The sequence below is a fragment of the Euleptes europaea genome, chromosome 8, assembly GCF_029931775.1.
Source record: "Euleptes europaea isolate rEulEur1 chromosome 8, rEulEur1.hap1, whole genome shotgun sequence".
Classification (NCBI taxonomy): Eukaryota; Metazoa; Chordata; class Lepidosauria; order Squamata; family Sphaerodactylidae; genus Euleptes; species Euleptes europaea.
The window spans coordinates 10705076-10848667 of record NC_079319.1 but is presented as its reverse complement, the minus strand read 5'-3'; the positions used below and the strand labels follow the sequence as shown (position 1 = coordinate 10848667).

The following is a 143592-nucleotide window of genomic DNA, read 5'->3' as shown; positions in this document are numbered from 1 at the left end:
AAAGAGAGGATGGCTGGCTCCGGGAGGCAACAAAAACAACAATACTCAAAAAACCTATGGGGGAACATTTTAATCTTCCAGGTCATTCCGTTGCTGACCAAAGACTGGCAATCCTAAAACAGAGAAGCTTCAAGGGGAGATTACAGTGTGAGCTTGCTGAATTTCATTCACAAGTTCAGAACAATGGACACACACCCCCAGGGCTGAATAGGGACATAGGATTCCTGTTTCACTACAGATGCTAATTTTCTGTCCCCAAGCTTTCCCTCTCTGTTTTAATTAAGCTTTTTACTATGCACATTGTACCTCTGCATCCTGAGTCCCTTCTTCACAACATGCCTCCCATCTACTGACTGATACATAAGGACTCAGGAATCTCTATTCCTACTTTTGCTTGTTAGAATTTTAGGCTGCCCTTTACTGAGCAGGTCAGGCTCAGAGCGGCTTACAACCATTTTAAACAATCCCAGGATCAATCCATAACAGCAATTTCTGTACATTCAATAAAATCCCAGTGCCTTCAAGCCCTAGCAGCAGCAAATTACAAATTAATGATAATAACAACAGAGAACGAAAGAGGGAGGAGGCGGGGAAGAGGAAGGGAGGCCAGCCAGATGGGAAACTGTCACTGTACTCAATCTAGGGTTGCCAACCTCCAGGTACTAGTTGGAGATCTCCTGCTATTACAACTGATCTCCAACTGATAGAGATAAGTTCACCTGGAGAAAATGGCCGTTTGCAATTCTCCTGAGAATGTAGCGAATCTCCGTTGTCCAAACGCATGGTCGTCTCCCTCCTGATGGATCAACTCACTTCCGTTGTGAAACATTACCTGGTTTTCCAATCCCAGTTTTGTCCTGACTTAAAACACAGAATTGCTGGAATTGCGAGTGCTTGCTGGTGTGTTTCAGTGCGGGGACTGACTCCCCTTCCTTCCTTCTGGCACCCCTTCTTCGCTGCCCCCTCGGCAGGCTCTCCATCTGCCTCTGGGACCCTTCCAAGCTGGGAAAAGGCGAGATGGAGGAGCACACAGAGCCCCACCATCAGAGGCAGAGTGGCAGCGGCTCTATTTGGCGCCCTTTCATCATCACCCCCTCAACAGGCTCTCCACCCACTCCCAGGAACCTTTCCAAGCTAGGGGAAGTTGGGGTAGAGGAGTGCATGGAGCCTTCACCACCCTTCAAGCCCCCCCCCCCCGGAAACACACAGCCAAGGCAGAGGGAGACCCAGCCAGACACACCATGGCACCATGCATTCAATTTTTTGGACGTGGGATCAAAAGGTGTGAGACATAACAGGGATAAACCAATGACATCCGAAAGGTAAAGATCCCCTGTGCAAGCACCGGGTCATTCCTGACCCATGGAGTGACGTCACATCCCGACGTTTACTAGGCAGACTTTGTTTATGGGGTGGTTTGCCAGTGCCTTCCCCAGTCATCTTCCCTTTACCCCCAGCAAGCTGGGTACTCATTTTACTGACCTTGGAAGGATGGAAGGCTGAGTCAACCATGAGCCGGTTACCTGAAACCGACTTCCGTTAGGATCGAACTCATGAGCAGAGCTTGGACTGCAGTACTGCAGCATGCCACTCTGCGCCACGGGGCTGCATGCGTTAATGGCCATTGACAGCCTTGTTCGGGTCTTGCAAACTGCAGGCCGGGGCTTCCTAGATTGAGTCAATCCATATCATGTTGGGTCTTCCTCTTTTCCTCCTGCTTCCAACTTCTCCTAGCATTACAGTCTCTTTTCCAGTGCCTAAAACACCCTTTTGTTTGACACACTTCACCAAGGAATCTGAACAAAGGCATCATGAGTCATCTATGCCCGTAGGGCAATTTGGCCTGCTTTGGGAGGAGATAAAAGCATCACTGCCACCAACATCCACATGTTCCAAAGTGCTAAGAAACATTTCTTTCACCTCCCGCTGTTTATAGTCCTTTGTTCACACTTCTGCTTCCAAAAGCCCAAGGTGTTTCTGGATGCATTTTTCAAAAGCTGCTAATAAACTAGACTCATCCCCTGGGGAGGGGGGTGTTTATCCAGTGCCCTGGCAACTATCCCTGTTACTGTGCTATAATTTAGAAGGACAGTTTGGAAATACAAAACAGAAGTCCAGCGACACCTCAAAAAAGACCCACATTCCCCCCCCCCCCCCGCATGAGCTGGGAAGCCAGCATGGCGTAGCTGTTAAGAGCGGTGGTTTGGAGTGGTGGAGTCTAATCTGGAGAACTGGGTTTGATTACTCTCTCCTCCACGTGAATGGCGGAGGCTAATCTGGTGAACTGGATTTGTTTCCCCACTCCTACACATGAAGCCAGGTGGGTGACCTTGGGCTAGTCACACTCTCTCAGCCTCACAGGGGAGGGGAAGGGAAGGGGATTGTAAGCCGGTTTGATTCTTCCTTAAGTTTTAAGAGAAAGTCGGCATATAAAAACCAACTCTTCTTCTTCTTTTTGTTCTTTTTCTTCTTCTTCTTCCTTTTCTTCCTCTTCTCTTTCTTCTTCTTCTTCTTTCATGAGTCAGCACTCACTTCTTCAGATGCAGTGTTCTACCAGAACCTCCCATCACCTTCCTCCTCCAATCACTCACTCCAGTTTTTCAAGAGACAGACACCATCTCACATCGAAGGCCTTGGTCATTTATGCATGGGAGTTTTACCTCAGGTGCATTGCTTGTCGGACCCACACTTTCTCCTTTAGAAGCTATGCACTAGCAGTCTGCAAGCCCAAAACAAGAAGCCCACCCTTTGTGCCTCTTTGTGACCGGCTGTAATTCTTTCTTTGAGAGAGAAGTTCCCCCCACCTGTGGAAATCCAAGTGCCCAGCCAAAATGCATTTTAAAAGACAAAAACAAAACAGAGCATCCTAAAAGCAATGGGAAGGAGGGAAACCCAAGCCTCTTTTTAAAAATCCATTCTGCCCAGAAAGAACTTCCAGGAAGCAGGAAGTATTTGAATCCCCGCCTCTTTACACACTGCTTTGTAATTGGCTGTGAGAGAAACCAAGCTTGCATGCCCTGCACTTTGTCTTATGCATGGAGATTTCACCCGGGCTGAGCTCAGGGGAGGTGGAAAAATCTGGTTAACAGAGGAATTGGAAGACCCGGGGTTTGTGAAGGCTAGCAGCAAGGCCATCTCTAATGGAGGGAAAACTCATGCATAACTCCAAGGAACAACCAAGACAGACCAAGGGCGAACATGAGTGAGTTTATACCCATGCATAAACTACCCTTGTGGAAGGACAAATGCTACATATGATTGCTAGAGCTATTAAGTCAAGACTTCAGCACCATGAACAGCTCCACGGCCAAACTTTCCATTCTCTGCATGTTTTAATAGCAAATCAATTAGTGGTAATGATGAACAACTAACAGATGTTTTAATAAACATTTATTTACTTGCAATGTATGATTACAGAGTTCAGCTTGCAAATGAGTTGTGCTCATCTCTTTTTGTTATCACTGCCATGGATTTTCATTTCTAACACCTGTTGGTAATTTTCTAGAAATTATCTGTAACCCCAAACTTTCTTTTCAATGATACCTGCACAGAAGTTACACATCTTTTAAGAAGTACTTGTGAAAAGAATAAGTCGAACATGTGACTAAGCTAGGCGAATGAAGGAGAAAATACCAATTATTGACATGACTATTGTCAGTTTGATAGCAAACTAAACTGGCAGAATAAAGGGGGAGAGATCAGTTCTACGGATTGTTACAAGGCTGAAACCACTGCTGTTCTCATGCCCAGAAAAGTCTCTGCAATGTCATTAATTTGAACACTGAGAGTGGAATAATCAAAGGAGGAGGAGGAGCAGGAGTTGGTTTTTATATCCTGCTTTTCCCTACCTTTTCTCAAACCAGCTTACAATTGCCTTCCCCAACCCCACAACAGGCACCTTGTGAGGTAGGTGAGGCCAAGAGAATTCAGAAAGTTTGGAGAGACAGAGGTGCTGTGGAAAGCCCCAAAGAATGTTTCTAGGTGGGGAAAAGTGTATTTGGAGGCAGCCTGTAATGAGGAATGCCGTTTAGGCAGGCAAATGGGGGTGTTGAAAAAAAAAGTCGGTAAAATTTGGATTCAGCAAAATTCGGCCCATTTTTATTTGAGAAATGCCGAAGCCCGAATTCCCCCTATTCGGATCCGTGGAATTCGGCATGAAATTCCATGTTCCCGAATAAATTCAGCCGAATAAAGCTGGCAGCTCGGATCAGTTTAAAGACCCACCCGCCCGCCTTCTCGGGGCTCCCAGGAAGGTGGGCGTGTGGGTCTTTAAACTGATCTGGCTGCCAGCCTTGGCAGCGGGGATCTGTTTAAAGAGCCACCCGCCCCTCTTCTTGGGGCTCCCGAGAAGGTGGGTGGGTGGGTCTTTAAACTGATCCACACTGCCAGCCTTGGCAGAGCGGATCTGTTTAAAGAACCACCCACCTGCCTTCTTGGGGCTCTTTCCAAAAGGCAGGAAAAGGCAGATTGGGGATGCTGAATTTGCATGAATTTATTCAGCGTGCCCTTAAACTCACTGAGTTCGGCTCGTCGTTTTCCCACCTTTTTTTACTTTGGTTCTATCCGAACTGTAAACTGCCAAATCGGGGCAAATTCGGCTGTTTTTCAGTTCGGATGGAACCGAATCGACAGCCCTACAGGCAAACTTTCTGCTGAACGTGTTCTGCAGGCAAACCAGGGGTGGACAGGCCAACTAAAAGGAAATTTCCCGATGGTTTCCTGCCCTAGAAGGAAGCAAAGCCAAACCCCAACCTCTCTGATAGTACTTCTGGGGCCATTACGTTTAGACCTTTCCTTGGCAACTGTAGTTGGCTTTACTTCACCAGTCTTTCCCTATACTGTTGTTGTTCTTCTTCTTGTTGTTGTTGTTGTTGTCATCGTCCTCCTCCTCCTCCTCCTTTTCTTGGCAACTGTAGTTGGCTTTACTTCACCCATTGTCTTTCCCTATGCTGCTCTTCTCCTTCTTCGCTCTTCTTTGGGATATTAGTCATTTGGATTAATACTTTACCTATAAATCTGAAGGGTGTATTATCATGGTTTAATCTTGAGACATTTTAAAGGATCACTTTATATTTCAATTTCCTTTACCAAAACCCCCCCTTGTTTTGTTTCGTGTTGTTGCTTCAGTTTATTTGCTGATGCAATAAAGATTATTGTAATGTTGATGACTATTGGTATCATTGGGACAGTCTTCACATAAGAAAACTTTAGTAGAAAATGCCAGCGTGGGGCACTTTCTTTCTCTGACTGGTGTTAATATAAGTTCCTCTTGCATCTAAAGACACACTGCTCAGAGAAAAGCCTTGATTAATAATATGATGGTCAGAAAGTGGGCAAGAAACATCAAAAAGGAAGACGGTAATATCTGTAGTTTAACATCCTCACTACAGTCGTTTATGCATGGGAGTTTTACCTGAGGTTCGTTGCTCGCTGGACCCACACTTTCCTGTTGGGAGTCTATGCACCAGCAGTATCCAAGCTCGAATCAGGAAGTATTTGAATCCCCACCCCTTGAAATGCTGCTTCGTAATTGGCTGTAGTGAGAGAAAAGTTCCCTCCCCTGAAACCCAATTGCTGCATAAAAAAAGCATTTTAAGAACATAAAACAAAAAATGGAGCAATCTGAAAAGAAGGGGGGGAAATTCAAACTTGTCATGAGTCAGCTGGCAGAGAGTCAGCCTGCAGAGACCTCCTCTGACGAAGAGGAAGTAGAGGCCAGAATAGAGGATCAGCCAAAGTCAGGAGATGACTCGCCATGCCTGCAGCCTGCCAGCTCAAGGACTCCAGTTGGACCTGACACCTTGCAACATGCAGTGTCTCCAGAGGCCTCGCCAAGGCCACTGGAGCAGAAAAGAAAACAGGTTCGTCTGGCAATGCAGCAGAGACGGCAGAGTGCTAGGCTGAAGGCTTTACACAGGAACCTCCCCAGAGGCAGTGATGAGGAAGAGCAGGGCTGAAGCACCACCTGTGAACTCAGCCTCATCAGCATCAGCTGGCTCTGCTACAGCAGCAGGGGAAGGGATTTAAGCCATCAGTTAGGCTTGGCTGTTGTGCAAGCAACTTGTCACCAACCTCCTGGTGTACCGGCCTTGTTTCCCTGCTATCCTTTGGATTCCTGGTACCCTGACTTCTTGGACTGGCTCTGACTCACACCTTGGACTTCCCTTGCCTGTATTGATATCTTGGACTCTGCCTTCACTGTGAATGACCTTGGACTGTTCCCCAGACTACGCTTACAACTTACAGCCCTCGCTCCTCGCCTGCACTACGACAAAGCTTAGGTTTTAAGAAGTCTTTCTTCTGCTCAGAAAGAGATCCCAGGAAGTATTTGAATCCCCGCCTCTGGACATGCTGCTTTGTAATTGGCTGTGAGAGAAACCAAGCTTGTGTGTCCTGCACTTTGCCTTATGCACAGAGATTTCACCCGAGCTGAGCTCAGGGGGGAGGGAAGAATCAGGTTAACAGAGGAATGGGAAGGTCCAGGATTTCTGAGGGCTGGCAGCGAGGTCATCTCTAATGGAGGGAAAACTCATGCATAACTCCAAGGAGACAGATGGGGGGTGAACATGAGTGAAAGTACCCATGCATAAATGACCTATTATTAAAGCCGTTATCCTGTTCAAATCATCTTCATGACCGGTCTGATCCTTCAGGCTCTTCTTATATTCTTATGGTATGACAGGAAATTGGACAATGAAGAAAGCTAGCAGGAAGAAAGTAGATTCCTTTGAAATGTGGTGTTGGAAGAGAGTGTTACAGATGTGTTACAGATACTATGTACTGCCAAAAAATGTTTTTTTTTAAATTGGGTTTTAGATCAAATCAAGCCTGAACTGTCTCTAGAAGCTAAAAAGACTAAACAGAGTTTATCGTACTTTGGTCACATTACGAGAAGACAAGAGTCAATGGAAAAGACAACCATGCTAAGAAAAGGAAGCAGGAAAAGAGGAAGACCCAACAAGAGATGGATTGACTCTATAAAGCAAGCCATGGCCCTCAGTTTGCAAGACCTGAGTAAGGCTGTTAATGATAGGACGCTTTGGAGGACATTGATTCATAAGGTCACCATGATTCGGAAGTGACTTGACAGCATTTAACACACACACATGATAGCAAATCACATGATCCACCCTATTCCATTGGTCTCTGGGGTGACTGAGCGCCCAGCAATTTGTTCCCCCACCCAGTCCTGCAGCTACATTCTTCACAGGGGGAAACACGATGAATCTTAAATTGCAGTCCTTATTAAAAAATTTCATCCAGCTGTGTTTTAGAAATCTGGATATATAGTAATAAAAACAGGGGAATCTTGGCTCCATGCTAGTGGCTCTTTCTCCCTTAACTATGAGTCGATCTGAAATATTTGCAAATGAAATCATTAAATTACTTGAAGGGAGAAAAACTGAGATTTCCACATGGCGAAGAGTATGAGTTTCACATTAACCTATTCAGCTAATTGCACTCAGATCAAAGCACTGAGATTTATTCCATTATAAGCATGCAGCAAGGAGTAATGGTTAAGAAAATTGCTAATTGCAGGCAGCTAGTGGAGAGGCCATGGCTCAGTGGTTGAGCACCTGCTTTGCATGCAGAAGGTCCCAGGTTCAGTCGCCAGCATCTCCCATTAAAGTGACTCAAGCAATAGGCACTGGGATACATCTTCCTCCTTGTGAGACCCTGAAAAGCTGCTGCCAGTCACAATAGTCAATACTGAGCTAGATAGAATCATAGAATAGAATCATAGAGTTGGAAGGGGCCATACAGGCCATCTAGTCCAACCCCCTTCTCAGTGCAGGATCATCCTAAAGCCAGTGTGATGTAGGGGCTCTCTACTCCAATCTGGAGAACTGATTCTCAAACTGATTCCCCACCCCTCCACATGAGCGGCAGACTCTAATTTGGTGAACTGGGTTTATTTCCCTGAACGTTCATATGAAGCCTGCTGGGTGATGTTGGGCTAGTCACAGTTCTCTCCAAACTCTCTCAGCCTCACCAACCTCACAAGGCATCTGTTGTGGGGAGAGGAAGGAAAGGAGATTGTAAGCTGGTTTGATTCTCCTTAAAAGGTAGAGAAAACTGGCATGTAAAAACCAACCTCCTCCTTCTTCTCCTCCTCCTCCCTTGGATAACAACTGCACAATGGACACTGTATTTTTTTTCTTCCAAAAACAGCACAATTTAGAGTACAAATCCTTTGGCATGTGTATCCAAACTCCACAGCTGCTCTTTCGATGGGCCTTTGCCGACACTGGATTGGACTGCGAAAACACACTGAGAAACCTTTGCTGTAAGAGGAGGTCGCAGGCTCATTCTTACGGTTCCAGGAGCTGCAATTATGTCTCTGTCCAGGTTTCAGCTCATCTCCTGCCTCACCCCCATCTATAAGCTTCTTAGAAAATAGTTGATCCATCTATAATTTAGAAAGGGGGAATCTGTTTGTTGGCCTTGTAAAAAAGGGAAGAAAGGAAGATCAGCCAGCGAAGAGACAATGAGAACACTCACTACAGGTGCTAAACCACACCAATCCAAGTATGAAAAAGGGGGCCTGACATGTTTAGCGTATTAAAGACCAAAATGATAAGGAAAACTGAGCCGCAGAACAAGAAACCAACTGAGCAGTCAATGGCAGACGGTTCCATAAATCCATGTTTGAGCATCCCAGGGAAGGTCACTAAAATGAAATGATAAGGACCATTTCAAAAAACAATTCAATTACATGCCGAAGGGGAGGAAAGATCCATGCACTAAATGAAAGCCATGCTGCAATGATCTGAACATAAGAACATAAGAAAAGCCATGCTGGATCAGACCGAGGTCTATCAAGTCCAGCAGTCTATTCACACAGTGGCCAACCAGGGGCCTCTAGGAAGCCCACAAACAAGATGACTGCAGCAGCATTCTCCTGCCTGTGTTCCAGGAAATGGGCCTTAGTCTGATCCAGCGTGGCTTTTCTTATGTTCTTATGTTAAGCATTTATACTATGGACCCCATAGTAGTATAAATAGCATAGTATAAATGCAATGGGGATGGTCTGCCCTCCATGCCTTTGGTTGTTATAGGCATCTGGCTGGGAAATAGGATCCTAGATTATATGGACCGTCAGTCCATATAATGCTCTTCTTACATTCATCTCAGGTCTGGATTTGAAAATGCTAGATTATATGGACTGTCCATCTGATCTGGAAATGCTCTTCTTACAGTCATCCCAGGTCTGGATTTGAAAATGGTCACTCGTAGCTCCGGTCTGATTTTGTCAAGAGGGAAGCTTACAGCGACCTACAACAATGATCTCCTCTTTGGACAGGAGCTGAGAGGGGCAAACCAAAACAGGTGCCCAAACCTTGGACTCGTGACATTCTGTTTCCCTTCATTACACACAGAGCGCTTGCTCTTTCCTCCTATATAGTGGAAGAGCATGTGGGAAGATCTTAATACTGTGGTATCAAGTGAAGTAGTAAATGGTATGACGGAAGAGAGAACGCCATTAGCTTGATAAAATATTTAGGCTCCAATAAAGTGTTCCCATTAGCGGATCCTGCCTTCCTTTGTTATTGCTTGGTAAAGCTGGTGCAGTCCCCCTCTCCTCCCTTTTATTCTCTTTGCGATCGATGTGGCGTTTGCCGCAGAGCGAGCCGCGGTGCACTGTTCAAAAGCCCAAATTTGTGTCCAATTAGGAGCAGCTGAGAATCACCGACCCGTCTCAGAGGCAGAGGTGCATTTGCAAAGAGCCCTGGCTGGTGAGCGCTGGAAGAACGCTGGACGGGGTTCCCATCTAAGCCAGCTGAAACGATGAGAGACGATATGGCCAGCAGAGTTTTGTGGATTGTGTCCTGATTTAGTTAAGAGGAGGGAGAGCATGGACTCCAACGAAGCCCAATAGCGGAGTCACACCAATGGTCCGTTTCTCCCGGCAAATTCTCTGCCCAGTCCTTCCCAGCCCTTCTGATTGAGACGTCTTAAAGAAGGGACTTTCTGCCATCGAATATGAGCTCCACCAACTGAATCAGACCCTTGGCCCATCATGGTGGTGGCAGTGAAATGTGCCGTCAAGCAACACTTATGGCATTCCTTTGCGGTTTTCAAGGCAAGAAACATTTGGAGGTGGCTTGCCATTGCCTGCCTCCGTGTGGGCCAAGAGAGTTCTGAAAGAACTGTGACTGGCCCAAGATCACCCAGCAAGCTTCATGTGAAGGAGTGGGGAATGAAACCCAGTTCTCCAGATTAGAGTCCACCGCTTTTAACCACTACACTACACTAGCTCTCAGCCCTACTCATGGATAATCCAAACTTTACATCAACAAATGATGATGCTCAAAGCAAGACCAGGCCAGTAGAGCTTAAAGCATGAAAGGAGGAATAAGGTCTTCCATCAGATGCTCAGGATGGAGACCATTTACGGCTTTAAACATCAAGATCATACTTAGCATCCATCTAAGGGGCCGTGGCTCAGTGGTAGAGCATCTGCTTGGCATGCAGAAGGTCCCAGGTTCAATTCCCAGCATCTCCAGTTAAAGAGACTAGGCAAGTAGGTGATGTGAAAGACCTGTGCCTGAGACCCTGGAGAGCCGCTGCTGGTCTGAGTAGACAATACTGACTTTAATGGACCAAGGGTCTGATTCAGTATAAGGCAGCTTCATGTGTTCACTCCAGGGGAGGGGCTGTGGCTCAGTGGTAGAGCATCTGCTCGGCATGCAGAACATCCCAGGTTCAATCCCCAGCATCTCCAGTTAAAGGGACTAGGCAGATAGGTGATGTGAAAGACCCTCTAGCTAAGACCCTGGAGAGCCACTGCCGGTCTGAGTAGACAATACTGACTTTGATGGACCAAGGGTCTGATTCAGTATAAGGCAGCTTCATGTGTTCATGAGTATTCTTGGCTGGGTCGATTGCCGATCCTTTCCGCTGCATTAACCAAGCAAAGAGAGCTCTAGATCAAATGCTTCAGCGCAGGAAACCATATCTGTGTCCTGTGCACTTCTAGCTGTGGCCACAGTAAACAGTTTAAGGGTGTCTCTTTTCATGTGCCGCCTCGGCTTCTCATGAGGAACAGTCCCCAACTGACATCCTCTCATTCATTTTTTTTTTTAAAAAAGGATCTCGCCGTGGTGGAAATACATGACGATGATTAAATAAGCCTGTAGTGAAAAGAGTATGTGGCTAACTGCTTCCACAAATGGCAAAGAATAGACCAGCTGGCGGGATAAAAAAAGGAGAGGAAAAGAAAGAGGGAGCCAACTAGAAGCAGAAGCCGACAGGGTTCCTTTATACAAGACAGGCAATGGCTAAGGTTATGTAATGTCTGTAAATTTAGCACTAGCGCTATTCATGGTGAAGAGTCTATTGACAGGAGCTGCGTCTTTCACAATCCATCAGCTCTCGAGGCCGGGACGGCTTTGTTTATCTTCCGACTGCAGACACCGGCCCTCGGGCTCTTCGCATTGTACTACAGACCATGGAAAAACTGAACTTGGCATCCCACGAAGTTAAAGGCCCAACTTGAGCCTTTATGTGCTCAATTACCATGCTCCATTTATGTCACAGGAATCTGGGTGTGCGATCAGGCACAATTGTGCCTGGCGGTAATAAATCCATCAGTTTCGTTTTTGACTGAGCCGGTGACTGAGAATCTCGCCAAGCAGGACTAGTGTTTAACATTTCTATGCCCCCGAGCCCCCCCCCCCAATTCTTTGCTGTCAGGATCACACTGACTTATCAGGCACTACAGGTAGGGTTGCCAGCATCCTGTCTCACATGATGGCCAACTAGTTAGTTATCATGGAGCTAGGATTGCCAACCTCCAGTTACTATAAGGGTCAAACGTACCAATAGTAAATAACACAGATTAAACGCAAATGCGCCAATCCAACCCCACCAAAGAGGTAAAATTAAACCAAGTCCAATAGGTACATGATAGAGTTCGTGGTAACGTTTCTTCTGCAGAAAGTGATTGCCAAAATTGACAGGTTAGTGTTTTCTTCAGCAAACAACCGGCAATAGCAAAGGTAAATCAAGGGAGACGGACGTTCCGGATAGAAGATTGAGCTCCGTTTACATCAATGGCTTCATCGGTCGCTTGATCCCCGTAAAACCATAATGTGTCATAGTTTCTTCATTCACACTTCTTTCGCATGTCTTCCAAACTCTCACTGAGTCAGCTTCTATTACATCGCTCTCGGCTGAAGAAAACACTTACCTGACCATTTTGGTGATCACTTTCTGCAGAAGATACTTTACCACGGACTCTTATCACGTACCTATTGGACTTGGTTTAATTTTACCACTTTGGTGGGGTTGGGTTGGTGCATTTGTGTTTAATCTGTGTTATTTACTATTGGTACGTTTGACCCTTATTGTGACTATGACTATTTTTGTCAACATAGAATGTTAGTTTGTATAGCCTGCTGTTGTTTTGTTGATTTTTTTTTAACCTCCAGGTACTAACAGGAGGATCCATGGATATTGGTCCAAGACTTTTGAACTACTAGACACTCCCACCACATGTATATAAAAGTTCCTCCTATGGATCAAGCCTCAGATCAGTACTCCTGGAAGTAGCTAGGACCCCTCTATAGATCCTGCTGAAGGGCAATGCATTCTTTTTTAATTTTTCTTAATTTGGTCTCCCTCGAGCATTGGACCATAGAAGGGTGTTAGCCACATAATCTGGGAGGCCTGGAGAATCGCAGTGCGCTCCAGCATCCTTCAAAAGGGAAGAAGGATAGCAATTGACAATTTGCCTGAGAACGGATGCATCAATCCATGTCTCCCATCCATCTAGTGAGAGCGGTATCTCAGTTGATTGATCTTCGCATTGCCTAAATACACAACAGGATTTGTCGGATATTTAACAGTAACATGTAAGCATATCCATCTCTCGGGCTGATATTTTTACTCCTTTGAATGTCTTTTCCTGGAATTCAGCCTTGACAAATGGCGACAGTCTGGCTCAATTTATTATTCCATTTGGGCTATAAACCCCATCAAAGAGACATGCCCAATATCATGCCCCTTCTTGAGAAATACTTCTCCACCTAACTGTTATTCCCCCAATCTACCAATGAGGTTTAAAACTTTTGGCTCTAACACAATCCAGGTTGAGGAGCATCCTATTTCCCCCTCTACCTTAACACTCGTTGGATATAAAGATAGTCCCGGGAACTCAGTATTGTGTAGGAGTGTGAACATATGAACACATGAAGCTGCCTTATACTGAATCAGAATCTTGGTCCATCAGAGTCAGTATTGTCCACTCAGACCGGCAGCGGCTCTCCAGGGTCTCAGGCAGGGGTCTTTCACAATCACCTCCTTGCCTAGTCCCTTTAACTGGAGATGCCAGGGATTGAACCTGGGACCTTGTGCATGCCAAGCTGCATTGCCCCTGCAATCCAGCAAAGGAGCCTTGAAGACTGTGATATTGTCCTCATCTTGCTCCCTCTACCGCAGCTTCTTTCTTCCTTTTCATGGAAACTTCCTGGAATCCATCCACTGGATAGGCTCGTCGTATGTTTATTTATCCATGTAGCAACCAGTAGCATAGTACTACATATTAATCATATATGGCTATATGTTGACACCACCAAAGAACTGAGAGGGAAGCAAGTCCATCAAGAAGAAGAAGAGAAGAAGAAGAAGAGTTGGGTTTTATATGCTGACTTTCTCTACCATTTAAGGAAGAATCAAACCGGCTTACAATCACCTTCCCTTCCCCTCCCCACATTAGACACCCCGTGAGGTAGTTGGGGCTGAGAGAGCTCTAAGAGAGCTGTGACTAGCCCATGGTCACCCAGTTGGCTTCATGTGCAGGAGTAAGGAAACCAACCCAGTTCACCAGATTAGCCTCCACCGCTCAGGTGGAGGAGTGGGGAATTGAACCTGGTTCTCCAGATCAGAGTCCTTGCTCCAAACCACTGCTCTTAACCACTACACCACACTGGCTCCTATTGCATTTGCCATGGATGATTCATCCCAGCCAACTAGAGATCCCAGTTTGTGTGCGAACAACCTGATGACATAGTGTTAGGTAGGAGATCACATTTGGCTCCAACATAGTTGCCATGAGTACAAGTAACGTTAATCTGAATATGTGGGCAACACATATGAATAAGTAAAAGTGTTTTTTGGAGGGGGATGTCCCAAAAGACAGGATTTTTCAAACACTTGTGATTTTTATTAAAAAAATTGTAAGCACTTTTGCCTCGGCAATACTTTTTTATTTCTAAACGTGACAGCCAGATCTCCTTTGACACCACTGATTGTACGCTCTGTGTGTAGAAGGGAGGGAACAGAACTGACATTTGCCAATTGGCACCTCCGTTTGTGATCGTTACAGACAGCCCATCTAATTATACATATCAAGACTTCTCAGCATCTCGGAGGCTATTTTTAGCTTGCGGTGTGATCTCAAATCAGATGTTTCAAGCTTAATTCATCCTTGACTATCCACAGATTCATCACACGACAGACGATCTGAAAACTACTACATAGTCTATGAAGGCCAATGAAAGGAAGAAAGGCTTGTTTTTCACCATTTACTTGAGGGCTGACTCGGATAGGAAATTTTTTCCACGCGCATGCTTTTGGCATGATTCTAAAAATAATGACTGTGAACGATCACCGTGTAGTGAAGCGCATGGACCAACTGGCCTTACCAATTAAACGAGCTTGTTGCTATGAGTATATCATGCATAATCAAGTTTATACCAAGTTTCCAAATAAGAATTGCATTTTGTGGCTCAGTGGTAGAGAAACTGCTTGGCATACAGAAGGTCCCAGGTTCAATCTCCAGCATCTCCAGTTAAAGAGACTGGGCGAGTAGGTGATGTGAAAAACCTCCGCCTGAGACCCTGGAGAGCCGCTGCCAGTCTGAGTAGACAATGCTGACTTTGATGGACCGAGGGTCTGGTTCAGTAGAAGGCAGCTTCATGTGTTCATGTGACTCTTAACAAAACAAATGACTTAATACATGTTGTAATTAAACACAGTCTTCACTTAATCCTGTCTTTTAAAAGTACAGCTGTGATGAGTAGGGTTGCCGGGTCCCCCTTGGCCACTGACGGGAGATTTTAGGGGCAGAGCCTGAGGGGGCGGGGTTTGGGAAGGGGAGGGACTTCAATACCATAGAGACCAAAGAGGCCATTTTCTCCAGGGGAACTGATCTCTGTCACCTGGAGATCAGTTGTATCAGCGGGAAATCTCCAGCTAGTACCTGGAGGTGGGCAACCCTACCTTCCCCTGATGTTGCCTCCTGGCACTGGGATTCAGAGGTTTTCTGCCTCTGAACGTGGAGGTTCTCTTTAGTCACCTTGCCTAGTAGCCACTGACAGACCTGTCCTCCCCAAACCCCACCCTTCTCAGGCTCCGCCCCAAAAACCTCCTGCTGGTGGTGAAGAGGGACCTGGCAATCCTAGGGGAAGGCCTCTTTGCCCTGTTGTTGGACCTCCATGGTAACTAGTTGGCCACCGTATGAGACAGGATGCTGGCCTAGATGGACTACTGGTCTGATCAAGCAGGGGTCAAGGGGAGGGAGGGGAACTGCAGGGGGATCGAGCAGGGGGTCAAGGGGAGGGAACTGGGAGACCTGTGGCTCAGTGGCAGAGCCTCTGCTTGGCATGCAGAAGGTCCCAGGTTCAATCCCCAGCATCTCCAGTTAAAAGGACCAGGCAAGTAGGTGATGTGAACGGTCTCTGCCTGAGGTCCTGGAGAGCCGCTGCCAGTCTGAGTAGACAATACTGACTTTGATGGACCAAGGGTCTGATTCAGTAGAAGGCAGCTTCACGTGTATGTCCTTATATACTATGCTTTTACATACAACGGAAATGCTCTTGTAGGTGCCAAGCATGTTGTTCTATCTGTATGCAGAGCTACCTCTCTTCCATACAAACCTGCACATCTTTTAATATTTTGCTTTAGATTCTCATAATCAAAAAGGGGGAGGATCAGAAATTTTTCCTTATTATTTCTACTGTGGAGCTGTTTGCTGCAATTATCCGGTAGGGGGAAAAATTAGACTTCAGCACTGACTATCACACTGTGGAGAATGGTAGAGGAACGAGCCTCTTCAGCTGACTTTTAAAAGTCATGTTAATATCAATGTTGCTGACCTATTAGCAGTGAGAAGCCCGCCTGGAATTTTATCTGCTGCTTTAGAGAATTTCAGAAACTATAGGAAAATAAATCACTGCGCTGACTCAAAATCTAGTCGGGACTAGGCTTCACAGGGAAAACATTATACATTCATTGTTCATTTCTTAAGAACAGTTAATATCAAAGTTAAGAGGCTTTTTGAAGTGGGGGCATTCAGAACGCTAATGCTCATACTGTCATTGATATTTCTCCATGTTTCCTAATATACAAATGAGAGGCAGCATGGTATAGCCCTGTTTTATCAGCTCTCGAAAGCTGGCAGGGTCAGCGGTTAGAAGGGAGACCACCAAGAAAAAGTATGCATAAGAAGGCAATGGCAAACCATCTCTGCCTCTCACTTGCCTTAAAAGCCCCTTGCTGGGGTTGCCATAAGTCGGCTGCGACTTGACAGCACATACACACAGAATATACAAATGTATGAGCTGCTGTAGTGTGAGACCTAGTGTGGCGCTGTGGTTAATGTGTCATCCTGGAACTGGGAGACCTGGGTTCCAGATAGGGTTGCCAGGTCCCTTTGACCCACCGGCGGGAGCTTAGCGGAGGCATGGCTGGGGCGTGCGATGCGCGCTTGCCCCGCACAATGCGCCAACGTCACTTCTGGGTTTACCCAGAAGCAATGCAGACACTCTAGCAATCTCCATTGGAACTCTATGGTTTTCATAGAGTTTCGCCAGAGGTTGCTAGAGCGTCCATGTTGCTTCTGGGTAAACACGGAAGCGATGTCAGCACAGCGCGCAGGTCGCGCACACTCACATTGCACACCTCCCCCTCTTTTGCCCGCCTCTTTTGTCCGCTGGTCGGCTGGCAGCCCGGTAGATTGGCAGGCTTTTGCCTGCCCCCACCCAGCAATTGGCAACTCTAGTTCCAGATCACCATTTGCTGAGTGACCTGAGGCCAGTCGCACATTCTCTGCTTAACCTAACCTACCTCACATTTATCTGTCTATTATTTATGTATTTCTTTGTGATGGGTAGCCGTGTTAGTCTGTAGCAGTAGAAAAGAGCAAGAGTCCAGTAGCACCTTAAAGACTAACATTTCTGGCAGGGTGTGAGCTTTCGTGAGTCACAGCTCACTTCTTCAGATAAAGACACTGTATCTGAAGAAGTGAGCTGTGACTCATAAAAGCTCATACCCTATCTGAAATTTTGCTAGTCTTTAAGGTGCAACTGGACTCTTGCTCTTTTCTACTATTTATTTGCTTCATTGATAGTCTGCCTTTCTTGCAAAGACCCAGGTCATTTATGCACGGGTACTTGAACTCACCCTTGGCTGACTCGGTTTTTCCTTGGAGTTCTGCACATGTTTTCTGTCCATTAGAAATGACCTCGCTGCAATGTCCGGGTCTTCCCATTCCTCTGTTAACCCGACTTTTCCCTCTCCCCTGAGCTCAAAACAGGAAGTGAGAAGTAAGGAAACTGATAATATGTAAAAGCCGCTAGCCACATCCTTCTAAGCCCATTCTCTTCAGTGGACTTAGATAGGTGCAGCTTTGTTTAGGATTGAGCCGTTAAGGTACAGGGAGCCAAAACCCAATCCTCCCGGCTACCAGCTTGAACCCCAAGGTCCTGGATCCTCAGAGCCCCTGGAACCACATGGGTTAAAAAATGAAACAAATCATTTCAAATGTGGTACATCTCCAGTTGTTTCCAAGGGAGGGAGGAAACATGCTTCTTTGAAAGATAACATGATATTGCCAAGGGAAATTATAAATTAATTGTTGTAATTTCGGCATACAAGAGAACTCCAGAGAACGTGCGTAATGGGTTGGCAAATGATAAAAATAACAACAAAAGTCCTTGTTAAGAAGATGTTTTGCTTTTTTTTTTTTTAAGGGAAATTCATAATTAGGGTTGCCAGGTCCCTCTTCGCCACCAGCACAAGGTTTTTGGGGCAGAGCCTGAGGAGTGCGGGGTTTGGGGAGGGGAGGGACTTCAATGCCATAGAGTCCAATTGCCAAAGCGGCTATTTCCTCCAGTTGAACTGATCTCTGTCGGCTGGAGATCAGTTGTAATAGCAGGAGATCTCCAGCGAGTACTTGGAGGTTGGCAACCCTACGAATCCCGTTCACATAGAGATAAGTCCCATTAACTTCTTACTTCTCCCTCTCGTTTCATGCCATGTTCTTTCCCTGCACCTGTGTCGTTTGGCATTCTTTTCGCTCCCTTCCCTCACTTAATGTCTGTATTTATTTATTTTTTGGGGTTATTTCCTACTCGCTCTGGAATGAGCTAGATGAAAGTTGCACCTTCCAACGTTACCGAGAATGTCAGACCATCTGCTTCGAAAATTAGGCGAGGAACGTTCTGTCTCTCTTAATGGGCCGAAATGGCTCTGTTTTGCTTTGGGAGTTTTTCTTTGCCGGCGCCGTTTTCCTCGTTGCCCTGCCGCTGACTCCCTCTCTCTCTTTTTTGTGCAACGCAGCCATCCAAAATGCCATTACGGTCGGCGCATAGCTGAGCATCTTTCGCTGGCTGCTTCATGTTGTTTACGGCTCCAGAGACGGGTTTTTCAGGCCGGTTTGTGCTTTGACCACGTCTCGCTTTTGGCAATCGCTCCACTAACGTCATTTCAAATGACACAACTCCCACTTGGGCGCCAGCTGAAGATGAGGAAGAGGAAACATATATTTTCTAACAGGGAAATAGTCAGCATATATTGTAAAGTGTATAAAAAAATAGATAGGACCTTGTCCTCTATGAATTTCCACTGTAAATTATTGCTAATAGATAGGGTTGCCATCCTCCAGGTGGGTTAGCAAACATACAAACAGTCACAAAACTGCAAAAACACTTAGCTTTATAATTGTAAAGCATAAAACAAAGCAAAGATACACCCAGTATCTGCTGCAAACATGGACAATGTCCAAAAATAATACTAATAATGTTTAGCAACAACGTATACAATCCTAGAATAATAGCTAGGAAAACGTCCTTCTCTCAAGGAGGTTTGACGACCATTCAAGAGGTAAGGTGATGTATAATTCAGTTTTCAACAGACTTCCGGTTCTTTTTCTGTTTCGGCTTAAACCCAGCCTTCCTCAGGGGCCACTATATTTATAACATAAAATAACATTATGCAGTACACCGGCATAAAAAAGTGAACATAGTCATAATACACTACAAGAGAATACAACAAAATTCTTACTTACACGCTTGCTGTTAATTACAAAGCTTCCGCGTTGGCAAAGTAGCCATGTTACCACCCCAGTTAAATACAAGATAACCACGTGGTACAATGATTCAGCAATCTACAACAGTCTTAAAGGTACAGCGAAACAATGCACCAAAAAATGATTGAGTTACAACACATTGTGTAAACAGCATTCCCATTATAAATAACAAGACAAATCTAATGTAGTGTTTAAGCCTTTAGGATGTAGAGTATCAAAGAGCTGGATATACTTAGACTCCTGACGCTTCAGTAATAATTCAAGATCTATTCTGTCATAATTATGTGAACTCTCAAAGCGCCATAACACAAAAAAGGATAAGTTCTCATCGCTATGATTTTTTGCCAGGAAATGTGCAGTTAGGGGTGCCTCAGCCACTTTATCCTCCAGGTGGGGGCAGGAGATCTCCTGCTATTACGACTGATCTCCAGCCGACAGAGATCAGTTCACCTGGAAAAAATGGCTACTTTGGCAGTTAGACTCTATGGCATTGAAGCCCCTCCCCTAGCCAAACTCTGCCCCCCTCAGGCTCCGCCCCAAAAACCTCCCGCCAGTGGCGAAGAGGGACCTGGCAACCCTACTAATAGAAAGAACAAGTCATTTCGGGGGGGGGGCTGAATTGGCTCTGAGAGGCCTTGGTTCTAATCGCTCTTCTGCCATGATGTTTTCTGGGTGACCTTAAGGAAATTAGTCTCTAACCAAGGTTCCCCAACATGATGCCCAGGTGCCACAGAGCCCACCAAGCTTTTCAGAAAGTGGGTGTGGCCACTATAAGGAAGGGCTTCTTATCAGCTGCCTCTTTCAAGCAAAAGGGTTTTCCATGGCTGCAACTGGAATCGCGACCACTGGAGGATCAGGAACACTGGTAAGCATTAGGGATGCTAGCTTCGGGTTGGGAAATCCCTAGAGATTTTGGAGGCGAAGTCTGAGGAGGGTAGGGTTTAGGGAGGAGAGGGACTTCAATGCCATAGAGTCCAATTGCCAAAGCAGCCATTTTCTCCAGGGAAACTGATCTCTATCGGCTGGAGATCGGTTATAATAACAGGAGATCTCCAGCTAGTACCTAGAGGTTTGCTTCACAGTTACATCATAAAGCAACAGGAACCAAGAGTAGAGTAGCAATGGAAATCCGGTAAAGTTCCATTTCGTATAGACTTTCTCAAGCCTTCTGATTGTTCTGTGCAATATTCTGTGAAGAAATGCATAGTTCCATAGCAAGCCATCCGTTGTGAAGTACCAATAAATAGAATAAATAGTAATAAATAAGAAAGAATAAATAATTACACAATTAAAACAGCATACCATTCAGAGTTTGAAGGAGTGTGCCTTTCCTTTTTCTTTGGACGACCGAGGTAAGACGCCTAATTCATTGAGTGAGCCACATCATTAAATAGGGTCTCTGAGCAAGCGAACTCATTACCGTATTACCCTTAGGAGTGTTGCACAGCCACTTAAACCAGGTATTGGATAGATTCATGGGGGATAGGTCTATCAGAGGCCACTAGGTTGCCCTTTCCTCCATGAACATGTCCACCTCCCCTCTTAAAGCCTTTCAAGTTGGCAGCCATCACCACCTCCTGGGGCAGGGAGTTCCACTATTTAACTATTTTGTAATAGTGGGAGATCTCTTGCCATCACTTACTAGGCAGACTATGTTTATGGGGTGGTTTGCCATTGCCTTCCCCAGTCACGTACACTTTACCCCCAGCAAGCCAGGTACTCATTTTACCGACCTCGGAAGGATGGAAGGCTGAGTCAACCGTGGGCCAGCTACCTGAAACTAAACTAAGGAAATGGTTAATCATAAGTCCTCTCCACATGTCATGTGGGTGGTTTTGAATTCTCACAAGCTCTCTGCTGATCTGCGCATTAATCCCCAATTTCTCTGCTCACCTGCATATGCCTCCATCCAATCCTCCATTAGTTTGTTTAACCAGCAGTTTGCAGGTAAACAACGGTGCCGCTTAAGCCATTCTTGGCTTTTAGCAGCGGGAGCTGACGTAAAACCACCGCATATTCCAGAATGGGCTTGCCATTTCGTAGAAATACGAAGCAAAAGGAATCTTGGAAATTAGGCGGAATACTATTTTTGTGTGCCTCTCCTATAAGGGCCATCATAGAGGGCAGCAAAAAGAAAAGAAAAAAAAAAGATCCCCAAACAGCAGCAGCTGCAGAAAAGCAATTTGCAGCTGCTTGCTTATTTCCGCAATTATCTTACCCAGAGGAACGGTTAGAAAGGGATTATGTATATTTTGGTATTTACAGCTCAAAATGTGTTGACTTCCCGTGCTAGCTGGAATGTTAAAGAACCAATTAAAAAAATGAAGTGTGGGGTGGAAACAGTGGACTCTCCAGTCTGTTCATGCTGCCCTGGGGCAGGATGCCCATTACTTGGCTCATCCAAGATGAACGCTGATCTAGGGTTGCCAACTCTGGTGTGGGAATTTCCTGGAGATCTGGGGGCAGTGCCGTGGCAGGGAAGAGTTTGGGGAGCTCAGCGGGGTTGTGGTTTCTCCTTTATGGTATACCATAGAGTGCGCCCTCTGAAGCTGCCATTTCCCCCAGGGGAGTTGAGAGAAAATCGGGGTATAAAAACCAACTCTTCTTCTTCTTTTCTATGCAGCCTCGCTGGTTGCCTTGAACAGATACGTTTGTAGGTCTTTCCCCACCTGTTCTACAATCCTCAGCCAATTGTCTGATGTAATCATATTTTGTAATCTCCTTAGTGATTGACTGAACATTTTTTATCATACTTGTAATCCATCTAAGGTCCCACTGATAAACCAAAAACAAATAATAATAATAATACTTTTACATTTGAGCTGAGGATAGAGTTGCCAGCAGTCTGGAGAAGAAAGCATAACTGCCCCTTTAATAGAAGCTTAAAGGTAAAAGTAAAGGTCCCCTTTGCAAGCACCGGGTCATTCCTGCCATATCCTGACGTTTACTAGGCAGACTTTGTTTACGGTGTGGTTTGTCATTGCCTCCCCCAGTCATCTTCCCTTTACCCCCAGCAAGCTGGGTACTCATTTTACCGCCCTCAGGATGGAAGGCTGAGTCAACCTTGAGCCGGCTACCTGAAACAGACTTCCGTTGGGATCAAACTCAGGTCGTGAGCAGAGCTTGGACTGCAGTACTGCAGCTTATCACTCTACACCATGGAGCTCCTTAGTAGTGGCTTAATGGGCTGGCATTTTACCAGGTGATGATACTTACCTGCACACAGTGACAAGATTCAGCTGCCCATTTCTACCTATTAAGCCTCTGTTCAATGGACAGGATGCTTTTTCTCCAGGCTGTTTGCAACCCTGTTAGTAACCCGCATCGGCCAGGGTGCTCATTCACATTGCAAATATCCCACCTTCATGTCCTCTTCGGCACAGACGATAATTAAACACAAGAGAGTCTCAAAGATTATTTAATCTCAGGCATGCAACTGAGAAGTTGGAGAGACAGCTTTAGGGCTGTCGATTCGGTTCATCCTGAACTGAAAAACTGCCGAATTTCCCCCGATTCGGCAATTTTCAGTTCGAATGGAACCGAATTCAAAAAAAGGCGGGAAAACGACGAGCCGAATTTGGCGAGTTCGGAGTGCGCTGAATAAATTCGGCAAATTCGGGGGCTCAGAATCAGCAGCATAACCGTCAGTTAGTAAGCAGCATTCTCCGGCAGCCAATGGTGGCCAAGTTGGGTCTTCTCCTGGCCAATCAGAGCAGGGATTCTCACTTTTGAAATGGCCAGGAGAAGAGTCTAAAAACTCCCGTCCCTCCCCTCCCGTTCCGACTGTATTCATTGCCTTCCAATTTGGTGGCGGTGCTGCTGAGAGATCCGATTCCTGACTGGGCCGAGCTGCTGGTGCTTACCGGAATAGGATTGGATTTACTTCTCCTCCGTGCTCCTGCTGGAAGACAGCCACACAGTTTGATTTTGGTTTTTTTTTCTCTATACCTTTTCTCCTGTGTGTGTGTGGGGGAGCAGAGTCTGTGTGTATGTTGGGGGAGCAGTTTCTGTGGGTGGGGGGGAGCCAAAGGGGGCCCATTCTGCCGAGGGGTGTGTGCCCGCTCACCTCTGCGGGAGTGTGTGTTCTGCTTTTAAAGTTTAAAGTTTAAAGTTGAGTCTGTGCGACGGCTAGCGAGTCTCTCTCCACTCGACACCCGCACCTCCTCCTCCTTGGTTTTTTTCCCGTTTGGGGTTGAGCTGGGCCATACTGGTTTGGGGGGGGCTTCGCCCGTTCTGCAGAGGGTGTGTGCCCGCTCGCCTCTGCAGGAGTGTGTTCTGTGCTCTGCTTTTGTTTTTTGCCCTTAGCCTGGGGTTGAGTGCGACGGTGCGGCTTGCGTGAGTCTCTCCCCGGCGCCGCTTGGCACCCGCACCTCCTCCTCCTTGGTTTTTTCCCCATTTGGGGCCAAGCCGTACTGGTTTGAGAGGGGGGGGTTTGCCCATTCTGCCTGGGGGTGTGTGTGCCCACTCGCGTCTCTCTCTCCCTGGTTTGAGGGGGGGGCTTCAGTTGTGTGTCCTCAGGTTTTCCCTCATTCATAAGATCGGTTAGGCCTATTATGATGCTCGCTCAAAACTGTTTTTCAAATTGTGACTTAAACAATGCATTTGCCCGGTGCCGAGACTCCTGACTTCCGAGTCCGATGCAAAACGGGAAATTCCACCCCACCTGCTCCTTATACATAGCTAGCGCGCCTCTGTCCCTTTCCATGGTTTGCAAACTCCCAAGGTCGCGTCACGTGTTGCTTTGCATGGTTTTGCAAACTCCAAGTCCAAACGGTCTATTTATTTCTATTCATTCCAATGGGCGGAGGGGGGACCCCTTCCGGGCCCCATAACTTGGGACCCCCTGTCACCAAACTTGGGGGTTCTTGCAAGAAGGGTCCCCTCAAGCTACGCTGAAGGTTTGGGGCCTTTACCTCCAAAAAGCCCCCCCCCGAAGCTGCGGAAAGCCACAAATGTGTTTGTAATGGCTTTATTGCAATGGGCAGATTGGGGGGGACCCCTTCCGGGCCCCATATCTAGGGGGTCCCTAACCCAATCTTCACAAAACTTGGGGGCTCTTGCAAGAAGGGTCCCCTCAAGCTACACTGAAAGATTGGGGCCTCTACCTCCAAACATGCCCCACCCGGAGCCGAGGAAAGGCATGAATGTGTTTTTAATGGCTTTAAACAGCCGAATTTTCCCCCGAACTCCGAATCTCGCGCCAAAGTGCACGGATCCGAATTGGGGGAGTTCGGACTTTGGCATTTCCTGAATCAAAACAGGCCAAATTTTGCCGAATCCGAATTGTACCGAATTTTTTTTTCAACAGCCTTAGACAGTTTTGAAAGCCTGTATTTGGTTGGAGCAGGGGTATTTTTTTAATCTTTGAGGCCACATTAATTTATTGATTTATAATATATTTTCATAATATAATTTGTTTCATCATATCATATAATTTAATACTGGCAGGGTAATGCTGCTTCAGTTGTCTTGATTGTGGGCTTCCTGGGGGCATCTGGTTGGCCACTGTGTTAACAGACTGCACCTATAATAGGCATGCTCCTCTGATACTAGAGAGAATGGGTATGTATCATGACTAGTATTCCTTTCGACTAGTAGCCATTAATACCCCTCTCCTCCATGAACATGTCCACTCCCCTCTTCCAGCCTTGCAAGTTGGCAGCCATCACCACATCCTGGGGCAGGGAGTGCCACAATTTAACTAAGCATTGTGTGATGAAATGCTTCCTTTCACCTGTTTTGAATCTCTCACCCTCCAGCTTCAGCAGGCATTCTAGTATTATGAAGAGAAAAGCTTCTCTTTGTCCACTCTCTCCATACCATTCATAATTGTATAGATCTCCATCATATCTCCCCTTAACCACCTTCTTTCCAAGCTAAACAGCCCTAAGCGTTTCAACCGCTCCTCATAGGGCAGTTGCTCTAGCCCCCTGATCATTTTGGTTGCTCTTTCCTGCACCTTCTCAAGCTCTGCAATATCCCTTTTTTTAGGTGTGGTGACCAGAACTGTACATAGTATTCCAAGTGTGGTCTCACCATGGCTTTGTACAAGGGCAGTATGATGGCAGCAGTTTTATACTCTAGCAGCAGTTTTATTCTGTAGACCCCTATAAATTTATTACTACTCAGAGGAGATAATAACATGCTTGCTGGAGCAAAATTCTTATTCGATATAAGGCAAATTCAAACACTCAAGGTGTGCTCACATCTTTTGCAGAGTACAAATCATGTGATAGTTGTCAGCTTTCTGAATACCAAACGGCACAGGGGAAATGCTCCTATTGGCAAAAACTGATGTGTTCGTTTTTGTTCTGCTGGCTTTAATCAATTTTTCACTAAACCTCTGGTTAGAACAGGAAATGGAAGAGAATAATTAGCTTCTATTTTGGGTGGTGGTTTTAATTGAGAATTCTGACATATTTTCATCGCCTGGTAGCAGAAAAGGGTTGCTTGCTTCAGGTGGACTTAAACAGAATGTGCACAACTCTGACTTGTTCATAGCTGTGTGGAAAGAAAACAGGAAGCTTGTTTAATATATCAGCATTCCTAAATAGGAAGGGGGGAAACTGTGATTCAGATACAGCAAGAGGTGTAGATTCCATATGGCAGACATCCTGGGCGTAATTTACTGTCTGCAATACTTCGTATTGCTGAGATTATTCAAAATGTAGCACATCTTCAATGCCTTCACAATAACTTAATGATCTGGTGCTAGAGTTGCCGGGTCCCTCTTTGCCACCAGCAGGAGGTTTTTGGGGTGGAGATTGAGGAGGGTGGGGTTTGGGGATGGGAGGGTCTTCAATGCCATAGAGTCCAATTGCCAAAGCGGTCATGTTCTCCAAGTGATCTCTATCAGCTGGACATCCATTATAATAGCAGGAGATCCATTGCAAATAAATTATCTTCCCATAAATCTTTTGACCTTTCTGCAATAATATGGGATCGGGCTACCCTGAGCTCTTTGGAGAAATGGTGAAATAATGATGTACTTAAAAAAACAGCTAGTCCAAATTTTCCTGAACCAGTTGAAAGAACTCTGCAGTTTTCTATTTTATGTGTGTGTATGTGTGTGTTATACAAACTCCTGCAAATCAACCATCAGTTCTAGGCATGCAGAAGGAGAGATTCCGATTCTAGGAGATCTCCAGGCCCCACCTGGAGGTTGGCAAGCCCACTCATGAAAGCTTATGCTGGAATAAATTTTGTCTTTAAGAAGCCCCTGAACTTCTGTTTAATTTCCCTGCAATGGATTAATGTGGCTGATCTCTCTGGAATATTTTTAGAATCTCTCCTTCTGCATGCCTAGTTTTCTCAGTAACTTGAAGAAAAAAAGATTACAGTGATGACCTAAATAAAATGCTTGCCTGCTGCGGACGCATGAAATCATCAAACGGACATTGGAAGGAGACTGCTCACTGTGGAGTTTGTGTGGGATCTCTCTTTGTTCTCTTTCTCCTGGCTCACCTAAATAATGAACGTTGTTACCTGATGAAGTTTCATTGGAACTCCATCCTCCACTGATCGACAGAAGTATAGTGTCCAGATCATGCAAAGTGCTGGTATCGCTTTACTCTGCTCTGGTTAGACCTCACCTAGAGTATTGTGTTCAGGTTTGGGCACCACAGTTTAAGAAGGATGCAGACAAGCTGGAACGTGTCCAGAGGAGGGCAACAAAGATGGTGAGGGGTCTGGAGACCAAGTCCTATGAGGAAAGGTTGAAGGAGCTGGGTATGTTTAGCCTGAAGAGGAGAAGACTGAGAGGGGATATGACAACCATCTTCAAGTACTTGAAGGGCTGTCACATAGAGGAGGGTGCTGAGTTGTTTTCTGTTACCCCAGAAGGTTGGACCAGAACTAGTGGGTTTAAATGAAATCAAAAGAGTTTCAGTCTAGACATAAGAAAGACTTTTCTAACAGTTAGAGTGGTTCCTCGGTGGAACAGGCTTCCTTGGGAGGTGGTGAGCTCTCCTTCCCTGGATGTTTTTAAGCAGAGGCTAGATGGCCATCTGTCAGCAATGCTGTTTCTATGACCTTGGGCAGTTCATGGGAAGGAGGGCATCTTGGCCATCTTATAGGCATGGAATAGGGGTCTCTGGGGTGTGGGGGGAGGTAGTTATGAGTTTCCTCCATTGTGCAGGGGGTTGGACTAGATGACCCTGGTGGTCCCTTCCAACTCTATGATTCTATGACCAGTTCCAGGAATATGAGGGAGGAAGAAAATACAGTCATTTACCTCTATTGATCCCTGCACTGAGTGGATTTCTAAAAATAAAAAATTCTATTCATTACAAAGAAGAAGAAGTGGGAGGAAGAGGAGGAGGAGTTGGCTTTTATACGCCGACTTTCTCTACCACTTAAGGAACAATCAAACCGACTTACAATCACCTTCCCTTCCCCTCCCCACAACAGGCACCCTGTGAGGTAGGTGGGGCAGAAAGAGCTTGAAGAGAGCTGTGACTAGCACAAGGTCACCCAGCCGGCTTCATGTGTGGGAGTGGGGAAACCAACCTGGTTCACCAGATTAAACTCCTTCACTCATGTGGAGGGGTGGGGAATCAAACCCAGATCTCCAGATTACAGTCCACTGCTCCAAACCACCGCTCTTAACCACTACACCACGCTGACACTACACCAAGTCTTCCATGTTAAGCCCCCCCCCTTTAAAAAACACCACTGCAAGTCATCCTTAAAATTCCATGAGATCAACATAGCACATGTGTATTTCACACTGCAACACAAAAGCAGACAGCATAAGGTTGCCAGGTCCCTATTCAACACCGGCGGGAGATTTTTGGGGCAGAGCCTGATGAGGGCGTAGTTTGGGGAGGGGAGGGATTTCAATGCCATAGAGTCCAATTGCCAAAGCGGCCATTTTCTCCAGGTGATCTGCTCTCTGTCGGCTGGAGATCAGTTGTAATAGCAGGAGATCTCCAGCTACTACCTGGAGGTTGGCAACCCAAAGACAACACCATATCAGTGTACAATGCCTTTCTATGCCCTGTGTAACAGCAAAAAGGAGTCGCTGGAATTCCCTCCCCTCCGATTTTGTATTCTTCAATTCTGGTAATGCCCTGACCTGAATTTCCCAGTATAGACTGATCTCTTCAGAGCCCAGAAGCTAAATAGGGTCAGTCCTGGTTAGTACTCGGATGGGAGAGCACCAAGGAACACCAGGGTCACTATTGCAGGCAAAGGCAATGGCAAACCACCTCTCTTGCCTTGAAAATCCTACTGGGTTGCCATAAATCCACTGTGACTTGACGGCACTTTACACACTATTCTGGTAACAGTCAACTAGGGTTGCCAACCTCCAGGTGGTGGCTGGAGATCTCCCGCTATTACAACTGATCTCCAGGTGATCAAAATCAGTTCCCCTGGAGAAAATGGCCGCTTTGGCAATTGGACTATGGCATTGAAATCCCTCCCCTCTCCAAACCCCGCCCTCCTCAGGCTCCACCCCCAAAAATCTCCAGGTATTTCCCAATCTGGTACTGGCAACCCTACAATCACCTAAGGATACTATTCTGGCTGAAGAGCAACCCCTGCTCATTAGAAGTGAATGGAAGGAATCTACTTTGCATGTGCAGTTAAGCCCTCTCTTCTAGCTAGCTGTGCACCAGTGTTCAAGCTTGCCTCCACAACTCCTCTGAAAGTACTGGTAAGCTTGCCAACTCCAGGTTGGGAAATTCCTGGAGATGTGGGGGTGGAGCTTGGGAAGGGTGGGGCTTAGAGAGAGAAGGGAGATCAGCAGGGATGTGATGCCCTAGAGTCCACCGTCCAAAGTAGATAGCCATGCATGGTGTAGTGGTTAAGAGTGGTGGTTTGGAGCGGTGGATTCTGATCTGGAGAACCAGGTTTGATTCCCCACTCCTCCACATGAGCGGCGGATGTTAATCTGGTGAACTGGATTTGTTTCTCCACTCCTACACACAAAGCCAGCTGGGTGACCTTGGGCTAGTCACTTTCTCTCAGCCCCACCCACCTCACAGGGTGTCCGTTGTGGAGAGGGGAAGGGAAGGTGATTGTAAACCGGTTTGAGTCTCCGTTAAGTGGTATAGAAAGTCGGCATTTAAAAAGCACCTCTTCTTCTTCTAGACACTGTCTCCAGGGGAACTGATTTCTGTCATCTGGAGGTCACTTGTATTTCTGGAAGCACTCCAGGCCCCACCTGGAGGTTGACAACCCTAGCAGGAGAGCGTAGGGTTGCCAGCTGTGGGTTGGGCAATTCCTGGAGTTTTCTGGGGGGCAGAGCCTGGGGAAGGAGGGACTTGGGGAGGGGAGATGCCATAGAGTCCACCCTCCAAAGCAGACATTTTCTCCAAGGGAACTTATCTCTGTAGTCCGGAGATCAGTTGTAATTCCTGGAGTATGGCAACCATAGGAGGAGGTTAGCTTTCAATAATTTGGAAGAGAGGCAACTCGGCATAGGCTGAGAGGCATGTTTCCTCATGTTGGCTGTGCCCCAGAATTACACTCGAGCTGCCAACTTTAAGCAGATGTTTCAAAGCCTTGCTAGAGTTTTACTGTGCCGACTGGTCGCTGCCATTAGAGGATGGAGGAGAAAAATGTCCAGCCCACCCTATTTTGTTCAAATACACATCTGTGCCCTTTCCATATAGCACAGATTGTTAGGGTTGCCAACCTCAAGGGGGCACCGGGAGATTTCCCGGAATTACAACTGATCTCCAGACATGGCTTCTTTTATTGAGTCAGTCCATCTCATGATGGGTCTTCCTCTTTTCCTGCTGTCTTTAATTATTCCTAGCATTGTTATCCTTTCCAGTGAGTCTTGTCTTCTCATGATGTGACCAGAGTACAATAGCCTCACTTTAGTGAATTTAGCTTCTAGGGAGACTTGAGCCTTGATTTCAGATCTTACATAATCTAAATATGGCTAATGTTCTGTGTGTCGCACGGAAGATCTGCTTCCTTCTAGGATCTGAGCCATCTTGTCAAGTTCAACCACCTTCACTACAACACCAAGCTGGCAACCCCACGGATTGTACTATTGTGCTGTGTGTCGGCTGTGTTTTTAATGCAGCCTATCCCTGCTGCTTTGCAAAAGGCATGTGGTCAGATGCTTTGTATTCACTCGTTTTATTTGTTAGCAAACGTTGCCTCTCTTCTCTATTTTTGTTGCACTTTAAATTAAGTTTTTGAGGGCACGGGAAGCCCTGTTTTGCAGAGAATGGCTTGGCAAATGTTTGCAACCACCTTCCTTGGAAAGCCAAAGCACTCTGCACATGCTTGGAAGCATTCGGCTCAAAGTGACTCCACCTCACTGACCAAGCAGCCGCCCTAGCAGTCAAGAAAAAAGGCTCTGGGACAGAAACTTGAGTTCCTTTACAGTGCAATCCTTAAGAGAGTTACTCCAGCCTAAGCCCATCCATTTCAATGGGCGTAGACTGGAGTACCTATGCATAAGATTGCACTGTTAAACTCCAGCCTAAACCCAGCCCATTAATTACAAGGGGCTTATAGAATCATAGAATTGGAAGGAAGCACCAGGGTCATCTAATCCAACCCCCTGCACAATGCAGGAAATTCACCACTACCTCCTCCCCACACCCCCAGTGACCCCCTACTCCATGTCCAGAAGATGGCCAAGATGCCCTCCCTCTCATCATCTGCCTGAGGTCACAGAATCAGCATTGCTGACAGATGGCCGTCTAGCCTCTGCTTAAAAACCTCCAGGGAAGGAGAGCTTACCACCTCCCGAGGAAGCCTGTTCCACTGAGGCACCACTCTAACTGTTAGAAACTTCTTCCTGATGTCTAGATGGAAACTTTTTTGATTTCATTTTCAACCCACTGGTTCTGGTTCGACCTTCTGGGGCAATAGAAAACAACTCTGTACCCTCCTCTATATGACAGCCCTTCAAGTACTTGAAGGTGAGGGGCCATGGCTCAGTTGTAGCGCCTCCGCTTGGCATGCAGGAGGTCCCTGGTTCAATCCCCAGCATCTCCAGTTAAAGAGACTAAGCGGGTAGGTGATGTGAAAGACCCTTGCCTGAGACCCTGGAGAGCTGCTGCCGGTCTGAGTGGACAATACTGACTTTGATGGGCCAAGAGTCTGATTGAGTATAAGGCAGGTCCATGTTAAACTGGAGCAACTCTCAGCGGGTAGCCGTGTTAGCCTGTCTGCAGTAGTCGAAAAGGGCAAGAGTCCAGTAGCACCTTAAAGACTAACAAAAATATTTTCTGGTAGGGTGTGAGCTTTCGTGAGCCACAGCTCACTTCTTCAGATACAGCTAGAATGTGAATCCATCTGTCTTTAAGTAGAGGAGAGTGAATTCAGACAAGCATTAGTATGTAAATGTTAACAGTATGTCAATGTGAATAGCAGGCGTGATGGGATTCGGTGTGGTGTGCAGGAGAGTCTGTGATGTCCAGGGGAGAGATGGGTGTGGAGAAATCAGCATTGGTAATGGGCCATCAATGCAAGGTCTTTATTCAGCCCAGGTAAATGCATTGACTTTAGTTTGAATATCAACTGTCATTCAGCAGTTTCTCTTTCCAATCTCCCTTTGAAATTCCTTTGTAAGGGACTGTTTGGGAAGGGGGTGGTGGTTTGCACGGGGCTGTAGAGAAGCTGCGGCTGTGAAATCCCCCCCTTAAAAGTAAGTGTATAATAAAGGAAGTTAACTTAGAGGGGGAAGAAGGGGCATAGGTAGTTCTGACGTCTGAAGTTCTGAAGAATTCCAAATATAGCAGATTTTTAAGGGGGGGGGGTTAACCTGAATATCCCAAAAATAGGAGCATGCTTCCAGGTTCCACAGAGCTCTCAGTCGGATTGACTGTTCAGCGTTAAAAATAACAAATGGGGAAATTGCCTCCAGAAATCTAAATGCAGCCTTTAAAAAAAAAAAAGGGGGGGGGGGCTAACCAGAATATCCCCAAATAGGAGCAATCTTCCAGGATCCACAGAGCTCTCTGTCGGATTGAATGTTCAGCGTTAAAAAATAACAAATGGGGAAATTGCCTCCAGCCCAAGGAAGAGTTTTGGGCAACTCCCAATCTTGCTTCTTGCTTCTTGAAAGAGAGCTGTAATTCAGCAGTCTCTCTGGAGCAGTGGTTCCCAACCTTTTTTTTGACCAGGGACCACTAGGACTTTTTTGTTCGGTGCAGGGACCCCAAGGTTCAAAATAAAAATTCAGAGAATTTGAAAATAAACTTTAATCATCACTGTTAGTTCAACATTAAACTTAGAATAATATTTGAATATATATTTTTATAATAGAGAACTTTTAATTGAAAAGATTAATTTATTATGGGTTTATAACTTTGTTTCGCGGACCTTAATTTGGTTCTTGGGGACCCCTGGGGGTCCACGGACCCCTGGTTGGGAATCAGTGCTCTGGAGCAACTCTGCTTAGGATCACACTTTTAGCATCGCTCCCATCCGTTGCCTGCAGGAGCCTCGGCAGCGCGCTCCCTTGGCGAGGCGGAGAAAACTACAGCGCCCATCATGCACCGCGCCCGAGCGGAGCCTTCAATGGGGCGGGCGGGGGCCGAGGTGACGGCGGCTCAGGCTCCAAGCGGGGGGAAGCGGGGCAGGTGAGTGCGCGCCGACGCAAGCGGGGGAGGGCGCCCCCTGGATCCGGGCTGGGGCATCGCCCGTAGGGGAGGAGGAGAGGCTCGGGTTGCAGGAAGGGGGCGGGCTGGGAGGAGAGTCGCTTGCTTTCCCTTCTTTCCCCTTTTCCCCGGGGCTGACCGCGATGAGCCGGGCTGGAGGCGGCGCTTAATCCTGGGGGGGGGGGGGGTCGATCTTGAGTGTCAGCCTCTGAATCTAGTTTTAAAAAAAAAAAAACCGCACATAAGCGCACAACTATTAAAACCCAGGCCATTTATTCGTGGAAGGTTTTGCATTGGCTTTGCCGCTCTCTAGGGCCATTTATTCATGGAAGGTTTTGCGTTGGATTTGTCACTCTATAGATGCACGTTTTTCTCCATCTGAATTCTCAAAACTCTGCATGGTGGCTTATTTTTGCGTTTTGAGAATATGGATGGGGAAAAAGTGCATCTAAAGAGTGGCAAATCCGATGCAAAACCTTCCATGAATAAATGGCCTTTTCCCCCATCCGAATCCTCCAAACTCTGCATGGGGGCTTATTGTTGAGTTTGGAGAATTTGGATGGGGGAAATGTGCATCTAAAGCAGTGGTTCCCAACCTTTTTTTGACCACTAGGACTTTTTTTGTTCGGTGCAGGGACCCCAAGGTTCAAAATAAAAATTCCGAGAATTGGAAAAATAAACTTTAATCATAACTGTTAGTTGAACATTAAACTTTGAATATATATTTTTATAATAAAAAAAGGTAAAGGTCCCCTGTGCAAGCACCGGGTCATTCCTGACCCATGGGGTGACGTCACATCCCAACGTTTCCAAGGCAGACTTTGTTTACGGGGTGGTTTGCCAGTGCCTTCCCCAGTCATCTTCCCTTTACCCCCAGCAAGCTGGGTACTCATTTCACCGACCTCAGAAGGATGGGAGGCTGAGTCAACCTTGAGCCGGCTACCTGAAACCCAACTTCCGTCAGGATCGAACTCAGGTCGTGAGCAGAGCTTTTGACTGCAGTACTGCCGCTTAACACTCTGTGCCACGGGGCTCCTATTTTTTTTTTGAGAACTTTTAATTGAAAATATTAATTAATTATGGGTTTATAACTGTGTTTCGCGGACCTTAATTTAGTTCTCGCGGACCCTTGGGTGTCCACAGATCCCCGGTTGGGAACCAGTGATCTAAAGAATGCATCTCTGTGTGTTAAGTGCCGTCAAGTCGCTTCCGGCTCATGGCGACCCTATGAATGAAAGTCCTCCAAAATGTCCTGTCTTTGACAGCCTTGCTCAGATCTTGCAAATTGAGGGCTGTGGCTTCCTTCATTGAGTCAATCCATCTCTTGTTGGGTCTTCCTCTTTTCCTGCTGCCTTCAGCATTTCCTAGCATGATGGTCTTCTCCATTGACTCTTGTCTTCTCATAATGTGACCAAGGTACGACAGCCTCAGCTTAGTCGTTTTAGTTTCTAGGGTCAGTTCAGGCTTGATTTGATCTAGAACCCACTGATTTGTTTTTTTGGCAGTCCAGGGTATCCGTAACCCTCTCCTCCAACACCACATTTCAAAGGAATCTATTTTCTTCCTATCAGCTTTCTTCACTGTCCAGCTAAAGAGTGACAAATCCAAGGCAAAACCACTCATGCATAAATGGCCTTAAAGCCCAGTCTCTGGTTTACTTTTAGCTGCTCTGTGCATTAGGATTACTATTTTTTTAGCACTCTGGGGAAGATGGGCACCTCTGAACATGGGCAGAGTGCACTGTGGCTCAGTGGTGGAGCATCTGCTCAGCATGCAATTGGACTCTATGGCATTGAAGCCCCTCCCCAAACCCTGCCGTCCTCAGGCTCCGCCCCAAAAACCTCCCGCCGGTAGCAAAGCGGAACCTGGCAACCCTAACCGTGGCTCAGTGGTAGAGCATCTGCTTGGCATTCAGAAGGTCCCAGGTTCAATTCCCAGCATCTCCAGTTGATAGGGTTGCCAGCCTCCAGGTACTAACTGGAGATCTCCTGCTATTACAACTGATCTCCAGCTGACAGAGATCAGTTCCTCTGAGAAAACGGCTGCTTTGGCAATTGGACTCTATGGCATTGGAGTCCCTCCCCAAACCCTGCCCTCTTCAGGCTCCACCCCAAAAACCTCCCGCAGGTAGCAAAGAGGAACCTGGCAACCCTAACTGTGGCTCAGTGATAGAGCATCTTGCTCTGCCCCAAAAACCTCCAGTGGCGAAAAAGGACCCTACTAGTTTAAGGGACTAGGCAAGTAGGTGATGTGAAGTGTAGTGCACCCACCAGCTTTCCTGTATATGTAAATCCAGTCCCACAGAGGACTTCCATTCGGGCACTGACCAGTCCCAAATCTGCTTAACCTAAAGTAAGATCCTACACCCTCTAATCATACTATTAGCCCCACGCAGTATGAGATGATGTACTTATTTACTTACTTTGTATTCCACTTTTCTCCAAAATGGGGGGCCAGAGCAGCTTACACCATCCTCCTATCCTCCATTTTATCCTCACAACAACCCCATGAAGTGGGTTAGGCTGCAAGAGGAAGACTGGCCCAAGGTCATCCAGCAAGCTTCCATGGCTGAGTGGGGATTCGAACCCAGATATCCCTGGCCCTAGACCAACACTCCTGAGCCTGGGTCTCTCAGATCCAGATCTGATCTGAATAAGCAGTCGAACCCGAGTCTCCCAGATAATAATTCAACACTCTGAGCCAGCATGGTGTAGAGGTTAAGAGTGGTAGTTTGGAGTGGTGGAGCCTGATCTGGAGAACCAGGTTTGATTCCCCCACTCCTCCACATGAGCAGCGGAGTCTGATCTGGTGAACCAGGTTGGTTTCCCCCCTCCTGCACATGAAGCCAGCTGGGTGACCTTGGGCTAGGCGCACTCTCTCAGCTTCGCCTACCTCACAGGATGTCTGTTGTTGGGAGGGGAAGCAAAGGTGATTGTAAGCCGGTTTGATTCTTCCTTAAGTAGGCATATAAAAACCAACTCCTGCTGCTCCTGCTCTTCTTCTCCTTCTCCCTCTTATTCTCTCCCCACCCCCCATTTGCTATCGGATTCCAAATTGCAAGCAGAGGGTTAGTTTCCCCACTCTTACACATGAAGCTACCTCCCCCACACACCCCCAGTGACCCCTACTTCATGCCCAGAAGATGGCCAAGATGCCCTCCCTCTCATGAACTGCCTAAGGTCATAGAATCAGCATTGCTGACAAATGGCCATCTAGCCTCTGCTTAAAAACATCCAGAGAAGGAGAACTTACCATGTCCCGAGGAAGCCTGTTCCACTGAGGAACTGCTCTAACTGTTAGAAAATTCTTCCTAACGTCTAGACGGAAACTCTTTTGATTTAATTTCAACCCGTTGGTTCTGGTTCGACCTTCTGGGGCAATAGAAAACTCTGTACCCTTCTCTATATGACAGCCCTTCAAGTACTTGAAGATGGTTATCATGTCCCTTCTCAGTCTTCTCCTCTTCAATCTATAACACAAATGGAGGTGCTTCCCCTGATACAAGGAGCCTTGCATTGGGCGGATGCTACCATGAGTGGAACGGATCCAAGGCTTCCAGCCAAGTCATGCTTCCAAAAGAGCTGAGAATTTGTCTATGAACCATTAGATTGGAGTCTTGTAGCATCTTAGAAACCAACGTGATATTTGGGGTGTGAGCTTTCAAGAGTCAGAGGTGGTATTAGGGAGGGGCCGGGGCTCAGTGGTAGAGCATCTGCTTGGCATGCAGAAGGTCCTAGGTTCAATCCCCGGGATCTCCAGTTAAAGAGACTAGGCAAGGAGGTGATGTGAAAGACCTCTGCCTGAGACCCTGGAGAGCCGCTGCTGGTCTGAGTAGACAGTACTGACTCTGATGGAACAAGGGTCTGATTCAGTAGAAGGCAGCTTCATGAGTTCATGTGAAAGGCAGTTTTAGGGAGGGGCCATAGCTCAATGGTTGAGCATAGGCTTGGCATGCAGAAGGTCCCAGGTTCAATCCCTGGCATCTCCAGTTAAAGGGACTAGGCAAGTAAAAATCTGAGGACAACCAGCAGGAGACCAGATGGGGCAGGTATATAGGGGGGGCAACCATCAGCTGATTTTGTCACTTCCAGGATGATGTCGCTTTCAGGAGGGACTGTGGCTCAGTGGTAGAGCGTCTGCTTGGCATTCAAAAGGTCCTAGGTTCATTCCTTGGCGTCTCCAGTTGATAGGATGAGAAAGACAGCTTTTCTGCACACTCAACTGACTCCTGATTTTTAGCGGATTGGCCGTGGCTCAGTGGTAGAGCCTCTGCTTGGCAGCTTCATGTGTTCATGTGTTCATGCTGACTTTGGCCTGAGCCTCACCCTCTGCACATGATGGACTCTCTGTCTAGAGGGTCTTCCTGCGGCATCCAAGGTCTGGGGCCGACTTCATCTCCATCTCTTCCTCATCCGAGGAGGGGTTGGCAGGCAGACCCATGACAGAAAGGCAGTGTGTGAATATATATATAAACACACACATATACGCTCCAAATGTTGGGGACCCTACACATGGACACCATCTGGGCTCCACGCTATTTACTCTGACACCAGCTCTCCCAATTCTCAAGCGAGAGAGGCCATTCTAACACTGCTCCCAGAGATCTTTTTAAAATTAAGACGCCAGAGATTGAACCAGATAACTTTGGCAAGCAGAGTATGAGAGCCAGCGTGATGTAGTGGTTAAGAGCAGTGGTTTGGAGCAGTGGACTCTGACCTGGAGAACCAGGTTTGATTAGCCTCCGCCGCTCATGTGGAGGAGTGGGTAATCTGGCAAACGGGGTTTGTTTCCCCACTCCTCCACATGAAGCCAGCTGGGTGACCTTGGGCTAGTCACACTCTCTCAGCCCCACCTACCCTACAGGGTGTCTGTTGTAGGGAGGGGGAGGGAAGGTGATTGTAAGCCGGTATGATTCTCCCTTAAGTGGTAGAGAAAGTTGGCATGTAAAAACCAACTCTTCTTCTTCTTCTATGTGGTTCACCACCAAGCCATGGAACCGCCCCCAAAACTTACAAACTTATGAAGCTTCCTGGAGCCAAGTCAGACCATTGGTCCATCTGGATTGACAGTCTGCTCTGATTGGTCCCAGCGTTGCGGGTCCTCAGGTGAGAGAGACCCTTCCCAACCCTGGTGACCTGGGATCCTTCAACAGGAGTGGCCAGGAATTGAATCTGGGATACAAAACATATGCTCTACCACTGACCCATTGTCTTTTTATCAATTTAAGTGCCCCCCCCCCCCAATTTGATCCTGATTTCAAGGGTCTGGGATGGAAAAGCAAAACAGATAGGAGAGCCCACGTGATGTAGTGGTTAAGAGTGGTGATTTGGAACGGTGGACTTTGATCTGGAGAACCGGGTTTGATTCCCCACTCCTCCACATGAGTGGCGGAGGCTAATCTGGTGAACTGGGTTGGTTTACCCCCTCCTACATATGAAGCCAGCTGGGTGACCTTGGGCTAGTCACAGCTTTCTCAGCCCCACCTACCTCACAGCATGTCTGTTGTGGGGAGGGGAAGGGAAGGTGATTGTAAAGGGTTTGATTCTTCCTTAAGTGGTAGAGAAAGTCAGCATATAAAAACCAACTATTCTTCTTCTGATTCTGATTCTTCTTCTAATTCTATTTTTTTACAGCTTGCCATTAGCAGCGATCCACTTGTACCATGTCAAAATATCCACATTTTGCACCAGTTAAAATGTTTTGACAGATTTTTTTTGAAACTTCAAAAAAAAAAAAACCCTTAAATAATAAAATACTTGTGTAGCGTGGGTTGCAAAAAGCGGGTGGATGACAGCTGTTGGCCAGAATCAGTGCCAACTCTGATATTACATTTTGGACAGGAGGGGGGAGCTTTTCTCTCCCCCCCCCCCAGCCTTATGTAACTGGAAAACTTTGTCGGCAGCAGATCGGCAATCTGTCGGTGCTGCTTAGAATCAATTTACTGTTGATGTCCGCCCCCCCCCCCCCGGTCCAGGATTCTCTGTTAATCAAATTGTGCTGATGTAGGGCAATCTGTATTTCGCAGCTCTGGATGGGGAGATGGGGATGGGAGAGTGGCTGAGGAACCCAAGGATGCCCCGTCAGAGCGATCCACCGCAAGAGGAAGGTTGCGGGGAGTAACGGGGAAGGCGGTGGGGTGGGGCAGGGTCAACAGGGTGGGAAGTGAGTCTGTGTGAAAGTGGCAGCTTCCTGGGCCGTTGTGCGCCTCTGCGCAGCGGGCACGAAATGTGCCATTCCGTCATTCGGTAGAGCTTAGCAAAGGGCACATTTGTCTGGCAGTAGGGAGATGTCGAGCAGACGTTGAGATGTCGAGCAGACGTTGAATCGGGCGACAGATGCGGAGGTGGGCAGGCCTCCTTTGCCTTTCTTAGCTGTGAGAGCCAGCGTGATGTCGTGGTTAAGAGTGGTGGTTTGGAGCGGTGGACTCTGAACTGGAGAACTGGGTTTGATTCCCCACTCCTCCACATGAGCAGCGGATGCTAATCTGGTGAACTGGGTTTAATTCCCCACCCCTGCACATGAAGCCAGCTGGGTGACCTTGGGCTAGTCACAGCTCTCTTAGAGCTCTCTCAGCCCCACCTACCTCGCAGGGTGTCTGTTGTGGGGAGGGGAAGGGAAGTGATTGTAAGCCGGTTTGATTGTTCCTTAAGTGGTAGAGAAAGTCGGCATGTAAAAACCTACTCTTCTTCTTCATCATCTTCTTCATCATCTTCTTTTCAAGAGGTGCACCCAGGAAGCCCAGTAGCTTCATAACAGCTCCTTCCTCCTTACTAGTATCGTTGTAACTGTTTTACAAGAGGATCTTATGGGGCTGGGAAATCACATTCCCCCGGCTCCAGGGCTCCTTTTCCTCCCTCCCTCCCACCATCCCTGCCCTCCCCCCCTCCCGTGCTGGCTCCGTCTCCTCTTCCCCATCTGTTTTCCTACCCCCTCACCAGGATTGCCACCTACTACAGGCGGCGGCGGCCCTTTCCACAAAATATGGTGCAGTTTTGGTTGCTGCAGCAACCCGATGGACTGCCCAGACTCTGGGTTCCAGGCGCACATATTGCTCATTAATGTTTTGACTTCTTTAGACGCACACCCCACCATTTTTACTAGTTTGATTTATTTTATTTTATTTATTTATTTTGCAAATCCAATGGGTGTCTGTTGTGGGGAGGAGAAGGGAAGGTAATTGTAAGCTGGTTTGATTCTTCCTTAAGTTGTGAGAGAAAGTCGGCTTATAAAAACCAACTCTTCCTCCTCCTCCACCACCACCACCATTTCCAGGGAAAACCCATAAGTGACATCATACCTCTAGGAATCACCATGAGGATAGTTTCAGAGGGTAGCCCTGTTGGTCTGCAGTAGAACACCTAGATTTATGTCCAAGATTTTCATGGTATAAGTTTCCTAGTGTCAAAGCTGCTTTCGTCAGATACCTGACAAATCTTGTTCGTCTCTAAGGCGCTACTGGACTCTAATCTAAGAATTACCAGACTTTACCGTGGAGTTTCTAGCAATTCCTAGAGGCATGGCATCACTTCCACGTTTTCCCCAATGGCAATTTTTTAATTTATTTTTCTCTTGACGGCTGATACAGTGGTGGTGGGCAGTGGAGGTTGCCGTGGCTCAGTGGCAGAGCATCTGCTTGGCATACAGAAGGTCCCAGGTTCAATCCCTGGCATCTCCCGTTAAAGGGACTAGGCAAGTAGGTGATGTGAAAGACCTCTGCCTGAGACCCTGGAGAGCCATGGGAAGGGGCCGTGGCTCAGTGGTAGAGCATCTGCTTGGCATGCAGAAGGTCCCAGGTTCAATCCCCGGCATCTCCAGTTAAAGGACTAGGCAGGTCAGTGATGCAAAAGACCTTTGCCTGAGACCCTGGAGAGCCGCTGCTGATCTGAGTCGACAACACTGACTTTGCTGGACCATGGGTATGATTCGGTATAAGACAGCTTCATGTGTTCATGCTCTGAAGGGGAGACAGCTAGCACTAAATAAGTAACTTACTCTTGCAGATTTTACTTACTCAAGTAAGTACTTACTCAAAGTAAGTACTTACTCAAGTAAGTACTTACTTTACTTACTCAAAACAGATTTTGCCTTCTGGTTTTGAGCCTTGCTTTTGATATACATTACCTCATTCTTCTTCTTCTCTCTTTTTTTTTAATATGCGCTTCACAATTCTGAATGATCATCACTGAAGACCGGCTTACATGTTTGGTTTTTGGTTCCTTTCTGTTAGATTCCGCGGCGAAATCCCCAAATCCAAACTTGTGACAGTTGTCAAGGCAACAGTATCATAACACTTGCTATTTATATTAGGCCTGTACACACCGGGTACATGTTTTGAGGCTTGTCACATGCTTTATAAAAATCTAATACTTCTTCTTTTTTTACCCTGCTATCATTTTGATATGCTGCTCCTTGGGAGCTGTTACTTTGGAAATTGAGGGAGTCCTATTTACCTTCATGGTAATCGGATTCCTTCAAGTGTTCTTAAGCATGAAACCTTTGCTCGAGGTATGCGAGGAGAAGACTTCGCTGTTGTCTCCTGTGAATAGGTGAGATGCAAGCCACATGATACCTTTCTTCATCCTGGAGGGGAATCTGTTTGTTTGTTTGTTTGTTTGTCCTGGGATTAGATACAAATGATGAAGAAGAAGTAGAGTTGGTTTTTATATGCTGACTTTCTTCACCATTCAAGGGAGAATCAAACCGGCTTACAATCACCTTCCCTTCCCATCCCCGCAACAGACACTCTGTGAGGTAGGTGGGGCTGAGAGAGCTGTGACTAGCCCAAGGTCACCCAGCTGGCTTTATATGTAGGAGTGGGGAAACACATCCAGTTCTCCAGATTAGCTTCCACCGCTCATGTGGAGGAGTGGGGAATCAAACCCAGTTTTCCAGATCAGACTCCACCGCTCCAAATCACTGCTGTTAACCACTACACCATACTGGCTCCCCAAATATCCCAAACCTCAAAATACAAAAGCACGTGGCTAAGGGACAATACTCATAGATTTAATTATGTACCAATTTTTAACTACCTATATATACTGCCTGAAATATATCCAAAGTAACAATACCCAATAATTCTACTCGCATAGAATCAAGAGTCCATATACAATCCTTCAGCTCGTTCTTCCATATGTTGTGGATATCTCTTCAATGACGCAACACCAGTAGATCAGTTAATAAATAAAGTTACAAATCATCTCTTTAGTATCGGTAGAAAAATGGCTATAAATATTCTCTTCAGTAGTAGACAGGTTGCCAGCTCCTGATCCCATTTCGTAAAAATCTTCATCAGAACTTCACAACAATCTTATTTGTCCAAAATGATACATAATCTGACAAACTCCTCATTGCATTTGGGACAAGCTCAAGGATTGTATATGGACTCTTGAATTATTGTGTATTGTTCCCTCAGATGTATTTCAGTCAATGTATATAGGTGGTTATAATGTTGGTACATAATTAAATCTATGAATATTGTCCCTTAGCCACATGCTCTTGTATTTTGGGGTTTGATTGCTAGATACAGGTGGCCCATTTCCCTGGAGGTGGCATTTTCCTCCCTTACAAGGGAGCTGTCAGTCATAGGACACAAGAGACTCAGATGTCTCTTGCATGAGGAGACATCTCCTTGTCCTGGAGGAAAGCACCACCATTAGATCCAACCAATGGTAGTTGTCAAACTAGCTCCAAACATGACGGAGCCAGCATGGTGTAGTGGTTAAAGTGTCAGACTAGGATCTGAGAAATCCAGGTTCGAATCCCCATGCTACCATGGAAGTATCCTGGATATCCTTGGGCCAGTCACATACTCTGAGCATAACCTACTTAGAAAAATAGAAAATAGAACTGGAAGGGACCTCTGGGATCATCTAGTGCAGTGCCCTGCATAATGCAGGAAATTCACAACTACCTTTCCCCTACTCCCTCAGTGACCCCTGCTCTATGGTCAGAAGAAGGCAAAAAACCTCCAGAATCCCTGGTCAATCTGGGGGGAAATTCCTTCTGGACCCAAAGTGGCAATTGACATTACCCTGGGCATGTAAGAAAGGGCCACAAGAGCCGAGCATTGACTCATCCTGTGTTTGCTCCGTATGAAGGTAACTAGCATAATGTAACTCAGTTAGATAGTCAACATGGTGTAGTGAAGAAGAAGAAGAGTTGGGTTTTTATATGCCAACTTTCTCTACCACTTAAGGCAGAATCAAACCTGCTTACAATCACCCTTCCCTTCCCCTCCCCACAACAAGCACCCTGTGAGGTAGGTGGGGCTGAGAGAGTGTGACTGGCCCAAGGTCACCCAGCTGGCTTCGTGTGGAGGCGTGGGGAAACAAATCCAGTTCACCAGATTAGCCTCTGCCGCTCATGTGGAGGAGTGGGGAATCAAACCCGGTTCTCCAGATCAGAGTCCACCGCTCCAAACCACTGCTCTTAACCACTACACCACGCTGGCTTAACCACTACACCACGCTGGTTAGTGGTTAAGAGTGGCAGGCTCGAATCTGGAGAACCGGGCTCGATTCCCCACTCTTCTACATGAAGCCTGTTGGGTGACCTTGGGCCAGTCACAGTTCTGTCAGTCCCAGCTGTCCCGCAAGGTGTCTGTTGCGGGGAAGGGAAGGGAAGGGGTCGCCATAAGTTGGCTGTAACTTGATGGTACTTTCCACCACCACAGCCAATTTGGGCTTTCAGCAATTGCAGCATCCCATCCTTATCTATTTTGCACGGAATGGTTCTTTTTCCTGACAGGGCTGAAAACTTGTACTTTGCTAGCATAGGTCTAAGGGGAAATAACCTTGAGCAGAGACAGTTAGCAGTAGTTAGCAGAACTACGCAGTAGAGATTAGATATCTGGCAAAATAGCAGGCTGTAGCCCACTCTCTGCAGGACCTTGGAGAGCTCCCAAGGATTGCTAGCATTGTTCTGTCTGGATTACAGTCCACTGATATCCTAAACGGTGAAGGAGTCTTGCTGGCAGCTCAAGCCCATCCCCTGATGTGTGAATTGGCATGATTCTTAAAGATGGAGGATCCTGGCTCATGGCTTTGCACTCTGATCTTTCTGGATGGCCTTTATGGGTGAGAAATTGTGGAACTCTCTGCCCCAGGATGTGGTGATGGCTGCCAACTTGGAAGGCTTTAAGAGGGGAGTGGACATGTTAATGGAGGAGAAGGGTATTCATGGGTACTATTCATGATGAATACCTATTCTCTCCAGGATCAGAGAGAATTTAGGTGCTTTGGAGTACAGGCAGGATGTTGCTGCTGCAGTCGTCCTGTTTGTGGGCTTCCTAGAGGCACCTGTTTGGCCACTGTGTGAACAGACTGCTGGACTTGATGGATCTTGGTCTGATCCACAATGGCCTTTCTGATGTTCTTACATTTTTATGAGTTCCAAGACAGGAGTGTAAAGCAATATGAGGCTTGATTGGTTGGTCTGTTAGAACAAAGGCTTTGGACTTGTGTGTTTTAAGTGCCGTCAGATCGCTTCCGACTCATGGCAACCCTATGAATTAATGACCTCCAAAAATGTCCTATTGTTAACAGCCTTGCTCAGGTCTTGCAAATTGAGGGCTGTGGCTTCCTTTATTGAGTCAATCCATCTCTTGTTGGGTCTTCCCCTTTTCCTTCTGCCTTCGACTTTTCCTAGCATTCTTGACTTTTCCAGTGACTCTTGTCTTCTCATTATGTGACCAAAGTATGTTAACCTCAGTTTAGTAATTTTAGCTTGTAGAGACAGTTCAAGCTTGATTTGATCTAGAACCCACTGATTTGTCTTTTTGGTCGTCCAGAGTATCCGTAACACCTCAGTTTAGTAATTTTAGCTTGTAGAGACAGTTCAAGCTTCATTTGATCTAGAACCCACTGATTTGTTTTTTTGGCCATCCAGAGTATCTGTAACACCACATTTCAAAGGAATCTACTTTCTTCCTGTCATCTTTCTTCATTATCCATCTTTCACACCCATACATAGTAATAGGGAAAACTATGGCACGAATTAACTTGATCTTAGTTGCCAGTAACAACACATCCTTACACTTAGAGTCTTTTCTAGCTCCTTCATGGCTGCAATTCCAAGTCTCAATCTCCTTCTGATTTCTTGGCTGCAGTCTCCCTTTTGGTTGATGATGGAGCCAAGGAATAGAAAGTCTTGAACAATTTCAATATCCTCATTGTCCACCTTAAAGTTTAGTAATTCCCCAGTAAGCATGGTGCAGTGATTAAGAGCGGTGGTTTGGAGTGGTGGACTCTGATCTGGAGAACCGGGTTTGATTCCCCACTCCTCCACATGCGCGGCAGATGCTAATCTGGTGAACCGGGTTGGTTTTCCCACTCCTCCACATGAAGCCAGCTGGGTGACCTTGGGCAAGTCACAGCTCTCTTAGAGCTCTCTCATCCCCACCTACCTCACAGGGTTTCTGTTGTGGGGAGGGGAAGAGGATGTGATTGTAAGCTGGTTTGATTCTGCCTGAAGTGGTAGAGAAAGTTGGCATATAAAAACCAACTATTCTTCTTCATTACTTTTGTCTTCTTGATGTTCAGCTGTAGTCCTGCTTTGGCACTTATCCTTTAACGTTCAGCAGTATTTATTTCAAGTCTTCTCTGTGTTCTGTAGAGTTGGGCTATACGATTCCCTTAAGATGGAGCCAGTGATACCCTTCCACCAACTCTTCCTCCAGCAGAGAATGGCCTGCTTTAAAGATTTTTCAACAACAGAAGAAGCCTTTCTCTGTCAGGAAAAGCCATTCTCCATTGAAGGAAGTCTTCCTCTGTTGAAAGAAGACTTGGTGGAAGAATGTTACAGGGTCCAGCTGTGTGGAAGTAAGTCATAGGATCCAAACCAGAGCTTTAAGGGTGTTTGTCCTTAGCCTCAGTCGTCTGTCAGGTGACTATCTAATTACTAGAGATGGGCCATGGTTTGATCCTCTACAGTTGGTGGTGGAAAGTGTCATTAAGTCTCAGCTGACTTATGGCGACTCTATATGGATTTCAAAGCAAGAGATGAGCAGAGGTGGTTTGCCATTGCCTACCTCTCGTAGCAACCATGGTATTCCTTGGTGGTCTCCTATCCAAGTAATAATCAGGGGCTGTGGAGGATGGCCCCGAGTTCTGCCCTCCTGGCATCCCAGGCGATCCCTGCCTCCAGTTAGAGGATACTAAATGGCATCAGCCAATGAAGAAGAAGAAGAGTTGGTTTTTACATGCCAACTTTCTCCACCACTTAAGGAAGAATCAAACCAGCTTACGATCACCTTCCCTTCCCCTCCCCACAACAGATACCTTGTGAGGTAGGTGAGGCTGAGGGACTTCAGAGAGAGCTGTGACTAGCCCAAGGTCACCCTGTTGGCTTCACATGTAGGAGTGGGGGAACAAATCCAGCTCACCAGATTAGCATCTGCCGCTCACGTGGAGGAGTGGGGAATCCAACCTGCTTCTCCAGATCAGAGTTCGCCGCTCCAAACCACCGCTCTTAACCACTACACCAGGCTGGCTCAATGAGAGGCTGTGGAACCTCCAGGAAGGGGAGGAGGAGAGTTAAGTGGAGGGAAAATCTGTCATTGCCTCAAACAGGGTTTGGGGAAGCAACAAACAGGGAAATCTACCAAGGAGAATAGTTCAGCAGTTAAGTCTTCACCCAGTGAAGGAAATGAATTCTGATATCTATGACGTAAGATCTCAGGGGTCGGTAAAGAGGCAGGAATAGGGCATGGATCCTGTGTTATCTTAGGGAAATAGTAGGTTAGGGATTTGAGGAAAATATCCCAGGAGAAAAGCTAAGCCTATTTCAGTAGGTCGAGGTTCTTGGGTTTTAAGGAGGAGTTCCAAAAGAAATCATACTCTCAGGCAGAAATAGCCTGTCATCTCAGTAAAGCTGTGTGTGTGAAGTTGTGACCCTTGTAAAATAGAGTTCTGGTGTCCCTTGCTGTATAAACTAATAACTTGTTACATTCCTCGCCTCATCCACCGGACCACTACGCATTGAGCCCTTCTAAAGAAGAGTCAATAAACTTATCTTTCTGTGTTGTGAAAGGAAGGTGTCGGCGTGAAGCAATGAAGGACAAAAGGGGGTGGGCGAAAGCAGTAGAATTACACCAGATTCCTATTTTGTCTCCTCAAGCTTCCTCTGTAATACCAGCATGTGATTCAGGACAGTGATATATTAGAATTGCCTTGCGGACCACTCGCAAACCCACGCCATAACTAAAATCAACCTGGTCACTGCAACCAGAGGGTGTGACGGGGTGGGTGTGGAGTTAAGAAAGCCCCTGGCCATCACAGAGCTGACCCTGCTTAGCTTCTGAGATCTGATACTGGACTATCCAGGCCAGGGCCCTCTGTAGTTGGGTGCCTAATGGTGATAGATGTAAGAATATAAGAAAGGCCGTGCTGGATCAGACCAAGTCCCATCAAGGCCCACTCTGTTCACAGAGTGGCCAACCAGATGCCACTGGGAAGCCCACAAACAAGACGGCTGCAGCAGCATCGTCCTGCCTGTGTTCCACAGCACCTAATATAATAGGCATGTTCCTCTGATCCTGGAGAGAACAGGTATGCATCATGACTGGTATCCATTTTGACTAGTAGCCATGGATAGCCCTCTCCTCCATGAACATGTCCACTCCCCTCTTAAAGTCTTCCAAGTTGGCAGCCATCACCACATCCTGGGGCAGGGAGTTCCACACTTTAACTATGTGTACTGTGAAGAAATACTTCCTTTTATCTGTTTTCAATCTCTCACCCTCCAGCTTCAGCAGATGCCCCCTTGTTCTAGTATGAAAAGGAGAAAAGCTTCTCCCTGTCTACTCTCTCCATATGATGCATAATTTTATAGACCTCTAGCATGTCTCCCCTTAACCACCTTCTTTTCCAAGCTAAACAGCCCTAAGCGTTTTAACTGCTCCTCATAGGACAGTTGCTCTAGCCCCCTTTCTAGCCCCCTTTGATTGCTGTTTTCTGCACCTTTCTAGCCCCCTTTGGTTGTTCTTTTCTGCTCATTTTCAAGGAGTGTGGGTTCTTTGAAGCAAATTAATAGTAAAAGCTTTTTAATGTGTTGGAGTTACTGCTAGTCTATATAAAAGGAATTGTCTCTTATAGTTGAATTGTGTCTGCAGCATAGGGTGCTGTTTCCGTTCAATTTCTGTGCGCTTACACAAGCTGAAAAGGTTGCTCTTTTCAACTGCCGGCTCTCCTAATTTAGCTTTAGATCTAAAAGTCCAACCCGATTCCTTCTTAACCAACGTAATTGGTTTTAAGAGCTAAGAATAACCGCCCTGGTCTCGTTCCTCACTTCTCCCGGCTTTCTTCAGCCAACCTACCACCAGCTTCTGATTGTTAATGATAATACTTATTGTGGAAAGAGCCTACTTCTCCATTTGGAGGCTCTTCAAAGAGCTGGCAATTAGCAGAACCTTAATTCTATGTGTATTCTGAAGCAAATTTGTGTCCCAGTATATCTACCCAAATAAGAGCGGCTTCTGATGGTATAATCAATGTGTGTGTTGTGGGGAGGAAATAATAAGCTGAATTGACCTGATCTTCCCCTATCACATCTGAAGAACTTTTGTACTTCCTCTGGTGAGGTGAAATGCAAGCTTTCCCTGCCACAAATAGGGATATTTTCATTTTCATAGAATCATAGAGTTGGAAGATACCACCAGGGTCATCTAGTCCAACCTCCTGCACAAGGCAGGAAATTCCAAACTACCTCCCGCCATACCCCCAGTAACCCCTACTCCAAGCCCAGAAGATGGCCAAGTTGCCCTTCCTCTCATGATCTGCCTAAGGTCATATTATCAGCATTGCTGACAGATGGCCATCCAGCTTCTGCTTAAAAACCTCCAGGGAAGGAGAGCTCACCACCTCCCGAGGAAGCCTGTTCCACCGAGGAACCACTCTATCTGTTAGAAAAGTCTTCCTAATGTCTAGATGGAAACTATTTTGAATTCATTTAAACCCACTGGTTCTGGTCCAACCTTCTGGGGTAACAGAAAACAACTCGGCACCATCCTCTATATGACAGACCCTCAAGTACTTGAAGATGGTTATCATATCGCCTCTCAGTCTTCTCCTCTTCAGGCTAAACATATCCAGCTCCTTCAGCCTTTCCTCATAGGACTTGGTCTCCAGACCCCTCACCATCTTTGTTGCCCTCCTCTGCATACGTTCCAGCTTGCCTGCATCCTTCTTAAATTGTGGTGCCCCAAACTGAACACAGTACTCTAGGTGAGGTCTAACCAGAGCAGAGCGAATTTTCTGTAGCTCATCCTCACACACCATTTCCTCTTTATCCCCGGGCCCTGTAGGGCCAACTAAGTTAATGGGATTCAGAGCTGGGACACAGTTGGTAGGGAGGAAAATTGGCCCCTCACCACAAGGATTGGATACGGTGACCACAAATGGGCTTAGCCCCTCTAAAGCTGTTTATGTGAGGTGCTCCTCTTTCTCTTATGTAAGCAGGCAGTTGCCAGTCGCTCCTGTGACGCCACAGTAGGTATAGTGCAGAAGTTTCAGTAGCTACCTTTAAGTGAAGACAAAATACAGCCATTTTCCATGACACCAGTGTGTGTGGCTCTCACCACTGGGGACCCAATGTGGGCACTATATTTTGGAACCGTCCGACTGGGGTCCATCTGCTATATAGAATCATAGAGTTGAAAGGGGCCATACAGGCAATCTAGTCCAACCCCATGCTCAATGTAGGAGCAGCCTAGCATCCCTGCTTAAAAGACTGCCAGAGAGGGGGAGCTCACCACCTCCTTGGGTAGCCGATTCCACTGTTGAACAACTCTTACTGTAAAAAAAAAAAAAAATTCCCCAATATCCAGCCAGTACCTTTTCGCCCATAATTTAAACCCATTATTGCGAGTCCCACCCTCTGCTGCTGACAGGAACATCTCCCTGCCCTCCTCTGAGTGACAGCCCTTCAAATACTTCAAGAGAGCAATCATGTCCCCCTCAACCCCCTCTTTTCCAGATGAAACATTCCCAACTCCCTCAGCCTTTCCTCGTAGGGCTTGGTCTCCAGGCCCCTGGTCATCCTCGTCGCTCTCTTCTGCACCCACTCCATTCTGTCCACATCCTTTTTGAAGTGAGGCCTCCAGAACTGCACACAATACTCCAGGTGCAGAGTATAACTACTTCTACTCACGGGCACCCTACCCACTGTAATGAGGGGCATTTCTTTAGCATGTCAATAGCTCTGACATGCTTTCAGTACTGGGGAGGGGCTGTAGTTCAGTGGAAGAGCCTCCGCTTTGCCTGCAGAAGGTCCCAGGTTCAATCCCTGACATTTCCTGTAAAAAAGACCAGGGAGTGATGTGAAAAACCTCTATGTGAGACCCTGGAGATCTGCTGCCAGTCAGTGTAGACAATACTGGACATAGAATCATAAAGTTGGAAGCATGGACCTTGATGGACCAATGGTTAAATTCAGTATAAGGCATCTTTACACTTCACTGGTCTTCTCTTGATTTGAACACTATGCTGTGGTTGAGGTGGGTGGTGGAAATCCTTCTTCCTAGTTGTCCTCGAAGATTACAAGAAACAAGCATCGTGCTTGCGGATTCTGGAATACCAAATTAATTTAACTATTCATTGGATTTTTTCCCTTGTCTTTATAGATCCTTCTTTGCCACCTGGGTTGCCCGTTGATCATCACTTTCACTTCATGCGAACTATTTGCTGCTGGTTTGCAAGTCATGGTCCGGAAAGGTAAATGGCCGGCAATTTATGCAGTGTATGTCTAGGGTTTCATAGCATGAAAGATAAGGTTTCATTGGGTAAATATTTGCATTTTGTAAAGTTGTGGAGCAGAACCATTGCAAGTTTGTTAAGCACAGACCCTGTTCCAGTTAGCTGACTAACAATGAGATCTTTAAAGAAGAAGAAGGAGAAGAAGAGTTGGTTTTTATATGCCGACTTTCTCTACCACTTAAGGGAGACTCAAACCGGCTTACAATCACCTTCCCTTCCCCTCCCCACAACAGACACCCTGTGAGGTAGGTGGGGATGAGAGAGCTCTAACAGAGCTGTAACTTGCCCAAGGTCACCCAGCTGGATTTGTGTGTAAGAGTAGGGAAACAAATCCTGTTCACCAGATTAGCTTTCGCCACTCATGTGGAGGAGTGGGGAATCAAACCCGGCTCTCCAGATCAGAGTCCACCGCTCCAAACCACTGCTCTTAACCAATACACCCTTCCAAGCTCATTATCTTCAATGGATTTAGAAGAGTTTAACGCTGTTCAGGACTGCCGTGCAAATGGATTTGCTTTTCGTGGTACAAATGCCTCTTTTGAGATATTCAAGGAAGCACAACAACTTACAGTTCCATAAAGAAAGGGTGTCCTAGGAGGTTGAATGTTCATTATGGGCTGGATCCTATGAATCTGCTCTGCTGTTGGCAGAATCTTCCTCAGCCATAAGGATAAGGTGGTGCCACAACAAGGATTCTTGAGCCGGAAGAAAGCTCCATCACCATTAGCCCAGCACAGGCTCCAACCCTTTATTTTTGTTCTGCAGAAAATGGGATTCAGAATCCAATACAAATGACAATTCTTGATACAAAAGGCTCTTAGGGAATGGATTTGAAGGGGAGGGGCTGTGGCTCTGTGGAAGAGCCTCTGCTTTAGATGCAAAAGGTCCCAGGTTCAATCTCTTGCATTTCCAGTTAAAAGAACCAGGCAGTAGGTGGTGTGAAGACCCTCTGTCTGAGACCCAGGAGAGTTGCTGCCAGTCAGAGTAGTCAAGACCGATCTCGGTAGACCGTTCTAGATAGAACAACTCTTGCTCTGTATAAAGTAGTTTTATCTGTTCATTAGTTAAGACTCAGGGTTGTGGCTTGGTGGAGGAGCATCTGCTTGGCATGAAGACGGTCTCAGGTTCAATCCCCAGCATTTCCAGTGAAAAGGACCAGGATGTAGGTGATGTGAAAGACCTCTAACAAAGACCCCGGAGAGCCGCTGCCAGTCTTTGTAGACAATACCAATCTTGGTGAACTGATGGTCTGGTTCAATATAAGGCAGCTTCATAGGTATATGTATACACATACCAGCATGGTGTAGTGGTTAAGAGCGGTGGAATCTAATCTAGAGAACCGAGTTTAATTCCCCGCTTCTCCACATGAGCGGTGGACTCTAATCTGGGGAACCGGATTGGTTTCCCCTCTCCTGCACATGAAGCCTGCTGGGTGACCTTGGGCTAGTGACAGTTCTCTCCGAACTCTCTCAGCCCCACCTACCTCACAAGGTGCTTGTTGTGGGGAGAGGAAGGGAAGGCAATTGTAAGCCGGTTTGACTCTCCTTAAAGGTGGGGAAAATCAGGGTATAAAAACCAACTCTTCTTCCTCTTCCTCTACTACTACTACTATTACTACTTCTACTGGTACTACTGCTACTACTACTACATGGATCTAGCTAAAGTGGAGGGGTGCCTGCCTCATTCTGGTGGTAGTTGAAAACTGGAGGGGGGAAAGTTATATTGACTATAAAAGAACCCAGCTAATTTTCGTCACATAAATAACATTTTTTGGCCATTCAGTCTTCAATATGTCTAAGACAGCGTCTTCGAATCTGGCCCTCCTATCACTGTTTGCCCCGCCCAATGGCATGCCAGCAGCTGGGTTGCACCCAACCGCAATCCCATGCAGAAAGGAAGCATTTTAAGCCTTGCACTCAACGATACCGTTCAGAGCTGAGAGATGTACACGTTCACAAGCAAGCGCAGACATTTGGAACCTTTCGTTCTTTAGCCTCTGGCAAACTTCAGCGCGGAGACACAGGCTGTTCCAGACGCAGCTTGCTTCTGTGGATGTCGCTGTAAACAGCAAGGGGGGGGGAGAGCGTTTAAAAAAAGAAAAGCAGACTTGCTGTTGAGATGGAAATATTATGCCAAAAGTGAGACGAGGGAGCGCAAACTGGTCTGTCATTCTGTTAACCTCCCAGGTGAGCTTGGCAGCCTGCTGAAGCGGGGTGGCGGGGAGAATCCAGATCAGAAAATCAAAGGGTGTTTGGAATACCTTAGTACCGTTGAAAGGAATGGTGGAGAAGCCTGTAGCCCTTCAAATAGTCCTCAGCGCGATGGTGGAAGAATTTGTGTTTAAGAAACTATAGTGCTGGCTGTGGCATAACGTTGCTTCTGGTTAAAAAAAGAACCTGGAAGTGACATAGGGTAGCTCTAGGAATTGCCACAAGCTCCATGGTTTTACCATAGAGTTTCTGGCGATTCCTAGAGCTACCCTTTTTTTTTAACCAGAAGTGACATAATGTCAAATCTGATGTCGTGGCCCCTCCCCATATCCCATCCACAGTCCTCCCACCAGGCACTTCTTACTTTCAAACAATAATTTATGTAATGTGTGGCAAGTCCTTCTGAAGGTGGAATGGGGGGAAGGTCTCACAAATGCTTGAACCGCAGAATGATTCTTCCACGCTGAAGCCATCTCTATTAAAATTAAAGTGACCATTGTTGGAATGAGTATGCTTGCCAGTGTGGTGTAGTGGTTAAGAGCTTTGACTCTCAAAAATTTATACCCTGGAAATCTTGCTGGTCATAAGAACTTAAGAAAAGCCATGCTGGATCAGACCAAGGCCCATCAAGTCCAGCAGTCTGTTCACACAGTGGCCAACCAGGTGCCTCTAAGAAGCCCACAAACAAGACGACTGCAGCAGCATTGTCCTGCCTGTGTTCCACAGCGCCTAATATAACAGGCATGCTTTTCTGATCCTGGAGAGAATAGGTACGTGTCATGACTAGTATTCATTTTGACTAGTAGCCATGGATAGCCCTCTCCTCCATGAACATGTCCACTCCCCTCTTAAAGCCTTCCAAATTGGCAGCCATCACCACATCCTGAAGCAGGGAGTTCCACAACTTAACAATTCAAATCCCTATTAAAACGTTTTTGTTAAGGCATTTTCAGCCTTGGGAGTAACTGAGAATGTTTTGTAAGTGGATTTTCTCTTATGCAATATGTGTGCCTCTCCCCATACTGTACTTTTTGGTGAAAACAATATCCTGGAAAGGATAAAATGGCTTTAGGATTAAGCTGTCGGTCCCCCAAACAGCTGGATGGAATCTCATTTTATTTTATTTTAAAGCAACACTTTTGCAATTAAAAACATCTTCATACTTAAACAAAAAGCCCTTTCTTTCTAAATCTATGAAATATTTTTGGTCGAGTGAATACTTTGGTCAAAAGTGAACGGCTGTTTTAATTACCAAAAACAATAAAAACAAATGAGTTATTTTTTAAAAAAAACCACTACAGCCATCTAAAAGGGAGGGGGGAGCTTTTCATCCGTGAAATCTTTGCCTTTTTATAGGTATGTGAAGCATGAAAGCATGACAAGGGCTATTTTTTAATATTGAAGGAGTAGATGACCATTATCGATGGCACATTATTATGCGTTCTGCCTGATGCTTGCCGAACCACCCATGCCGATGGACACTTCCAAAGCCCGTAATATTCTTCTGCCTGAGCCAATAACCTTGGGGTCACCTTGCCCAGAGCTAGGCTGCCTTAATTGAAGCCATCATGTATAGCTTGTGAAATTTTATCATTGTGTAACCTGACAGCAATGATAAGATGCGATCTTAGAATGAATCCCATTAATTGTCACCTTAATCTAAGGTTAGCAGCTTTCCCTCTCTTTCTTCCTTTTTGAAAAAAATCTTGAATGGGAAAATTTCAGTAAGCAATCTTATCTTTTTGGCGTTCTTCCAACCACTTCCAAGCTGTTTATCTGAGAGCAGCTGAGAGAACATTTCAGTAAGAAGAAGAAGAGTTTGGTTTTTATACCCCACTTTTCTCTACCTTTAAGGAGTCTCAAAGTGGCTCACAATTGCCTTCCCTTCATCTCACCATAAAAGGCACCTTGGGAGGTATGTGGGGCTGATCAGGGTTGTTTTATAAGAAGAAGAGTTGGTTTTTATTTGCCAACTTTCTCTACCACTTAAGGCAGAATCAAACTGGTTTACAATCACCTTCCCTTCCCCTCCCCACAACCAACACCCTGTGAGGTAGGTGGGGCTGAGAGAGCTCTAAGAGAGCTGTAATTAGCCCAAGGTCACTCAGTTGACTTCATGTGTAGGAGGGGGAAACCAACCTGGTTCTCCAGATTAGAGTCCGCCGCTCATCTGGAGGAGTGGGGAATCACACCCGGTTCTCCAGATTAGAGTCCATAGCTCATGTGGAGGAGTGGGGAATCAAACCCGGTTCTCCAGATTAAAGTTTGCCGCTCCTAGCCACTACACCACACTGGCTCTCTGTGGCCCAGAGGGGTCACCGACCCCCATCTCCCTGGCTGGGAGGTTGCATAGAGGAGCTGATAGAGTGGGAAGTGCCAGTGATGAACACAGTGAACTTTCCCAAGCCTGGCAGCAGGACAAGCCAATGGGATGACTGTGTCCCAGGACCGATGCTTAGCGTTGCCAACTCTGGATTTGGATACTCTTGGAGATTTTGGGGTGGAGCCTAAGGAGAGCAGATCACCCTCCAAAAACTCCAGAGGACATGTAGGTCTCCCCAGGTCTACAGAGGACCTGATCTCTGTTGTCTGGAGATCCATTGCGATTCTGGGAGACCTCCAGGTAGGGTTGCCAGCTCCGGGTTGGGAAATACCTGTAGATTTTGGGGATGGAGCCTGAGGGGGGCAGGGTTTGGGGAGGGGAGGGACTTCAGTGCCATAGAGTCCATTTGTCGAAGCGGCCATTTTCTCCAGATGAACTGATCTCTATCGGCTGCCGACCAGTTGTAATAGCAGGAGATCTCCAGCTAATTCCTGGAGGTTGGTAACCCTAGTACAAGGGCAGGAAAGAAAGGTGACATCCATAAGTCACTCTTTATGCATTTAATTAATAAGTGAGAGAGAGATGATATGAGTGTGTGTGTATGTATGTGTATATATTATTTTTTAACAGAACATTCGTAGTCCAGGCCGAATTCTTCGAATAATACTTTTTGTAGTCCAGGTTGAATTCTCGTTTGAACTTCATACCATTCCGCAGGGCCTGTAAAATATGTTCGGCCAGGCATACGGTTGAGGACAGTGACGGTTTCCATTGGGCGGACCTCCCCTCCTCCTCCCCGCCTCTGGTGGTGCTTTACATTATGATTTTATTGGTGGTATGGTTCCCTGATATATTGTTATTGCTGCTGTGATTGAGGGTGCCATTTTTAAAAATCAGACCATTGTTGACAATTTTATTGTAATGTTAAAACTGCTTTAATCTTAAATGGTTGTAAGACGCTCTGAGCCCAACCGGAAATCCAAGAGAATTAACAAACAAATAAACAATACCTTTTATGGTCCAGGATGAATTCTTCTTGCTGGCATGTCCCACTTTTTTTGCAGTTTCATTTGGTTCTTTCCATTTCATCTGCTAATTGCTCGTCTGTCTTCTGGATCATTCCTTTCCCCCCACCCCAGGAGTCTGCTGTTGCTGTGCTGCACTGCGCCCCCGCTTCAAACGTCTGGTGGATAACATCTTCCCTGAAGACCCCAAAGTAAGTGATGTGATTCACAAGCCAGGTGGGCCGGAACGGGTCACAATCCCCAAGGCTGCTCCAGCGTGGTGTGGTGCTTATGAGCGGCAGACACTAATCTGGTGAACCGGGTTGGTTTCCCCACTCCTCCACATGAAGCCAGCTGGGTGACCTTGGGCTAGTCACAGCTGCCTTAGAGCTATCTCGGCACCACCTACCTTTCAGGGTGTCTGTTGTGGGGAGGGGAAGGGAAGGGGATTGTAAATCAGTTTGATTCTTCCTTGTAGTAGAGAAAATTGGGTATAAAAACCAGCTCTTCTTATTCTTCTAAAAAGAAAAGATAGAGTTTTGTAGAGTGAAGCCTTAAACATGAAAGCAACAATTTTAGAGGTAAATACAGTGTTATGGTTGGAGTGTTGGTCTAGGACCAGGGAGACCCAGGTTCGAATCCACACTCTGCCGTAGAATTTTGCTGGGTGACCTTGCATCACTCATACACAGGGTAACCTACCTCCCAGGGTTGTTGTGAGGAGGAGAGGAGAAAGGTCATATGCCACCCTGTGCTCCTTGGAAGGAGGGTGGGATACAGATGGATAGCAGCAGGCGCTTTCATTTGCTGAGGCATTTCATCCTTCTTGCAGTCTAGTCGGCTTGTCTGCAGCTAGTTGTCTCCCTTTTTCCCCCTCAAGTTGAGTATGTTCATTTGCTTCCATAAACATTGGTCTTCAGTTGGTGGGTTGCTCCCTGACGCAGCAGATAGCGCAGGTGTTCATAATTCCATTGTAATCTCACCATGATTCCAAGGAGCTCAGCGTAGCATACCTAGTTCTTCTAAGAGAGAATGACCAGTTCAAGATTACCCAGTGAACTTCAGGGATGAATAAAGATTTGAACCCCTGTCACCGATAGTGCTGAGCAGACAACCCATCCATGCATCGATGCACTACGTTTTGTCTAACCGCATGTTGACTCTTGGTTTTCCTGGAAGTGGCGTCATACTGCCCTTGAACATATGAAGCTGTCTTACACTAAATCCGACCCTTGGTCCATCAAAGACAGTATTGTCTACTCAAGACCTGCAGCGGCTCTCCAGGGTGTCAGGTAGAGGTCTTTCACATCACCTACTTGCCTAGTCTCTTTAACTGGAGATGTCGGGGATTGAACCTGGTTTTTACAGTTTGAGAGCGACTGATGGACAGCAAACTCCATACAAAGTCTCAAATGTTGTAAATTATTATCCTTTTGACTATCTGCAATGACTAATGATTCAGCAACCTTCCTTTGCTTTCACATTGAGCCCTGTGGAGTATTGTGGTTTTAATTAGTTTGTTCCTCGTCTTCCAGAAGCACTCCGTCAATTTTTTCCCCTAATTCATTGGAAGTATATGTTATCGGCCGTGCTAATTTGCATCTCCTGCATTTGCACAATTTAATTTTGCCCTGCGGGAATCTGAATTTTTTTTCTTTTTAATGAATACTTTGTTTTCTGTTCAGAACTAAGTCGAGCAATCAAATGCTTGGTAAAATGTGAGTGCCAGATGCATGCCTTTAATGCTTCTCTTGTAAAAAAAAAAAGTTCTTCATCAGTAACACAGGTGACCATGTGTTGGCTCTGTGGGGGTCAAGAATAGGGACCGGAGGGATAAGAGAATCAGGACCTTCCCCTTGCAGATAATTCTATTTATTTATTTAGATCTCTTCACCCCATTTGTCTTCACAACAGGGACCCAAAGCAGCCTACAGCATTGTTCTCCACTTCTCCAGTTTGTCACCCAGCAATTTACCACGGCAAAGTGGGGATTTGAACTTGGGTCTCCCGGACACTGGTGGTGGAAATGCTGTCATGGTGCAGCTGACTTATGGTGGCTCCATAGGGTTTGCAAAGCAAGAGGCAAACAGAGGGGGTTTGCCATTGCTTGCCTCTGCATAGCAACCCTAGTCTTCCTTGGTGGTCCCCCATCCAAGTCCAAACCAGGCCTGAGCCTGCTTTGCTTCTGAGATCTGATGAGATCAGATTAGCCTGGGCCATCCAGGTCAGGGTGGTGACCCCGTCAGGCTTTCAAGGCAAGAGATGTTCATAGGTGGTGTGCCATTGTCTGCTTCTGCATAGCAACCCTGGGCCAGCATTGTGTAGTGGTTAACAGTGGTGGTTTGGAGTGGTGGACTCTGATCTGGAGAACCAGGTTTGGTTCCACACTCCTCCACATGAGCAGTGGGGGCTAATCTGGGGAACTGGATTTGTTTTCCCACTTCTCCACATGAAGGCATCTAGGTGACCTTGGGCTAGCCACACTCTCAGCCTCACCTACCTCACAAGGTGTCTGCTGTGGGGAGAGGACGGGAAGTTGATTGTCAGCCAGTTTGATTCTTCCTTAAGTGGTAGAGAAAGCTGGCATATAAAAACCAACTACTACTACTCTTCTTCATGGTCTCCCATCCAAGTACTAACCAGTGCAACCTTCTTAGCTTCTGAGATTGGAAGAGATTGGGCTAGCTGAGGTCTTAGTCCACAACTGGGCAATTTTGGCTCAATGCCCTTAATCTTGTTGCCCCCTAGCATTTTTCTAGCCCTCTATCTTCCAAGGACAAGGGTTTTGAAAGTCCTTCTCTTAAAACTCCTGTAGTGCAGACAGCCACTGTCGAGCAGAGTAGACAATACGGACTTTAATGGACTGGTGGTCTGATGCAACGTAAGGCATCTTCATGTGTCATTTTCATTGTCTGTGAAGCTTTTGCTAATTAATATCTAGCCGTTGCAGCAGATGTATCAGCTTGTTTGCCGATGATTAAAAAGAAACCTGATTGATGCCTTCTTTTTAACAATTAGGATGGGCTTGTCAAAGCTGATATGGAGAAGCTGACGTTCTACGCAGTGTCGGCTCCCGAGAAGCTCGATCGAATTGGCACTTACTTAGCCGAACGGCTGAGCCGGGATGTTGTCAGGCACCGTTACGGGTAAGGTTGCTTCTCTGATGCTGTCTTGCCGACTGTTTTGTAATTTACCCGGCGCGGAGCTAGGACCCTAGTGGAAAGGAACAATATCCGTATATTAGGCTTGGATCTACCTTAATTTTCCTGCAGGTGCAAGGATTTCTGCCTGTGGAATGTGACCTCACCTTCCCTTCCTCCCCCCATGTCATAACAAAATGCCCTCTGAAATTCTGTCCCTGTTGGGGGGCATTTTGAGTTGCTGCAGGAAGGGGTAGAAGAGAAAAACATACTCTCTGGGCGGAAGTCTTTTGCACCCACAGGAAAACTCGAGTGGATGCAAGCCTTACCTTTAAGTGATCCATAACACTGACGGAACGCAGCCATCAAATTCTAACCCAGGGGTGTCAAACTCAATAGTTACGAGGGCTGTCTCAGCTGATGCAATTAGGTTTCTATAAGCTTATAGATCAGGGATGACAAACATATGGCCCGAGGGCCAGATCCAGCCCCTTGAGAGCTCTTATCTGGCCCGTGAGCCAGCCGAGGCAGCCACCACCCCCAGTTCTGATCTGGGCTGGTGAGGCATGGCCTGGCCCAACCAAAGAGACATTTATGCCATATCCAGCCCTCGTAACCAGTAAGTTTGATACCCCGGTTATAGATGCTTTTTAAAATTTTACAAGTAGTTAAAACGTCCTGACATCAAGAAACAACTATGGCCCAACAGTGGCTGTACCAGCATTGAATGGTGTTTGGATAGATGGATGTCTTGAGGTTGGAACCCCACATAGTTGATGACCTCTAAGTCTACCATTAGGTGCCCATGAGTTCTAATATGACAGGAGAGGAAGAGAAAGATCTCTCTGTCTGCTTTGTCCACCCACGCACAATTTTATAAACCTCTACCACCTCCCCTAAGTTGTCTTTTTTCTAAACTACAAAAAGCCTCCAACTCCTTGAGCTTTGCTGGTGGTCTGACGCAGTATAAGGCAGCTTTGTGTGAACTGGCGTGATGTAGTGGTTAAGAGCAGTGGAGTCTAATCTGGAGGACCGGGTTTGATTCCTCACTCCTCCACATGAGCGGTGAACTCTCAGCTGGTGAACTTGGATGGTTTCCCCACTCCTCCACATGAAGCCAGATGGGTAACCGTGGGCTAGTCACAGTTCTCTTAGAACTGTCTCAGCCTCACCTACCTCACAAGGTCTCTATTATGGGGAGAGGAAGGGAAGGTGATTGTAAGCTGGTTTGATTCTTCTTAAAAGGTAGAGAAAGTTGGCATATAAAAACCAACTCTTCTTCTTCTTCTGAAGTTGTTCCAACCTCCTTGTAATTTCAGCCGCTACCTTCCGCATTTTTCCCATCTCTGTGATATTAGTTTTTGAAGTAGTGGAGCCACATCTGTATGCAGGATCCGAAGAGCAGCACACACAGTAGAGTTGCCAACCTCCAGACGGTAGCTGGAGAGCACCTGGAGTTACAACTGATCTCCAGGCTATAGAGATCAGTTCCTCTGGAGAAAATGGCAGCTTTGGAAGGGGGACTCTATGGCATTATACCCTGCTGAGGTCCCTCCCCAAACCCCACCCCAGGCTCCACCCACAAAATCTCCCAGAATTTCCCAACCCAAAGCTGGCCACTCTAGCACACAGATTTCTATAAAGTCATTACAGTATTGACCCCCCCTCCTTATTTCTTTCCTAAGAACCCTAATGATGGAACTTGCTGTTTTTCCACTGCTGCTAAATCTAAAGTTGCATTTAGTTTGATCGGGGCCCAATACATTTCAGGTTATTTGCTCTGCAATCAATGGTCCTCAACTTTTTTTTTTTACTAACTCATCCCATTGATTTCAGTGGGAATTAGATGAGATTATCCTTTAATTGCATCCGTGTAATTATAGTTAGTCATTTCCTCTAAGTCTTTCCTTTAAAAAAATATATCACTGTGGGTTTTGTACTTTGTTCGCCCTCTGCGTGAAAAGTTTTGAATTGGTTTATGGCTTGATCCATTCCATGCTTATTTAAAGTCAGATGCAGATCACGGTAAGTTCTGTGAGCAAATATTGATATCAGAATGGATACGGGAGCAAAAGAATGCGTTTTTCCCTTACAAATTGGCCGTACACAACCTGCTTGTCGGTATAACAGACAATCTGACAGACCTTATAGTTCTGTCCAAGACATTATCGTTCTGTTGATGAGGGCTGTTATCTTGAACCTTCCTTATGGCTGATTCCATACAATTTACTTCAGGGGGAAACATATCAGTGGATGAATATTGTAAATTCTTGTGCAGGGGGAGAAACAGAAGCTGGATATGCGATCTACCGCACCAAGCTAGTGAGGGTTTCAGAACTGCTGTGGAATGGGTTATTCCGTTGTGTAACCAAACAGTACATCCAGTTGTGTGCAATGGAGTAAAAATACACCTTCTACATTTGGATGCACATATTATTGTGCATTTGAATGCACACTGCAGAGGAAATGGTAGAGTATCTAGATGACATTTATGCTCTGATGTTCATATATATATATTAAAAAAAGACTGTCCCATCTTGGTTGGGAGAACCACAAGGCTGATTCTGCAGAAAGAAGAAGAAGAGTTAGTTTTTATATGCCGACTTTCTCTGCCACTTAAGGGAGAATCAAACCAGCTTACAATCACCATCCCTTCCTCACAACAGACACCCTATGAGGTAGGTGAGGCTGAGAGAATGTGACTAGCCCAAGGTCACCCAGCTGGCTTCATGTAGAGGAGTGGGGAAACGAACCCGGTTCACCAGATTAGCTTCCACCGCTCATGTGGAGGAGTAGGGAATCAAACCCGGTTCTCCAGATCAGACTCCACTGCTCCAAACCACTGCTTTTAACCACTACACCACAGAAACAGACACCTTGAACCACGTCTATCTGCAGAGTCAAGAAGCTGGCTAGATACAGCTGCAGAACCTCAGAGAGGTCCAAGGCTAACAACTTGTTCCAACAGAGATGGGCTGATGGGTTTTTTTACATGGTGGGACAGGTCCAGAAAGACCTGTCCAAGCCTCATGCTTGCATTTGGAGTCTCTCACTTCTCCAGTTTCCTAGCTCTCCTTCTCTCTTCTCCAGAGAATGGGGATCAGTGGTTGTGACTTCTGAAGAAGTTGTAAGGACAGGTCTTCAGGGGGTTCTGGTTGAGCTCTTGGAGGGGATGGGCTGGCCCTTCAGGGTTGGAAGTGTTGCTTGCCTCCCAGACGGCTCTTTCCTGGCTTGGTGGCCCTTCACATCTGCCACCTGCTCCTTAATAACATGGCCTGCATAAAGGTCTAGATCGGGCAACCTAAGAAAAGCCCTTCTGGATCAGACCAAGGGCCATCAAGCCAAACAGTCTGTTCACACAGTAGCCAACCAGGTGCCTATAGGAAGCCCATGAACAAGACTGCAGCAGCATTATCCTGCCTGTGTTCGAAAGCACCTAATGTAATGGGCATGCTCCTCTGATCCTGGAGAGAATAGGTGTGCATCATGACTAGTATTCATTTTGACTAGTAGTCATGGATAGCCCTATCCTCCATGAACACATCCACTCCCCTCTTCAAGCCTTCCAAGTTGGCAGCCATCACCACATCCTGGGGAAGGGAGTTCCACAATTTAACGATGTGTTGTGTGAACAAATACTGCCTTTTATCTGTTTTGAATCTCTCACCCTCCAGCTTCAGCAGATGACCCCACGTTCTGTTATTATGAGAGAGGTAGAAAAGCTTCTCCCTGTCCACTCTTTCCATAACATGCATAATTTCATAGACCTCTATCATGTCTCCCCTTAACCTCCTTTTTCATGTGTTCATGTGTGTTTGGCTTGCCAAGTGGGGACATGGCAATGACTTCTGTGGTCTTGATTGTCCATTGGCACAGGTATGTTTTAATAGCTATGGAGGCATTGGACCAGCTTTTGATGGCTTGCCATTCTCAGAGCATTAAACCATTTGTTGAAAGTTTCCTTCATATGGTGGCCAAGCTGCTGGAGTCTGGGGAACCAAAGCTGCAAGTTCTGGGAACCAATTCGGTAAGTAAACTTACTTTAATTAAATTCCAATTCAAACTGACAAAGGCTGAAGTCTCCAGTAATGACTCGTAGTTCACTAAAGGTGTGTGTGACATTTTATCTTGAAGCGTCCTTTGGAAAGGAAATTACTAGGGCTTCCAGCACTGCAAGTTTATAGCAATCTTGCTTTAAACTCATTAATGGGATAGTTAGCTGGTACACTGTTGCGGCTTTTGTACAAAGGTATGAGTGCAGTCCCTCGATCCTAAATATGTTATTTGGAATTAAATTGCAATGTCAGTCAGTGGGATTTCTGAGAATCAAACTAAACAATTAGGAGAATCAAGTGGAGCAGCGTGGTGTAGTGGTTAAGAGCGGTGGTTTGGAGCGGTGGATTCTAATCTGGAGAACTGGGTCGGTTTCCCCACTTCTCCACATGAAGCCTGCTGGGTGACCTTGGGCTAGTCACAGCTGTCTTAGAGCTCTCTCAGCCCCACCTACCTTACAGGGTATCTGTTGTGGAGACGGGAAGGGAAGGTGATTGTAAGCCAGTTTGATTCTTCCTTAAGTGGTAGAGAAAGTCAACTCCTCCTCCTCTTCCTGCTCTTCCTCTTCCTCCTCTTCCTCCTCCTCCAGCATTCTCAGCTGGGGAGAGATGTCCAGCATTGGCTGTTTCCACGCACATGCCTGTTAGTTGGAAACTGTTGGAGAAAAGAAGAAGAGTTGGTTTGTATACACTGACTCTCCAGATAAGGATTCACCGCTCCAAACCACCGCTCTTAACCACTACACCACGCTCTAAGAAACTTGCCTGTTATAGAGAAACTGGTATCTTTAGCTCTTTATTTGATTGGTGGCTTCATACAAGAAAGAAAGAACGACGCTTTATATCTGAAGAACGATGCTTTATCTGAAGGTAGACACAGGGTTGAACTAAGAGAGCAACACTCGGAGAAGCCACCAAAGCAACCTTTGTAGGTTTTTTTGGTGTTCAAACATTTTGTTGCACATGAGGGTGCTTTTGAAGATGAAAACTGAACAAGGGAAAGGTATCTAACATATCTTGGGTCCATGAATGCAGTGAGCATCTCTACTCAAACATTGCAAATTTTCATTTTGCTTCACGTTATTCATAGTTCACCTCACAGGATATGATAATATCATTTTCCATATTTATGGAAGTCTTTCCCATAGCAACGCAAGAGCTGGTAAAGCCGTGCAAAACGGGGGGAACAAACAACTGCTAAGTAGCTGGCTTGCAGCCTCATGGATCAGATTATCCCCCCACCCTTCCGGTGTTATAATTTGGCTATTTCTAGTTTGCCTATTGCTGAGGACGTGTTGGGTGGAAATGAAATAGTCCATGATATATTTTAAAGGTGTGTGTGTGTGTGTGTGATGGAGCCAGTGTGGCATAGTGGTTAAGGTGTCAGACTAAGACATGGAGAACCCAAGTTCAAATCCCCACTTGTGCCATGGAAGCTTGCGGGTTGACCTTGGGCCGGTCACACACTATCATCCCTGACCCTGGCTAGTATTGGGATGGGAGGTCTTCATGATGAAAAGGCAGGCAATGGCAAACCACCTACAAATGTGTCTTGCCCTGAAAACCCTATGGCAGGGGCGTTGAACTCATTTGTTACGAGGGCCAGATATAACATAAATGTTACTAGCCCGGCCATGCCTCGCCAGCCTGGATCGGGATTGGGGGGGGGGCTGCCTCGTGGGCTGGATAAGAGCTCTCAAGGGGCCCGGGACGTATGTTTGACACCCCTGCCCTACGAGGTCACATTAAATCAGCTGTGACTTGACGGCAAAAAAAAAATGTGTGATAGAATATGCATGGGGATAATTTTCTTTGGAATATTTACAGCAGGTCTGAATTTAAAAAGAGCCAGGCTGGATCAGACCAGTGGTCCATCTAGTCCAGCACCCTGTCCCACACAGTGGACAGCCAGTTCCTCTGGAGGGCCATCAGCAAAGCATAGAGGCTTTCTCCTGATGTTGCCTGCTAGCCCTGGTATTCAGAAGTTTACTGCCTCTGAATGTGGAGGTTCCCTTTAGTCACCAGGTCTGGCAGCCACTGATAGACCTCTCCCCCATGAATCTATCTAATCCCCTTTTAAAGCTGTCTGTGCCGGTGGCCATCACTACAATCTCTGGCAGCAAATTCCACGTTTTAATCACTCGGATTTGACTTCATGAATTTCCGAGTCACAAAACAGAAGGATTTGGTTGGCAGATCAACTATAATCCTTCTACACTGCAGTTGGCTGACTCCATTGATTCCTTTCCCTTAAGTGAGATGTCTTCCTCCAACAAAGGACTTTTATGCGTGAGTGTTTCACTTGCTGTCACCCCTCCGACGACTTTGGGTCTTTGTATGGATTATGGAAGCCATTTCTGATGGTCCGAGGTCGCCTCGCTCTCCCCCTGCGTTTCCCCGCATTTTGCCCGCATTTTCAGAGACCTGTTTTATCTCGAATTTGAAAATGTGGGCAAAATGCAGGGAAACTCAGGGGGAGAGCAAGGCGACCTCTGATGGTCGGAAATGGCATGTATAACCCAAACTAAGACCCAAATTTGTTGGAGAGGTGATGGCGAGTGAAACAGCCATGCATAAAAGACCGAAGAGGGAAGTTCCATCAGAAAAAGACTTCTTTCTTAGCAGGAAGCAGAAATGGGACTCAAGCCAGCATGAGTGAAATACAGGGTTTTTGCAGGGGTGGGGGGAGTGGAGTCCTCCTTCTCCCTTAAAAGTTTCTGCTTCTGAAGTTCTTTATAGCCAGAGTGGTGTAGTGGTTAAGAGCGGTGGTTTGGAGAGGCGGACTCTAATCTGGAGAACCAGTTTGATTCCCCACTCCTCCACATGAGGGGCGGACGCTTATCTGGTGAACTGGATTTGTTTCCCCGCTCCTACACAGGAAGCCAGCTGGGTGACCTTGGGCTAGTCACAGCTCTCTCAGCCCCACCTACCTTGCAGGGTGTCTGTTGTGGGGAGGGGAAGAGAAGGTGATTGTAAGCCGGTTTGATTCTCCCTTAAGTGGTAGAGAAAGTCGGCATATGAAAACCAACTCTTCTTCTTATAAAATAACCCTGATTACCTGCTACTACCAATGGAATTGGAGTTATTTTTTCAGCCTGGGGTGGTTGCCTCATTGTACTGTTCTAAAAACAGAGTATTCTCCTCCACAGCGCTTACTCATTTTCAGTCCTGGATATAAGCAATTATTGACCTTTCCTTTGCCAAGCTGGAGGGAGTTATTTGTCAGAAAATAACCTTTGCAAAAAAAAAAAAAGCTATTTCTCTCCGCCTTGCGAGCGGGATGGTGGGGCCAAGCGTTCGCCATATCTCTATTAAAATCTGATAGCCCCCCCCCCTCGAAGCCAGAGATGTTTGCTTTCTGAGGAGGACCGATCAGGCCTGCTGGTTGCTGTTCGGTCATTCCTGCTTCAGCCCAGCAGGCCCGGGGACCAGAAGCAGAGACATAACAGCACACACGAAAGGAACGGGCTGTCCTCACTTTTCCTGAGAAGTCAAACCGTGTGCGAAATTATCGCTAAGCTCCTGGGACCAGATGGAGTCGCTTTTGGTGGGGCACATCTATCCATAAACCACTGTCAATATTTTTTTTTCTGCTTTTCCGTGATGCGTTCATTGGCAGGGGATGGGGGCCGAGCAGAGAAAGATGAGGGAGCAGTTGGAAAGCCGAAGAGGTTGAGCTAAAGACAACAAAAATAAGTGGAATATATTTATTCAGGGTGCACCGATTGGTAATTAAAAACAGAGGGCCTGAGAAATAGGCTTCATTAAAATAACTTCAGACCCAGGTCCTGCTGAGATTTAAAAAAACATATCATACAAAGTTGATGAAACATGAAAATACACAACAAACCATAAAAGATCAGACGTGTTTCGGCCACGGGAGCCTTCTTCAGTGGTCACCACATATACAAGCTTTTAATCATCAATCGATTGATACACTAATTTTCTCCCCCCCCCCTTTCCCTAGTTTGTTAAATTTGCAAACATTGAGGAAGACACGCCTTCGTACCACAGGCGCTACGACTTCTTTGTTTCTCGATTCAGCGCTATGTGCCATGCTTATCATGAAGATCCTGAAGTACAAACTGAGTAAGTAGCAACATATTTGGAATAAATTTTCAATGAAATCATCTTTCTTTCTTTCTTTCTTTCTTTCTTTCTTTCTTTCTTTCTTTCTTTCTTTCTTTCTTTCTTTCTTTCTTTCTTTCTTTCTTTCTTTCTTTCCTTCTTTCTTTCTTTCTTTCTTTCTTTCTTTCTTTCTTCCTTCCTTCCTTCCTTCCTTCCTTCCTTCCTTCCTTCCTTCCTTCCTTCCTTCCTTCCTTCCTTCCTTCCTCTCTCTTCCTCTCTCTTCCTCTCTTTTCCTCTCTCTTTCTTTCTTTCCCAACTACCTTCCCCGTCTCCCCCAGTGACCCCTGCTCTGTTCCCAGAGGAAGGCAAAAAAATCTTCAAGATCCCTGGGCCAAACTGGCCTGGAGGAATATTACTTCCTGGCCCCAAAGTGGCAAGCAGCTCACCCCTTCCTGCCCTCCCTCTCACAATCTGCCTAAATTCATAGTGACTCCAAGAATCAGCATTGCTGTCAGATGGCCATCTAGCCTCTGCTTAAAAGCCTCCAAAGAAGGAGAGCCCACTGCCTCCCGAGGAAGCCTGTTCCACTGAGGAACTGCTCTAACTGTTAGAAAGCTCTTCCTTATGTTTAGCCAAAAACTCTTTTGGTTTAATTTCAACCCGTTGGTTCTGGTCCGACCTTCTGGGGCAACGAAAACCAACTCTGCTCCATCCTCTATATGGCAGCCCTGCAAATGCTTGGAAGATGGCTATCATGTCACCTCTCAATCGTCTCCTCTCCAGGCTAAACATACCCAGCTCCTTCACCTTGGTCTCCAGACCCTTCACCATCTTTGTTGCCCTCCTCTGGACACGCTCCAGCTTGTCTACATCCTTCTTAAATTGCGGTGCCTAAAACTGAACACTGTACTCCAAGTGAGGTCTAACCTGAGCAGAGTAAAGTGATACTATCACTTCATGTGCCCTGCATGCTATACTTCTGTTGATGTGGCCCAAAATCGCATTTGCCTTTTTAGCTACTGCATTACACTGCTGATTCATGTGCAGTGCATGATCTACTAAGACCCCGATCCTCTTTGCATGTGCTTCTACCAAGCCAAGTCTCCCCCATCCTATAATTATGCATTTGATTTTTCCTATCTAAATGCAGAACTTTACACTTATATCTGTTGACATTCATTTTGTTAGTTTTAGCTCAGTTTTCCAGCCTGTCAAGATAATCCTGAATCTTGATTCTGTCTCCTACTGTCTTTACTACCCTATGGTGCTTGTAAGCTGGTAGTGATCTCGTTATACATGCAATGGTTATGTTTTCTAAAGCAGTCCACAAACTGACTTTCATCTCATGTTTTTGCACTAATCTGCCCATAGATGATTGATATACACATTGTTTATGCCATGTTTAAAGACTAATGCCAGCGTGGTGTATTGGTTAGGAGCAGTGGACTCTAATCTGGAAAACCAGGTTTGATTCCCCGCTCCTCCACATGAGCAGCGGACTCTAATCTGGTGAACGGGGGGAAGGGCTGTAGCTCAGTGGTAGAGCATCTGCTTAGCATGCAGAAGGTCCCAGGTTCAATCCCCAGCATCTCCAGTTAAAGGAACTAGGCAAGTAGGTGATATGAAAGACCTCTCTCTGCCTGAGACCCTGGAGAGCCGCTGCCAGTCTGTGTAGACAGTACTTTCTTTGATGGACCAAGGGTCTAATTCAATATAAGGCAGCTTCATGTGTTCACGTGAACCAGGTTGGTTTCCCCGCTCCTCCACATGAAGCCAGCTGGGTGACCTTGGGCTAGTCACAGTTCTCTCTGAACTCTCTCAGCCCCACCTACCTCACATGGAGTCTGTTGTTGGGAGAGGAAGGGAAGGAGATTGTAAGCTGGTTTGATTCTCCATAAAAGGTAGAGAAAATCAACATATAAAAACCAACTCTTTTCTGAAAATGGGGGTAGGGGGGACAGAAAGAAGACTGCTTTCAGGGTCATTACTCCCACCAAGCAACTGCTTGAGATGGCCATAAGAAAAGACAACCAAAATGTAAGATGAATGGATTTTGCGAGAGTTCAAGGAGGTCTACTGGCCAGGTGGTGCTTGTGTCCCAGTACTAACAGAGAGAACAGAAGAATATCCTTTGGCTAGCTGAGGGAGAGAAGCACAGAGAAGAGAAAGAGGGTTTGGGGGTCCCAAAGTTGCGTTGCTTTAGTGACAAAATATCTCAACACACAGCATGTTTCGCATCCTGGTTTCTTGACATCTGTTCTTTCATGCCACGGGTGACTTCTGGCAAACAACGAACCCACATGCAACGTTAGAGATCCGGAACCCCCGAATTTACTTCTCTGTTTCTTCATGACAATTGGCTGGCCAGCTGTATATATCCAGCAGCTTCCGCCTCATCCCCTTCACAGTGCCTTTTCAAATATCCAGTCCTCTTCTGCTGAGCCCAAATGCTACTCTGAAGATTAAGAAACCAAAGCATTCACCTCAGGCTCTTTCCTTCCCCTCTTTTCAGCGCCATGCTGATAACGGCAGGGAAAAAAGGGTTGTCCTGCCAAAGGCATAAACATAAATAGTTGGAGTCTTAAAAAGGAAAATAATCCATAACCGTGTTCTCTGCTAAAGAACTTGCGTCCGGTCACAATGGCCTCCTGGTAGAGATTTCTTGGGCATGGAAACTTCTAGAAGGCGCAGAGATAGAAGAAGGAAGAGGGGAAGTCAAAGTTGGGGAAGATGATTGTTATATATATGTTAGTTTTAACTGAGAATTAGAAATGAATGAAAGGCAATGTTGATTGATTGTATTGAATGTATGAAAAAATAATAATAAATTTTTTTTTTAAAAAAAAGAAACTTCTAGAAGGCGCGGAGAGATCTGAGGCCTCTTGCCTCTCCCTCCCTTCTCCGTGCGCCTGGCCACAGGGCCCACCGCTCTGTCCAAACCACTTCGTTACCAAGCAGATTGCCTCCAGTGCCGGCCTCCTGTCTGAAAATAACCGTGTTCGCTTCATAACCGTTCATCTCAACAACAATCTCTTTTCCTAAAATAAACTGGCACAGTTCGGATGTTACTGGGGGGGGGGGCGTTTAATCTCCGCAGCTAGAACGTTGGGTGTCGCTTTGGAGATATGGCGCCGAGGCAGCTGGTTACTTATTCTTATTACCGTGCTCCCGAAGCAGTTCCCAGGAATTGGAAAATAAGATCGATTGCACATGAACACAGGAAGCTGCCTTATACTGAATCAGACCCTCGGTCCATCGAAGTCAGTATTGTCTACTCAGAGCGGCGGCAGCTCTCCAGGGTCTCAGGCAGGGGTCTTTCATATCACCTACTTGCCTGGTTCCTTTAACTGGTGATGCTGGGGATTGAACCTGGGACCTTCTGCATATCAAGCAGATGCTCTACCTCTGAGCCATAGCCCCTCCCCTACAGTTCAACTAAAATGTTGTGCTACATGAAGGAATGGCCATGGGTTGTTTCCGGCTATCCCTCTCTGACTCCATCAGGGGCAGTTGGAAGTTGGCAGATGGGGGAAGCATTGTTAAATCCAGGTTGGGAAGTTTCTGGCAATTTGGGTGGAAGACCCAGGGGAAAGTAGAGTTTGGGGAGCAGAGGGACCTCAGTGGGGAAGTGATGCCCTAGAGTCCTTCCTTTAAACCTGTGTTTCCTCTAAGGAATTGATCTCTGTAGTCAGGAGATCAACTGTAGTTATGGGAGAAGTCCGGACCTCTACCTGTAGGTTGGCAACACTAAAGAGGGCTCTGAAAGCTAGACCTAGGCATGATGGAGGGCTGCCTGGTTGCTTCTTGTTTTTCCTCCACTGGCCCCATCAATGAGATGCTGGAGAATTATCAGCAAGCTACTTCCTGGTGTGACAGGAGATCTGGCTGCTTCCTGTCTTCTTTCTTGTGGCCTCATTGTCGAGATGCTGGAGATAAAGAATTGTTAGCCAGAGCTGGCTCTAGGCATGATGGAGGGATGGCTGATTGCTTCCTGTCTTCTCTCTGCTGGCCCCATCAATGGGATGCTGGAGAATTCTCAGCTAAGCTACATTCTGGCATGATGGGAGATCTGGCTGCTTCCTGTCTTCCTGCCAGCATGATGTAGTGGTTAAGAAGAGTGGACTCTAATCTGGAGAACTGGGTTTGATTCCTTACTCCTCCACATGATTGGGGGACTCTAATCTGGTGAACTGGGTTGGTTTCCCCACTCCTACACCCGAAGCCAGCTGGGTGGCCTTGGGCTAGTCACAGTTCTCTTAGGGCTCTCTCAGCCCCACCTACCTCACAAGGTATCTGTTGTGGGGAGAGGAAGGGAAGGAGATTGTAAGCCGGTTTGATTCTCCTTTAAAAGGTAGAGAAAGTCGGCATATAAAAACCAACTCTTCTTTTTTACTCTTCCTCCACCACCTCCTCCTCCTGACCTCATGGCCCTATTGTTGAGATGCTGGAGATAAAGAATTAGCCAGAGCTTGCTCTAGGCATGATGGAGGAATACGTGATTGCTTCCTGTCTTCCCTCTGCTGGCGCCATAAATGGGATGCCGGACAGGGAGAATTCTCAGCAAAGCTGCATCCGGGCATGATGGAAGAGTGTCTGACTGCTTCCTGCCTTCTTTCTCATGGTTGCATTGTTGAGATGCTGCAGGCAAAGAACTGTTAGCCACAGCTGGCTCTAGGCACGATGGAGGGATGTCTGGTTGCTTTCTTCTCTCCCTCCTGTGGCCTTCCTGATGGAAGCATGATGAAGCAGGAGGTTGTCTGTGCCAAGACAGGGAGTTAGCTATCTCTGGACTCTCTTCTTCCTTCTGAGCTTTGTAGACTTCTTATCTACTGCTCTGAGTCACCCGTGGGATAGAATTAACTCTGTTGATGGTTTACTTTTGGATGGGTGAATGCCCTAAAGTCCATTAAAACTCTCTCCACCCTGTGTGTGCATACCAGTAAATTGCACAAGGGCTATCTCTTAAACTCACAATAAATGGGCTGTGAAACCTCCTTGAGGGTTGGATTGTAAGTGATTGTAAGGCTTCCTCGGGAGGTGGTAAGCTCTCCTTCCCTGGAGGTTTTTAAGCAGAGGCTAGATGGCCATCTGTCAGTAATGCTATTCTGTGACCTTAGGCAGTTCATGAGAGGAAGGGCACCGTGGCCATCTTCTGGGCACTGGGTGTGTGTGGGGGAGGTAGTTGTGAGTTTCCTGCATTGTGCAGGGGGTTGGACTAGATGTCCCTGTGGTCCCTTCCAACTCTATGATTCTATGATATAAAAATTGCATGCTTGAGCTGTGGAAAAGTATGGTCTAGACATGAAGGTTTTGGGTGTCGTGTCCCCACCCTCATTTCTAATCGGTCAGAAAATAGAATTTTGGGTTTACCCTATTATAGACTTCTCATTCTCTGGTTTTTAGCTCCCTCTGGTGACATGAAGATGATATTAGTTGTGTGCTAACTAAAACTCTGCCTGAAATATTTTTCTTTCCATGTTTTTCCTAACTCAGCAGCAAGGATGAATGGGGAGAAGGGTCACAGCAAGGGGCAGTCTGCAATATTTATATGGAGCATCCAGAATAGAATAGAACAAGTGGGGGGGGCACATGACCGCAGGGGCATCCTTTTTTGTCACCCCCACCTCCCTTGTTGGACTGCCGACTTTCAGAACTGCCCACCTGCCTGCAGATCTCCTGCGAATGGCTGCCAGGCTCAAGTTGTATGTGGGGGGGGCCTCCAATTACCCCTCCCTTGTCCTACTCACCAGTAGTACCACCTTCTCCGCCTTCTGCACAACACCCCCCCCCCCCGCATAAGAAAGGCCATGCTGGATCAGACCAAGGCCCATCAAGTCCAGCAGCCCGTTCACACAGTGGCCAACCAGGTGCCTCTAGGAAGCCCACAAGCAAGATGCCTGCAGCAGCACCATCCTGTCTGTGTTTCACAGCACCTCATATAATAGGCATGCTCATCTGATCCTGGAGAGAATAGGTATGCATCATGACTAGTATCCATTTTTACTAGTAGCCATGAATACTCCTCTCTTCCATGAACATGTCCATTTTCCTCTTTAAAGCCTTCCAAGTTGGCAGCCATCCCCACATCCTTGGGCAGGGAGTTCCATAATTTAACTATATGTTGTGTGAAGAAATACTTCCTTTGATCTGTTTTGAATCTCTCACCCTCCAGCTTCAGCAGATGACCCGGCGTTCTAGCATTATGGGAGAGGGAGAAAAGCTTCTCCCTTGTCCACTCTCTCCAAACCATGCGTAATTTTATAGACCTCTATCATGTCTCCCCTTAACCGCCTTCTTTCCAAGCTAAACTGCCCTGAGCGTTTTCTGTCCACACAGGAGTCAGGAGTCAGGTTCAGAATTAAATAAGGTTCAGCTCCTATAACCTCTCCTCTTTTCCTGCTTGGTTCTCTCCTTCCCACCCACCAGCCAACCTACCTTTATCTGCCTCCATTTTCAGCTTTTCCTCCTTCCTTCCTCTGGCCACCTCTGGGAAAGCTCTGCATGATGCTGGCTGCTGGGACAGGCCCATTTGCACAATGGGGAACCCACGAGGACTTGCAGAGGACACCTCCCTTTCCCCTGTATCCCCCACCCCGCACTATTTCTTCTCTTCCTCCTCCTGGCCGGTTCAGAGCTGAGGTTTTGATCCGGTATCTGAAAAAGAGTTCAGGAGCGTTTCTAGGTTGGTTTGGTTTATTAAAATATATCCCACTTTCCCCCATGGATCAAGGTGATGTACAAATCCAGATTTAAAGCATACGAAACAGAACTTCTTCAGGGGGGATCTATTCAGATTCTACTTCAGCGTCCCATGCAAGCAATAAAGCTGGAATAGAATCGCAATAGATTCTCCCGGAGGAAGCTTTACGTGAAACGCATTGGGGTTACAAAATTTATTAAAGTATAATTTCCCTTGCAACAATTGTTTCTTCGCCTTTGTTTTGCTTTGGTGGGCCTCCCCCTTTTTTCTTCATAACTTGCAGTGTTCCAACTCAGCTCGTATGTCCAATGACTATTTATGTTTCCCTATCCTATAAGGTTGCCCTGACCTGGATGGCCCAGGCTAGCCTGATCTCGTCAGATCTCAGAAGCTAAGCAGGGTCAGCCCAGGTTAGTATTTGGATGGGGGACCACCAAGGAATACCAGGGTTGCTGTGCAGAGAAAGGCACTGGCAAACCACCTCTCTGTTAGTCTCTTGCCATGAAAACCCCAAAAGGGGTCGCCATAAGTCGGCTGCGACTTGACGGCACTTTACACTCACACACATCCTATAAGATTGCATTGATATGAAAGTTCTTTCCTTCCCGATAATGGGCCTTTCCCCTCTGAAGGTTCAATTAGTAGGGTTGCCAGGACCCTCCTTGCCACCAGTGGGAGGTTTTTTGGAAGAGGCCTAAAGAGGGCAGGGTTTGGGGAGGGGAGGGACTTCAATGCCATAGAGTCCCATGGCCAAAGCGGTCATTTTCTCCAGGGGAACTGATCTCTATCGGCTGGAAATCAGTTGTAATAGTGGGAGATCTCCAGCTAGTACCTGGAGGCTGGCGACCGTATCAATTAGATTCAATTGATTCTTCTCACCTGCTAGTATGGAGTATATTTTCTGTTCTTTTCAGCATCTCTTGGCTGTGAATCGGCAAAGAACGAGCTTGTCATTCGCAGCGAGGGCTTTCATGTAAGAGGAAATAGACATCCAGCGTGTATTGACTCGGTGACCACAAACATGAACCTTCTGGAGCTGATTATGTACTCAGCAGTTTTTCCTAAGCACAGCCTTACTTCAGCACTTAGACCTTTTGAACCCTAAGCTCCTGCCGATCTGTGTTTTACAAGAAACGCAGAGCTGCCACTGAAAACAGCATCCCTGTGTTAGGTTCTTCTGTATGATGGTGGCAACACTTTGTGCTCTGGCGGTTACCATGTTTCACTTTTCCCCATCAGGTCCAGCAGAAGACACGGCGCATGGGTGGGAAAAGGCGCCAGGAGATTACATCATAAAGTGGAGCTAGTTTTACTACGCCATTTTCGTTGGTAGCCTTGTGTCCTGTGTAATATTGAGCTCCACCCTGGGGTAGTTCTCCAGTCCACTGGTGGTCAGTATTAAGAACATAAGAAAGGTCATGATGGATCAGGCCATCAAGTCTAGCAGTCTGTTCACACAGTGGCCAACCTGGTGCCTCTAGGAAAAGTGCTGGAGGTGCTTAGGACAGACATAGATTTCAATCTCTGCTCAACCATGAATGGTCACTGGATGGCTTTGGGCAGGTTTCTTTCAGTCTGTCTTACCTTTTTCACAGAGTAAATGGAAAGCTCTAATGCCTCTGTATGGTTCTTGGAAGGAAGCTTTAATATTATTGTCACTTTTTAATAAATAAAAAAATTAATGTGACATGCATGATGCAGGAGCATGCTTCCAGGTGTTGGACCTTACCAGCCAAACATAGTCCTCTTGTGGAGTTTAATTTACTAGACAACTTTCTTCCTTATGGAGCTCAAGGCAGCTTACCACATAGAAGAAGGAGTTGGTTTTTATGGGCCGACTTTCTCCACCACTTAAGGAAGAATCAGCTCAGCTCACAATCACCTTCCCTTCCCCTCCCCACGACAGACATCCTGTGAGGTAGGTAGGGCTGAGAGAGCTCTAAGAGAGCTGTGACTAGCCCAATGTCACCGAGCAGGCTTCATGTGCAGGAATGGGGAAACCAACCAGGTTCACCAGATTAGGGTCTACCGCTCATGTGGAGGAGTGGGGAATCACACCCAGTTCTCCAGATCAGAGCCCACCCTCCAAACCACCACTCTTAACCACTAAAACCATGCTGGCTCCCATACATAAAACACATCAAATAAAATCCATTAAAAACATAAAACCAAAATTTAAAGTCACTACTTAGGACTGCTAATAAACACAATCAAATGCAGCCCTAAATAAATCTGTGTTCAGCTGCCTCCTAAAAAAGTGAAGGGGTTCAGGTGCACTTCCATAATTGTGGGGCTGCCCACCAAAAAGGCCCTCTCTTGTGTACCCACCAAACAAGCTTTTTTGATTGATGGGATAGTCAGGAGGGCCTCACCCTGTGATCTTAAAACTACAGTTTGTTCCCCAACTCTGACGGTAAAAATCATTGCTTGGGGCAGAAGCAGCTTCTGGACACTAGAATGAGAGCCAGTGTGGTGGAGTGGTTAGAGTGTCAGAAAAGGAGTTCAGAGACTTGAGTTCATTTCCCACTCTGTTGTGAAGCTCAGTGGGTGATCCTGGGCTAGCTAGTCGTTCGCTTTCAGCCTGACCTACCTCGCAGGGTCGTTGCGAGGACAGAGAGCTATGGGGGATTAAACCATGTCCTCCCCTATGAGATCCTTGGAGGAAGGGGGGGCATGAAAACCGATAGAAAAAAGGCCTGCATGTCTTTTGTCACATCCTTTGTTTCAAACTCCTTTGATCTTTTAGGATCCGAATTGCCGGGATCCGGGGCATTCAGGGCGTGGTCCGCAAGACGGTGAACGATGAACTCCAGGCCACCATATGGGAGCCTCAGCACATGGACAAGATCGTGCCCTCCCTGCTGTTTAACATGCAGAAGACGGAAGATGTCGACAGGTACCTTTGGGGCCAGCGTACTCGACTGCATTCCCCCAAAATTAGGCTTTAATGCATGTTCAAAAAGGAATCGTGCTTAACTTTGTTTTAACATTGTTCCCAATGTTACGCATAAAGTTGCCAGCTTCCAGATGAGGTGTGGAGATCTCCCAGAATCACAGCTGGTCTCCAGACAGCCGACATCACTTCTCCTGGAGATAATGGCTGGTTTGGAGGGTGGACTATGTAGGGTTGTCCGCTCTGGCTTGGGAAACACCTGGAGATTTGGGGGGGGTGGAGCCTGAGGAGGGCAGGGTCTGGAGAGGGGAGAGACTTCAATATCATAGAGTCCAATTGCCAAAGCGGCTATTTTCTCCGGGGGAACTGATCTCTGTCGCCAGGAGATCAGTTGTAATAGCGGGAGATCTCCAGCCGGCACCTGGAGGCTGGCAACCCTAACTCTGTGGAACTGTACCCCACTGATGCTCCTCCCCTCCCAAAACCCTGCCCTTCAGTAGACTCCACCCCCAAATCTCCAGGAGTTTCCAAACCCAACTCACAATGCTGTTCAGTTCTCTAGTATCGTCAAAGCTCAGTCGAGACCTCAAGTGACTATTCCTGAATCCACCCTTTGGCTGCTTTCACATAGAGGATTTCTCCTGTCACCCGACTTGAGTGGCCTGTTTTTTCCTGGAAAACCTCTGCTTTATTTTAACCCCTCCACCCAAAAAAAGATGTTTTTGGTCTGATTTTTTCTGGTGTCTGAAAGGAAAGTTACACCTTGTGTTTGAACGGAAGGAAAGGTTGTCCTTGCTTCTTTCCTCTGCACTTTCTCAGTTAACTGCTGGGTGTCATTTCTGGCACCAGAAAAACTTTATATATGTTATGTTATGTTATGTAATGTAATGTATTATATTATATTATATTATATTATATTATATTATATTATATTATATTATATTATATTATATTATATTATATTATATTATATTTTGGTCAGAGAAGAAGAAGAGTTGTTTTTTATATGCCGACTTTCTCTACCACTTAAGAGAGAATCAAACCGGCTTACAGTCACCTTCCCTTCCCCTCCCCACAACAGACACCCTGGGAGGTAGGTGGGGCTGAGAGAGCTCTAAGAGAGCTGTGACTTGCCCAAGGTCACCCAGCTGGCTTCATGTGGAGGAGTGGGGAAACCAATCCAGTTCTCCAGATCAGAGTCCAATGCTCCAATCCTAGAAGTTCAACACAGTACATAATAAGGGGCTGTATTCAGGTATTCATTCACTGACTGAGTTTATTCCCCACGAAAATGCAGGGGAAAGTGACAAATGCCTTTCTTTATTACTTGAAAGTTCATTGTTTTGTACAAAAAGAAAAAGAAAGAAACACTATGGAACAGTACAAATGGGCTACATGTTGGCAACAGGTTGGGAGGGGTTAGATTTCAGTCACACCTTGGGATACTTTCCTTCTCTACCCCTGCCACCAAGCAGCTGGGCAGCAAGGGGACTTACTGACAGTGAGGAGAGGCCTAGGCCAGTGCCGTGTCGGACACATACCGGAAATAACTTCATTGCATCGCTGGCGACATGGATGCTCTGGTATTTGGGTGAAAACTCTATGGTAAAAACAGCTTCTGCCATAAAGTTTTTGCCCAAATAGCCAAGTGTCGCTGGCAATGTGATGACATCACTTCCAGTGTGCGTGGAAATGGTGTGGCTGGCAATGCCAGCCGATGCCTCTCCTCATAGCATCATAGAGTTGGAAGGGACCACCAGGGTCATCTAGTCCAACCCCCTGCACAATGCAGGAAATTCACAACTACCTCCCCCGCACACACACCCAGTGACCCCCCACTTCATGCCCAGAAGATGGCCAAGATGCCCTTGCTGTTAGTAAGTCCATCCACCCCCCGCTGGTTGCCGAAGGGACTTGGCAACCCTAAAGTGGCCATACGTTATCAGATTGCACTGCTGGGCTGCTGAGAAGCAGCAGTGAAGCTGAAATATAACAACTGTAGCTGATCAAATGATTGGTTTGACAAATGGTTTTGTTTCAGCCGAGCCTGCCCGCCTTCCTCCCTGGGGGGAGAAAAAGAGGAGAACCCATCTGTCCTGGCTGAGAACTGTTTCCGTGAACTGCTGGGCCGGGCGACCTACGGCAACATGAACCATGCTGTCCGACCAGTTTTTGCGTGAGTAGGAGGCCAAGGGGGAATTTCACTGCCTCGTTCTCTGTGCTGTATGGAGGTTGGGATGGCATAGAAATTCACTGCCATCCTGAAGACTAAGGAACCTTCCTGTATTTCTGATAGGGTTGCCAGCCTCCAGGTGGTGGCTGGAGATCTCCACTATTACAACTGATCTCCAGCCGATAGAGATGAGTTCACCTGGAGAAAAGGGTCACTTTGGAAGGTGGACTGTATGGCATTGTACCCTGCTGAGGCCCAGCCCCAAACTCTGCCCTCATCAGGCTCCACCCCCAAAATCTCCAGGTATTTCTCAATCTGGAGCTGGCAACCCTAATTTCTGAGGAGGCACTTAGCTCCACCACCTGCACCCCATTTTTATTCTTGGCAGGATAGATGATCCCCTTGCATGGGAATTTTTGTTGGGTTTAGGGCTGGGGGAAAAAAATTTTTTGTTAAATTTTGAATTCGGGTTTATTGGGCCAGATTTTTTTCGGGAAACCTGATAAAAGCAGACTACCCATACTGGTAAATATGGGCATTCAGCTTATTTCCAGGTTTCCTGAAAAAATTCGGCTCTGGGTGGGATCATTTTTCGAGGTTGAACTCCCCCCTCCCCCACAATTCACAGCGTAGCTTGAAGGGATGGTTCTTGCACAAACCCCAAAGTTTGGTGAAGATTGGGTCAGGAGGTCCGATTTTATGGGGTTCGGAAGAGGTCGCCCCCTCCTCCATTGACAGCCATTGCAGAGTGTAGGGTAGTGATCAGAGTGCTAGACCAGGATTGGAGAAGTAGAAGAGTTGGTTTTTATACCCCACTCTTTAAGGAGTCTCACAGCAGCTTACAATCTCCTTCCCCACCCCACAAAAGACAACTTGTGAGGTAGGTGGGACTGAGACAGTTCGGAGAGAACTGTGACTAGGTGACCTTGGACTAGTCACAGCTCTCTCAGCCTCACTTACCTCACAGGGTGTCTGTTTTGGAGAGGGGAAGGGAAGGTGATTGTAAGCCGGTTTGATTCTTCCTTAAGTGATGGAGAAAGTTGGCATATAAAAACCAACTCTCCTCCTCCTCCTTCTGCTGCTGCTCTTCCTCCTCCTTCTTCCTCTTCTTCTCCTCCTCCCTCTTCTCCTTCTTCTCCTCCTTCTCCTTCTTCTCCTCCTCCTTCTCCTCCTTCTTCTCCTCCTCCTCCTCCTCCTCCTCCCTCTTCTCCTCCTCCTCCTCCCTCTTCTCCTTTTTTGCAGCCATTATTTTAAAAGAGAGGGTGGAGGACTTTGTAGCCCTGGGCACGGAATTACCTGCGTCATGTAGCTTGTTTAAGAAAACAGGCTTTATGATGGAGTCCTCGGCATTTCTATGTCTGTGCTTTGCTGACTTCCTGGGAAACTCCTTGGGAATTTTTAGATTATCATTGTTCCAAGGATAATTACAAAGGAAAGCCTTTGAGGAAATCTTTATCTATTGTATTTTTATTTTTTTATTAGGCATTTAGACCAACATAGACTTTGGGATCCCAATGAATTTGCTGTCTCCTGCTTCAAAATCATTATGTATTCTATACAGGTATGTTTTGTTTCCTACATTTGCCATTTATTCACTTCTCTATTCAGCCCTTGTTTAAATTGTAGACGGCAGTAAACCTCTCCCAGGTCCCATGCCCTTGTGGGAAAATTCCAGACATTAACACAAGCTCAGGAACCTGCAGTTTGGCTGCCTTCTTTTCTCTCAGACCGTTTGTGGCTCCAGAGGAGGCCAGGAGCCATTTCCCTCAAGTGGTTTCAGAGGAGAGTCAAATCAATACGTTCGGCTTTCAATGGACGCTTAACAGCCAGGCGGGCCCTCGGCTGACCCCATTTCTCCCCCAAATTGGTCAAGTCAAATCTATATATAACTACAGCATCTAAAGGAAGGTGAGAGGTTGCCCTTGGGATGCGTTTGGAAACCGCAGCGGATGCAAAAGACGGCAGCCCTTGTTGAGACTGGGGTGTGCGCCTAGGGTTGCCAACCTGCAGGTGGAGATCTCCTGCTATGACAACTTATCTCCAGCCGGTAGAGATCAGTTCACCTAGAGAAAATGGCCACTTCGACAATTGGACTCTATGGCACTGAAGTCCCTCCCCTCCCCAAACTCCGCCCTCCTCAGGCCCGCCAGTGGTGAAGAGGGACCTGGCAACCCTATGTGCGCCACAAGCACATCACACGTTCCGAAGCATTTGAAGGGGTGCAGAGTGCTGTCAAGTTGCAGCCGAATTATGACGACCCCTTGTGGGATTTTCAAGGCAAGAGGCTTTGAGGTGGTTTGCTAGTGTCTGCCTCTGCATAGTGACCCTAGACTTCCTTGGCAATCTCCCATCCAAATACAAACCAGGGCCGACCCTGCTTAGCTTCTGAGATCTAACGAGATTAGGTTAGCCTGGGCCATCCAAGTCTGGGCTTTTCCATTATACCTCCCTCTTTTTGGAAGGGGCTCATGGAGGAGGTGCTTTTAGAAATGCTGCAAGTCTAGTGTTATTTGCCAGGGCTTTTAATGGTGTATAGACTGCAGGCATCTCTTGTGGAGGGAAGGAGGGAGCCATATCTGGGGTTTTATTCTGAGCCAGCGTGATGTAGTGGTTAAGGTGTCAGACTAGGACCTGGTAAACCCAAGTACAAATCCCCACTTGTGCCATGGAAGCTTGCTAGGTGACCTTGGGCCAGTCACACACTCTCAGCCCCAACCCTGGCTAGTATTTGGATGGGAGACCTCCAAGGAATACCAGGTCTGTGATGTGGAGGCAGGCAATGGCAAGCCATCTCCCAACCTCTCTTGCCTTGAAAACCCTACGGGGTCGTCGTAAGTCAGCCATTAGGAAAGGTGGGATATAAATATTTGCATTGATAAATAAATGTGACCAGTACATGGATCCCTCAGCTGATGGTAAGAGACTCTTCCAGTGACTCCTTAGAATCATAGAGTTGGAAGGGACCACCAGGGTCATCTAATCCAACCCCCTGCACAATGCAGGGAATTCACAACTGCCTCCCCCTACACACACCCAGTGACCCCTATTTCATGCCCAGAAGATGGCCAAAAAAAACCCTCCAGGCTCCCTGGCCAATCTGGCCTGGAGGAAAATTGCTTCCTGACCCCAAAGTGGCAATTGGTATTACCCGGCTATGTAATAAAGGGCCATGAGAGGCAAACACTGACGCAACCCTTCCTGCTGTCAGGCCTCAGTAATTCAATGCGTTCCTGGCAATAACTTTTCTCCAGACGGTACAGCGAGTTAAAAGTTTATTACAGAAAGTCAGTGGTTTCAGCAGGTAAAAGACTTAAGGCTAGAATACAGGCATGGGGAAATAGTGATACATATATAGGGCAGATACAATAGGGAAGATTAGGTTTGAGAAACAAAGAAACAATACAGAATTTAACTACCGGCAAGTACTTAAGCAAACGCATACAGAAAATAAACGCGTGCGTTAACTGGCTGATCTTCCCGGGCTCCGTCATTGTTTTGCGGGACCCGGTATCAGGTCGGCGATTTCCCGGGCGGGTCTCCATTGAGGTGTAGATCTTGGGAGGGAGATCGGGTGTAAACAGGGGAAGGGAAGGAGTGCAAAAACTCCATTTTTGTCTGTGGGGAAAACCATCTTGTTTCATTCCGGGGTTGACAGAGAGCCTATCTGACACCTGCCCTCCCTTTCATGATCGAATCAGCATTGCTGACAGATGGCCATCTAGCCTCTGTATGTTGCCATGGTTAAGAGCGGTGGTTTGGAGCGGTGGAGTCTGATCTGGTGAACTGGATTTGTTTCCCCACTCCTACAAATGAAGCCAGCTGGGTGACTCTCTCTCAGCCCCACCTACCTCACAGGGTGTCTGTTGTGGGGAGGGAGAAGGTGATTGCAAGCCAGTTTGATTATGCCTTAAGTGGGAGAGAAAGTCGGCATATAAAAAACCAGCTCTTCTCATCAACTCTATCACTCTCTTAAAAACCTCCAAAGAAGAAGAGCCCACCACCTCCCGAGGAAGCCTGTTCCACTGAGGAACCGCTCTAAGTGCCAGAAAGTTCCTTATGCCAGAAGAAAGGTCATGTCATTATAGGATACAACCCGTGTGGGGTTTTTTTTGGGGGGAGGTGGAATGATATGCTTACTGATTTGAGATTTAACCAATAATATGAAGAGTCCACTTCTGATGGTTTCAAGTACCCTTTTCCTGTGAATACGTGCACTTTACAAACAGCTGAAAATCCCATTGGTTGCCTGATTGCTAACTAGTAGAATCGTAGAATCATGGGGACCACCAGGGTCATCTAGTCCAACCCCCTGCACAATGCAGGAAATTCACAACTACCTCCCCCCTTACACTCCCAGTGACCCCTACTCCATGCCCAGAAGTTAGCCAAGATGCCTGATCTGTGCCCTCCCTCTCACGATCGTGAGCGGGAGCGTGTCTTCCGCTCACAAATGGGAAAAGGCTTCCGACCCAGACCTCGTAGGCATCATGCAGAGGTGTATACTTCTCTAATTTAAGGCCATCTTTTAATTTATAGGCGCAGTATTCTCATCATGTGATACAGGAAATCCTGGGACACCTGGATGCTCGCAGAAGGGATTTCCCACGGGTTCGCGCAGGCATCATTCAAGCCCTTTTGCAAGCCGTCGCTGTTGCCGCCAAAGGGTCCATAGGTGGGCGTCATGAAATGAAAGACTTTGAAATGTCGCACTTTTAAATAACGACTTTTAAATAACGACTGCTGGGTTTAGACATTTCCCTTTCTCTTCCAGCTGTAGCCTTTTCTGTTCAGGTCCTCGGAGGAAGGCCTGGATAAAATTGTGATGCGTTTACTGTTGGATCTCCCTGAGAAAAGGAAAGAAATAGCCCACGTTTCATTGTGCAAGAAGTTGTGCAATGAAGACAAGTCCCTTTCATGCTCTTTTGAGTGGGGAGCCTGTGCAACACCTGAACAAAAGTTGGGTTCTGTAGCATCTGAAAAGACCCATGTTTTCCAGGGTATAAGTGTTTGTGAGTCAAGCTTTCTCTCTCGAAAGCTTAAACCCTGGGAAATGTTGGTCTTCAAGGTGCTATTGGGCTCAAAGTTTCTTCTACTACTATAGACTGATATGGCTACTGTACGAAACGATGTGCAATAGCGGTCAGTGCTCTTAATGGGAGTGCAAACAATGAACCGTTAGGAGACTTGCGCAATATCTGTGAAATAAGTGCATTATCTCTGAAATATGCGCAATATCTGTGAAATAGCTCATCAGTGCTCCCAATGTGCAAACAATGAACGATAAGGAAACTGGCGCAATATCTGTGCAATAGCTCATCAGTGTTCCCATGTGCAAACAATGAACGGTAAGGAGACTGGCGCAGTATCTTTGCAATAGGTGCAATATCTTTGCAATAGCCGGGATCACTTCAGAGGACCACAGACGAGTGCATGATTTCTGCAGAAATTAGCCTGAGCATATTGTGCCAGTTAGGGGGAAGGTGAAAACAGCCTCAGAGGAAAAATACTGCAAGGTTTTTCCACATCCCTCATTGAAAGCTCCGACAGAATGCTGACCTAGTCAACATTGACAAAACTGCTGTTTCATGGGTTTTTGTTTTGTTGTGTTTAAGTCCAGAAAATCCTTGAGGCTATAATGGCAGGTCTGGATGATTAATGGCTCATTACAAAACAGGAAATAGACGGCAGAGAGAGAAGGCCAAGAGCCTCGTGTACACTTCACAGACTGGGGTGGGTGGGGGAGATCTGCTTTGGCGGCTGTTTCACAGAAAACAGTCTCCTAGCTTTGGAGGTCCAACAGAAATATTTAGTTTGAAGGGGGAGTCGTTTAGGAGAAGACATTGATAAATGGAGATCACCAATCATAGCTGAAAGCCAACAACATCTTTGGATAGCTTTTGAGAAAACGAAAAGAAAGATGTCTCCATTCTTTAACTGTAACAACCCAAAATAACCCTGAGAGTTTGGCCAAGAAAGCTGCAACTCTGGGGTCTACATGAAGCTACAATCCAGCAGCATCCTGGAACCTGTTTTCCTATGATCTGCTCACTAGGGCTGTCGATTTGGTTCGTCCTGAACCGAAAAACCGCCGAATTTCCCCCGATTTCGCGGTTTCCGGTTCAGGAAGAACCGAATTCAAAATAGGTGGAAAACAGGGGGAGCCGAATTCCCCGACTTCGGGGTGTTTGGGAAATAAATTCAGCAAATTTGGGGTTCGGCTCCCCCCCACGCGCCTTCACGGGGCTTTGCTGAAGGCGTGCGGGGGACCCTTTAAACAGATCTGTGGCTCCCGGCTGGGAGGCGCAGATCTGTTTAAAGAGCCCCCCGCCCGGCTTCAGGGAAGCCCCCTGAAGGCCCGCGGGGGGGCGAATTTTCCCCCGAACTCCGGATCTCGCCCGAATTTCGGGGATCCGAAGCGGGGGAGTTCCAACTTCAGCACGTCCCGAATTTAAAAGGGCTGAATTTTTCCGAAGCCGAACTTTACCGATTTTTTTTTTCAACAGCCCTACTTCTCACACATCGAGTAGGATTTATCTCCAGGGATTACAACTTATGTCCAGACCACAGGGATCAGTTCCTCAGGAGAAAAATGTCTGCTTTGGAGGGTGGACTCCATAGCCGTATATCCCACTGAAATCCCTTCCCTCCCTAAACCCCACCCTCTCTAGGCTCCACCACCAAATCTCTAGGAATTTCCCTATTTGGAGCTGGCAACCCTACACACTAGTTATGTAGTACTTGAATGGAGAAGTGCATGGTTGGGGTTATAAACAATGTGGTTCTTTCCCATCCAATCCTTGGGTGAAGAAAGAGTGATTGTAGTGGCTTACAATCAGCTTCCCTTCCCCTCCCCACAACAGACACCCTCTGAGATAGGTGGGACTGAGAGACCTCTAAGAGAGCTGTGACTAGCCCAAGGTCACCCAGCTGGCTTCATGTGTAGAAGTGGGGAAACAATTCCAGTTCACCAGATTAGCCTCTGCCGCTCATGTGGAGGAGTGGGGAATCAAACCCAGTTCTCCAGATCAGAGTCCACCACTCCAAACCACCACTCTTAACCACTACACCACACTGGTACTTCCTGTTTCATAGACTGAACATATAAATAAAGCCACAGTGCATTGACTGACTCCCCACCACCTCCACCATCTTATCTCTCTGGCTGCTTTCACACAAGTTGAATAATGCAGTTTCTTTACTTTACTTTACTTTACTTTACTTTACTTTACTTTACTTTACTTTACTTTACTTTAATGATATTGCTCACATGGCCAATTCGGCCCTGAACAATGTCACACTAAGATCAAAATAAGAAAAAGAAAAAGTAACTAACAGAATACTGCAGTTTCAGTGCACTTTAGCAATCATTTGCAAGTGGATTTTCCAGTTGCAAATGATCGCTGAAGTGCAGTGAAAGGGCATTATTCAATGTGTGTGAAAGCAGGCACAATCCTATTTTTATCCTGCCCTTGCTCCTAAAGGTGATGTCCAAGATTCTTTCTTCCCATTTTGCCAACTCAATAGCCCTCCTAGGGAGCCAGAGTGGTGTAGGGGTTAAGAACGGTGGTTTGAGCGGTGGACTCTGATCTGGCGAGTAGGATTGCTTTCCTCACTCCTACACATGAAGCCAGCTGGGTGACCTTGGACTAGTCACAGACCTCTCTCAGCCTCACCTACCTCACAGGGTGTCTGTTGTGGGGAGGGGAAGGGAAGGTGATTGTAAGCCGGTTTGATACTTCCTTAAGTGGTAGAGAAAGTTGGCATATAAAAACCAACTCTTCTTCTTTTCCACATTCTTATTTTCCTTGCTTGTCAGTTCCTGTTTTTTCAGGGGCTTTTTTCCTGCTCCACATGTATTTTGCTTCCTCTAGTGTTCGATTCGATATCACTCAGATTTTTGTCTGTCATAAAAAACCTGCAGTTTAAATCTGCAGGGAGATATGCTGGACATAAACCTGTGTGATATCAAATTGACTGACTGGCCCAAGGTCACCGGGTGACATTGATTGCTGAGTCAGGGTATGGATCCAGGTTTTGAGAGCCAGCGTGGTGTAGTGGTTAAGAACAGTGGTCTATAATCTGGAGAACTGGGTTTGATTACCCACTCTTCCACATGAGTGGCAGACTCTAATCTGGTGAACCAGGTTGGTTTCCCCACTCCTAAACATGAAGACAACTGTTGGGTGACCTTGGGCTAGTCACAGTTCTCTCCGAACTCTCTCAGCCCCACCTACCTCACAAGATGTCTGTTGTGGGGAGGGGAAGGAAAGGAGATTGTAAACTGCTTTGAGACTCCTCAAAGGTAAAGAAAAAGGGGGTATAAAAACCGACTTCTTCTTCTTCTCCAATCCTGGTCTATCACTCTGATCACTACCCTACACCTGCTCCTTAGAAGACTTGTTCTTCCTTTGATCCTTACCTCAAGACACTTTCCCCCCCGCCACCCGCATCCACTGCCTCTGATTCAACTTAAACATGAAAGAGTAGCAGTAACTGCTTTTTGGTTTCTCCGCAGGCCCGACCGTCTTAGAGGTTTTCAACACCTTGTTGAAGCATCTCCGTTTCAGTGTTGATTTTGAATTAAGTGCCCGGCGTAGCTCGGTGAACAGTGTCTCTTTCAGTACAAACGCCAAGGACAATGACGAGAGAATTGTCCAGAATGCTATCATCCAGACCATTGGTGAGTAATTTTGAGAAATAGTTGGGCTATCAAAAGTACAGAAGTTCATTTCGCATGGACTCCTGCCTTCTATACTAACTCCTGAAATCCAAATAGAGAATGCCAGAATCGCAGACTGCTTTCACCCCAAATGCTGACTGGTACTGAGGAAATCGATGGCTGTTGGTGACAGGGTGTCTAATAGTGATAGACATGAGAACATAAGAAAGGCCATGCTGGATCAGACCAAGGTCCATCAAGTCCAGCAGTCTGTTCACACAATGGCCAACCAAGCCCACAAACAAGACGACTGCAGCAGCACCATCCTGTTCCACAGCACCTAATATAATAGGCATGCTCCTCTGATCCTGAAGAGAATAGGTCTGCATCATGACTAGTATCCATTTATTTTGACTAATAGCCATGGATAGCCATCTCCTCCATGAACAGGTCCACTCCCCTCTTCAAGCCTTCCAAGTTGGCAGCCATCACCACATCACCTGGGGCAGAGAGTTCCACAGTTTAACTGTGCGTTGTGTGAAGAAATACTGCCTTTTATCTGCTTTGAATCTCTCACCCTCCAGCTTCAGCAGACGACCCCACGTTCTAGTATTATGAGAGAGGGAAAAAACTTCTCCCTGTCCACTCTCCATACTGTGCATAATTTTGTGTGTGTGTGTGTGTTAAGTGCCATCAAGTCGCTTCCGACTCATGGCGACCCTATGAATGAAAGTCCTCCAAAATGTCCTATCTTTGACAGCCTTGCTCAGATCTTGCAAATTGAAGACTGTGGCTTCCTTTATTGAGTCCATCCATCTCTTGTTGGGTCTTCCTCTTTTCCTGCTGCCCTCAACTTTTCCTAGCATGACTGTCTTTTCCAGCATAATTTTACAGACCTCTATCATGAAGCCAGCCATGATAATGAAATGACTGAAATGAAGGTGCAAGATTTTTGCACTGAACGTTTTGAAGTTGGCCATGAATGTAGTTTGTGAGAAGTTTCACTTCAGCTCTGGCGGGGAGAAGTTTTATTTTTAAAGAAGCATTGTTCCTTGATATTGATTTTTTAAATTATTATTATTATTTGCACAACTTTTCTTTTTTCACACAGGGTTCTTTGGAAGCAACCTTCCAGATTACCAGCGGTCGGAGATCATGATGTTCATAATGGGAAAAGTCCCTGTGCTGGGGTCAACCTTGCACACCCTGGAGACCAGCCAGCTGAGGTTTGTTCTGATTACATTGTATTGTAACTAGCAGAGCTTTGACTCTCGAAAGCTTAGACCCCGAAAATCTTGTTGGGTCTCTAAGATACTACCGGACTTGAATCTTCTACTGCAGACCAACACAGCTGCCTTCTGAAACTAAGTAATGGGGGGAAATTCACAGATATATGGTTTTGCTGCTAATGCATAGCAGACTCGGTGGGTGCCCCGTGGTATGCACAAAAGTCAGCTCCTGTGTAAGCAGGTTTGTGTGAACCATGGCCACGGATGGATACTTCATGGTGGAGCTTGCTAACCTTAGACCCTAATCATGATGCATACCTATTCTCTCCAGGATCAGAGGAGCATGCCTATTACATTAGGTGCTTTGGAACACAGGCAGGATAATGCTGCTGTGGTTGTCTTGTTTGTGGGCTTCCTAGAGGCACCTGGTTGGCCGCTGTGTCAACGGACTGTTGGACTTGATGGGCCTTGGTCTGATCCAGCAGGGCTTTTCTTATGTTCTTATGTACGTCTTTAAAAAAGAATATATGTATTATTTACGACAGATGACTCATTAGGCTGTTTTATGCCTGTATTTTTCCTGCCTTAAGCCTCATGGTTGCTTAACCAATTGAACAGCCTCCACAATAATTCATGAGGAAACCATCAATCCACAGAACAGGCCCTAACCAACTTCTACGGTGCCTGGAAAAAGCTTCAGTTGTCTGTAAAAATAGTTCTCCAGTCAGTCAAGGTTGTAAAAGTCTCTTTACTTAAGGCTCCATTGATTCTGTGGGTTTCAGAAAAAGGTCTCTTCCTTGGCGGAGTTGGGTCTATGTGGGCGCTTCTTCTAAAGTAGCTGAATAATTCAGAATTGTTCTGTACTAATTGAGTTTCAGAACAAGGGACAGAGCTGTGCCGAGAAAAATGACAGTGAATTAATTCAGATTAATTTTGTCCTAAGGGTGTAAAATGAACCCAGCAAGAAACAGTGTGTGTGCGGGGGGGGGGGGGGGAGTCTGCTAGACTTTGACAAATGCAAAAGATCAGTAGTGATATTTTTGAAAATTTTCCACTGGGCTGGATCTTACTTTCCATCGGTGCCAGAGGAACAGTAGAATCCTGTGACTTTATTTTCAGATACAATTAGGCTTGCTTACCCAGAATATTTTATCATCCCATTTATCTTCTTTAATGTGTACACCAGAGGAGCATAATGGAACCTCCATATTCAGGGGAAGCTTGTCTCTAAATATCAAAACATAAGAAAGGCTGTGCTAGATCAAACCAAGGTCCACCAAGTCCAGCAGTCTGTTCACACAGTGGTCAACCAGGTGCCTCCAGTTTGTGCCCCCAAACAAGACAACTGCAGCAGCACCATCCTGCCTGTGTTCCACAGCACCTAAGATAATGGGAATGCTCCTCTGATCCAGACGAGAATTGGTCTGCATCATGATGTATTTATTTTGATTAGTAGCCATGGATAGCCCTCTCCTCCATGAACATGTCCACTCCCCTCTTCAAGCCTTCCAAGTTGGCAGCCATCACCACATCCTGGGGCAGGGAGTGCCACAATTGAACTATCTATCTAGTCCAGCATTATCTTACACAGTGGCCAACCCCCAGATGCCAATTTCCTGATCTAAGTTGCCCCAACCAAGCTGCTTTTTGCTCTGCTGGGGAAAAGAGACAGACGTCTATTTGTATATGTTCTCCAGTGGGTCAAATAGCAGCTTCGGAGAAGGGAGAAATGGGGCAGAGGAAAGATGTCCACACTTGGACTTTTGCTGTCTGCTCTGAGTCTCCATATCCTACCTTGCATGTCAGTATTGCCAGAAAGAATGCTTTTTAGTGTTGTCCCCCATCTGTATACCTGTTATTATTTTTTTATTGTGAGAAATATCCACTCAACCTTTGCAATTTCTCCCCTTTGTTTTTAGTGATTTGGGAACCAGGCGGTTCCAGATTATGCTGCTGAGGTCATTGCTTATGGTAAGACTTCTAGTATGGAGATTTTCCTGAGAGTGGGGGGAGAGATTTTCTGACATGTTCAACAGTTAGAACTGGCAATTGTTACATATTATGGGAAATTTGCCTTCTCCATAGGTAGGGCTTCCCCTTACTGGAGGCTCTCCCTGTCTTTCACCCTCGCTCAGAGGAGAAATGGAATGAAAATGGGAGAGGAAAGCAGCACAGAAAAGTCACTTCCTATTTCAGAACATAAAGGCCCATTGTGATGCTCTAGGCAAAATCTTTGAAATCTTTGAAATTTTTAGGTTGTCATGATTCCGCTTCCTGTTTCAAAACTGGAAGTTGCTTCCAAAACGTCTTCGCCTCCCAATGCTGCCTGGGATTGCCTTGAGCAGTGGAGGCTAATCTGGTGAACTGGATTTGTTTCCCCACTCCTCCACATGAAGCCAGCTGGGTGACCTTGGGCTAGTCACACTCTCTCAGCCCCACCTACCTCCCAGGGTGTCTGTTGTGGGGAGGGGAAAGGAAGGTGATTGCAAGCCAGTTTGATTCTTCCTTAAGTGGTAGTGAAAGTCAGCATATAAAAGCCAACTCTTATTATTATTATTTTTATTTCTTTATTGTGGCTACGTGCAGCCAAAGGTATGTACAATGGCTTCCTGGCCAGAACCACCTACTGCTGCCACTGGGACCACTGAGTATGGTGGGTGAATTATGCACCTATAGGTAACCATCAGGAGGCTATAGTGGAGGCAGGAGGTTGCTGTCTTAGTGCTGATTTGCTCACCGCACTTGCTGGCCAGTCCGCAACCACAAAACTTACATGGCTGCAACTTCTTGCCTCCATTGTTACCTTCAGAAACCCTTAAAGACGGGCATCTTCCTCCCCCCTCGCTCGTTCTGCAGCTAGGGTTGCCAGGTCCCTCTTCGCCACCCTCTTCAATGCCATAGAATCCAATTGCCAAAGGAGCCATTTTATCCAGGGGAACTGATCTCTATCGGCTGGGGATCGGTTGTAATAGCAGGAGATCTCCAGCTAGTACCTGGAGGTTGGCAACCTTATCTACAGCACTGGGGTTCCTACAACAGAATTCACGTTATTGTTAGCTGCTGGATTAGTAAACAGCTTTGGAGGCTTGTAACTCTTCTGGACTTATTTGTAAGTAGGGTTGCCAACCTCCAGTGGTGAAGAGAGTCCTGGCAACCCTACTTATATCCCAATCTGAAGGTGGGAGGAATGTTGCAAAGATGGGAGTCAGGATGGTAAGATACAAAACCCACCACCTCCCAAGGAAGTAGGGTTGCCAACCCTCAGGTACTAGCTGGAGATTTCCCGCTATTACAACTGATCTCCAGGCGACAGAGATCAGTTCCCCTGGAGAAAATGGCCACTTTGGCAAATGGACTCTGTGGCATTGAAGTCCCTCCCCTCTCCAAACCCCACCCTCCTCAGGCTCCGCCGCCAACATCTCCAGGTATTTCCCAACCTGAAGTGGGCAATCCTATTTGTAAGGCTGGATTAGCTCTTACATTGTTTATGAGAGCTGCTGGGTTTTTTTTCTGTGTGCACAGAGCAAGATACTTGGTTGTGGGATGTGGCTGAAAGATTTCTTGGGTTTGCTTCAGACCTTCTTTTTGATGCCTACCAGGTGACTACTGGATACAGTGCTAAGACTATTTCTGCCGCTCTTCCACCTCCTTTTCTGGATCCTTTGCTGTCTCCTTCCCTCATGGATGACTGTGAGCTACGCCAACTGGTCCTGGAAATCCTGCATAACCTTATCGATCGGCATGATAACCGAGCAAAGCTCCGTGGCATCAGGTTAACCATTGAGTTTAGTGGGGCCTCAGATGATTTTTTCCTAATGCAAATAGCCATTTGACTTCAAGCCACTATATCACAGGAGTCTCTGGGATAGATGGCCATAGCTCAGTGGTACAGCATCTGTTTGGCATGCAGAAGGTCCCAGGTTCAATCCCAAGCATCTCCAGTTTAAGGGACTAGGCAGGTAGGTGATGTGAAAGACCCCTGCCTGAGACCCTGTAGAGCCACTGCCGGTTTGAGTAGACAGTGCTGACTTGGATGGATCAAGGGTCTGATTCAGTATAAGGCAGCATCAAGTATTCATGAAGGTGCAAGGAAGTGCCAACACACCTTTGTTTTGGGGAGGGGCTGTGGCTCAATGGTAGAGCATCTTCTTGGCATGCAGAAAGTCCCAGGTTCAATCCCTGGCATCCCCAGTTAAAGGGGCTAGGCAAGTAGGTGATGTGAATGACCTCTACCTGAGACCCTGGAGAGCCACTGCCAGTCTGAGTAAACAATACTGACTTTGATGGACCAAGGGTCTGATTCAGTAGAAGGCAGCTTCATGTGCATTCATGGCATCCCCCAAAGTAGACAAGTGTTGTGTGTAGCTGTATCAGACCAAGCAAAATCTAGAAAAGGGGTGTAGAACTCAATTGTTATGAGGGCCAGATACTTGGTCGGGCCGAGCCATGCCTCACTAGCCCAGATTGAGGGCTGGGCGGGGGGTTACCTCGGCTGGCTCGCGGTCTGGATAAGAGCTTTCAAGTGGGGGCAGATCCCTTTTACTAGGGCTAAACAAAATGGCTCAAAATGTTGTGCAAACGTTTGAATTCAGCAGAACGCTTTCTCAGGTTAAAAATAAAATTAAATGGAGGAGGGAAAAGAAGGTCAAGATCTAAATAGCCTGTCTTGACAGCCTCTGGCATCCGAAGCTGACAAGCTCACTGATTAATTGCTGTAGGTGTTAGATTCCAACACTTGCATTATGGGAAGAAGAAGCAAATTATGGAAGGTCATCTCATTTTAAAAAAAATACTAACCAAATACCCCAAAATTGTAATTTGGGGACCTCAACCTTTTTGAGCCTGTGGGCACATTTGAAATTTTCAGAAGAGGTGGCAAGTGCCACCCCAAAATGGCTTCTGTGGGAGGCAGACCCAAAACGGCTTCCACAGGAGGTGGAGCCAAACCAAAAATGGTTGCTGCAGGAGGCGGAGCCAAACATAATACATTCCTCCTCGCTTTGCGAAAGAATCACAGAAGGGGGTGAAGAGAAACAAAGAGAGGAAGGGAAGGGGGAATAAAAAGAAGGAAAGACTGAAAGCCCGGGTACTTACCTATCCTCCTATTGCAGCCATGGAAAACCCTTTCATTTGAATGAGGCAGCTGATAACCAGCCCTGCCTTACAGTGGCCGCACCCACTTTCTGAAAAGCCTGGCAGGTGCAAAGAGAAGTACTGGCAGGCATAGGGTTGCCAGGTCCCTTCTCTCCACCAGTGGGAGCTTTGCAGGGGCATGACTGGGGGCACGTGATACGCGTGCGCACCCTGCGCACCCTGCACAACACACCGGTGTCACTTCCAGGTTTACCTAGAAGCAACGCGGACGCTCTAGCAATCAAGATTGCTAGAGCATCCACGTTGCTTCTGGGAAAACCTGGAAGCGATATCGGGGCAGCGTGCAGGTGGCATGCGCGCACATCGCGAGCCTCCCCCTCTTTAGCCAGCCGACCCTCAGCTGGTCAGCAAGCAGCCCGGTGGATTGGCGAGCTTTTGCCCGCCCCCACCAAGCAATTGGTAAGCCTAGGCGGGCACCATAGCGTCCATGGGTGCCACATTGGGAAACCCTTGTGTAATTCATCTCTGCTCAGGCTGCCACTTACGATGTTCTTATAGCAGCTTGTACACTTCCGTAGATGGGAAAGGCTTGGAACACACTAATAGGGAGTCTTAACCCATCCTGTTGTGGTTTGATATCTTCCTGCTTCCCTTTTGCATATCTCATCTTCTCTGTCCTGGGAAAGGAAAGAAAGAAGAGGCTAAATTGAGGGATGGTCCTTATTGATCTTGGGTCCAGTCTAAAATGGATGCATATGGAGACCTCCCTGGCGTGGCTAACATCACGGCCATGACGAACCCAGTTTGGGTTAATTTTCTGGGTATCTGGCGATGAGGAAGGCCCAATATGAGATGGATTGACTTTGTTAAGAAAAAGCCTTTTATGCATGGCTGTTTCCCTTGCGTCACCCCTCCAACAACTTTGGGTTTTTGTTTTGATTATGCATTCCATTTCTGACCGTCAGAGGTCACCTCACTCTCCTCTGCGTTTCCCCACATTTTCCCCGCGCTTTCAAATTTGAGTTAAAACAGGCCCCTCAAAATGTGGGGAAACGCTGGGAGAGAGCGAGGCAACCTCTGATGGTCGGAAACGATGTGCACGATCAAAACAAAGACCCGAAGTCATTGGGGGGGTGACGACGAGGGAAACAGCCATGCATAAAAGTCCGAAGTCATGACCTTCCGTTTGCAAGATCTGACCAAGGATAGTAGGATGTTTCGGAGGTCATGTTTTGGAGTGACTTGACTGTGCGTGAACACATTCTGGCAAATAACCACCCATTATTTCTGGGGGAAACCATTGTCCATTTCTTCCTAAGCTCTTGCGCTGTCAACATCCCTGAAACATGGGACTTTCTTCTCCTGCTTCCTGTCATTTGAAGATTAGACGTTGTGGGTTTTTTGCTTTAGATGTTTTCCACATTGGCCATTTATGCGTGGCTGTTTCCTTGTGGTCACCCCGCTAACTTACTTCATGGCTTTGCTTTGATTATGCTTGCATTTTCTGACCGTCAGAGGTCGCCTTGCTCTCCCTGCGCGTTCTCGCATGTTTTGCCTGTGTTTTCTGGATTCGTGTTTAGCCAGCGTCCAGAAATTGCGGGGAAAACGAGAAAATGCTTGGGGAGAGTGGGGCAACCTCTGACAGTGAGAAAATGCAAGCATAATCAAAGCCACGAAGTAGTCAGCGGGGTGACCACAAGGAAACAGCCATGCATTAATGGCTATCGAACTTAAATAGTGAAGATGGACAACTGATCTTGCATCGGGGGGGGGGGGGGAATAACATAAAATAAAGCCGTTTAATCAACTGTTTTTTCCCCTTTAAAGTAGTTATTAATAACTTTCCTACAGCTTGCTGCATTTTATTGTGTCAACAAGACAAGCAACATTACAAGAAGGTAACAGTTGAAAGTGCCGGAGGATTCCATCTTCCAGCTGCGTTATCCTGAATGCTAAGCAGCTTGTCCCTGGTTTAATTAAGCTTGTAATTATATTTTTGTTTTATCCCAAACAATGCTGTACACAACATCAAATGAATATTCTTGTACCCGGCCACAATTACTTTAAGATTTCCTCCATTTAAAATAGAAAACCTACTGTCATGGTTAAACGTGGGTATAATTAAAATGGAAATCGCTTCCAGAATGCCTGAATAGATTAGCACATTTCGCAGTATGCTTCCCACTCCTGTGAAGTTGCTGGTTTACAAATTATTGTTATTAAAGTTGGGTGGGTTTTTTTAAAAAAAAAATAAACTAACAGGCCGCTCTGTCTCTGCCTAGAATAATACCTGATGTTTCAGATCTAAAGATAAAGCGAGACAAAATTTCAAAGCAAGATGTGAGCTTCATGAAAAAGGTAACAGCACCATGTACGGGCATATCTAAAGATGCTAAGTGGGATATTAAGGGCAACAATCTTAGTGATTTCCCTTAGTTTATTTAAATACTGACGCCAGGATCTCGGTTGCAAACATTCTGGGTGACCTTGGACTTGGGCCAGTCACACACACTCAGCGTCGACCCTGGCAAATATATAGAGGGGAGACCATCATGGAATACCAGGGTCATGTCGCGGAGGCAGGCAATGGCAAACCACCTCTGAACATCTCTTGCCTTGAAAACCCTATGGCAGGGGTGGGGAACCTTTTTCCTGCCAAGGGCCATTTGCTCATTTATAACATCATTCGGGGGCCATAACCAGGTGTAGATCTCGCAGGGGGGGAGAGGCTAGGGTTTCCTGGTTTCCAGCCACCACTTGGAGGTTGGCAACCACAGGGGAGGCCATGCAGAGAAGGCCTGGAGGGCACCCCGCTCCCCCTCCCAGGTGGGAGGGCAGCCAGCGGTGGGCCCCGAGCAAACATGTGAAAGAGATCTGGGAGTCTTAGTGGACCACAAACTGAACATGAGTCAACAGCTAAGAAGACCAATGCAATTCTGGGCTGCAACAATAGGAGTATTGTGTCTAGATCAAGGGAAGTAATACTACCACTGTATTCTGCATTGGTCAGACCTCACTTGGAATACTGTGTCCAGTTTTGGGCTCCACAATTTAAGAAGGATGTTGACAAGTTGGAGCGTGTCCAGAGGAGGGCGACCAGAATGGTCAAAGGTCTGGAATCCATGGCCTATGAGGAGAGACTTAGGGAGTTGGGTTTGTTTAGTTTGGAGAAGAGAAGGTTGAGGGGAGACATGATAGCCATATTTAAATATTTGAAGGGATGTCATGTTGATGAGGGAACTAGCTTGTTCTCTGTTGCTCCAAAAACTAGGACACGGAGTAATGGATTTAAACTAATAGAAAAGTGATTCCACCTAAACATTAGGAAGTACTTTCTGACGGTGAGGACTGTTCGTCGGTGGAATGTGCTGCCTCGGAGGGTGGTGGAGTCCCCGTCTTTGGAGGTCTTTAAGCAGAGGCTGGATGCCCATTTGTCAGGAGTGCTTTGATTGTGGTATCCTGCATGGTGGGGGGAGGGTTGGGGTCACTGGGGATGTGGGGAGAGGTAAACTTCCTGCATTGTGCAGGGGGTTGGACTAGATGACCCTGGTGGTCCCTTCCAACTCTATGATTCTAATCTGGTGAACTGGATTTGTTTCCCCACTCCTACACATGAAGCCAGCTGGGTGACCTTGGGCAAGTCACAGCTCTCTTAGAGCTCTCTCAGTCCCACTTACCTCACAGGGTGTCTGTTGTGGGGAGGGGAAGGGAAGGTCATTGTAAGCCGGTTTGATTCTTCCTTAAATGGCAGAGAAAGTCGGCATATAAAAACCAACTCTTCTTCTTCTAAAAGACAATCTCTATAATGATTAAAACATTCCCTAATTCTTCCTCAGTGGCTCCAGTAACACTTTCCAATGTTGACTTAGTTGCTTTCTATTTTGTAATGTTCCGCAAGTTTGAGATCAATCTCCTGCTTTCTGCTCTTTGTAGTGTGGCCAGCAGCTGTACAGGCATGTCTACTTGGGATGTAAAGAGGAAGACAATGTCCAGAAGAACTTTGAACTGCTGTACACGACCCTGGCCCTCATTACCATTGAATTAGCCAACGAAGAAGTGGTCATTGACCTCATCAGAGTGGCGATAGCATTGCAGGTAGGGATTGGGAGACTGTCTAGTTGAGTTTGGGAACAGAATCCATATTGCAAAGATTTTGATCTTGCAGCCAGATTTCTCGTCCACAAGTTTACTGTCCATGCTCAGATTTCAGTACCTGGTGCATAATTTTATGTCTTGAGAACCTTTCCTTTATTTTTTTCCAAAAAGATTTACCCTGCCTTCTACTCCGGTCAAGGCGGCTGGCATCAAAAAACAGAGTCAAAACCCAATTTTTGGAAACAGAATTATAAAACTAAGCAATAATTGAAAGATTGGGATTATCCTTCCAATACACAACTCCTCTGTCCACTAGTAAAAAGCAGATGGTGTTATTCTAGATGTGCCTTACAAAATACCACAGTCTTGCATACCCAACAAAGGGTGCCTTCTGAACCATCCATGGTAGCCTGTTCCATAACACCAGTGCCTCCATAGAGAAAGCAAGAGACTTCATTGAAGAAATCTGCACATGGTGCATGAAGAGATTCACTCAAAATAGTTGAGTGGATCTCAGCTGGCGCAAGACCATGCAAAGCTGTCGATGATAGCACATTTTGAAGGTCATGAATTCATAGGGTCGCCATAAGTCAGAAGCGACTTGGTGACACATAACACTCACAATCTGGTGCATGGGTCCCTCATTTCTCCAACAAGTTTCTAAGGCATGTTCCACTCAGTACAACTTACTGCATTTCATATGGTGACCTTGTATCTGGCAAGAGAACTTGCCACATGTGTTGATCACCAATCCTTCAGTGCTCCTTTCCACTGATGAAAGGTTGAAAATCTAAAATTGTTCATGCCCTAGGATTAAAGATTTAAGAGCCTGAGAGCTTCAATTTCATATCTTGCAACTAGGGGTGTGTGCCTATTTTTTTCGGTATTTTTCGTTCATGTTTATTAAACCTGAAAATTTTCAAAAAATCTGGAAAAGAATTCAACATTATTCAGGTCTGCTTTTTCAGCCCCCTAGTTTTTTGCTGCCATTTTTGCCAGTTGAAAGGAACCCTGAAAATTAATGTAAGTTTTTTTTTTTCTACTGGCAAAAATGGTAGCAAAAAAAGAGGGGGCTGAAAAAGCAGACCCGAATAATGCTGATTTTTTTTTTCTGAATTTTTCTGGAAAAGGTATTTTTCAGGGTTTTGTTTAATTCGGGATATCGATAATGCACAGTCCTACTTGCAACCCCTCATAATTCTGCACATTTTCTGAGCAATGAACAGTGTCAGGATTTTAAACAAATGACTTGGTTCTCTTTTTATTTTTAATGGAAGGATATCGCGATCCTTAATGAAGACAACTTGCCAATGTTCCATCGTTGTAGTGTGATGGCAGTGGGCGCGGCGTACCTCAACTTCCTGAGCCAAATGATTGCCGTTCCTGCTTTCTGCCAGCATATTAGTAAGGTACAACAACCTCTTCAGAATCTTATGTGGGCAAGGGCAGAACCTGCCACTGTATTTTGGCAAAAGCAAAATCCAAAGCAAATGTTCAGGATGGGCGCATAGGGCGTGGTGATCATATTTTTGGAGAGCAGACTAGTTCTACAACATTTTTGAACAGCTTTGTATTTCCTGCATTTACCATTTTCTGTGTGCAGGGTTCTTCTTCAACTAGTGCACAGGAATGTGTGTACGCTCAAAAAATAATCTTGATTTTGTCATATGATGCTATCAGGTTGGACTTTGTAGTGTTTTGTTAATCCACGTGTGAGCATCGGTAAGACAGAGAAGGGGGAAGGTTCGAATGAGCAGAAGGAACCAAACGCTGCAATTCCAGAATTAATTGTGGCCATTCTCTTAGTTATACCAGGATGAGTGAAATGCAGCAAAGAGAAATTCTGGACACTTGCGGGAATGTGGCAGGAAATCTGCTCAGCCTTTCTGACCGTGAATTGGTTAAGGGAAAGTGCACCTCTTGTCTGAACAAGTTGCTGGCGTATTTCTCCATTTGCAAATCTATAGAGATTGTGAGACAAGATGCAAATCAAGAACACATGGTCAATGTGCTTTATTCAGGTCCACTTGGTTTTCTGTTTGCATTGTAGGTCATTGAAACCAGAACGTTAGAAGCCCCATACTTTTTACCAGAAACTATTTTCAGAGAGAAGTGCAGGTATGTGACTCCTTTAAATTGGTATGTTAAGCATTTTCTTCCAACAAGCTTGTGTCCCAAAGCAGGAAACAATGTTTAGATAACAGATTTGTCTGGACTTCTAAACCTAATGGATTGGATCCAGGAAGCTGTAACCCAAAAGAGTTCATAGAACAGATCTATCCCCCTTCCCTCACCCCCCCCAATCTTCCCAAGTTGTACCTGAGGGTTGAGTAACCCTTCAAAACCAAATGTGTGTGTGCCTATCTGTCTGTCTGTCTGTCTGTCTATCGTGTTTGTGTGTGTGTATATGGATGGATGGATAGATGGATAGAGTGTAGATATATATACACACACACACCATTAAGTCACAGTCGACTTATGGCAACCCCTGGTGGGGTTTTCAAGACCAGTGGTTAACAGAGGGGGTTTGCCATTGCCTTCCTCTGCAGAGTCTTCCTTGGAGGTCTCCCTCCAAGTACCAATCCTGCTTAGCTTCTGAAATGTGACAAGATAAGGCTATACCGTACCATTCCACATCCCATAGGTATACATTACATACATATAATATAAATAACAGAGTGGGCTGGGATCTACAGAACATTTTTAGATGCAATATATATAGATATAGATATAGATATATATCACACATACTCACACACTGTTAAGTCACAGATGACTTATGACAACCCCTGGTGGGGTTTTCAAGACGAGTGGTTAAGCAGAGGGGGTTTGCCATTGCCTTCCTCCAACGTGCTCCCCTAGGGAGATTATTATTTTCTTTTTTAAAATCACAGGCAGCCCAGAATGCTTTAGGAATTAAGTTTTTAAAACCAATGAGAGGGAGGAGAGACATTAAGGGTGCTGCTGTTCCAGAAAGTGCCTAGGCACATAGTCGCAGCTATCCTGGGATCCTTATCCCATGTAACCAGAGAAAATAATATTAAAATAATCTTAGACATGTCCACACCCTATTACGAAGATATTCTCTAGGGAAGTAGACAAATTCACAGACAATAGACCCATCAGAAGTGAAATGGAACCTCCATCTTCAGGGGCAGTAATCCCAGAATTCCAGTTCTGTGTGCCACTGACAGGGGAGTCTTCGGCTTCCATGTCCTGCCTTCCAGGGCCTCCTGATTGTCCCATTCTTGAAATGGCATGCTGGATTAGATGGGCCATTGGCCTGATCCACCACAGTCGTTTTTATTTTAGGCTGCTTTTGAATTTTGAGTTGGTAACCCAGCTGGGAAACTAAAAAGGGCCTTAAAAATCAAATCAGAGGTATAAAGCATGTGGAGGTCCAAGTGTGGTGTTAAAAGCATACGTTGTTTGAGAATTATAAAAATAGTTTGAATAACTATTTTTCAACTTTAATTTATCATCTACAGCCAACATTTCTAAATATGCCATGGCTGGACTTAGTTATTTATATACCGATCACGAATTATTCATTGCTAATTAATAATAAAGGAATAAAGGAAGCCACAGCCCTCAGTTTGCAAGATCTGAGCAAGGCTGTCAAGGATAGGACATTTTGGAGGACTTTCATTCATAGGGTCGCCATGAGTCGGAAGCGACTTGACGGCACTTAACACACACACACGCACACAATTAATTAATCATGGCTCAATTTGTCTTTCAGCCTCCCAAAGTCTCTCGAGAAAGAAGAGACCAACTTGTTTTTCCTGACCAACCAAATGGCCGAATCGTTGGGCGGCAGCGGCTACTGTGTGGAGAGACTCTCGGTGCCATACGTTCCACTCGTGACAGGTATTTGACCTTTCACCTGTTGCTTTACCTGTTTAAGGTACCTGAGGCTGAATTACATAGAATAATGCGCTCTACCATCATACCGGCAGGAGCATCTTCTGAGAGGCAGATGGCGCTGCCTCTCTTCGTATCTCGCTTGTCAGCTTCCATACCGAGTTGCTGAAAAAATATTTCCGGCGTAAGTTCTCACTGGACCTGACCTGGATAGCCCAGGCTAGCCCGATCTCGTCAGATCTCGGAAGCAAAGCAGGGTGGGCCCTGGTCAGTACTTGGATGGGAGACCACCAAGAAAGTCCAGGGTCGCTATGCAGAGGCAGGCAACAGCCAACTACCTCTGAATATCTCTTGCCTTGAAAACCCTACGGGGTAGCGACTTGATGGCGCTTCCCAGCACCACCACCAAGTTCTCACTGGGGTGGTATATTTGCATCGCGGAGGGTGATCGTTACATATGGTGGAAAAGTTGAATTCCCTACATGTAGGAAAGCTAATGTCTCAGGGAGAAAGGCTTGGCTAGAACTCCTTTCCTTGACATTTAGGGCCACACTTATAATGGCATTCTTGGGGACGTCACCGCCATTTTAAAGTGGTTTTGAAATGCTGCAACAGCCCGAGCCTTATTGGGCCTGAGGTGCGGTTCTCTTGTCTCTTCCCTCTTGCATTTTCAAGTCCTGAAAACAGCCACGTGGGTGGGGGGGTGACTGTTTCGGTACTTCGGGAGGGGGGCAAAAGGACCTCAGTCCACTACACTGCAGTCCCGATAAGGATCAGGCCCTCACAGAATTGTTAAATCACCTTCAAATGGTGACGGCCTCCTTGTGGTGTCCATGAGGATGCCATCACAGCTCGTTTGGCCCCTAGTTTTCTATGGACTTTTCCTCATTCCTTGCTTGTAAGCTGATGTTTCTTGGGGCGGGGGTGTTTGGTTCCAGTGTTTTGCTCCCTCTAGTGGTCGATTCGATATCACACAACATATCTCCCCGGAGATTTATTATGCCTGATATAAACCTGTGGGATATTGAATCCACCATTAGAGGGAGTAAAACACATGCAGAACTGGGGGGGGGGAGGCAGAGAAACAGGAACTTAGAAACAAGGAAAATGAGAATGTGGAAAAGCCCTTTGTGGAGGTGATTTTTATACGGAGGAGTATTTGGTCTTGTAATCCTCCTGCCACTCCCCATACATAAATTGACCACTTCAGAAAGAACTGGGCTTTAAGTGCACAATAATTCCACTGACTTAGCAGGGTATGTGTTGACTGAGCCTGGGAACAGGACAGCTGTCGAGGCCTGCCCTGGCTATGTCACCCATTTGGTCCATTTTACTAGCTGCTTTGTAAGGCACTTCTGCACCACCCCTGGACCGTTGCTTACACATTGTCTCAGATCCTACACAGCCCTAGGGCTGGCATCCTGATCCATGCTCCAGACCCAGAACATTTGGATCTAGTACCAGCACTTCAGTCTGGGAGGCATTTTGGCACACGCTGACTATTGCACTTTCGATCCAATTTGCAACTGGATTTTGCTGTGCGAAGTGGGAAAATCCACTTGCAAACGTTGGCTAAAGTGCATTGAAAGTGGGTGGCAAGTTTAAACATCCAGACACATGCGCAGTGGTGGGTGGTTCGAATTCTTCTGTCTCAAATCCACGGATGGGCTGCTGCTCTCTCTCCTTCTCAACATGCAAAATGAGTGGCAAAAGAGCTGCCATTCGTGAACCAAACACAAGTCCAGACACCTTTGGGGGACATGCAGTCCTTGGGATCCTGGTCAAAATCTTTTCGACTAGCCCCCCAGTTTTCTAACTTGCAGCTGGGTCTTCTGCATAAAGCATTCTTTTCTTTTTTCTGTCCTTCGGTACCTCTTGAAATTTAGCTCTATTTCGATGCCGCAGAAAGCCTCATAAGCGCAGGCGCAAGTCGAAAGGTAACTTTTGAACCACGGCTGCTTCTCCTCATCGTAGCTTTCCCCTCTCATGGGTAGGATCCCTAGACAGCCTGATACGCTGTAGGAAGATAGGAAGTGAACAGTGTCTGCCTTTCGTTTCCTGCTACGTTCCTGTGCCATACAGCTGTAGCTGTATTCCTTGTTCTATCTTCAGCCTACTCTTACTGCTTGCATTGAGCTCCTTTGTACATTTCCTACAGCTTCTGCACATTTGGACTGTTGCCCTTCCTCCCTAAAGGGTTACCAGTCTTGGGTTGGGTTAACTTGGGTTGTCGATGCCTAACCCAGTTTCAAATGAATGAGTTCAGCCCAGGATCCACTTGGTTCTGGAAGGAAGCCACTCTAGTTAGGTTCGAATCCAGTCATACCTTAGAGATAACAGGATTTTCAGGGTATGAGGTTTACAAGAACCAAGTGAATTGGCTGAATTCAGTAACACCAACATGTAGTAAACCTTCCCCTCTGAAAAATCAGGGGGTGCAGGGGACAGAATCTTTAAAATTTTCTTTCCGGGAACTGATGTTTACAGTCCCAAATGGGGCAACCCGAATCGGTCACACACACATTTCTGACATGATGGAGCACGAACAAGAGCTAGATACTGAAATCTATTGGGCTCACTTCCGTTTTGATGAACAGGGACATAAAATGATGTTGTCGTTGTTCTCCTTGTTCAGATGAGGACAGGCTGTCACGGAGGAGAAGTCTGGTGGATACTTTATCCATCCAGGTAGACATTCTGCCTGGCTGCAATCTTCAAGAAAAGGTATCTATAACTTCTGCATTAATGAAAACAGGTTTAATTTTAGTACTTTCTTCAGGTTTTCAATTTATGTCCTTTGGGGAATAATCTTTTCTACATCAACATATCTGCTGAAGAACGCTGTGGCTGGGATCCACCCATTCTGCTTAGCCAAGTTGGAAGCTTTCCTCTGATGGAAGGGGATCTCCTGGCTGTTTCCATTGGAGCAGGACTTTAAAATGACATTTTAAAGAATCTTGGGTTCCGCAAGAGGTTCTTGTGTCAGGGGAAGATTCCTTGCACTGTAAGAAAGTACCACTGCTTGTGAAACAAGTCTGTGAGATTCAGCCTTTGGTCTGGTGCTGGAAAACACAGCAAAAACAATAGAGGGCATTTCAGAGTCATTTCAGAGTCCATGGCTGTCAACAGACCGATCTTTCACAGATTCTTTTAAGGGCACAGAGAAAGGCCTACGTGGGCCATTTATGCATAGCTATTTCCTCACGGTCACCCCACCAACTTATTCAGGACTTTGCTTTGATTATGCATGCATCTTCCGACTGTCAGAGGTCGTCTGGCTCTCCTCGGGCATTTCCGCGTGTTTTCCCTGCATTTTTCCAGTTGCTGGCTAAACACGAATCTAGGAAACGCTGGCAAAGTGTGTGGAAATGCAGGTGGGGGGGGGAGAGGGAGAGAGGTGACCTCTGGCGGTCAGAAAATGCAAGCATAATCAAAGCAAAGCCCCGAAGTAGTTGATAGGGTGACCACGAGGAAACAGCCATGCATAAACGGCCATGGAGAAAGGAACAATGAGGAACAGGAGTCTGACTCAAACTTGCAAATCTATAGCATTGATTGTTTGATTTAATAAAAAAACAGTTATTCATGACAATTTGTTCAGAAGACCCTTTTCAGGAGGAAGGCATAAGCGAGACCCTTGAGATGAACTGCAGCTGGTTTTGACTCGGAATGCTTCAACAACTTCAACGTTATTTTGTTTTTTAGGTGAACAGTACAGAAGAGATCACCTTTGAAACCCTGAAGAAGGCAATAGGTAAGGTTGGTTGCCTTTCTGTAGCTATGAAACCGCTGACAGGCCTCTGTGTGACAGAAAAAATGACACGGTAGACTGTGCTGACTTTGCGTCCTGAAGATAAAAAGGGAGGCCAAGGCCGATGGTGCAAAATAAAATAAAAACATTTTTTATTATGCAGTTAAAATTCCCAGTGCATTTCGCCAAGAGGCTTGTCCAGGGGAATCTGTTAGTCTTTGCAGTGATTCTGATCTTATATTCCCTTTGGAGAATCTCTGCAAGACTAACAGGTTACCTCGAAGAAGCCTGTTGGCGAAACGCACAGGGAATTTGGGGGATTTTCACTAAGTAATAAAATATATTTTTATTTTATTTTGCACCATCAGCCTTGGCCTTGGTCTTCTTTTTTATGTCCTAGTGACTGGTGGGCCCCTTTTATTTCTCCTTTGTATCTTGAAGGCCAACCAGAGAGCCAGTGTGGTGTAGTGGTTAAGAGCGGTGGTTTGGAGCGGTGGACTCTAATTTGGAGAACCGGGTTCGATTCCCCACTCCTCCACATGAGTGGCGGATGCTAATATGGTGAAGCTGGTTGGTTTCCCCACTCCTACACGTGAAGCCAACTGGGTGACCTTGGGCTAGTCACACTCTCTCAGCCACACCTACCTCACAGGGCGACTGTAGTGGGGAGGGGAGGGGAAGGTGATTGTAAGCCGGTCTGATTCTTTCTTAAGTGGCAGAGAAAGTTGGCATATAAAAACCCACTCTTCTTCTTCAGATGCAACCATGACAGAGGCCTATGTCTACACTGCAAAACTGTATTGTTTTGATCCCTGTTTAACTGTCATGGCTTCTCCCCAAAGACTCCTGGGAAGTTCAGTCAGAATGGCAAGCATGCTGAGAAAAGCTGTCATCACAGGACGGCAGCGGCGTACGCAGTTCTCTCATTGTGTCCTCACAACAACTCTGTGAAGTAATGTTCGAGTCCTGCAGCACCTTAAAGAGCAACAAAATTTCCAGGGTGTGAACTTTGAAGAGTTAAAGCTGCCTTCATCAGGTATCTGATGAAGGGAGCTCTGACTCTCCAAAACTTGTACCCTGGAAATCTTGTTGCTCTTTAAGGTGCTGCAGGACTCAAATCTTGCTCTTCTACTGTGTTCCAAACCCATGGAGAGGGGCCATGGCTCAGTGGTAGAGCATCTGCTTGGCATGCAGAAGGTCCCAGGTTCAATCCCCGGCATCTCCAGTTAAAGGGACTACGCAAGTAGGTGATGTGAAAGACCTCTGCCTGAGACCCTGGAGAGCCACTGCCGGTCTGAGTAGACAATACTGACTTTAATGGACCAAGGGTCTGATTCAGTATAAGGCAGCTTCATGTGTTCATGTGTACCCACCTGAACAACCCTTGAGGTAAGTTACAATGACTGAGAGAGAGACCAGCCCGAGGTCACCCAGTGAGCTTCGTGGCCACATGGGTATTGGAACCCAGGTCTCCCAGATCTTCCACAATGCTCTAACCACTACACCCAACTGACCATCAGCTGCGGTATTCTCTTGTTTTAACTTGAGTGGTAAAGTACCTTATTTCTGCATTCGTATCTCCATTTCCAACTAGTGATAATGTGGTTCCAAGCAGAGGTAAATTACTTCACATCTTGTGTTTTTTACATCTTACTGCTTTGGTAAAGGGAGGAAAAGGCTTCTGCCCCCCTTTGCTTTGCCCTCTTCATTCTGGTTTCTGTTTCTCTTATTCTGATTGCTCTTATTATGTGACTTTCCTGTGTATTTTCTTTTTAAAAAAATGTCTTTCAATAGACAGCAATGCTCTTGAGGAACAAGAGAAGGAAAAGCAGCGGTTGGTGATAGAAAAATTCCAGAAGGCTCCTTTTGAAGAAATTGCAGCACAGTGTGAAACTAAAGTGAGTACCTGTATTGTGAACCATAATCCACTGGTTCAAGTGTAACTTGCAAGTTTTAACAGCTCCAAGTTCTAACCAAAAAACATTTATTCAAGAAGTTCTACAGAGTGGGTTGCTCTATGCCACATTTCCATTGCATAGACGCTTCCGCCATTTTCCCAAGGATACTTTGGGTGCCAAAGTCTTCGTGGTGGTGGAAAGCGCAGTCAGGTTGCAGCTAATTTATGGCGATCGCATGGGGTTTTGAAGGCAAGAGACGAACAGAGGTGGTTTGCCATTGCCTGACTGTGTGGGGCACCCCTGGACTTCCTTGGTGGTCTCCACCATCTTCAAGTACTTGAAGGGCTGTCATCTTCAAGTAGAGGAGGGTGCTGAGTTGTTTTCTGTTGCCCCAGAAGGTCAGACCAGAACCAACGGGTTGAAATTAAATCAAAAGAGTTTCAATCTAGACATTAGGAAGAATTTTCTAACAGAGCTGTTCCTCAGTGGAACAGGTTTCCTTCGGAGGTGGTAAGCGCTCCTTCCCTGGAGGTTTTTAAGCAGAGGCTGGATGGCCATCTGTCAGCAATGGTGATTCTATGACCCTAGGCAGATCATGAGAGGGAGGGCATCTTGGCCATCTTCTGGGCATGGAGTAGGGGTCACTGGGGGTGTGGGGGGGGGAGGTAGTTGTGAATTTCCTGCATTGTGCAGGGGGTTGGACTAGATGACCCTGGTGGTCCCTTCCAACTCTATGATTCTATTCTATGATTCCCATCCAAATACTAACCAGGGCCGAACCTGCTTAGCTTTTGAAATCTGATGAGATCGTGCTAGCCTGGACCATCCAGGTCAGGGCAAAAGTCTTACTATTGTGGACTTGTGCTCTTAGATTAGCTCTCCCAAACATGTTGTCAGAAAAGACCCAGGGCAAAAACGCATGGTCGCTTTAGCCTCCTTTGTTCCCTGTTTCAACCAGGATTCAGCCAGGATCGAACGCACGTTCGGCAAAAACGCATACGTTCAATCCTGGCTGAATCCTGGCTGAAACAGGGAATAAAGAAGGATAAAGCGACCGTGTGTTTTTGCCCCCAGACAGCAAAACCAAGTGCAATAGAAGACAGTTCCAGTAGAGCAAACTTACTGTTGTCCAGTATTAGATGGCCAGAAGGGGTACCATTTGGTTATCCGGTATCTCTCTGAAATGTTTCATCTTTCCATTTTGCAGGCGAACCTGCTTCATGAGAGGCTGACAGAGATATTGGAGCGCACTGTTCGGTAAGACTTTGAGGACAAAAGAGTTACTGAAAATACGTACAGCTTAGTGGGCTGTTGCGGTTTCCTAGAGGTTTAACTTTTTTGTCACATTAGAAAAAAGTTTAGACTAATTTTGGCTGCCCTCCTATACATGCTTACCAGGAAGGAAGTCCCATTAAAATTAGTAGGGCTTACTTCCTGGTAAACAAGCTTGCTCACAATGTATTTATTTACTTACTTCATTTATACCCCGCCTTTCTCCCTAATGGGAACCCAAAGCAACTTAATATGGTTCTCCTTGCCTCAATTTTTATCCTTACAACAACCTTATGAGACAGTTTAATCTGAGTCTGTGTGACTGTCCAAAGGTCACTGAGCAAATTTCAGTGGGGATTTGAACCTGGGTCTCCCAGATCCTAGTCTGAGCCTCTATCTGCTACACCACACTCCCACACTATAATGTACACTACAGTGTACAGGAGCAATTAAAGGTGATAACTTTGCAGAGTGGCTCAACGGTAGAGCATCTACTTGGCATGCAGAAAGTTCCAGATGCAATCCCCGGCATCTCCCGTTTGAAAGGATCAGATGGTAGAAGAAGAAGAAGAAGAGTTGGTTTTTATATGCCGCCTTTCTCTACTACTTAAGGGAGAATCAAACCAGCTTACAATCACCTTCCCCTCCCCACAACAGACACCCTGTGAGGTAGGTGGGGCTGAGAGAGCTCTAAGAGAGCTGTGGCTAGCCCAAGGTCACCCAGCTGGCTTCATGTGGAGGAGTGATTGTAAGCCGTTTTGATTCTTCCTTAAGTGGTAAAGAAAGTTGGCTGGAAAAAAAAAGCAACTCTTCTTCTTCTAAGCTCTTTTCTAGGGTGGCACATTCCGTTCATTGGAAGGCCAAGCTTGAGTTTTACCATTGCTCCTCTTGAACTGTGAAAGAATATCTCCAATGTTCTCCTAAGGCTGAATAACGCAAGGGGGTCAAAGGAAATGATACAAGCAGCTAATTTGTCTGCCATTTGGGGATTTCTCCAGAGCCCACTTCTGCACGCCGCTTCGAGGGCAAACATTTTAAACCAAAATAAATAGAAATGCCAGTGCATGGTAAAGCTGAGAAATAATACGTTGTCTCTCCTCTTCTGTAGGCCCCCTCCGAGTCCCTCCGGAACCACTACAATCACCGCCGGCCATGTTCATTACCAATCCATTCCAGTCTACGAGATGAAGCTTCCAGATCTTTGTGTGTATTGAGTGTCCTCTGTAGTAGTCAAAAAGGGTTTCCAGTTTCTGGATATATCTATTTTTTTCCATTTAACTTAATGGAGTTTTCTGCCTTCAGCAGATAATATTTTATTTTACACCCCAAATGCACACCGTTGTCTTTAAAATAACTGACCTTTGTTGCTGGCCAGTTTTGCGTATTGTATTTTAGTATTTGCTTGTTTTGGACTTCTTGTATTTTAAAAATCATGATTTTTTTTTGTTACATGTGGAATATGTATATTTTTCAAAATATTTTTCCCTCCTACAGAGCACAGGAGGCTCTTTGTTCATGTAGACTGATGTTTCTGTGGAATGTGACTCTTCTTTGCAAATGGACACTGTGAGCTTTTTTACTAGCGACTTGAAGTTTAAGGCCAAATCTACGTGACAGCTGCATTCCGACAGCAAGCTTGACCATGGTTGAGTTAAAATGTGTACAAACCCAGCATGTTGCCAAGCTGTTTTCTCTCTGCTGCCTTCTCGCACAGGAAAATGTTTCCAGCAATGTGATCCTAACCAGAATTTAGTGCAGCAATCTTGGAAGTGACAGCAGTAGCTCTAGGAATTGCCAGAAACTCTGTGGTTTACCATAAAGTTTCCAGCGATTCCTAGAGCTACCGCCCACCTTTTCTGTGTTTTCCTCCCAAAGCGATGTCATCATGCTCATGACACCAGTGAGTTTTAAAAATTTTAATTGTTTAATTTTTAATTTTTTTCTCCTGCTGCTGTTTGAACCATCAGTGGGAATGCAAGGCAGGGGCTTCACAGCCACAACAAAATGCATCCTACCCGTAGGATGCAGTTCACAGCATGTGCTATGAGCTTCCAATGCTAACTTTCTCAATGGGAGCTCAGTACCTGTGGTGGACTCAGTTCAGTTTTTATTCTCCCCCACAGGCCATTCTCTTCTACTCTACTTGCTTATGGTGGACTCTTTTTTCCCACCATTGCTGGCTGTTGGAGGGATTTGTCTTCTATACACAGAACTGGCTGATGGTCAGTAGTGTTTTGATTGAGGGACTTCCACTGGAAGCTTGGAAACGTGCAATGTTTTTCCATGTCTAAAGGGACATAGTTTCGTACAGATTGTGATTTTAATAACACAGAGTATTTTGATAAAGTCTTTTGAATAGTTAAGGAGAAAGGAAGTTATATATTTGATAAAGCAAGAAACCCAGTAAAAGCATATGGAAGGGATTGTTTAATACATGCTAATCTATGAAACGGGAAGCAGAAGAGTATATTGTGCAAAGTGTTTCCATGCTGTTGAGTGGTTGACAAACCCATATGACTGTAAAAAAAATCTATTTATTTATTTATTCATTCATTCATTTGTCTATTTATTTTCGGCTTAGGATGTTAATTGTAGTTTAGCAAATAGCCTCTTCTAAGTCCTCGTGTTGTATGAGATTCAATAACTGAGCTAAATTTCATAGGATCCTATATGTGGTATAAACACATTAACTGTACAAAGAATGCTTTTTGGGGTTAGTGCTACTATGAAGTGTCATTGCTTAAAAATTAACAATTAGGAGTGACCTAGCCCTTACATGTCAATGAAGAAGGAATTGTAGCACAGTGATTTTACTTGCCTGGTTCAAAGACTATGGTCGTTTATGCATGGGAGTTTTACCTGAGGTTCGTTCACTGGACTAACACTTTCCTATTGGGAATCTATGCGCCAGCTGTCTCCAAACTCAAATCAAGTCCCCTCCCTTTTAAATGCTGCTTTGTAATTGGCTTACTTTGTAGAGCTTACTGTGAGAGAAAATTCCACCCCCAAAAAAACCCAATTGCTGCATAAAAAAGCATTTTAAGAATAGAAAAACAAAAAAACAGAGCAATCTGAAATGAGGGGAGGGAGAAATCCAAGCCTCGGTTTTAAAAAGCCTTTCTTCTGCTCAGAAAAAGCGCCCAGGAAACAAGGAGCATTTGAATCCCCGCTTCTTGACACACTGCTTTGTAACTGGCTATGAGAGAAACCAAGCTTGCATGTCCCGCGCTTTGCATTATGCACGGGGGATTTCACCAAGGCTGAGATCAGGGTAGAGGGAAGAAACTGGTTAACAGAAGAACGGGAAGGTCCAGGATTTGTGACGACTGGCAGTGAGGTCATCCCTAGTGAACAGAAAACCCATGCATAACTCCAAGGAACAACCAAGACAGTCCGGGGGCAAACATGAGTGAAAGGACCCATGTGTGAACAACCTATGACCAGGATCCAAAAGCATGGTGGGTGTTTGTCAACTTACCCTACCAGCCACACCCCCTTGTGTAGGATTCCTCTCCAAAGGTTTCCCAGCCATGTAAAAAAACAATATGTGAGGCTGCAACAGGGCCCTGAAATCCACACAAAGTGCACCCAAAATGCTTTGGATCCTGAGCTGGGATTGCCAACCTCCAGCTGGGGCCTGGAGATCTTTCAGAATTGCAGTTCATCTCCAGACTACAGAGATCAGTTCCCCCAGGGAAAATAGTTTCAGACAGTAGCCCTGTTGGTCCGCAGTAGACCAGCTAGAGAAAAGTCCAGTAGCACCTTAGAGGCCAACAAGATTTTGGGGGGTATAAGCTTTCAAGAGTCAAAGCTCCCTTCGTCAGTTACCCGGAGAAAATGGCAACTTTGGAGGGGGGCCACTATGGCATTATGACCTGCTGTGGTCCCTCCCCGCCCAAGCCCCACCTTCCCCAGGCTCCACCCCCAAATCACCAGAAATTTCCAAATCCAGAGCTGGCAACCCCAATCCCGGCCGATATCTACCAGGACTGATCTTCAGACAGTGCAGACCTATGCCGTTTTGCATACTTGTTTAGGGTTGCCAACCTCCAGGTGGGGCCTGGAGAGCTCCTGGAATTACAGTGGATCTCCAGCTATCAGTTCCCCTGGAGAAAATGGCTGGGTTGGAGGGTGGACTCTGCGGCATCAGGCCCCTGTTGAACTCCTTCTCCTCCCCAAACTCCACCTTCCCCAAACTTTGCCCCCAAACCCCCAGGAATTTTCCAAGTTAGAGTTGGCAACGTTACTATTCTTGGTAGTTTGGAAGCTGCTTTAGAAATGGCATTGGAATTGTGGTATTATTCACCTTGAAGCAATTGTGCATTTATTAGCAAGGTAGCTATTGTCATAACTGCACTGGAGATAGAGGATTGATCTCTGTCCCCTGGAGATCAGTTGTAATAGCGGGAGATCTCCAGGCACCACCTGGAGGTTGGCAACCCTATCTCACTCCCAAACAGGGGCTGCAGTCGATACAATGGTAGGTCAGCAGGGGAGCGGCCAACGGGGGGGGGAGGTTGCTGGCCCCAAAAAGCTGCTGCCTGGGGCACCTGCCTCAGGTTGCCTCATTGTGGAACCGGCCCCACTCGAAACTTGCTTTACTGGGGGGTTTAGCGTTTTAATCTTCTGCTGCTTCTGCAATCCCCAGGGCCAGGGTCTGAACCCGTGTAGCTTTTCTGCTTCAGTCACGTCTCTAGCTTTCTAACTCTCAGAGAAAATCGTTGTACCGAAACATGAATAATGCTGTCATTCCCATGCTGTGAAATTGTCCGGTTGTCCAAAGTTTTTTTTTTTTTTTAATTATGGCTAGTTTCTCTCTTTCACGGTCACATTTTCTTCGCTTTACTAATGAACTTTTTAGTTGTCGCTGCAAAATTTAGCCCACACTTCGTGTAATCTTCTGTATTTAAGAAAATAAAGACCAATGGAAACACCCAATGCTTGTTGCATATAACTTTCTCGATTGTTTCCTTCAATGGCTGCGCTAAGTGGGAGAGCCTGGGTGGTTTTTTCGGCATGCTCTCTCTCTCCTCCACGTGCGGATTTTGCCATTACTGTAGAAATATTTGCCTCTAAAGTGTGGCAGTAAATAGATCTGAAGTAGAGGGAGGAATTCTCCATGAGCTCTGGTGCCAAGAGGGTGCCTATTCACACAGAATCCATTATGAACTTAAGTCCGAGTACCCTTTAACACGTAACTGGAAATGTATTTACTCTATTTATACCCTGGCCTTCCCACCAATGGGGAGGCTAAGTGACTTACATGGTTCTCTTTCCCATCTTATCCTCACAACAACCCTGTGAGGTAGGCTAGAGTAAGAGTGGGTGACCTGCCCAAGGTCATCCAGCACACTAGAATGAAGCATGTCTTCTTCATGCAACTAGCCAGTCTTGGCTTCCTTTTACCTCAGTGGAGGAGGAAGAGCTTCAGGCGAGCACAGGAAGCCTCGTTTCTATATCCATAAGGAATACCCATTCAGAAACAATCCATCTTGCGACCTCCCAGATTGGTGTAGTGGTTAAGAGCGGTGGCTTGGAGCGGTGGAGAACCGGGCTTGATTCCCCCACTCCTCCACATGAGCGGCGGAGGCTAATCTGGTGAACTGGGTTGGTTTCCCCACTCCTACGCACGAAGCCAGCGGGGTGACCTTGGGCTAGTCACAGCTCTCTCAGCCCCACGTACATCACAGGGTGTCTGTTGTGGGGAGGGGGAGGGAAGGTGATTGTAGGGGAAGGGAAGGCAACCGTAAGGAAGGTTTGATTCTTCCTTAAGTGATAGAGAAAGTTGGCATATAAAAACCAAGGCCCCGGTGTCAGCTGAGCCAGAGGGGCCATGATTCTGACTCCATAGAAGGCAGGTATCCTGTAAGTATGGTTGCCAACCTCCAGGCAGGGTTTGGGGATGTCCTGGAATTATAACTGATCTCCGGACAACATAGATCAGTTCCCTTGGAGAAAATGGCTGCTTTGGAAAATAGCATTATACCCTATTGAAGTCCCTCCCCTCCTCAAACCCCACCCTCTCCAACTCCACCCTTAAATCGCCAAGAATTTCCCACCCTGAAGCTAACAACCCTATGTATTAGGGCTTTTTTTTTTTTTTGAAGGACAGAAGGGCACTGTATAAGCAAGGATTTCTGCTTCTTTATAAACACACACACACATATACATCTTCTATTGTTTGTTTCCTATGGCAGCTATGTAAGGTTCCCAGCCGGAGGGAGGGGATCTTCCAATTTGGGGGCCCTTCCTCGGCACCGTTCAGTGGGCCAGCGGGGGGACTTATCACCAGCAAACTGAGGCCAGCATCACTTCTGGTGCGCACCAGAAATTATGTCATCACGTTGCCAGCGACATGGGGACGCTCTGGCATTTGGGCAAAATATGGTAAAAACGGCATCTACCCTAGAGTTTTTGCCCAAATACCAGAGCGTCCCCATGTCACTGGCAAGGTTATGACGTCAATTGCGGTGTGTGCTGGAAGTGATGACACGGCGACAGAGACCCAGGCCTCAGTTTGCTGCAGATAAGTTCCCCCCACCCCCATCAGTTGCCATGGGGGTACCTGGCAACCCTTCAGCCATGAAATGCTGTGTCCCCTTTAACTTGATTCCTAGGGTCGCTAACCTCCAGGTAGTAGCAGGAGATCTCCTGCTATTACAACTGATCTCCAGTCGATAGAGATCAGTTCACCTGGAGAAAATGGCCGCCTTTGGCAATTGGACTCTATGGCATTGAAGTCCCTCCCCTCCCCAAACCCCACCCTCCTCAGGCTCCGTCCCAGAAACCTCCCGCCGGTTGTGAAGAGGGACCTGGCAACCCTATTGATCCCTGCAATAGCTGAATTTTTTAGCCATGGTTTCTGATGTGATCGACACCCTTTTGGTTTTACTGACCCTTAAAAAACACCCTTTACAATTGCACACAATCTTTGACCATCTGGAGGGGAGGGGAACTGGCATTTGCGAAAAGAAGCAAGCAAAGCGAGACTTCGGCACGGGTTCCCCCTCAAATCGTCGCGGCCGGTCGAGACCGAAACGCCGGTTATCTCGCTCGCAGTGGCGCCGCTCTGGGCTTCGGCCCCATTCGCTGTGCCGCTCGCTTCGCCCTTCTCAAGACGCTCTTCGCCACCCCTTCTTCCTCGCTGCTGCTCTCTTCCTCGCTGGAGGTGCTGGACCCGATCCCATCGCTACTCGAGGGCCTCTCGTATGCCCCGCGGCGGCAAAGCAATTTGTCCTCTTGGCAAGTTTGCTTGTTAGGGAACATCAGACTCTCGTTGAAGGGGGCCGTAGACATGCACTCCGCGGCCGCATTGTCACAGGAACACAGGAGCTTTTCGCACATCGTCCAACCGATGCCTTTAGAGGAGAAAAGTTAAATAATTGTTCAATAAAGAATTAAAAACAGCAAGTGGATTCAGGTAGGGTTGCCAGGTCCCTCTTCAACACCAACGGGAGGTTTCGGGGATGGAGCCTGAGGAGGGTAGGGACTTCAATGCCATAGAGACCAATTGCCAAAGCAGCCATTTTCTGCAGGTGAACTGATCTCTATCTGCTGGAGATCAGTTGTAATAGCAGGATATCTCCAGCTGGTATCTGGAGGTTGGCAACCCTAGATTCAGGTCTGTTGCTAAAGCTTGGATTAGGAGAACGGTTTTGAAATGTATGGTACAGATAGAAGAAGAGGAAGAAGAGTTGGCTTTTATATGCCGACTTTCTCTACTGGCTTCCAATCTCCTTCCCTTCCTATCCCCGCAACAAACACCTTGTGAGGTAGGTGGGACTGAGAGACTTCAGAGAGAACTGTGACTAGGCCAAGGTCACCCAGCAGGCCTAACGGGTAGGAGTTGGGAAACCAATTTGGTTCACCAGATTAGAGTCCACCGCTCAAGTAGAGGAGCAGGGAATCAAACCCAGTTCTCCAGATTAGAGTCTGCCGCTCCTAACCACTATACCACTCTCAGCTCTGGGTTGGGAAATATGTGGAGATTTGGGGGAGGCGTGGAGCCTGGGGAGGGTGGAGTTTGGGGAGGGACCCTCCAAAGCAGCCCTTTTCTCCAGGGGAACTGATCTTGAACTCTTGGAGATCAATTCTAATAGTGGGAGAACCCAGGTGCAAGTTGGAGGTTGGCAACCCTGAATTTTGACAAGTCACAATGAGTTTTGACAAGTCACATTCTCACATCATCCGTTCCCCTTCCACATAGTAGGGAACTACACTTACAAGCTTGTAACAGGGTACAGAAGAATGACCTACCCTGAATCATAATGACAAAGTGGTCTGGAAGTCGAAGGGACCAAAGTTTATGAGACTTGGAGTAATATCCATGACTAATATCTCCCGCTTTTTTAAAAGGCTAAAAGTAATTATGGGGCAGGGAGGGATTTGAATCCGATCTGTGAAGGCCATGAAGGTAACAACTATGTACTCCACCTTGAACACCATGTTGGAAGGGTAGGATATAAATGTGGACTCATGAATCTGGATTACACTGGATCAGACCCTTGGTCCGTCAAGATCAGTATCGTCTACTCAGTCTGGCAATGGCTGTCTGAGGTCTCAGACAGAAGGGCACCTCAGAAGGGCATACCTGGTACTTTTAACTGGAATTGCTGGGGATGGAACCTGGGACCTTCTGCATGCCAAGCAGATGTTCCACCACTGAGTTGCAGTCCCTCCCCTGTTGTGACAAATAGACCGGTAGCTTCTCCTATGAAAGAACTATCGGGCCATTTGTGAAGGGTCAATTTTGATGCTCGCTCAAAGCTCTTTTTAAAAATGCAACTTTAAAAATGCCTATTCACTGTTCCAATGCAAAAGGAGAAATTCCACCCCACACACACACACACACTCGCCTGCTCCTCCATTCCTGTTTGCATAGCCATTAGCATGTTCGTAGCTAATGCGCCACTGTTATTTTGCATGGTTCCTTGAGGGGATTCTTCGGGGCAAACACCAAAGGTCGAGTTAAATGGGCTCTTAAGTAATGCGAAGCAGGTATGCGCCGGCTTCGCAGTCACTTCCGGAATGATGGTTCAGCATGAAAAATTCAGAAAAATATGCGGGGCATTCAGCCTGGAACACACTGCTAATTACCATGCATAAATGGTTTCAAATTAAGGGATGGGCAATCTGTATTCAGGGAGGGGCTATGGCTCAGTGGTTGAACATCTGCCTGGTATGCAGAAGTTCCCAGGTTCAATTCTTTAATATCTCTAGTTTTAAAGGGATCAGGCAGTCGGTGACGTGAAAGATGGACTCCGATCTGAAGAACCACGTTCAATTCCCCACTCCTCCACATGAAGCCTGTTGGGTGACCTTGGGGCAGTCACAGTTCCTTCAGAACTTTCTCACCCCACTCAGAGGCAGGCAATGGGAAACCACTTCTGAACGTCTCTTGCATTGAAAACCCTATGGCATTGTCATAGGCCAGCTGTGACTTGACAGCAATAACAACAACAATAGGTGTAAGGCAGCTTTGTGTGTCCAAAGGGGAAATCATGGGAAGAAAAAGAGTATACCCCACCAACAACCCTCTGTGGCCCCAATACAAAATGGGAGCCTCCACAGAGTTTTTCGCTTCTTTTTAAAGGGGTGGGGAGAGATCTTATTGATGGATTTCTCGGTTCATATCTATTTGTGGCTATTATTTCAGTAGGAAGAAAAACAGTGGGTAGCTCATGCCAGCTTACACTTTGGTGTATGATCAAAACACAGAACTTCAGATCTCGAATTCCTGTCCGGCTGGCATCCGATTTTCTTCAGTTGCTCCAGGCAGCAATGATGAGAGAAACAGCACCTTTAGTTAAATTTAACAAAAAAAAACCAGCCAAAGTTTTAACCATTCTTAAAATGTCCCATTTCTCTAAAAGAAGGCAGTCTTTGCAGGGATTTTTTAAATCTAGTTTGCACAAACTCTGTAAGTAGCTTTCTTTTGTAAAAAACAAAACAAAAACCCTCATATGGAAATGCTAGCTGCATTCAAAATATGTGTCTGGGTGATGAAACAGCAGCTACCATCGGTGTGTCCTTTCCTTCAAAGTCTCACTGTTGAATAGAGGTTGACAAGCTGCCTCTTTCTGGTAGGGTTGCCAACTCTGAGTTGGGAAATTCCTGGATATTTGGGGGTGGAGCCTGGGGAAGGCGGGGCTTGGGGAGGGGTGGGACCTCATTTGGGTTAAACGTAGCGTTGACAACTGCCAGGTAATAGCAGAAGATCTCCTGCTAATTCAACTGATCTCCAGCCGATGGAGATCAGTTCACCTGGAGAAAATGGCCTCTTCGGCCATTGAACTCTATGGCATTGAAGTCCCTCCCCTCCCAAACCCCGCCCTCCTCAGGCTACGCCCCAAAAATCTCCCGCCGATAGCGAAGAGGGACCTGGCAACCCTAGTATAACGCCATGGAGCTCACCCTCTAAAGTTGCCATTTTTTAACTATATAGCTAGAAATTTGGAACAGAACTGAATCAAACTTAGGTAAAATAAAGGAGTTTTAAGTAATATGTAAGTAATACATGTGATAACTAATATGGAAGAGAGATCACGATGGGTAGCCGTGTTAGTCTGTCACTAACAGTAGAAAAGAGTAGGAGTCCAGTAGCACCTTAAAGACTAACAAAATTTCTGGCAGAGTATAAGCTTTTGTGAGCCACACAGCTCACTTCTTCAGATACAGCTAGTGGCTCATGAAAGCTCATACCCTCCCTGCCAGAATTTTGTGAGTCTTTAAGGTGCTACTGGACTCCTACTCTTTTCTACTGGTATGGAAGAATATGTGATAGACAAAGCGTAGTGTAATTCAATGAGGTTGACAGTAGAATTGTAATTTTGAATGGCAAGTTTCATATACATTGTTATATTGAGTTTATGTTTTAATGTTTTAGTGTGTTTATGGTTGGTTGTTTGAGTTTGTTAAAAGAAAATTGTGGAAGAAAACAACCAAAGTGCCATTTCCTTCTCAGGCACTGATCTCTGCAGTTGGGAGAGCAGTTGTCATTCCAGGAGATTACCAGGCCCAATCTGGAGGTTGGCAACCCTATGGCAGTGGGGTCACTGTGACAAAATCTTGATTCCTATTTGTACGATTGCATCAAGATGTTGCTTTGCAAAGGGTGAGGAGGTGCAAATCAGAAGAAGAAATTGCCCATGAACAATGTTCTGTATTGCATTTGGAAATCAGCTTCCGTCCCCCTTGTCTCTGTACTATAATCCACCACCTATCTAACCAGTTTTATCTCACCCATCCTCCAAGAAGCTCAGGACAGCATACATGGGCCTTTCCTACTTGGTCTTCACCACAACCCTCTGAGCTAGGTTTGGGTAGGAAAAGGATGGCTGGCCAAAGGTCACCCAATCAGCTTCATGGCTCAGTGAGGATTTGAACTTGCGTCTCCAGATTATAACCCAGTGCTCTAACCACTAGACTACACTGGCTGTCATTGGTGCTTCCATTGGTGGTTCACAACCCAGCAACTGGGGCTTCATGAGCCTACAGGTTGAAGACCACTTCTTTAGTACCTTTGATTAGTTCCCTTTTGGATTTAATTTTTTGCAAGCAACTTTGAATAACAGATTAAAAGTCATTAAATAACACTATTAATGATATCTCAACCTGTCCAGATCATCTGTAGGATGGCCTTTCCCTTCCTGGCCACAGTAGCATCCATATAATTCAAAGTCCTCTGGGCATCGGTCCGTTAAGCAGTAGAGCATCTCGCCTAGTTGTGCCATCTCCCTCTTTACTTGGCCATTGTCTCGCATTTGAAGAAAGGTAAAACGGTCACACACTGTGGAGAGATGGAGAAATCAGGGTTCCACCATTTGACTCCCATGGGGATCTTTTCCCACTGAGCTCCAGAATGTACTTGCAGCATCCATAAGTTTTTAATATACCAGCTGTGGCAAAGAAAATGCCTTTCCTAATGTGCTTAGATGGGAGGGAAGGCAGCATGGTATAGCCTGATCTTGTCAGTTCTAGGAAGCTAAGCAGGGTCAGCCTTGGTTAGTATTTGGATGGGAGACCACCAAGGAATACCAGGATTGCCATGCAGAGGAAAGCAATGGCAAACCACCTCTGCTTAATCACTTGCCTTGAAACTCCATTAGGGGTTGCTATAAGTCAACTGCGACTTGACGGCACTTTACACACACAACGTGCTGAGAGCAGGGGTGAATTGGCTCTTGAACTGACCAGAACAGTTGATGGAGGGGCAATCATATGGAGGCCAGGAACAAGCTGAACCAAGCTTGGTGAAGCAAGAGTGGTGTCAACCCTCTGAATTCAGACCCTGCCAGCTTCAGTACAGGCTACAGTAACTGCTGAGTTGGTTATTGTTGTTGCCACTGTTGGGTAGGTTCAAAATGGTGGCAAATGACGCTGGCCAGAGTGCCACTTAAGGAAGAAACATGGGAAGACAGTAAATGATGCTATGTTGCACATCCGCAGAAGACTGTGCTGAATTTCAGAGCTCCCCTTCACAGCGGGAACATGTTATTGTCATTATTTCACTGAAAACCACTTAGAGACTCTGAAAAAAAAGTCATGTGCCAATGTTCTACATCAACTGTAACTAGAACAGAAGGGTTGACTTTCTTCCCTCCCCCTTAAGTTCATTGAAGGAATGCTGCAAATGGTTACAGAATCATGTCTGCTCATTATCCACATCTTGTTTCAATAATGTGTTGGTTTTTTACTTAGAGAGAATCCGCACCTTTTCCATAAGCATCCACATGATCCAGTGTCTCTTCTGGAGCCGATGTAGAATAAGTTGTACTCTCCTCTCCTGGGCCTGCTATCTTAAAAAGATTGTCTGTTGCTGCAGATCAGACAAAGTTTGTTATTCGGTGGGGAGGGTTAATCCATTGTGGCACCCCTCATTTGTTACGGCATAAGCTTTCATGGGTCAGAAAAATTCCATTTGGAAGGAAGGCAGATTTATTGACATAATTGTAATTAAACAACCATTGTTATATAATTATGAGAACCTTATTTTCATCTCTTAGTGACTTGTGTGGCCCTTTTATTTTCCCTGGTAAGTATTGGGTATATTTGGTTAATGCAGCAGAGCTTTGGCCCAGTCTGAGAAGCATGATATCGAGTGCAGTAAAATCAATCCTCCCAAGAAGTAAATTGCAAAGAGTAAAACTTATATTTATTCAAGTAGATTCTGTTCACGATCAAGTTGCAGTTGAAAAAAAGGCAGAAATGAAATCTAAAGAGTACATTTCCCTATCATAGGTGGCCAGCTATTCTGGCATCACATGAATGCAAGAATAGGATATTTGTTTCTACAGGAGAGATGTGGAGAAACGTCTGTCTCCATTACAGTCCAAGTGGAGAAGAGAGGGAGCAGTGGCTACTGAGGGAAAAGGGGGAGGGTGTCAGAGGGCAGCTCCCAGGTTCAGACAAAGAGAGGAATGTCCCATTCAAGAGATAACATTTATGTGATTTAGCGGCCCCTCCAATGTCCAGGCATGCTGAATTGCTCACTCCAACACTAAAAACATTTATTCCAGCACAAACTTTTGTGAGTCAGAACTCATTTCATCAGATGTATAAAGTGTTTACCCATCAGGCAGCAGTAACCTGACATGCAAAAATTACTGAGTCACTGTGCACAGTCATCCTTTCTCAGCTAGCAGTATGAAAAGATGTGAATGAATTAAAAACAAAATGGCAGATCATATCAGAAGAGAGATATCTATGATCCTTGAAGTGAAAGCATATGGACTGATGTCGCCTTCATTCCAAACGGACTCCATGTAAATCAGGGGTGTCAAACATGAGGCGCGTGGGCCGGATCCAGCCCCTTGAGAGGTCTTATCCAGCCCGCAAGCCAGCTGAGGCAGCCACCACCACCCCACTCACAATCTGGGCCAGCAAGGCATGGCCCGGACCGATCAAGTGACATGTATGTCATATTTGGCCCTTGACAATTCAGTTCAACACCCCTGATGTAAATGTTAGTTCTGCTTACCTTTGTCTGTTGAACTGCCAGAAAACTCTGAAGTTGGCACCACCTCTGGCTCTACAGAATTAATATGGGCTGTTGGAACAGAGGTTGTCTCTCCATCTGGGATAACTTTTTCTGCCAGCCCTGAAAACACACATGGGATTAAGACTAGGGGCTGGATTCAGCCTAGTTTTTCACTCACCCAGTTCCCTTTACTGTATACCCACAGTCCCCATTCCACACGACTTGTCCATGCTGGTCTCATGATCTCCAGCACAGCCATTTTAGGTGGCCGAAGGGTGATCCCATTTTTACCAGTAGAAAAGCTGGTTGGAGCCATCCCAACAACTATTTCCCCCCAACAAATATTGATGTTTTGGAATATTTTTTTATGGATAAAGACTGCTATTTTAACCACAGATTTTACCAGACATCTGTAATTGATGTATGGTCAAACATACATTTATTATTGTTCAGTATGTTGATAAAGAAGGCCAAGCTACCCTGAGGTCACAGCTCACCCAGTGTGGGTTTTTATCCCATGGAAATGGATTGTCTGAAGGGAACCCAGTGACTGATGGACTGTGCTGCTTTCTTTTCCCAAATTGGAGTTTTACTGATTGTCCAAAGGTCTGAAGACTCTAATGCTCATTCTTTCATTAACAGCTGTGAGTTTCACATCCCCAACCTTGTCATCATTTTTTCCTCTCAAATGTGGATATTCTTGACAGCAAAATATTGTCGAAGGCTTTCACGGTCAGAGTTCATTGGTTCTTGTACGTTATCCGGGCTGTGTAACCGTGGTCTTGGAATTTTCTTTCCTGACGTTTCGCCAGCAACTGTGGCAGGCATCTTCAGAGTAGTAACACAGAGTAGTAACACAGAGAGACACTGTCCTTCAGTGTTACTAGTCTGAAGATGCCTGCCACAGTTGCTGGCGAAACGTCAGGAAAGAAAATTCCAAGACCACGGTTACACAGCCCGGATAACCTACAAGAATTCTTGACAGCACTTGACATGATAAAAGCATCAAAAAGTCAAAGTATTTCTCAACCTCCAAAGACCCACAATTTGTCCCTAAAATTTATAAATAAATTTAGAAGAAAGCTGCAACTTCCAAGTAGTACAGGTTGGCAGTCCTTGAGTCAGGCTGTCAATTTCTGCCGATAGAAGAGATTTACATCAGCAGAATATTACTTTCTCTCTACCTCCATCCTGATGAATTTCCAAATGTTACTCCTGGGGGATAGGAGACCTCCAAGAATAGTGTGAGGAGAAAGCCAGATGTCTGCAGTGGAAAGGGGATCAAGATAAAATTCCTGTCCTTGTCTGTGTTCAATATTCTGTACCTCTTAGACCATGTTCAGTCCATATCTAACTTGTTTTAGGGATCCACTCCCCTTCAGTTAATTTATATTTTGATTTCTCATAAATGGGTGGCCCCATTGTGTGGATTTCATCATCCACACAAGGACCAACCACTTCCTTATTAGATAAAATGATAAATAAACAGATGTTCTGGGTTATAAAAGATAATAAATAAATGTGCCTCTAAGTACAAGCAGTGCCTTTTCTTCCAGAGAATTGTGGTTCATCTTTATACCTGGTTTTAGAAGGAAAAGATCCTGAATCAGAAACCGCAACTCCCTTTAGATTTTAGTAGCATTTACTTTGTTGACTTACCACTAGGCATGGCCTCTTCAAATGTAGCAAATACGCCGGCCAGGGCTTTTATATAAACAGGAAAAAACCAAGGGTTAGCAAAGAAATCAATTACCTGTACTTTTTGCAATCTGTTTCATGAAAGGGGAAAACTGAAAAGTATTGCCCTTTAAACAATTCAAAACCATTACTTCCCCCATTTACAGACCAGGGAAACTGAGGCACAAAGTACATCTAGTTTGTCCAATGCAATAGAATGTAAACTATAAAAGGAGAAGGAGAAGGCGAAGGAGAAGGAGAAGGAGAAGGAGAAGGAGAAGGAGAGTTAGTTGTTATATGCTAACTTCCTCTACCACTTAAGGAAGAATCAAACCTGCTTACAATCGCCTTGCCTTCCCCTCCCCACCACAGACACCCAGTGAGGTAGGTGGGGCTGAGAGAGCTCTAAGAGAGCTGTGACTAGCCCAAGGTCACCCAGCTGGCTTCATGTGTAGGAGTGGGGAATCAAACCTGGTTCTCCAGATTAGAGTCCAGTCCACCGCTCTTAACCACTACACCACCCTGGCTCTCACAGGATTTTCTGTCCTTTCCACCAAATGTCTACTCTCATCTACACAGCCTAGGAATACTGAACAAGGTCTCAAGAAATCGCCAAGCACTCGATTGCCACTCAAGTAAAGGCACATCAGTTCTCTTTCTGCTATTGCTGGTTTCATGACCCACAGGCAGATTAGAGTGATTGCAACATAACTTTGATTTGCTCTGAAAGACCATATGCTGCTGGGCAATAACAGCTGGAGATGCCTCTAACCTTCAGCCCCTGCTGGTGGGCTTCCTGAAAGCATCTGGTTGACCACTGTGGAAAATCTGGGCTAGCTAGACTTCTGGTCTAGTCAAGCAAGGCTCTTCTTGTGTTCTAATGTCTTTGATGACAACGTGCAAATCAGAAAAGGAACACTAGGCACCTGTTCCCCACCACCACCCAATGCTCCATTCTGTTTGATCTGGCTTAGCACTGCCTTCTGAGCCTACTTCTGGTTGTTACCTTCAATCTATAAATGGTTTGAGCTTCAAGATCCCTTTGATTCAAGACTACCTCTGACTCCTTTGACCTAGAGATCTCACAAACTGTCTGAGGGTGTCTTCTCAACATGACCCCATTTGACCAATCTCACAAACTGTCTGAGGGAGCCAGTGTGGTATAGTTGATAAGAGCAGTGGTCTGGAGTGGTGGACTCTGATCTGGAGAACCGGGTTTGATTCCCCACTCCTCCACATGAGCAGTGGAGCCTAATCTGGTGAACTGGATTTGTTTCCCCACTTCTCCACATCAAGCCAGCTGGGTGACTTGGGCTAGTCATAGCTCTTTTAGAGCTCTCTCAGCCCCACCTACCTCACAGAGTGTCTGTTGTGGGGAGGGGAAGGGAAGGTGATTGTAAGCTGGTTTGATTCTTCCTTGAGTGATAAAGAAAGTCGGCATATAAAAACCAACTCTTCTTCTTCTTCATTTCACCCCCTTTGACCAACAGAGATCTCACAAACTGTCGGAGGGTGCCTTCTCTATTTGACCCCCTTTGACCAATAGAGATCTCACAAACTGTCTGAGGGTGCTTTCTCAACCCTGACCATATTTGCTTCAGTATTCTTCAGCAACAGGTCACCAGACTCTAGAGGAACATCTATTGAAGACGAGAAAATGAAACAGTGCTGCTACACTTTGCAAAATGTTTAAAAAATGAATAAAAGTTCAATTCATGCTTTGCTTATTAGGCTGTTTTGTCAAAAGGAGTTAAGATTGATGTATGAGAAGACAAAGAAGAATTAGCCTGAGATTCACCTCCTGCTTCAGAGGTCTTCAGCAATAGGTCACCGGACTCTAGAGGAACATCTATTGAAGACAGAAAATGAAACAGTGCTGCTACACTTTGCAAAATGTATAGAAAATGAATAAAAGTTCAATTCATGCTTTGCTTATTAGGCTGTTTTGTCAAAAGGAGTTAAGATTGATGTATGAGAAGACAAAGAAGAATTAGCCTGGGATTTACCTCCTGCTTCAGAGGTCTTCAGCAACAGGTCACCGGACTCTAGAGGAACATCTACTGAAGACAGAAAATGAAACAGTGCTGCTACACTTTGCAAAATGTATAGAAAATGAATAAAAGTTCAATTCATGCTTTGCTTATTAGGTTGTTTTGTCAAAAGGAGTTAAGATTGATGTATGAGAAGACAAAGAAGAATTAGCCTGGGACACATCTTTACCTCCTGCTTCAGAGGTCTTCAGCAACAGGTCACCGGACTCTTGAGGAACATCTACTGAAGACAAAAACTGAAATTATGCTTGAACACATGAAGCTGCCTTATACTGAATCAGACCATCAGTCCATCAAGTTCAGTATTGTCTACTCAGACTGGCAGCAATTTTCCAGGGTCTGAGGCAGGGAAAGGTCTTTCACATCACCCAAAATTTGATCCTTGTTACTGGAGATGCCAGAGATTGAACCTGGAGCCTTCTGCATGCTGTGCAGATGCTCTACCATTGAGATAAGGCCCTTTCCCTATATGCTGACACACTTGGGGAAATGTTTAGAACATGAACAAATGAAAAAAAAATGCCATTCATGCTTTTGCTTATGATGCCATCTAGAAGGAATAAGACGAGAGATGCCTTGAATTTCTCAGAGAACCTGTTTGGCAAATGAATTTACTTTGCTCAGCACTCATGATCAGACTGTGAACCGATCAGGGATATCTTTGGATTGCATCAACTGAGAACAGTTGGTGAACAGGTTTGCTGCTGCCTGTTGGTCAGATGCTGACTCACAGCTGCTGGGGGAAATCAGCTGGGAGTTGGTTTCTTATCTACCTCACCCCCTCAGCAAAATAGCTACACAGTGAAGTTGTAAAAGGGTGCTCTCCCTCCCATCCAAGCTGGGCAGGGAAAGAAGCGATGGTTTGAGTGCCTGCATTGCAAAAGTGAGAGAAAGAGCTCATTTCTCTTTCCTCCCTTCCACACAGGGTGGGGACAGAAGAAATACTTTTGATGTTTGCATTGCAAAGGGAAACGTAGACAGGTCTCATGTCTCTCCCACCCCCTGCCCAAGGTGGGCAGGGACAAATGCAATGCTTCTGAGCTCACCATAGCAAAAGGAAGAAAGGGCTGGTTTCTCTTCTTTTCGCTGGCCCCAAGCTGAGAGCTTGGAGCAGAGAAAAGTAAAATCAGCTGGCTTCGGTTCACCTCCGCCGAGGGCTGCCAGGTCCTTCTTCGCCTAAATTTGCTGCTTATCAGCAAATCTGGGAGGCAATAAAGTTTCCAGAATGGGAGATGGGAAGAACCTGACTTCCAGCTGATCAGTGGAGAATGGGATTCAGATGGCTACAGGTAGTGTGTTATACAGCCCATTGATGTATTGGCTGCCTGATCACCACAGATGAACAGGAAGTGAGCCAAGCTATTCAAGCATCCCTAGTTAAGACAGGTATAGGAGGACAGAGAAAAACATTAGCTCAGGAGACATCTTTACCTCCTGATTCAGGGGTCTTCAGCATTGGGTCAGTGGACTCTGAAGGAACATCTGCTGAAAACAAAAATGAGAATGGGACAGCCACACTTGCAAAAAAAGATTTAGAAAACAAATCAATGGAAAGTACAATTCATGCTTTTGCTTATGATCCTGCTTTGCAGAAAGAAGCCAAGAGTGTGATGGAGGCTGATGCAGCAGAGGGTAGAAGCATCAGCCTAGAAGTCATCTTTACCTCCTTGCTCAGGGTTCGTCAGAAACAGGTCAATGGATTCTTGAAGACCATCTGCTGAAGACAAACAAAATGGCTAAACACATGGGACTAGGGTTGTCAGGTGCCTCTTCACCACTGGTGGCAGGTTTTGGGAGCAGAGCCTAAGGAGGGCGGAGTTTGGGGAGGGGAGGGACTTCAATGCCATGGAGTCCAATGGCCAAAGCGGCCATTTTCTCCAGGGGAACAGATCTCTATCGGCTGGAGATCAGTTGTAATAGCAGGAGATCTCCAGCTACTACCTGGAGGTTGGCAACCCTCCGTGGGACTGATCTGTTGGCCTGAAGCAATTTCGCCTAACAAGGGTAAGTGAAATGTTCTTAGGGGAAAACATTATCCGTAAGATAGTTGTTGGTGGGCATCCATATTGGTCTGCAGTAGAAGAGCAAGATTCGAGTCTAGTAGCACCTTTAAGACCAACAAGGTTTCCAAAGTTCCATCTTTGGAGACTCAAAGTTCATTTTGTCAGAAGGGATGAAGTGAGTTGTGACTCTCAGGCCCAGCCTGGTGGAACTCTCTCTCTAATGAGACCAGGGCCCCTGAGAAATCTGATGCAATTTCGCAGGGCCTACAAGTAGGGTTGTCCCACCCCTTCCTCACCGGTCTCCATCCCATGTTGCCATAGTAACAAAGGGGATGAAGAAACCACAGGGATGTGATTGGATCCCATGGGGAAAGCCATGCACACATCAGAGGCACGTCTGCAGAGTCGCCTGGAAGATCTCCCAGAATTACAACTGATCTCCAGATGACAGATTAGTTCCCCAGGAGAAAATGGCTGCTTTGGAGGGTGGATTCTATGGCAATATACCCCACTGAAGTCCCTCCCCTCCCCAAACCCTGTCCTCCCCAGGCTCCACCCCCAAATCTCCAGGAATTTCCCATGCCAGAGTTGGCAACCCAGGTCAGCCATGCAGAATGGAGGTGCTTTCACACTTCTTCCTGTGCAATCCCACCTCTCCTGGAGATCCCAAGAAAGGACTGAACAGTGTAGTCCTATGTAAAGTTACTCCTATGTACACCCATTGACTTCGAGCCCAAGTAACTCTCCATAGGATTGGACTCTGAGGCAACCTCCCTGTTTCCTTCAACCAATCAACAGACACCCTCTGGTTCTTAATTTGCATATTTGAAGTTTGTTGGTTGGCTCCCTTGAGAATATGCTTTTGACAGCTGCTGTACCCACGCTCAAAGCTGGATAAATGAATGTTTCGTATTCCTATACAAGTGGCAGGATATTGAAGGGTCACTTGGTTTTGAAGAAACATTGGAGTCTTCAGAATTACTCTTATTTTAAAATACTGTTTACTTGGAGAATTTATATCCTGCTTTTCACAGTCAAAGACCTTTTCAGCTCAGTTAACAAAGATTAATTGCAATGAAATGCTCGACTGCACATTAAAACTCTTGTTGTCTCACCGAAGGGAGGCAGGTTGTCAAAGGAGGAACTGAGTCTATAGTTGATCCAAAGTTTGTTTGTTTTTTCCAACAGAAGATGCCAGTCCTTGATTATGGGTGGGCCCAGATGAACCATCCTACTGTGTAAACTACAGAGCATGTTGAGTAGTGGAACTAGCTATGGTCCTTCACTTCAGAGTCTTTGCAACATATACTTCTGTGTACCACAACATTGAACGTATTGACAAAGGCCTACAAATCCCACACACCTCCTCTGAAGATCTCCAGACCTCCATCCCTCAGGAAATCCGGTGTAACTGTTCAGAAGAGAAAGAAAACCGCTTGCAAATGGTGTAAAAACTAAGCAACCTGATGAAAGTAATAGACCTTATCGAGCATATTAATCAAGAAGAAGAAGAAGAGTTGGTTTTTATATGCCGACTTTCTCTCCCATTTAAGGAGAATCAAACTGGCTTACAATCTCCTTCCCTTCCTCCCCCACAACAGACACCTTATGAGGAAGGTGGGGCTGAGAGAGTTCAGAGAGAACTGTAACTAGCCCAAGGTCACCCAGCAGGCTTCATGTGGAGGAGTGGGGAATCAAACCCAGTTCTCCAGATTAGAGTCCACCACTCTTAACCGCTACACCACGCTGGCTCTCACATCACATAGTCATAGCTGGCTCTCACATCACATAGTCACATCACATAGCACTTACATTCAGCCCTAGGAGTCCTTAGCATCATATCACCAGTCGGTTGTGGAATTACTAGAAGAAGATACATAACAAACCAGGGTATGCCTGTGAGAGTACGCAAACTTTAGGGCCCCACAGAATTTTTTTCTCAGGTCAAAACCTCACATTTGGAAAGGCATATTGTCAAACGTTTGCCTGCTGGGTTTCCTCAAAATACACCATTGGGGTTGTACAGCCACCCCCTACCAGTGGGTGGCGACGTTGCACACCTGAGAGTCTAGGTTGGTTCTATATTGGGTCTAGTTGTGTTTTTTTGGGGCGGGGGGAGCTGACTGTTAAGACTGTTCTAAGATTTGTGCTGGAGGTGGTGCTGCAGACCACTCAAACTCTTTATCGCAGCTGGCTCCTTAAACAAGTGTGTTACAATCCCAGGGGGACTTCAACCTGGCTACTAAAATGAGTAGTTTTCAGGGGCGCACTTCCGGGGCGCACTGGGAGTGATGCCATCCCATCGTAAATGAATGCATGGAAGCTACGGTATTTGGGCAAAACTCTAGGGTAAGAATAGCTTCTGCTATAGAGTTTCTGCCCAAATGCCAGAGCATTACCACAACATCAGTGACGTGATAAACGTCATTTCTGGTGCGCACATTTCCGATGTGATGGTGTCACTTCCAGTGTGCCCCGGAAGTGGTGAAAAACAGAAGTAACATCATGACACTCTAGGAATCTCTGTTTCTGGAGATTCATAGAGCTATGCGATGTCACTTCCTGGTTTCCCTGGGTTGATGTCATTCCACATGTGAAGCTGGCACTTAAAAAATAAAATTATCTCGCTTGTAGCAGCAGCGGGCAACAAAGGAGATTACAGTGGGAGGAACAGAATATGTTCAACCCTAATAGAATATTTCCCCCGTAATGCTTTCACTTTGGCCCTAGCTGTCCCAAAGAAAAGCAATGGATCTTATGCACATACCCTCAGCCATAGCAACAGTCGTCAGTGGCGAATTTTCAGTCCCCTGTTGCCGCAGCTCTGCAAAAACAAGCACATTCCTGAAGGGTAGCCAAGTTAATCTGCTGCTGACAAAACACCTCCATCTTGGGGGCGATACAAGTACTACTGAATGGAACTTCCATGGGTTTGGCCCCAGTAAATTTGGGAGTCTTTGCAGTGCCGCAAGATGAGGGTTGCTAGGTGGGTGGTTTCGGCAGGCAATTGCTCGCCAATCCACCCTGCTGCTCCAGAACGGGGATCATGCGCCCCATGATCATGTAACTTCTGGGGTTAGCCCCAGAAGCGCCGCATAACCCTGGCCGCTTTAGTACCCAAACCCTCCCCTCCCTAAACCCCACTTCCTGAGGCTTCATCTTCAAATCTCCAGGCATTGCTGAACCTGGAGATAGCAACCCTACCTAGAATCATAGAGTTGGAAGGGACCACCAGGGTCATCCAATCCAACCCCCCTACACAATGCAGGAAATTCACAACTGCCCCCACACACACTCCCAGTGATCCCTACTCCATGCCCAGAAGATGCCCAAGATGCCCTCCCTCTCATGATCTGCTTAAAGTCCTAGAATCAGCACTGCTGACAGATGACCATCTAGCCTCTGCTTAAAAACCTCCAGGGAAGGAGAGCTCACCACCTCTTGAGGAAGCCTGTTCCACTGAGGAACCGCTATAACTGTTAGGAAGTTCTTCCTAATGTCGAGACAGAAACTCTTTTGATTTAACTTCAACCCGATGGTTCTGGTCCGACCTTCTGGGGCAACAGAAAACAACTCGGCACCCTCCTCTATATGACAGCCCTTCAAGTACTTGAAGATGGTTATCATATCCCCTCTCAGTCTTCTCCTCTACCCCTGAGCCATGACCTCACTGAGTTTAATTGCCAAGGACCTCCCTTTTGAAGGATTTGTACCTGATGTCTCTGAGGCCCACTGCAAACAAATGCACAATAAGCAGACATTGCATAAGTTAGAAGACATACCTGCTGCAAAAACGGTTGGCCAACTTTTCTCTGTAGCTGTTTCTGAAAGGGAACAAATGTAAACTTTTAAAAATATATATATGTTCAGCCACATGAACAATATTTCAGAAAAAAGGAAAGAGGAATTAAAGCTACATCAGACAGTAGGGTTGCCAGGTCCCTCTTCGCCACCGGTGTGAGGTTTTTGGGGCAGAGCCTGAGGAAGGTGGGGTTTGGGGAGGGGAGGGACTTCAATGCCATAGAGTCCAATTGCCAAAGCAGCCATTTTCTCTGGGGAAATTTATCTCTTTCGGCTGGAGATCAGTTGTAATAGCAGGAGCTCTCCAGCTAGTACCTGGAGGTTGGCAACCCTACACCAGAGCCAGACAAAGGTAATTTTGTGCCATCGCTTCCAGCACAACGGCAGGAAGCATGCTGCTTTCGGTGAAGAAACGATAAAGCAAATTCAAGTAAAGGAAAGGGGGACACCTACAGGTATCAAGGAATTGAGTCTTTCCCCCCTCTTCTCTGTTCTCACCCGTAACCAGAGAGGGACAGAATGAAACATCCAGGTTGTTCAAGGAAGAGTTAATGCGAGCGTGCACAAAGCATTCAATAGCCGCTTTGTCGCAGTTGCAGAGAAGGCGTTCACAGGTATCTTCAGACTCTGGAGACGAAAAGGGGGGGAAAGAATTTAAAGGCCCACGTACAAAGTCCTATTGAGGTATCTGTTTCCACCATCTGCCTTCTCTCGATAAGGTTTTGACCTGGACAAGTACATTTCATTGGGTAGCTGGTAGAGTGTAAATGGTGCTTCTGACGCTATTCAGCCAACGTGGAACCAGTTCAAGATTAAAAGCCTGCCATGGGGGAAGCAGGCGCAGTTCTAAACACACTTGCTTTGCAAAAAAAAAAACACGTGCCTAAAAATTTCCTATGTGTCCAGATGCCTTTCAGAGGGCCGATTCAGGCAGGGTTTTCAGGAAACAACTGGGACAAGAATCAATTGTTCCACTGGCCATCCCAGCTGCTGGCTTCCTCAAATGAAAACAGAAGTCCATTGGTACCTTAAAGCCTAACAAGCTAGGGCTGCCAGCTCTGAACTGGGAGATTCCTTGAGATTTGGGGGTGGAGCCTGGAGAGGACAAGGTCCTCAGTGGAGTACAATGCCATCGAGTCCACCCTCCCAAGCATCCATTTTCTCCAGGGGAACTGATCTCTGTCATCTGGAGATGAGCTATGATTCCAAGGGATCCCCAGGTCCCACCTGGAGGCAGGCATCCCCACTAGTACTCGGCAATTACTAAAACTAAAAGCCCGCATGCTGTAATGGTTAAGAGAAGTGGACTCTAATCTGATTCTCCACTCCTCCACAAGAGCAGAGGACTCTAATCTGGTGAACCGGGTTGGTTTCCCCACTTCTTAAACCGCTCCGGGGTTTGAGGAGGAGAAAGAGGAGGAGGAGGAGGAGTTGGTTTTTACACCCCGATTTTCTCTGCCTTTAAGAAGTCTCAAACTGGCTCACAATCATTTCCCCCCCTGCCCACAGACACCTTGCGAGGAAGGTGGGGCTGAGAGAGTTGTGAGAGAACGTGACTAGTCCAGGGTCACCCAGCAGGCTTCATGTGGAGGAGTGGGGAATCGAACCCAGTCCTCCAGACTAGAGCCCACCACTCATGTGGAGGAGTGGGGAATCAAACTCGATTCTTCAGATTAGAGTCCACCGTTCTTTACAGCTACTCCATGCTGGCAGAAAAACCCAATGAAATCATATCAGGAAGCCATTCCTCAATCTATCTCATTATTTCACAATTGAAGACTAGGTTCCCGGCACCATCCTTCTTTCTCAGTCTTACCACAGGTGAGGTTTTTGGTCAAACAGCTGACGTCCACAGTGATCTTGGAAGGATCCCACACACAATCTTCCTCTGTTGCTTTTTCGTAACACTTGCGGTGTTGGAAGCAGCAGCTAAGAAGAAGAAGAAGAAGAAGAAGAAGAAGAAGAAGAAGAAGAAGAAGAAGAAGAAGAAGACTTGGTTTTTATTTGCCGACTTACTCTACCACAAGGGAAACTCAAACCGGCTTACAATCACCTTGCCTTGCCTACCTCTCCCCACAACAGACACCCTGTGAGGTAGGTGGGGCTGAGAGAGTGTGACTAGCCCAAAGTCACCCAGCTGGCTTCGTGTGGAGGAGCGGGGAAACAAATTCTCCAGAATAGCCTCTGCCACTCGTGGAGGATTGGGGAATCAAACCCAGTTCTCCAGATCAGAATCCACAGCTCCAAACCACTGCTCTTAACTACTACACCACACTGAAAATAAATAAATTAATTAACATAGAAACCTTTTCAGGATTTCTTATGAGCCTGGAATTAGCTTCATTATCTGTTTTCAGTACCAAGATGCAGCCTTGGGTGAGACTGCTTGGAGTATATTCCTTTTCTCTCATAAGGCCTGTTTCCCTACTTTAATTTTGAGAGTGAAAATTGTTCTTTCTGGTGTAATAACGCTGAACTATTTCCTGGGGGGGGGGAGTTACTGTGAATCTCTTTGGTCCTGTTGACATGAATGTAAGGCCATTTATGCAGGGGAAATTTGCATTGGGTTTGCTGCTTGGCAGATGCACAGTTTTCTGATCTGAATTCTCAAAACTGTATGCACGGGGGCTTTCTGCCCTGAAGATTTTTTTGTTTGTTTAAAAGTGTTATCTTAGCGAAAAACATCCAAAATAGTTAACAGAAATGAAGTGGCGGGAGGGAACAGCCATCTCCATTCCCCAAGGTCTTTACACTCGCTGCCGAAACTGACCAAAATGTCTCTGGGAAGGGTTGGATGAGGAAGGGACTGAAGCGAATGAGGCAAAATTTAAATTTACGATAAAACAGGTTCCTGAAAATGTGGGACAAGTGCCCCGGCAGCTGCAAAGTGACCTCTGAAGGTCAGAAAAATAATGAATAATCCAAATGAAGCCCCAAAGCAGTCCCGCAAGGCTAAGTAACTAAGCATAAATGGCCTCAGGGATTCACTCTTCCTCCTAGAGTCATCCCAACCAATCAGGAATCATATAACTAATAGTTGTCTATGTGCTGCTGCCTCTGCAGGCAAAGAGGTTTATAGCAAAGGCAAAGATTCCTGGGCTGATTGCTTGAGCTGTCCTGGACAATCAGGAATCACACAGTAAACGTGAGGATGTAGCATAGGCAAATAAAGCTTATTGAGGCCAGTGCTTCCTGAACAGGCAATTAGTTTCATCTTCTTTTGGAGGAATTCCTGAAAAACCAGTGCAAGGGGCTTTCAATGCCACAGCAAATCACTCGCCCATCCCCCATTTGGCTCAAGTATACTATCCTATCAGTGAACAATCACAAGCAAACTAGAATTACGGGTAAGGGCAGGCCTTAAGAAATAAGAGCTGTGTCTGGAAGACACAGGCTGATCATGCAAGAAGTACTGATACATGGGCACATGAGACACTCGTGCAAGTGGAAAGTGTGAAGGATAGGAACTCTCTCTGAGGTTCGGTTGCCAACTAGGTAGTAGCTCTGAGGTTGGGTTGCCTCCAGGGAGTAGCTGGAGATCTCCTGCTATTACAACTGATCTCCAGCCGATAGAGATCGGTTCCCCTAGAGAAAATGGCTGCTTTGGCAATTGGACTCTATGGCATTGAAGTCCCTCCCCTCTCCAAACCCCGCCCTCCTCAGGCTCCACCCCAAATATCTCCAGGTATTCCCCAACCTGGAGCTGGCAACCCTACTCTGAACTGGGTCCCTCTTAAATACGCTCCCTGATAGGTTTGCCGTCAATCAAATGGGAAGCACACCTTCGCCCTCCCAAACTCACCTGTCTGCTTCATCCACGGGGAGTCCCTCCATCTCATATCTGCAGGCACAGCCATAGTCTTCGAAATCTCTCGGACAGAAGCCGGTCACGCACTTCAGTTTGCTCACAAACGTGAGGAGGGCGGGGAAGTTCGTGAAGATGGACTGGAGCCACGTGAAGTGGGAACCCAAACAGTCTACAGAGGCAAGAATGCAGTACCAGTGGTCACGCTCTGAGATTTTGGGAGCTTCAAGGTCACAGCTCCTATGTATATGTTTATTTTTGCAGATAGTAGCTCCGGGCGGGGGGGCTGATTGGGACTGCCATGCAGGGAGAGGGGGCATTTACCTCCTTACCTTTGCCCTCCTCCCAACAGAAAAAGGCCTTGTGGAACTGCTGCATGTCTCACTGGAACAAACATAGGTCTTTGATGCATGTCTGTTTCACTCGCCATCAACCCTCCGACGACTTCGGGGCTTTGCGGTGATTATGCATGCTGTTTCTGACCATCAGAGATCACCCCTTGTGTTTCCCTGCATTTTTCCCTGCATTTTCAGAGACCTGTTTTATCTCAGATTTGAAAACGCGGGCCAAACGCAGGGAAAGGCAGGGGTAAACCCTCACAGGGTTGCTGTGCGGGTAAAATGGAGAAGAGGAGAACGGTGTGTCCCCACTGAGGGGAAAGGCCAGGTGTAAATGAAGTAAACAGATGAATAATTTCCACATTTCATATTAAGATCCACACGCACACATATGCAAATGTCAACATCTCTCCCCTTCAAACAAACCTATGGGGGGGGGGGAGAGAGAGAATAAGTTCACTTACCAAAAAAGAATGCAACACCTTCTACATCAGCAAAGACCCCATTGAAGAATGTCAGATTATCTGAATGGATATATTTTAAAGGTTAAAATACATTTATTTCATGTATCTATCAATATACTCTGTTGAAGGGGGCAGGGTGGGACAGAAACCTGGCCCGGTGGCAGAGCGCGTGGCTGTCACGGAGAAGGCCCCTGGTTAAAACCTTGTCACCTCTAGTAAAATAATTTCAAGAAGCTGGTGCTTGGAAAGACCCTTGTCTGTATGAGACGTAGGGTGCAGCTGCCAATCAGAATGGAGAACACTGAGCTACTTGAATCCATGGAAGACCGCCACGGTTGTGCTGTGGCTCAGAGGTAGAGCCTCTGCTCAAGATGCAGAAGGTCCCAGGTTCAATCCTCGGCATCTCCAGTTAAGGATCAGGCAGTAGGTGATGTGGCGCGCACCAGTAAAAGGATGCCACAGCACCCACAGGCACTGTGTTGGGGATACCTGATCTAGACAGACGGGTGAGATAGCTCAGTATAAGACAGCTTCTTCTATTCATATATTTCACAAAGTGTTTGTCTCGCTGGACAGATGTGAGAATCTTACTTAGGTTTCTTTCCGGTGCATTGGGAAGATCCATCAGAAGAGTCGGCAGCTGGGATTCTTGCCCGTCTTTCTCACCAGAAGAAAAAGAAATGAAAAGAAACAAACAAGAAAATCAGGAGATGGTTTGAATTCACCATAAAATCAGGCAGTTCCCATACTACAGAGGGCAAATCCAGATTTGCCACTTTGGCCTTTTATGCATGGCTGTCTCCCTCGCGGTCACCCCTCCAATGATGCTGGATCCTTGTTTTGATTATGCATGCTGTTTCTGACCATCAAGGGCCCTGTGGTGCAGTACTGCAGTCCAATCTCTGCTCATGACCTGAGTTCGATCCCGACAAAAGTCTCCTGCTATTACAATTGATCTCCAGCCAATAGAGATCAGTTCCCCTGGAGAAAAATGGCCGCTTTGGCAACTGGACTCTATGGCATTGAAGTCCTTCCCCTCCCCAAACCCCGCCTTACTCAGGCTCCACCCTAAAAACTTCCTACCGGTGGCGAAGAGGGACTTGGCGACCCTAGGGAGATCAGCTGTTTGGAGGGGTTCGTCAGGACAGTTTCTTCCAGTAACAGGATCAAACCTGATGCCTTCTGCCATCCACCCTGGGATCGAGGACAGGATCCAGTGCAACCCCATATCACTATGCAAGTACCTTCTAATGTAGCACTGGCTTAGAATGCTGCAAACCTCAGACTACTCCCTTGAAAATCCTATTGAAATCAGCGTCCTTTGCATCTCAGCATATGCATTTCTTAATCCACAATTTGGGCAACCTGTCAGCTGATTCATATTTGTATTGTTATCACAGATATTCTGCTCTTATTATATTTTATTTGAGATAAAAAACATTCTAGGAACCTATTTCAATATACTCAGAAGATAGGCATCCGGCAGCCAATATTAACATGCTAGAATCCTCCACCCCATTCACATCCAAACGAGTTCTTCTCACTGAAACCAGAGGACTTTTATTTCCATGCAAATGTGTTTCGGATCAGTTTGGCAGCATCAGATTTGACGTCCCGCTGCTCTGAAATGCGAAGAGCAAAGAAAGGTACAAAGGGAGCCCAGTTATGTGTGCATGAATCGATATTAATATCGTATATTTTTTTCTGAATTCAGAGGGAGAGAAAAATCCAGAATAGCCACGTTTATATAGAGTAAGAACTCAGGAAGAAAGTTGAGCAAACGCTGAAGGAGAAAGAGTGGCTAACATTTTATGAACTACTTTGGATAAGCTTTATCGACATACAAAGCTTACTTGATGGAAGAAAATATTAGGCGTGATTAAAGAAAAGACAACCAGCTAGTGGATTCAGAATGCTGAGAACAGTAGGTCTCATTCACAATTCCCAGTTTACTTTAATGAAAGGGATGCTTTGTGTGTGGAAAAAGCCATCACTTCACTGAAATAAACGAAGACCCCGACTTGCACAAGTGTTTCATGCGTATGTCAGAGAATATACAGAGTTCCAGGGTGGCAGCGGGCCTGAACGGCTGTAACATAAAAGCTGTTGGGTTGCATTCGGATTTACAGGTGGGGCCTGGCGATCTTCTGGAATGACAACTGATCTCCAGAGTGCAGAGATCGGTTCGCCTAGAGAAAACGGCTGCTTTGGGAGGTGGATTCTACGGCAATTATAACCCACTGAGGCCTCTTCCTTCCTACAATCCTGCCCTCCCAGCTCCGCCCCCAAATCTCCAGGAATTTCTCAAGCGGCAGCTGGCAACCCTATCAATGGACCTGTCCTCCCTCCCTCCTCCCACTGCAGCCCACTGATCCCCACAAAATGCTGCTCCTAGGACATACGTAGGGTTGCCAACCTCCAGGTAGCACCTGGTCATCTCCAGACGACCAAAATCAGTTCCCCTGGAGAAAATGGCTGCTTTGGAAGGTGGACTCTATGGTATTATAGGAAGTCCTTCCCTACCCCAAAACTCACCCTCCCCAGGTTCCACTCCAAAAATCTCCAGGTATTTCCCAACCCAGAGCTGGCAACCCTAGGCATAAGGGGTAGGGTTGCCAGGTCCCTCTTCCCTACTGGAGGAAGGTTTTTAGGGTGGAGCCTGAGGCGGGTGGGGTTTGGGGAGGGGAGGGACTTCAGTGCCATAGACTGTAGTTGTAGACCACACGGCTGGAAGGCTGCTTGCCAGATCATCTCTGACAGCAAAAAAAGGGGGGGCTTTAAAAACTCAGCAGCACCTTGTCTCCACATAAATACATGTGGCCACATCCACACCCCTTCTCTCTAAGGTGCTGCTGGGCTCGAATCTAGCTCTTTCGCTGCAGACCAGCATGGCTACCCTCTGAATCCTATGCAGAGTTAGTCCAGTCTAAGCCCATTGATTCGAACAACTTATCCATGGGGTCACGACATAAGATCGCAGTACATTCTCCCCATATTGTCATCCCTTCCTGGGAGATCGGAAGATGCTAAAGTTTCCCTTCTCTTAGCAGACTCCTCTCGGGAGATAACCATTCAAGTAGCCAAATTTTGCCTCCGGTCTAGTGGAATTCGTAAACGGCGAATTGAAAACCTTTCCCCGTAGAAGATCTTTCCTCCTCTTCTTCAAATCATCCTTCCCAGAATCATCAACTTTTATTATTTTATTGTATTCCTTTAACCTAACTTTGATTTTGATTCAGAGCTGATACTGTATCGAAATAAAACTTGATTGATTGATTGATTGATTATCCATGGGGTTGGTTAATGAAGTTGGAAAGAGCGCAAAAATGTATTTCCACTTACCACTGTGCAATACCATCAACATATTCACCAGTAGAATTAACACCATTGTTTTGCAGAAACGTTTACCTAGTAAATAGAGTAAAATGTTAGGTCAAGTGCATGTTTTCTTTCAGGGAACGAAACATTGCTGACCCTTCACGAAACTATTGATATTTTCAGAATGAAGTTCATTATAATGTGATAGGGGTGATGGGAAAGACGGTATGACTCTGCAAACTCATCTAAACTATTGATCTTTTCAGAATGAAGTTCATTATAATGTGATAGGGGTGATGGGAAAGATGGTATGACTCTGCAAACTCATCTTAGTGCCAGGATCTTTGAAAGGTTGCCGCAGCCAGCTTCTGTAGAAAAATATTTGCTCACGCGCAAGGCAAAGTATCTGGGTCTTTTTCATCGTCGCAAAGTCAGAGGGAGGCATCCAGTGGGGTGCCCAAAGTTTAGTTCTGGGCTCGGTACGTTTCAATATTTTTTATAAATGATATGGATAAGGGGGTGGAGGGACTACTGGTTACATTTGCAGATGACCCCAGATTGGGAGGAGTAGCAAACACCCCTGGAAGATAAAGATCGAATCCCACGAGATCTGAACACACTGGAAAAGTGCGCAGATGGGAACAAGAGGCAATTCCACAAGGACAAGTGCCGAGTTCTAATTCTGGGCAACAAAAATTAGAAGTACACATACTGGATGGGGGATACACTTCTGGGTAGCAGTGTGTGTGAACAAGATCTAGGGTGCAGGTGGACCGTACCCTGAATATAAGCTTTAAGTGTGATGCAGCGGCAAAAAGGCAAATGCGGTCTTGGGGGTTTATCAACAGGGGAGTAACATCCAAATCGCAAGACGTCATAGTCCCGCTGTACACCCCATTGGTCAGATCATATCTGGAGTACTGTGTGCAGTTCCGGAGGCCTCACTTCAAAAAGGATGTGGGCAGAATGGAGCAGGTGCAGAGGAGAGCGACGAGGATGGTCAGGGGCCTGGAGACCAAGCCCTGCAAGGAAAGGCTGAGGGAGTTGGGAATGTTTAGTCTGGAGGAGGTTGAGGGGGGACACAATTTGCTCTTTTTAAGTATTTGAAAGGCTGTCGCTTAGAGGAGGGCAGGAGGCTGTTAGCAGCAGAGGATAGGACTCACAATAATGGGTAAAAATTACAGGCTGAAAGGTACCAGCTGGACATTAGGGAGAAATGTTTACAGTAAGAGTTGTTCAACAGTGGAATCAGCTACCTAGTGAGGTGGTGAGCTCCCCCTCTCTGGCAGCAGTGGTTGGATGAACACTTGTCAGAAATGCTCTAGGCCAGCGGTTCCCAAACTTTTAAAGTCATGGAGCACTTTTCAGAAGAGAAATTCATCACTGAGTGCTAATTTTCACCTAGCACCTATATACTGAACCGAATAACAGTAGTATTTTTCTTTCTAATCTCTTCACGGAGCACTAAGAGGTGATTCGTGGAAAACCAAGTGCTCCGTGGAGCACAGTTTGGGAACCGCTGCTCTAGGCTGTTCCTCCATTGAGTAGGGGGTTGGGCTAGATGGCCTGTGTGGCCCCTTCCAACTCTATGATTCTAAGAAAGACAGCTAAATGGAGGAGCCCTGAGATAAGTTTATAAAATTACAGATGGGTGTGGAGAGAAAATGTTCTCCCTCTCAGAATTCTACCAGTGGTGGCTCACCCAATGAAACTGATTGGGAGTCAAAGAAAGAAAGAAAGAAAGAAAGAAAGAAAGAAAGAAAGAAAGAAAGAAAGAAAGAAAGAAAGAAAGAAAGAAAGAAAGAAAGAAAGAAAGAAAGAAAGAAAGAAAGAAAGAAAGAAAGAAAGAAAGAAAGAAAGAAAGAGCCTTTCACATAATGGAAAAGTAACATGTGGAACTCACCGCCACAGCATGTAAAGGGATTTGACAGATTCATGGAGGAGACGTCTCAGCAGCTATCAGCTAGGACAAGCCAAATAAAGCCTGCTTATTCTCTGGGTGACTTCGTAGAGTTGAAATACTTATAGAACGTAGCCCATGACTCTTTATCCCAAAGAGTGAGTGAGATGATTGCTGTTGCTTCTAGACAATAATAGGGTGTCCCTTTTGTATAGCGCTTGCAACACAACTTCACAAACACTCATCCTTTTCAGATGATACAATCACATGCACTGGCAGCCCACCATGCATAATGGGAGTGTTCTCTACCCACAATCCTCCCAATACATGCTGTCATTATATTGTGTGAACAGGGGCAATGTGTGTATTTATCATGCACCTATTTTTTATTTATTTGAAGCATTTATTAGCTGCCTTTCCACCTTATAGGAACTCAAGGTGAGTCACAATGTAAATAATAATAAAATACAGAACCAACGGGTTGAAATTAAATCAAAAGAGTTTCCATCTAGACATTAGGAAGAATTTTCTAACAGTTAGAACAGTTCCTCAGTGGAACAGCCTTCCTCGGGAGGTGGTAAGCTCTCCTTCCCTTGAGGTTTTTAAGCAAAGGCTAGATGACCATCTGACAGCAATGCTCATTCTATGACCTTAGGCAGATCATGAGAGGGAGGGCATCTTGGCCATCTTCTGGGCATGGAGTAGGGGTCACTGGGGGCGTGGGGGGGAGGTAGTTGTGAGTTTCCTGCATTGTACAAGGGGTTAGACTAGATGACCCTGGTGGCCCTTCAAACTCTATGATTCTATGATTCTATGACAATAAAAGGCATAACACACAAACACATGAATTCAATTCAATAATTTAAACTTTGTTTTAAAATGGCGGCTTTGGCAATTGGACTCTATGGCATTGAAGTCCCTCCCCTCCCCAAACCCTGCCCTCTTCAGGCTCCACCCCAAAAATAGGGTTGCCAGGTCCCTCTTCGCCATCAGTGGGAGGTTTTTGGGGTGGAGCCTGAGAAGGGCAGGGTTTGAGGAGAGGAGAAACTTCAATTGCCAAAGCGGCTGTTTTCTCCAGGTGAACTGGTCTCTATCAGCTGGAGATTTTCTGCTATTACCTGGAGGTTGGCAACCCTACCCAAAAATCTCCCGCTGGTGGCAAAGAGGGACTTGGCAACCCTAACGCATGGCCA

General features: G+C 46.2%; 2 protein-coding genes across 2 annotated transcripts; one reads left to right on the top strand and one right to left on the bottom strand.

The window, feature by feature from the left end:
* The first annotated feature begins 50518 nt into the window (after positions 1-50518).
* On the top strand, positions 50519-110278 carry EFR3A (EFR3 homolog A). Its single transcript, XM_056854119.1, has 23 exons — positions 50519-50597; positions 56312-56388; positions 59195-59322; positions 63193-63343; positions 67336-67457; positions 76883-77032; positions 79071-79205; positions 80685-80763; positions 83739-83874; positions 87718-87882; positions 88973-89087; positions 91010-91061; positions 92690-92862; positions 96467-96542; positions 98118-98279; positions 99557-99688; positions 100330-100397; positions 102022-102149; positions 104779-104867; positions 105849-105897; positions 107689-107792; positions 109000-109049; positions 110173-110278. Exons 1-23 carry the CDS (start codon positions 50585-50587, stop codon positions 110276-110278), a joined length of 2460 nt encoding a protein of 819 aa, XP_056710097.1. The 5' UTR covers positions 50519-50584.
* Positions 110279-116108: 5830 nt separating this feature from the next.
* OC90 (otoconin 90) lies at positions 116109-142436 on the bottom strand. The gene is made up of 21 exons (XM_056854662.1): positions 142403-142436; positions 140524-140589; positions 137773-137838; positions 137182-137241; positions 136377-136551; positions 134391-134503; positions 133073-133201; positions 132556-132597; positions 131541-131597; positions 130586-130636; positions 130137-130184; positions 128202-128255; positions 126940-126993; positions 126726-126776; positions 126518-126568; positions 124702-124746; positions 123043-123162; positions 121777-121881; positions 120678-120852; positions 118757-118863; positions 116109-116422 (listed from the first exon to the last, which is right to left on the bottom strand). The coding sequence occupies exons 1-21, from the start codon at positions 142434-142436 to the stop codon at positions 116109-116111; spliced, it is 1917 nt and encodes a 638-aa protein (XP_056710640.1).
* Positions 142437-143592: the final 1156 nt, after the last annotated feature.

What these genes read in the sequence shown, in the direction of transcription:
- EFR3A (XM_056854119.1), top strand. An exon ending in TGCTGAGGTCATTGCTTATG is followed by an intron (nt 91,062 to 92,689) that starts GTAAGACTTCTA and finishes GATGCCTACCAG; the next exon opens with GTGACTACTGGATACAGTGC. An exon ending in GAGTGGCGATAGCATTGCAG is followed by an intron (nt 98,280 to 99,556) that starts GTAGGGATTGGG and finishes TTTTAATGGAAG; the next exon opens with GATATCGCGATCCTTAATGA.
- OC90 (XM_056854662.1), bottom strand. Translation starts at nt 142,436, where the DNA reads ATGAATCTGTCAAATCCCTTTACATGCTGTGGCG. An exon ending in GAAGACCTCTGAAGCAGGAG is followed by an intron (nt 126,777 to 126,939) that starts GTAAAGATGTGT and finishes TGTCTTCAGTAG; the next exon opens with ATGTTCCTCTAGAGTCCGGT. An exon ending in TTTTGATCATACACCAAAGT is followed by an intron (nt 116,423 to 118,756) that starts GTAAGCTGGCAT and finishes TCTCCTCTAAAG; the next exon opens with GCATCGGTTGGACGATGTGC.